General features: G+C 45.8%; 5 protein-coding genes and 1 pseudogene across 31 annotated transcripts; 5 read left to right on the top strand and 1 right to left on the bottom strand.

Annotated features, from left to right (window-relative positions):
* The first annotated feature begins 40,013 nt into the window (after nt 1–40,013).
* On the top strand, nt 40,014–44,326 carry LOC136497061 (protein NRT1/ PTR FAMILY 4.3-like). The gene is made up of 5 exons (XM_066492845.1): nt 40,014–40,244; nt 40,331–40,548; nt 41,249–41,689; nt 42,997–43,118; nt 43,239–44,326. The coding sequence occupies exons 1-5, from the start codon at nt 40,124–40,126 to the stop codon at nt 44,116–44,118; spliced, it is 1,782 nt and encodes a 593-aa protein (XP_066348942.1). The 5' UTR covers nt 40,014–40,123; the 3' UTR covers nt 44,119–44,326.
* Nucleotides 44,327–45,116: 790 nt separating this feature from the next.
* On the top strand, nt 45,117–67,866 carry LOC136495812 (protein Rf1, mitochondrial-like). Its single transcript, XM_066491635.1, has 4 exons — nt 45,117–46,271; nt 48,343–48,453; nt 61,088–61,162; nt 67,622–67,866. The coding sequence occupies exons 1-4, from the start codon at nt 45,374–45,376 to the stop codon at nt 67,864–67,866; spliced, it is 1,329 nt and encodes a 442-aa protein (XP_066347732.1). The 5' UTR covers nt 45,117–45,373.
* A 7,179-nt stretch (nt 67,867–75,045) lies between these two features.
* Nucleotides 75,046–78,987, top strand: LOC136497502 (protein Rf1, mitochondrial-like). Of its 6 annotated transcripts, XM_066493330.1 has the most exons (8): nt 75,046–76,611; nt 76,943–77,035; nt 77,167–77,220; nt 77,329–77,519; nt 77,612–77,683; nt 78,172–78,349; nt 78,430–78,517; nt 78,883–78,987. In XM_066493330.1, the coding sequence occupies exon 1, from the start codon at nt 75,076–75,078 to the stop codon at nt 76,573–76,575; it is 1,500 nt and encodes a 499-aa protein (XP_066349427.1). In that variant the 5' UTR covers nt 75,046–75,075; the 3' UTR covers nt 76,576–76,611; nt 76,943–77,035; nt 77,167–77,220; nt 77,329–77,519; nt 77,612–77,683; nt 78,172–78,349; nt 78,430–78,517; nt 78,883–78,987. The 6 variants fall into 6 exon arrangements, with proteins under 6 accessions (XP_066349427.1, XP_066349426.1, XP_066349425.1 ...); XM_066493329.1 differs by having other exon boundaries at nt 76,943–77,220; XM_066493328.1 differs by having other exon boundaries at nt 75,046–77,035; nt 78,188–78,349.
* Nucleotides 78,988–84,070: 5,083 nt separating this feature from the next.
* On the top strand, nt 84,071–87,562 carry LOC136497478 (uncharacterized). 21 transcript variants are annotated; one of them, XM_066493295.1, is made up of 6 exons: nt 84,078–84,477; nt 84,995–85,169; nt 86,316–86,408; nt 86,525–86,604; nt 86,771–86,989; nt 87,161–87,562. In XM_066493295.1, exons 3-6 carry the CDS (start codon nt 86,362–86,364, stop codon nt 87,322–87,324), a joined length of 510 nt encoding a protein of 169 aa, XP_066349392.1. In that variant the 5' UTR covers nt 84,078–84,477; nt 84,995–85,169; nt 86,316–86,361; the 3' UTR covers nt 87,325–87,562. The 21 variants fall into 21 exon arrangements, 11 of the variants coding, with proteins under 11 accessions (XP_066349393.1, XP_066349392.1, XP_066349391.1 ...); XM_066493294.1 differs by having other exon boundaries at nt 86,312–86,408; XM_066493292.1 differs by having other exon boundaries at nt 86,010–86,408.
* Nucleotides 87,563–94,062: 6,500 nt separating this feature from the next.
* Nucleotides 94,063–98,445, bottom strand: LOC136498474 (transcription factor bHLH18-like). 2 transcript variants are annotated; one of them, XM_066494399.1, is made up of 4 exons: nt 98,334–98,445; nt 97,460–98,053; nt 96,937–97,338; nt 94,063–94,350 (listed from the first exon to the last, which is right to left on the bottom strand). In XM_066494399.1, the coding sequence occupies exons 2-4, from the start codon at nt 97,991–97,993 to the stop codon at nt 94,282–94,284; spliced, it is 1,005 nt and encodes a 334-aa protein (XP_066350496.1). In that variant the 5' UTR covers nt 97,994–98,053; nt 98,334–98,445; the 3' UTR covers nt 94,063–94,281. The 2 variants fall into 2 exon arrangements, with proteins under 2 accessions (XP_066350496.1, XP_066350497.1); XM_066494400.1 differs by having other exon boundaries at nt 97,460–98,046; nt 98,334–98,431.
* Nucleotides 98,446–117,272: 18,827 nt separating this feature from the next.
* LOC136495811 (beta-glucuronosyltransferase GlcAT14A-like) lies at nt 117,273–120,985 on the top strand (annotated as a pseudogene).
* Nucleotides 120,986–144,179: the final 23,194 nt, after the last annotated feature.

Below are 144,179 nucleotides of genomic sequence, written 5' to 3'. Positions count from 1 at the left end.
GGCGTCCCTCGAGGATGCCATGGACCAGCTAGATGAAGCACGCAACATTGCCCTCCTCCACTTGGCCAAGTACCAGCAAGCGTTACGCTAGTACCACAGTCATCGAGTGCGAGGTTGGGCATTTAACATCGGGGACCTAGTGCTCTGCCTCGTCTAGAGCAACAAGAACCACCACAAGCTCTCTCCGCCTTGGGAGGGACCATACGTCATCGCGGAGGTGCTCTGACCAGACACCTACAAGATCAAGACCATCGATGGTGCAGCCTTCATCAACTCCTAGAACATTGAACAACTACGTCATTTTTACCCTTAATATATGCACACTTTCTCTTATCAGTTTCACCACCAACTTCCCGATCTTTAGTGACACCCGACCCTAGCAATGGCAGGGGGTCGGTCCTCACTCGAGGGCTGATATGAGCATATCTATCCGGTAGACATTCTCTATGCCTAACCCTTTCTCACATTAAGACCTAGAAGCAAGGGTTATGGAAACAGACACTGAGTAAAACTGGTTGAACTACAAGAAACCTATGCCCCAGCGGCTATGGCGTTTTTGCTCACCAGCGTGATCAGAGTTTTTTCCACACCCCAAGCTTTTCTAGCCTTAACTATGGAAAGAGTCGGTACACATCTAAGAGTATATCCACCTGGGAAACATTCTCGATGCCCAACCCTCTCTCACGTTAAGACCTAGAAGCAAGGGTTGCGAAAACAAACACTGAGTAAAACTGGTCGTACTGCAAGAAACCTATGCCCCAGTGGCTTCGATGTTTTGCTCACCAGCGTGATCAGAGTTTGTTCACCCGCACCCCAGGCTTTACAGCCTTAAAGATGGAAAGGGTCAGAACGCATTAACCTTTTTATACAAAAAGGTGAGAAGGGCTAAAAATCTGTTTGGCCATAACAAAATTTAAGAGCTTGTTCACTTGTTACGAGTTCATCGCCTGGCTTATCTGCCTAACTAAATTTTTGGGGAGGATGATCTCATCCTCTATCTCCATATGAAAGTCCTATGCTAGTGGGTCACCCAGGTCGATCAGACAGCTTGGGCCGCTGTCGAGAGACGGGTAAGGAGCAGTAGGATGCCCTATGTGGGTTATGCTGACCCTGTCATGAACGATGGACCTAGATTCCACTTGAACATATCTGGTAAGAGCTCCCTGAACCCATCACTCAAGCCATCAAGGTAAGTCCTGTGCCAGCGGGTCACCCGAGTCAATCGAATGGCTCGGGCAGCTATCGAGAGATGGGTCACCCTTAATTTACGCACGTCTTATCCTATTGGTTTCGCTATCGACTCCACAATCTCTAAGTGACACCCGACCCTAGCAATGCCCAAGGGTCAGTCCTCACTCAGGGGCTGGTAAGAGTATGTCTATCTGGTAGATATTCTCCATGCCTGACCCTTTCTCACGTTAAAAAACTAGAGGCATGGTTTGTGGAGACAAACGCTGAGTAAAACTGGTTGGACTGCAAGAAACCTACGCCCCTGCGACTACGACAATTTTGCTCACCAGCGTGATTAGAGTTAGTTGCCTGCACTCCGAGCTTTAGCCTCCACCCTCCTAGGAAGGGTTTGGAGGGGCCCACTAATGGAATCTCCATTGAGGAGAGGCCAGCAGGTCACCCAAGTAAATCGGATGGCTCGAGCCACTGTCGAGAGACGGGTAAGGAGCAGTGTATAACACCTCTGGTGTTTTAAAAACCCTAAAAGATGCCATGTCATCATATGCATTGCACATCATTTTTGTGTTAGTGAAAACTTTGATATGCATTCACTAAAACAAGTTTATTTTTATGTTTATATGGGTTAACTTGTATGGGATGAATTAAGTTCATAACCTTAGTGTTAAATGGGAATTCCGAAAACCCTAATTTCCAGCACATAATGCTACCCTGGAACACCTAATTCAAAATCTGAGCACATTTTGGGGTTGAGCCTAAAAGAAAAAGTGTAGAGTTTGTCAATGTGTACAAAGTTGGTTTTTGGAGTTTTTAAAGTTGTTATATAAAATTTGAAGTAATTTGAAAAGGCGATAAATTCTTAAAGTGTCCCCTTTTGATTTTAAACTTACATTTTAAAATCTAGACATAATTTGAGTATGGTTATTAAAGCAAAGTTGTAGAACTTTGAATTTGGAACAACTTTTGTTTTTGGAGATTTTTGAGTTACCATACAAATTTGAGAGTAATTTGAAACGAGTGGCAATTCGGTAAATAGTTGGAACAGTGCCAGCAGGCCAGCTCTCACTGACGGCAAGCTTCCACTGGCTTCTACGCGTGCCCATGGGTGACACCTCTGGCTTTGACATGTCCGCACCATCGCGGCATGTCAAGCGCACCTTTCACCGCCGCTCTTCGCTCGCGGTTAATTCTGGAGCGCCCTCCAGTCGCTCTTTCTCCTTCCTCTGTTTTTCTCGTCAGTGTTGCCTTGCTCCATTGAGCTCACGCTGGAGCCGTCTCGCCCTCCTAGTCTCAGCCGAGCATGTCACCATGATCACCATCACCTAGCACCTCTAGATCACCCACTTGCCCAGCTTCTTTCCCTTTGGTTTGCCTAGCGTAACCTCGCCTTCTCCAACCCCAGCAAGGCTCCACCGAGATCAGTTCCACCATGGATAGGGAGTTCTAGTGGGACTCTTGCTTCAGCTTTTGTTGTTTCTTGATCTTCATTCTCTCATGATGCTCTTGAGCTTGATCGTTGATCGTTTGGTCAGTTGTTTTCCTCAGAACGGAGCTTCACCGTGAGTTCACGCCGCCGCCATCGTCTCCAACATCGACGACTTAGCTTCGACTCACCGTAGCCATCGTTCTCGAGTGCATCAGCTTCGAGGTGAGCCACTGATCATGTCTATGCGATGTATTTAAATTCTACCATGCCGTAGCCACCGGACCGTGGGACGTCGGCGAGTTTTTGCTCTGCCGTGCCGCTGCGCTCATCGCTGCTTGCGTTATAGAGCATTGGGGGTTCAATTAAGGGCTCGGTTAAGTCCGTTAGGAGTTACTGAGTACGCCAAAGACCTTTGTATCACCGGTGAAGTCATAGATCACCGGGCACACATTGGCTGTGCTCCGCTGAGCCGCCATCATCGCCGACAAGGTCGCTCTAGTGACCTAGAGCTTCAACCCGTACCATCGGTGTGTGCGCAATGTCAAGGAGGTCATGTTGGTCCGAGTCCCGTCGCCGGAGACCTCACCGTCGGCGAGAACGTGTCGGTAAGAGGCTCGACGTCACGCTGCTCTCACTGACGAGTGGGGTCACTCTGTCAGTGACCATTTGTTTGAAAATGAATTTTCTATTTTTCAAAAATGGGTAAATAGTGCTATGATTTGTTTATTTTGTGTAGAATTAAATAGAGCTCCAAAAATTATAAAATTTTTTATGTGACTCTCTGAGATGTAAACTTTTTAGGAAAAATATTAAATGTTACTTTTCAGTACATTTTGAATATGATAAACATTGCTCAAATTAATTAATAAAGGGGTTTCCATGATTTTTCTTGGCTTAAATAATTATTCAAAAATTATGAAAATTGTTTTTCCACTTAGTTATCATATGATGAGTATTCACAAAAATTTTGAGTTCAATTAGAAAAAGTTGATTTATTTCATAATTTTGAATTAATTGTTTAATTGATAAAAACAAATATTAACTCTTAATGACTTAAGTTTTGTTTGAAATTGGGGTTGAGTGATGACCTTGGGTCATAAGCATAAAATGATCATTGGCATTAAGTAAGTGTTTGAGTTCATAAAAAGGTTTACTTAGTTTTCGGCTTGTAACTATACCACGAAGGAAAGTTGTATTCAAGTTATTAACTTTTGCATCCATCGTCAAGCATTATGTTTTATATCTCGCATCATTTTAAACATGGCGTTATTACTACATGTAGTGAATGAAAGTGAGAACGTGGTAGTCAACTAAGTTATTGAGGAAGTTAATCCACCTGTTGAGGTCGAGTTTGATATCTGTGGAACATCTTCGGAACTTGACTTTTTTGACAATCAAGGCAAGCCCCGGATGCATTTAAACCTACCTTGTGTTTTACAAATTTATATCGGTTTTGCTTTTAAATACTGCATTAAGTGATTAGGAGTTGAGTGGAAACCTAATTGATGCATTACCAACCTTGTTTTTCCATATCAACCTTGTTACCAGTTTTAATTCGAGAATGCCTAATTATGCTTAGCCATGCTTAGACCGATAAAAGTCGGGTGATTACCTATCACCTGCGAGATATAAATGGATTCTTGGATACGATTGGTTATTTATGCTTGAAAGCATCTAGGCCCCTAGTTGGGTTTCGGTGATTAATGACAATATAAGATTACTATGACTAACGTGTGTTTTGCAGAGGCAATTAAGTTAGGTCATGGTAATGGAGATCGATTGGGCAATTGAGGTAGTCATGCCCCTATGATGGAAATCATTTTGGTTTTCAAAGGTTGGATGACAAGGTTAAGGATGGACTAGTTCTAAGTGTCAATTGGAGTTGGAGAGACACTTAGAGTAGTTTAGGACTTTGTTTTTCCTTTGGCCATACTATTAAGGGGGGTATGGACGGGTAGCTTGACCTAGGTGAGTCTAGTGAGTTAGGTGTGGTGCACACTTGTTAAAACTAGCACTAGGTAGCTCCAAAATAGTCCTTAGATCTAATGGAGCAAACTTCATTCACATATGATCGAGAGTTGGAAGTGAATGGAGGGTCAAATACTGACCGAACGCTGACTCTGGTTTGATCGGACACTGGCTCAGGGTCCGGTCAGTTCATTTGACCAAGGTGATTGTGTCTGGTTTGACTAGACGCTGAGAGGTCAAGTGATCAGATGCTGAGAGGTAGCGTTCGGTCGACTTCAATAAGGTTCCAGAGAGGGAAAATCATGATCAGACGCGTCTGGTCAGTGCTGACCGGATGCTGCCAGCGTCCGGTCACACTGTAAACACTAGAGTTCAGGGTATACTGACCGGAGTGTTAGGTCAACATGACCAGAGCATCCGGTCACCCCGCAGAGGCACATAACGGTTCGTTTTTCAACCCATGTTATAAATAGAGCCTCCACTCATGTGTGGGGGTACTTTTGCTCATTTCAACAGCTAAAAAACACCTTAGAGAGTGCCAAGAAGAGCAAGATCCTAGTGAGGTGATTGAGATTTGATAATCCCAAAGAGAGCCCTCATTAGTGAAGATCAAGAGTAGCAAAGTGTGCATCCACCTTCTCATTAGGCTTGTTGTGGTCAAGTGAGAGTTCGTGCTTGTTACTCTTGGTGATCACCATCACCTAGACGGCTTGGTGGTGATTGGGAGCTTGGTGATCATCTGGAGAGCTTGTGGATGACCCAACTCACATTGTGAGCAGTTGTGGGTGATTCACCGCGACGGAGTGTCGAAGAATCAACCCGTAGAGAGCACTTGATCCTTGCGCAGATCAAGGGGGAGCTACACCCTTGCACGGGTGCTCCAACGAGGACTAGTGGGGAGTGGCGACTCTCTGATACCTCGGCAAAACATCACTGTGTTCCTCTCTCTCCATTTACTTTGAGCATTTACTTTGAGCATTTACTCTGAGCAATTCAATACTTGTCTTCACATTCATAGAATTGCCATGCTAGAGTAGGATTGGAATTTAGGTTGCAAGTCTTTTTTGCGGTAGAACACTTAGAAACACTTTCTAGGCACAAGAGGGTAATTGGGCTAACCGTAGGATTTAATAATTGCAAAGAAATTTAGAATTAGCCTAATTCACCCCCCTCTTGGGCATCTTGATCCTTTCAATTGGTATTAGAGCCTCATGCTCACATTTTTAGGCTTAAGCACCTAGAGCAAGATGTCTCACGGAGATGGACCTCCTCCTATCTTTGAGGGAGATAATTTTCCTTATTGGAAAATTCGCATGGAGGCGTATTTGGAAGCTCTAGATGTTGGTATTCTTAGAGCCACCTCACAAGGCTTCCCAAAACCTTGGGATGCTACTCACCTACAAGGTGATGAGGTGAATTATGAGAAGTGGAATGCAAAGGCTCAAAACACCATTTTTAGAGGCCTTTGCAAAGATGTGTTCAATCGGGTGAGGAACCACAAAGACACCCATGCACTATGATCGGACGTTTGTACGTTCCATGAGGGAACAAAGAGTGAGCATGAGGAACGCTATCATCTTGTCATGAAGAAGCTCAACTCTTTTGAAATGCTTCCTAAAGAATGTGCTAATGAGATGTATTCACGTTTGAATGTTCTTGTAGAGAAAGTTAATGGGCTTGGACTCACTCAAATGCAACCATCCGATATTGTAAGAAAGATATTGAGTGTCCTCCCCATTGACAAATATGGGCATATTGTGACCGTGCTACATCAAGGTGATCTTTCCACCGCTACACCGACACAAATCTTGGGAAAGATCAATGCTCATGAGATGTATATGCACATCACACCTCAAGATGGCTCATCCTCTACAAAGAAGAAAGAAAAAGACTTAGCATTCAAAGCTAGCCAAGAGAAGGGCAAAGCAAGGCTTGAGTATGAGAGCTCAAGTGATGATGAAAGTCTTGCTCTCATGGTGAAGAAAATCGCCAAGATGCTAAAGAAGCTCAACAAGAGTGGCATCAAGTTCGACGGCAAGAAGAAGTTCTTCACAAGCTCAAAAAGAAAGCCAATCTCCAAGATGGATTGCTACAATTGTGGCGAACTTGGTCATCTAGCTCACCAATGCACAAAGCCCAAGAAAGACAAGTTCAAGAACAAGAACAAGGGCAAGAAAGATGACTCAAGCAATGAAGATGAAGATGAGAAGAAAAAGAACAAGCCATACAAGAAGAGAGATGGCAAGAAGAAGGACTTCCACAAGAAGAAGAAGAGTGGAAAGGCTTATATTGTCGGTGATTGGCTCATGGACATTGATTCATCTAGTTGATCATCCGATGATGATAGTGACGATGAGAAGGTGGCCACTATTGCTATTGATTCTTCATCATCTTCACCACCACCGCCATCATCCTCTACACACCTATGCCTTATGGCCAAAGGTTAACGAAAGGTATCATATGATGATGATAGTAGTGGTGATGATCATGCTCATAATGATGATAGTGATAGTGATAGCAATGATGATGAATATGAGTCACCTACTTATGATGATCTTGCTAAATTGCTAAAGAAATACACTAAGATCATTATAAAGACTAGAGCTAAAAATGAAAAGCTTGAGATTAAGAATGATTCCCTTTTTGCTAAATGTGACATAGCTGAAAAGGCTAGTGTTGAGCTTAGAGAAGCAAATGATGCTATGTCATCCAAACTCAAGGAGCTCAAATCTTGTAAGAAAGAGCTTAAAGATAAACATGATAAACTTGAGTGGGTGCACAAAGAGCTCATCATTAGCCATAACAAGCTAAAAGATGAATATACTACTCTCAAGATTAATCATGACCATCTTGTTATTGCTCAAAAAATTTTACCCAATGAGCCACATGATGCTACTAATGATGTTGTTAAGATTGATATAGCTACATCATGTGATGATTTAATTGATGAGAGCATTGAGCAAGGATCTAGTGACAAAGGCAAGCAAGTGGTTGAGTGCAATGACTATGATTAGTATGTCAAGCTTAAGCATGACAATGAAAAGCTTAAGAAAGAGTTTGAAGAGTTCAAAATCCACAACACCATTGTGCTAACTCTCGATCATGATGGTGACTTGATTCTTGAGAATGAGAAGCTAAAAGAAGAAAATAAGAAACTCAAGGAAGAGAGAAACAATGTTGCACTCAAGAAAGATAAAAGTAGTGATGCATTCAAGGAAGAGAACAAGAAGCTCAAGTTGGAAAAAGAGCATCTCAAGATTGGATTGAGCAAGTTCACTAGAGGCAAGTATCTCCAAAGTGAGCTCCTAATGAACACCATCATGAAGATGGATAGAAGTGGCATTGGGTACATGGCAAATCAAGAGAAGAAGAAGGCTCAAGCTCAACATCAACAATCAAAGCCAAAGCCAAAGCCAAAGAGATGCTTTGAGTATGGACAAGAAGGCCACTTTGCCCATGAGTGCCAAACTCCACCACCACAACCCTCGCCCAAGCATGCTAGACCCTTTGTCTTCAATGCTCACTACATGCTTAGAAAGGATTCTAGTGTAAAGATGAAAGTGATGTTCTTAGGACCTCCAAATAAGAATAGGCCTAAGAAAATTTGGGTTGCAAAGTCACTTGTTGAGAAGGTTAAGGGCCCTCAACAAGTTTGGGTTCCTAAAGCTTGATCTCTTGTGTGTAGGTGAACTACAAGACCGGTGGAAGTCATTGGGCTATTAATAGTGGTTGCACACAACATATGACCAGTGATCCTCGTATGTTCACCTCACTAGATAAAGAAGTAGATGGACAAGAAAGAATCACATTTGGGGATAATTCAAAGGGCAAGGTTAAAGGATTGGGCAAAGTGGCAATATCTAATGATCATTCAATCTCCAATGTGCTATATGTTGCTTCATTGAGCTTCAACTTGCTATCCATTGGGCAATTGTGTGATCTTGGCTTCCAATGCTTGTTTACTGAGAAGGAAGTTGTTGTATCTAAGAAGGATGATGAACAAGTGGTATTCAAAGGATTTAGATACAACAACCTATATCTAGTGGACTTCACCTCCGAAGATACAAACTTGAAGACTTGCCTATTCACGAAAACAACACTTGGGTGGCTATGGCATAGAAGACTTGCTCATGTTGGGATGAGCTCACTCAAAAAGCTAATGAAGAATGATTTGGTGAGAGGGTTGAAGGATGTGAAGTTTGAGAAGGACAAGCTTTGTAGTGCATGTCAAGCTGGCAAGCAAGTTGCAAATACCCATCCAACAAAAGCCTTCATGTCAACCGCAAGAGTGCTAGAACTCCTTCACATGGATTTATTTGGACCAACAACATACAAGAGTTTGGGAGGAAATCTTTATTGTCTTTTGATTGTTGATGATTATTCAAGGTATATATGGATATTCTTCCTTCATGACAAATCCGAAGTTGCATCTTGCTTTAAGAAGTTTGCCAAGAGAGCACAAAATGAATTTGAAGTGAAGCTCAAGAAGATAAGAAGTGACAATGGGAAAGAATTTGACAACACAAACATAGAAGCTTATTGTGATGAAGTTGGAATCAAACATGAAGTCTCCGCAACTTATACCCCTCAACAAAATAGTGTAGTTGAGAGGAAGAATCGGATATTGATCACTCTTGCAAGAACAATGCTTGATGAGTACAACACCTCTAAAGCTCTATGGGTGGAAGCAACCAACACTGCATGCTATGTATCCAACTGTCTATTCCTTAAAAAGTTCCTTGGCAAGACACCTTATGAGTTGCTCAATGGAAAGAAGCCGGACGTCTCCTTCTTTAGGGCGTGTTGGTTGCAAATGCTACATCTACAAGAAGCGGCAACACCTAGGGAAGTTCCAAAGATGTTGTGATATTGGTTTTCTTGTTGGTTACTCATCGAAGTCTAAAGCATATAGAGTATTTAATCATGCCACCGGCTTGGTTGAAGAAACATATGATGTGGAATTTGATGAATCTAACGGCTCCCAAGGAGCACATGAGAATCTTGATGATGTAGGTGATGAACCATTGAGGGAGGCTATGAAGAACATTCTAGTTGGAGACATCAAGCCTAAAGATGATGAAGATGATGTACAAGTGATTGATCCACCCTCTTCATCAAGTGTACCACAAGATGGTGAAAAAGATGGGAGAGTAGAAAATGAAGACATTCATGTCTCCCATGAGCAAATGGTGGTACAAGCACAAGATGTTGATGCTCCACAACCTCCTCCTCAAGTGGTCAATAGAAGAAATACACCTCTACTACAAGATCATCCACAAGATCTCATCATAGGGAGTCCATCAAAGGGTGTAATGACTCATTCACAAAAACTTGTTTCATTTATTGCTCATCACTCTTTTGTCTCTTGTTTTGAGCCTACTAAGGTTGAAGAAGCTCTTCAAGATCTGGATTGGATAAATGTCATGTATGAAGTGTTGAACAACTTCACTCGCAATGAAGTGTGTGTCGCAGAACCAACTAATTTATAAGAGTACAAGTACAATGGTAGCCCGCAAGCAGTCGCACTGTCATACTTGAACCCATATAAACTCGGTTGTCCGTTGACTACCACAACGGGTCTCAATAAACGATTTACAATAACCAAGATCATACATGATTCAACCTACATGCCACATATTACATAAAGTTCACAGATACATTTCATCATCAGAGTACGAATAAAAGTTATTACAAACCGAGTTTGATAGATAAAGTGGAAGCAATTAAGTTCAAAAATAAAGTTTCCAACATAGTTTAATACAGTGCCAAGTAGGATCATGGTCCACAAAAGCAAAGATAGGGATTAATAAAGAAGCCTGCCCAAGGCTTACTCCTCATCCACGGTGGGATAGAAGCAACTCTTGCAATAACCATGATACACAGTGCCATCTGCAACAATGGGAAATAAAACCCTGAGTACGAGAAGGTACTCAGCTAGACTTACCCGTCGTAAACCAGAAATAAAATGACTCTAAGGATTATGCAAGGCTGTATAAGTGGACGTAGCTTGACAACATTTTGCATAAAAGCAATTGATGTAGTTGGACCCTTATGATCCCTTTATCAAGTTAATTATAACTATCCATTTCTAGATTAGCAACTATCCTGTGCCAAAAATGTGGTATATCAATTTAAAAGCATACAATAATAATCATAGCAGGTATTGTACTTCCATATTCATTCAAACCATCATGTTCCATAACACAGTTACTACGATGTTGGGACTAGCCAAGTTTCTCACTATCCGGGAGAGACGGCGATTCGAATCGATTTCAACCAGCTGGGAATTTATTCCTAATACAAACCCAGGCATACCGCGTGAAGGCAGCCTTAGGTCACCTTTGATACAACTCAGGTCTACATTTCACGGGTCTATACTGTGCCGCACAATCTAGAACACCAGATTCCAAGACGTTCAGGCCTAGCCTGCCCTTGGGCTCAGTCTGATCGTTCCTCGGAAGGAGCGCACAACAAAACAGGTCCCGACCTGAGTTGAATTACTCGGCTTCGCGGTCGGAACGAGTTATCCGGCCAGCTAAGTGAGAGGCATGCGTTCAATCTTATCAGAAGCGCCAACAACGGTACGGTCCTTAATCAACATAGACAGGGATAGATCCACACCCAAGACCTCCATGTCTTGTTGCTTCTCTATCGACATTCCATCCGGTCTCGATTTTCTTTTACCCCATGGTTCTGTTTCATGATAGCAAATATAGCCAACCGTGCTCCGGTATCCACCTATATCTCGCAGGTGACAGGACATCACCCGACTTCTACCGGTCTAAGCATGGCTAAGCATATATTCGATCCTGGACCTATACCGGTTAAAGGTGTAATATCTGGACAAGGAATGTATATGCACCAAGTGGTTCCATTCAACTCTTATAACCTAATGCATCAATCATAAGTACTTAAGTAATCATTTGTAAAATACTGGGAGACTTAGAATGCTCTGGGGCTTGCCTCGCAGAAAGGAAGTAGGGCGGTGGTAAGGACACTCCAGAAGCTCTTCAGGATTCTGCTCCATGCCTTCGGGAGCTACGGCTTGAGGATTCTCCTGTTGATCCCCTTCCTCTGCTTCGTCGAATTCCAACAACGTTATCTCTTCCTCCAATCCTAGATGCATGAATATGGCATAAGGTATTACGAATGCATACATGCATACAAGTATAGCATGATGACACATGATGAATGCATTCATATAAGTATTCGTAACAGCATGGTGTTAACAAGTGCATCATGTCTATTGAGTAGGTGCATATCTCTTCTCGATTATTTAATTAACTATTTCCACAATGCATCTACTATATCACAAAATAGCGGCTACTTGTTTCACTCATAACTGGAGTTCCACTAATCCAAATGCAGTGATCCTAGACTTTCTGGAAAGCTTATCAAATTATCCACAACTTTATTATTAGCCATTTTTACAGCAAACATCATCCCTATCATGCAACTTATCAAACTATAGAATCTATCCGGAATCCTTTTAAATTTGCATTTTAAAGCAATAATACTTCTACTTCATGTAATCCCTCAAAGTTTGACAACATAAAGCCTACCAACAGTTTAAGCATACCAAATACATTCAAGATAATATAATGGTGAAGCCAAAACTATTTCTTTATATGCCTTTATTATTTTATTTGGATACATAGGTTAAATAATAAATATATATCAAATGTGCATAAAAATTCTTAAAAATTTACAGTGCCTTACTAATGCTATCAAAGGACTACTGTAGTTTCATGCCATTTTATTCAATAAAACACTCTATACAAAAATGACAAGACAGGAAGGCTTAAAGTAGCATAAATAGAAAACCCTAGTGAAAAATGTCAAGCAATAGATTTCCTATTTTTTTTAGCATCCTTATGGTACTAGGATTACCCCCAACAAATTTCATGAATTTTGGATTCATAAATAATTTATAAAAATTCATACAAGGATTAACTATTTATAAAAGAAAAATATATAACTATAAATCTACACATGCACTGATCCTCAAATTTTTACCAGAGTTCATAATTTTTGGAGCACAAGAACTCTAGATATAAAATAAACAAATTTGCATGCATTCAAAAACACATTTCAAATCTCTATTTAAATCTCCCAAAATTTCTACTGCAAATGCTAGTATCATTTTTTTCATAAATACTACACTCCCTAAGGAACACTACGAAATTTAGTTCACAAATTTATGATCTACACAGCTCCACTTATAAATTTTCAAAGTTGCACATAACATAGGAAACAAATGCACTATCTTTCTGCCCTATAGTCACTGGCAACTGGGGTCCACTGGTCAGTTGACCCCACGCGTCAGCGGAACAAAGCAGGGCAGCGACACTGGAACGATGCTGTTCGGCCACGGCTCGTCGCCAGCGAGCTTCACCGGCGATGGCACCTAGTCTACGGTGACCCTCTAGACCTTGCACACACGCTAGGCTATCTAGGCGAGCGAATCACCAGCACGAAGGATGATGGTGTCGGCCATGGCGGCACGGTGGCACTACTCGACGTGTGGCGGCCGTTTCCGTCCACGGCGAAGCCAAGCGACGTGCTCTACAGAACTACGGCAACCCAGCAACTGTGACTAAGCAACCTAGACGGCGGGAGCTGCTCCGAAGAAGCACAGCCACTGCAGCGGCCATGGTGGCACTCCGGCGAGGGCGTACCCGCGATGGCGCAAAGCGAAACATGGCTCACCTAGGGCATAGATGGGGGCGTTGCAAGGTGGAAATGGTGGGGATGGTTGAGGCGGAGCTGCGAGCACGACTGATTGGCGAATGGAGTGGTGGTGAGTGTAGGTGAGCTCAGCGGAGCGTCTGTGATGATGATGGCATGGCGGACGCTTGGTGGCTGCGCTGCGGTGAAGGAGAAAGCCAGAAAAGTGAAATGGGAAGCGCAGGGCGATGCGGGCGAGTGTGGGGGTGTTGAAGGCGCTCACTGGCCCGACATGGCCTGGCTGGGTAGAGCAGAGGCAACATGCGACCTCTTCTCCTCCATGCGGTGGCCATGGCCTAAAGGTGGTCGGCCATTGAATTGCCCGATTCAGTCGGTTCGGAGTCCGCGAAGAAGCCTAACAGCGCGTTTTTGCGAAGCTCGATCTTCCAATACGTGAAGAATTAGCGCGCATAATCTAAACCGAAATTGTAGACCTATGTTCCAGCTCAAATTTCTATTCAAGGATCCAGTGCTAATTCACAACCAGTGCCAAGAAAAATCCATCCAAAATCGAGCTTGTCAGCTGTCAACCGAATTTGCTAAGTGTTGAAATCAGTGCTTTGATGATTTTTGTGATCCAAATTCAATCATGTTAGAAGCTAAATCAGTCAATGACCTAAAAATAAAAGTTGTTCCCCTTGCCAAACACTACAACTTTGCTTTAGTGACCTTATCCATGCAAGGTCTCTAGCACCTAGTTCAAACTTGGTCAAACATGTCACATTTAAATGATGATACACTTCAAAGCATGGCTTAATGACCTAATTACCCCTAACCATGAATATCAAAGTTGTTCATAATGATACTCTAAACATGTTTAAGCAATTTGCAAGGTCATTCAATCATTTCATGTAGTGGTCACTCATAGAGCTAGTTAATGTAATCACATGAAAGCTTAAGTGCTGGTTCTTGAAAGGTGACCATGAAAAAAGTCCTATTTGCTAACCTAGGTGTTGCTACATGTTTGTATGACTCACATCCACCAAGTACATGTGTACACTTATGATCATATGCATATACACATGGAGACATGAAATAATGAGAAAAGTTGCATATGTTCAAGAAACATGCGATAACAAGCAAACGTTGTAGATGTTTCAATCAAATGTTTCAATTGTAAATGCTTGTTTATGAATGCTTGATGATCATGCTCATGTTATGCAAGTCAAGTTATGCAAGGCTAACACCCAAGGTGTTACAGTGTGGACTCTTGAAGAGCGTCCAAAAGGTGCAAGAGTCATTGGAACAAAGTGGGTATTCCGAAATAAGCAAGATGATCAAGGTGTTATTGTGAGGAACAAGGCAAGACTAGTTGCAAAGGGGTTCTCTCAAGTTGAAGGTTTGGATTTTGGAGATACCTTTGCACCGGTTGCAAGATTGGAAGCCATTCGTATCCTCCTTGCATATGCATCACATCATGAGATGAAATTATATCAAATGGATATAAAAAGTGCATTTTTAAATGGCTTTATTAATAAACTAGTCTATGTTGATCAACCTCCTAGGTTTGAAGACTCTAGATATCCTAATCATGTTTATAAGTTGTCCAAGGCATTATATGGGCTTAAGCAAGCCCTAAGAGCTTGGTATGAGCGCCTTCGGGACTTCCTCATTGAGAAGGGCTTCACCATTGGGAAGGTGGATACCACACTATTCACCAAGAAGCTTGATGGTCATATCTTCATTTGTTAAGTATATGTTGATGATATCATCTTTGGATCATCAAATAAAGACTCTTGCAAAGAATTTGGTGAAGTGATGTTGAAGGAGTTCAAGATGTCCATGATTGGTGAGCTTACATTCTTTTTTGGTTTTCAAGTCAAGCAAATGAGAGAAGGGATCTTTATCTCTCAAGAGAAATATACAAAAGATCTTCTCAAGAGATTCAAGATGGATGAATGTAAGTCAATCAAGACACCAATGCCAACTAATGGACATCTCGACCTAGATGAGAGAGGTAACATGGTTGATAAAACTCTCTACCGCTCTATGATTGGTAGCTTGTTATATTTAACTGCATCTAGGCCCGACATCATGTTTAGTGTCTGTATGTGTGCTAGATTTCAAGCTAAACCTAAGGAATCACATTTAATTGCCGTAAAAAGAATCCTTAGGTATCTTAAGCACACACCAAGCATTGGCCTTTGGTATCCCAAAGGAGCTAGATTTGAATTAATTGGCTATTCCGATTCAGATTATGCCGGATGCAAAGTTGATAGAAAAAGCACATCCGGAGGGTGCCATTTGCTTGGTAGATCACTTGTATCTTGGTCCTCTAAGAAATAAAATAGTGTGGCCTTGTCCACCACTAAAGCGGAATACATTGTCGTGGGTGCTTGTTGTGCACAAATACTTTATATGAAACAAACTTTGCTAGACTATGGTGTAGCTCTAGATAAAGTACCTCTTTTGTGCGACAATGAAAGTGCGGTAAAACTTGCAAATAATCCGGTTCAACACTCTTGCACCAAGCACATAGATGTCCACCATCACTTTCTTAGAGATCATGTTGCTAAAAATGATATATCACTAGAAGGTGTAAGGACCGAGGATCAATTGGCGGATATCTTCACTAAACCGCTAGATGAGGCAACATTTTGTAGATTGCGGAATGAACTAAATGTGCTTGATTTTAGTAACTTCACTAAAAATTGAGCTTGTGTTGTCCCTTGCATTGCATTGTAATATACAACATGTTTAATGCTTTATAATGCATATAGGGCTTGTCTAACATAGTTAAGATAACCGCCGAAAAGCATGTGAAGAAGCTTAACCTTGGATCAAACTTGACAAGCAACTAGATTTACATTCAAGTATTGCATATGCATGAATGTTGTTTTGGCGTTTGTCTTCAAATCGCCCTCTTTTCACCTATTTTCTTAAAAAGATTATAGCCTAAGGCAAAATATTTTGAAAAACTTAAGGGTTTGAGAGAGGTCACTCACATCAGTCCCAATTGATGTTTATTTGGATCTTATTGGAGTTGGGACTTGATTGGGAACAGGCAGCGCTAAGGACTTTGAGGATTTGCTAAAGAAGGAGTGACCAGACGCTGCACCAGACTCTGATGTCAAGCGTCCGGTCAGTTCACAGGAGGTGAACCTACTACCGAAGCAGTGACCGAATGCTGAAACAGTGTTTTCCCAGCGTCCGGCCAGGAGGAGCTTCAGCGTCCGGTTGATGATGAAGACATCAAGGCTAGGTGACCGGACTTTGGTAGCGTCCGGTCGGTGTCCACTAGATGCGTCTGGTCATGATTCTAGAGGACTTGGACCTCTCTAGAATCGACTGCACGTTGGGTGGTAGCATCCGGTCAATACGAAACGTGCGTGATTCTGTCTCTTTCCTGTTTCCTTTTCTTATACGACGGGGGCACCTTATATGCTGATCACCGCCACAAGTTAACCTAATCTTCATTAGCCACTCACCCATTGTTCCCTATCCACCGAGCTCGCCTCTAGCACCGACATCGCCGCCTCCAAAGTCTCGTCGAGCCACCATGCCAGCCGTGCCCTAGCCACCGTGCCCTAGCCACCGTGCCAGCACAGCCTCACCCTTCACCGCACCGCCACATGCTACGCCCTGCTCGCTGCATAGCCACGCCGCTCCTTGTGCCACCACCCAAGCGCCTCCCTACTGCTCCGTGCACCACCTCACTATGCTCTGCCCGAGTTGTAGAGATTGACAGCAGCAGTGCCATCCACGTCCAGCACCGGTAACGCCCTGCCCTAACGCCATCGCACTTGACCTAGCTCAGCACCCACATTGCAAGCACTAACTTGAATTACATCCAGTGTCATTGATCCACCACTGCAAACCCTAGCCTCACGATTCAATGGTTCCCCACGCGTCGTCTCTTTTCTCCTCGAGTCGCCGGTTTGTCTGGTAGCAAGCCCATCATTTCAATTTCGTACCTAATTGCTTGCTTCCTAGGGTTTCGCATCTATTAGATATATCGTATTTATTTGTATATCCTCCTATTCCATCGTGCAGCGAGTTGGTGCCATTAAGATCATGTGGCAGTTGTCAGTTAACTCGGGGCCAAGCTTGCAAGTATGGATCGAGGCCAAGCCTTGGAAGCAACAGATTGATAGTTGATCTTTGTCAGCGGCAATTTTTTCTTCAGACTATCAGATGGCTCACACAAAGAATGCCGGTGGTGGTCCCGGTGATGAGGATCGGAGGCCCCTACCTCGCCAGCCTGCAGATCCTAAAGGCAAAGCGACGAAGAAGCTAGCAACTCGGAAGCACAAATATCCAAATGCAGAGATAGTAAGAGCAGCAGTAGTTGTAGAGGCCACAGAGCATGCCGAGAGAGGAGGTGCACGTAGTGGAGTTGTTATTATAGATCCGCTTCCACTAGGAGCGATGGAGGGCATCGAGCGTGTTGAGCGCCTTCATGGTGGTCCACCTGGGACCGTCATAGTTGCAGGACAGCATCATACTATTGATGAGATTCAACCTCAGGGGGAGTCACAGCAGCAGGCACCACCAGCAGAGCAGACTCAGGAGGCACAACCAGCACAGCAAACCTAAGAGGGTGAGCAGGCCAAGCAGGCCGAGGGTACAGAGCCGGCACCACAGCCACAGTTACGCCACTCTGGTCATACTCGAGTTCCCATCTCACTAAGGCCAGAGATACAATGGAGGGGTGCGCGTCCACCGCCTAGACCATAGGGTCCACCTCTAGTGACCCATCTTGACTTGAGGGCCACCACGGCCAAGCAGGTTCAGTAGCTGAGGTTTGTGGACTTTGAGGTGTGGTTTCCTCCGAGGAGGGATGACAGAGTGTCAGAGGGCTTCTACACACCGCTCCATGAGGATTTCTATAATGCATATCTGAACAGTGGAGTAGTTTTCAGATCTTAGAGGGTGTGCCACATTGACTCTATAGTTGCAGCAGCTAGAGAGCACATTTGCCCCTATCTTACATATCTGCTAGAGCTATCAGATTTGATTGGACGGACCAGATTATATGTTCCATCTTGGGTTCATCAGTTCTATGCTTCTCTCTTTATTGACCTGCATCATAACTTCATACACTTTGCATTCAGAGGCAGAGACTACCGGCTGACGAGTACTAGGGTCAGGGAGATACTAAAGCTTTAGGAGCAGCCAATCAAACTTCACGAGGTGTGCTATGGCCAGACAGCACCCCCAGATGCCCTCATGGTGGTAATGTGCCCCCTACTGACTTGGTTCGTCATTGCTTCACTGAGCCCTTTGGCGAAGGATCACGTAGGAACCCCAATGACCTAAATCCCACTGCTCGCATACTTGAGGCTGTTATGAGGAGGACACTGCTTCCCAGGATGGGATACAGAGAGGGCTTGACACGTATATAGCTGTGGCTCATCAACTCTCTGATGCAGCAGACAGTATTTGACATTTGGGATCTTCTTCTGTCTAAGATGGAAGACACTATAGCTGAGGGATTTAGAGCTCATCAACAACTGCCATATGCCCATTAGATCACCTTTCTCATTCACCGGGCAGTGACAGTTAGACCACCAGAGATGCTTGCTGAGTACAGTGGTGCTACCACAGAGTTCCCTTCTTATAACCTATCTCAGAGGATTCGCCATAGTACACCTACAGCACCAAGTCAGCCATGCCATCGTCCTAATGTGCTAGAGTTTGTAGCCTAGCAGGATGAGATCATCAGGGGTATTGCAGCTACTGAGGAGGAGCATCTTGAGGCTTAGCAGGAGAGGAGCGATCCCAGTGACAACTCAAATGATGATTACCAGCCTATTCTCAGATGCCTACGCATCAGCATGATCATGAGGTCGATAGCTCCAGTTTAGTGCCACCTGCCCCATAGACGGACCCAGCTCTTCTTGCTATACTTGAGCGGATGAGGCAGGACTAGGCTAGATAGGCTCAGGAGATAGCTGCTACGTTCGCATAGTTCCAGACTCGCCAGGACGAGTTTCAGAGATAGCAGCTAGTTATTCAGCAGCAGACACAGGCTCTATAGCAGCAGCAGCAGGCTATGCACTAGCAGTAGATCCTCATGTAGTAGCAACTTCTCGAATTCATGCAGCACGTAGTGACAGTGATTGGGGCCCCACCGCCATAGCCTTCACCCTAGCTCGTTCAGCCTACCACCACTTCCATGACTCCAGCATTACAGCCTAGTGGGCTTTAGAGTTAGGGATAGCCACCAGCATAGTATGCTTCTCCTACAGAGCAGGTGTCCTAGTGGTTTGCTACGTCAGTGCCAGCCCCGTAGTTCACACCATTTCGTATGGGTTTCACACCGACTGAGACGTCATCGCTACTAGAGCCAAAGACCATAGTGTCTAGGAGACTTGGTGCTTCCTTCAGTGAGTTGATATGGTAGCCCACTCCTCCATACCTGCATGTTCTAGGTCCTTCTATGGCTACACCTATCACAACGACAATAGAGACGCTCGCCTCCTAAGTGGCATCATCAAAGCCGGCTGCTTCAGTTATACTAGCTTAGCCTATAGCAGCACCAGTTCCTGATCCAACCCAGACTACTACAGCATCACTTCTAGCTATAGAAGGTTAGATTGCTCAGAGCTTAGGGTCAGATGATGATGGCACTTAGTTTCAGCTTGCTCCTCGTACTTCAGCGCCCGGCTCGTCTGCTGCAGCCCCGCCGATCGACCCTTAGGTTTTGGTGTTTGACGCCAAAGGGGGAGAGGGTTTGAGTATGATAGTCTTAGGGGGAGCAACTATTTAGGGGGAGCTTAGTTATTATATTAGCATATATATTACATTTGGAGTTTTTATGTGTGATACACTGTTATGCATTCATCGTGTGTTTACTTTCATGCATTGAACTATATATGTGTGATAGTGATATCTACGTGATCGTGATATATGACATGTGTGCTCTCTACTTTAAATTATTTAAATGTCATATCACTTGTGCAATGCTCATTTGCCTTGGCTTTTGCGTTTTACTCCAATGCAAATGAGCTTTATTACTTGTACTCATGCTTAATTCATATCTTTTCTGTACATCATGTTGGCTTGGTCCATATAAGCTTGCCTAACTTTTTTGTTCTTATTGACAAAAGCTTATATGATCCAAGCATGTTGAAAACCTCAACTCTTTCACATACTCGAGGTGGTATTGTCATCAATCACCAAAAAGGGGGAGATTGAAAGCATCTAGGCCCCTAGTTGGGTTTTGGTGATTAATGACAATACAAGATTACTATGACTAACGTGTGTTTTGCAGAGGCAATTAAGTTAGGTCATGGTAATGGAGATCGATTGGGCAATTGAGGTTGTCATGCCCCTACGATGGAAATCGTTTTGGTTTTCAAAGGTTGGACGACAAGGTTAAGGATAGACTAGTTCTAAGTGTCGATTGGAGTTGGAGAGACACTTAGAGTAGTTTAGGACTTTGTTTTTCCTTTGGCCGTACTATTAAGGGGGGTATGGATGGGTAGCTTGACCTAGGTGAGTCTAGTGAGTTAGGTGTGGTGCACACTTGTTAAAACTAGCACTAGGTAGCTCCAAAATAGTCCTTAGATCCAATGGAGCAAACTTCATTCACATATGATCGAGAGTTGGAAGTGAATGGAGGGTCAAATACTGACCGGACGCTATCTCTGGTTTGACCGAACACTGGCTTAGGGTCCGGTTAGTTCATTTGACCAAGGTGATTGTGTCTTGTTTGATCGAACGCTGAGAGGTCAAGTGACCGGATGCTGAGAGGCAGCGTCCAGTCGACTCTAGTAAGGTTCTAGAGAGGGAAAATCATGACCGGATATGTCCGGTCACACTATAAACACTAGAGTTTGGGGTATACTGACCGAAGCGTTTGGTCACCCCATAGAGGCACATAACGGTTCGTTTTTTAGCCCATGTTATAAATAGAGCCTCCACTCATGTGTGGGGTACTTTTGCTCATTTCAACAGCTGAGAAACACCTTAGAGAGTGCTAAAGAGAGCCCTCATTAGTGAAGATCAAGAGTAGCAAAGTGTGCATCCACCTTCTCATTAGACTTGTCGTGGTCAAGTGAGAGTTCATGCTTGTTACTCTTGGTGATCGCCATCACCTAGATGGCTTGGTGGTGATTGGGAGCTTGGTGATCATCCAGAGAGCTTGTGGATGACCCAACTCACATTGTGAGCGGTTGTGGGTGATTCACCGCGATGGAGTGTCGAAGAATCAACCCGTAGAGAGCACTTGATCCTTGCATGGATCAAGGGGGAGCTACACCCTTGTGCGGGTGCTCCAACGAGGACTAGTGTGGAGTGGCGACTCTCCGATACCTTGGCAAAACATCGCCGCGTTCCTCTTTCTCCATTTACTTTGAGCATTTACTTTGAGCAATTCAATACTTGTCTTCACATTCATAGAATTGCCATGCTAGAGTAGGATTGGAATTTAGGTTGCAAGTCTTTTGTGCGGTAGAACACTTAGAAACACTTTCTAGGCACAAGGGGTTAATTGGGCAAACCGTAGGATTTAATTATTGCAAAGAAATTTAGAATTAGCCCAATTCACCCCCCCCCCTCTTGGGCATCTTGATCCTTTCAATGCTATCATGAGGTATAATCATGTGGAGTAATGAATCTAGACCGGGCGGACTTGGTGCATGAGAGCCGCAAGACAAGGATGTCTTGTGAGCAGGTTTTTTCCGCCTGCGTCAATTAAGAACCGTCCGTTGTTGAATTGCATGAGGTGAGACTTTGTAGTACTAGCCACATACTCCAGTAAGCCTTCACTTGGCTATTCTATTACGAGAATAGCTACTCGCGCACTAGGAGTGAAGAGATGGCGAGAGTAGCGTGTACCCACATGGCAATGGGCTGGATTGGTGGAGTACTGTATTCTCGGGTGGCGCGGACCCATTCTTGTTTTAGAGGATCTGAGGGTAGGTTGTTATATGTAGGTCAGGGACCTGCATATGTCGTGTGGTTGGGAATCCCCAGCTAGGTTATACTCGGTTCGAATCATCGTTGCTCCTCGGTTATGGAGACTCAACTCACTGTTCATGATCTCAATATGAATTTGATATGAAGTTCATGATCTCAATATGGATCATGGCAGATGCATATATGATCTTGATGAGGGTTATATGTTGAAAGAAAGAATCTTGTTAGAGAGCTTTTACGCAAAAGAACTTCGATTCTTGCTAAAGCCTTACCTTGAATCCCTGAGCCTGCATTCCTGAGTCTTATCTATTGTTACTTTGGTTAAGTCTTGTTGAGTACTTTTATACTCAGGGTTCGTTAAACCCTTGTTGCAGGTGAGCCTCATGCGTAGGTCTGCTTTGGACCATGCTGCATGACGGTTTTTCAAATCAAAGATGACAAGTAAATGTGTGGCCCATGGGCAGGGCACTTTAATTATGTGTTTTGTTTTATAGGCTACTCCACTACTATGGTTTGTAATAATAATCGTACTTGGTTTGTGAAACAACTATTTTGTAACTAAGTTATTGTAAGACTTCCGCTATTTCACTCTGATGTAAATTAATGAATAAACTATTGTAATACTGCAATGAATCTGTAATGGATCCTGCTCAGAAAATCGTGGATGATTCAGGGTTCCCGAGGACACTCGACATGCTTCTTAAGTTACCAGGAATATATGCATAGTCGTCAGAGGTCATTGGACAATGACATGTGCATGTGGGCCCTATAATTTAGGAGGTTCTGCCACACAGTGGGAGGCCCCATGCAGGTTATGTGACTCCGTCATGAACGACGGACCCGGATTCCACTTGGATATATCCGATAAGAGCTCCCCAAACTCATCACTCGAGCCACTGAGGTAACTTTACCAACCCCCATTCTACTTTTTTAGTGCATGATCATTCATTTATTCATTCCCATGCATGCTTTCATACATTCATTTATACATTCATCCATACATTCATCCCATACATCCAAGCATCGCATATGCAATTATTGCATCACAACGCTTCGCGTTGCGTCATAAAGCGGTAGTCGTCTCATTCGATATGAGCGGTGATCGACTGAGGTTCAAAGGCTGGCCCACGAAGGGCTCGAAGCCACCTCACATCAAATAGAGCCAAGGGAGAAAATATAGATGAGCCCTAGTGGCCTTTGCTCGACCCACTCAGAAGCGGACAAGGTCATCTAGACCTTCTCATTCGATCCTAACCTCTAGCCATGCCCACAGAATCTCCATCGAGGGGAGGCCAACGGGCCACCTGAGTCGATCTCCAAAACAACTCGGGCATCTATTGGAAGGCGGGTTAAGGAGCAGTGGAATACCATGTGAGGGCTATGCCAACCCCATCACGAACGATAGACCCGGATTCCACTCGGACATGCCCATTAGCGAGCTCGCCGAGCGCGACACTTGAGCCATCGAGGCAAAGTGTTGTTAGCTCAGCCCCTCCGGTTGCGGAAAACACAGACGGGGTGGCGCATAAAACTCAGCCAACCCCTACCAAGCCCAATGGGGCTTAGGGGCTCAAGCCGCCCGACCAAGGTTCGAAGGCCGGCCCACAAAGGGCTCAAGGCCACCTCGCATCAAACAGATCTAGGGGAGAAAACGCATATGAGCCCCAATGGCCTTTGCCCGACCCACTCAGAAGCGAACAAGGTCATCTCGGACATGCCCGTTAGCAAGCTCACCGAGCGCGTCACTCGAGCCATCGAGGCAAGTGACGTTAGCTCAACCCCTATTGATGAGGACATCACTCCTTTGGATGTACCAGCTGATCCTCCAACCGTCATGCAAGGTCCAATGACCCGGGGTCGAATGCGTCAACTCAATTTACAGGTGAGCTCGTTCTTAAGCAATCCTTTTCATAATTTTGAGAATAGACTACTACCTAATGATGTTATCTTGCTTAGGAACATTGAAGAGGGTCAAGAGGGACTAAGAGGACGTGGAGGAGGTGATGATGACCAGCAAGGACGTCCAACACAAGCCGGAGGCCCAGTCCAACACGAATTCGAGCCTGCCTCGGCCTCCAGGACCAGTCTGCCTTAAACTGGTCACCTAGGATGCATCCGGACTCTGTTTTCGATGATCCATATATGGATGGAAAGCTAATTTGATAAGGAAGCTAATCCAAGTGGTTTCACATCAAAATCTATTCGGAATCAATGGGAATCATCGAAACAAGTCAGCATCCAGAATCTGTCAGGGTGCTGCAACACCGTCTTTTGGTCTGTTGGACCATGTATCAAGTTTGGGCCCATTAGGGGCGCGTCCAGGGTTCTTGCATGACCCTAGAGTCTTCATAAATAGCCGCCGCCCCTCCATTAGGGTTAGGTTTTGCTTAGATTATTCTGTCAAGAAATAGTTTCGCCATTCTACGGTTTATGAGACCCCAACTCGTGAGATTAATCTTTCATCTGCAATTTGGTTGTGTTCTTTCTTGTTCTTACTTGTGTTCTTCATTGCGCAGGCAGGGATTAGCCTTCTTGGCGAGGTCAACCTAGTCCATGACTTGGTTGATAACCAGAGGAGCTATGGTGCTAAGATTGCAGGGTTCGATCTGAAGCCGGATCGGTGTGTCATTCTCTGCCACAGCGATAGTTACCATCACCTGACGGAAGATCGGGATCCCCGTCTACATTACCTATGGTTGCACAAACCACGGATGGGGTAATGATCACAAAGACGAGCTGACCCTCGACCGGACCCCCGCTACGTGCAGGGGCAAAGAGACCGAATGCACGATCGTAGAACGATGGCTCAGATCCTAGCGATGGGATATGTGCAAAAAACTAAGGATAATGTTTCTAAAACAAGAGACGCTTCTCCTACTAGTTTCGCTATCGTCTCTCTCGATCTTTAGTGAAACCCGACCCTAGCACCGGCAAGGGGTCAATCCTCACTCGAGGGCTGATAAGGGTATATATATACCCTTTCTGAAATAGTCACCGTGCCCGATCCCTTCCCCACGTTAAAAACCAAGAGGCAAGGTTTGCGGAAACGAACGACTGAGTAAGGCTGGTCGGACTATAAGAAACCTACGCCCTAGCGGCTATGGCACTCTTGCTTACCAGCGAAATCAGAGTTTCTCGCCCACACCTCGAGCTCTACGGTCTTAACAATAGGAAGGGTCAGAACGCATTAACCCATTTTTAAACACAAAAAAGGAAGAAAGAACAAATTTGTTCAAATGAAATAACAAGTTTATTTAAACAAAGCATAAGGGTCAAAACTTGTCTGCTTATTACAAGAATGACCGCCCAATCAATTTAACTAACTAGCCCCTCCAGGAGAGAACTATGCCTTCTATCCTATCCGCTAGGTCCTGCGAAAGGGGAGTCACTGCCATTTCCATCTCCTCTAGCTCGTGGACTTCATAACCAGGCATGTAACCATGGCTCATAGCCTCCAGATCGATGCTATCCCCATAATGAGAACGACCAATCATGAAGGACTGATTAACCCTAGCGCGAAGGGCATTCCTCTTGAGCTAGCACACCCGGGCCATGATCTCGACGGCACGAGCCACGAGTGAGCTGGTCCCCTCCGACAGCACCACCTCAAGGTCACCACAAACCACTTTGAGGGCGGTGCTCAGGATACCAAACTTGTCACTCTTCACCTAAAAGTTTTCTCCGTTCCTCAGCGAGATCCACAGCCAGCCCGATAGAAATGCTCTCAGCCTCCAGCTTCTAGATCATCTCCCTTTCGAGCTTGACCTGGAGGGAGCTGACTTTTTTGCTGGATGTTGTCGTGCTCTTGGCTGGCCAAGTCACTCTCTCGGAAACCCTAGTCGCACTCCTGGCGAGCCACGCTGTGTTTTGAGCAGAGCCAAGGGACCGCCATGGCATCTAGGCTCACCCTTTTCTCTAGGGCTGTGAGCTTCTCCTCAGCCCCTAGCCTTAGATCCCTTTCTTTCTCAACCTCGCTCAGAAGGTCAAGGATCCATTGGTGGGTTTTGACATCCTTCTAGAGCAACTCATCCCGCTCCTTCCTGACCCTGGCGGCTTCTTCATCATCCTTCCATGACCTCATCAACATCCCGACAGGCCTTGTCCACCCACAACCAAAGATTGGCTGCCTCCTCAGCAAGGGAGTCAGCTCGACCACCCTCTGTTGGGCGGTGATGAGCTGAGCTATTACCTCCCCGTGTAGTCATGCCTCCTCGACTAGGTGGTCCAAGGTTTCCTTCTATTGACGAAGGAACCAAGATTTCCCCTAGCAATGAGCTATAAGGGACTGCAGGGAGACGATGGTCAGGATACAAAAAGTATATAGAGGAAGAAAAAGGCAAGAAGTAGGACCAAACCATACCCAGCTAGAGGGAACAACAACATCACGCAATGCACCCGTGGCATGGTCCAGGGCCTCAAGCACGGACGCAATCCCTACGTCGAGGCTCTCCCACTCTATGCTCTCTGCAACGTCATCAAGGGTAAAAAGCAATGATGTTGAATCCTATGGATCCATCCACTAGAGCAGGGGCTCACCCCATGCGGGCAAGCCGCTACCCATCGATGTTAGGGTCAGGGATGACTCCCCATTGGCCCTAAGCACCGCCGACCCCTCTCGTCATGATGTTCACACCGGGACCCCCCCCTTCGGTGATGGAAGGGGCCAACGATGCGGGCGCAAACCTCTCTCCAAGCACCATGACTCTTGGAGACCCCTCGGCCATGTCCCCCTCCGTTCGGCCCATGCTAGGCATCGTCGCTAGGGCCGCTGATGGCATGGGTCATGCTAATGCCTCGAGCAACGCTGTGGTCATGCCCAGCCGTGACCCATCTATCATGGCCACCGCCACCACCACCTACATCGGTGGGGTCACGACCGGTTGCATCGTGCCCACCACAGTTGGCGCCATGAGCGAGGTCGGTAGCCCCGTCCGCCCCGCCATCGGCAGCAGTATCATGGCCATCACCGGCTGCTCCACAATGTCCAAAGGTGACCCTTGAATGCCCACATCTACCTGCCCACCGAGGGCATAGGCGCCACCATGAGCGGTGCTCGACCGGCTGGTGATGCGGTCACACTGGTGCCGCTCCTGCCCGAAACAGACACGACACTAGCCGATGGCCGCCACCCTGATTAGAGGGCGATGCTCTTTTTCAGAGCCAGCACCAAGGGATTCCACTGCCGATCGACGCTGCAAAGGACGAAAAACACAAGTCATAATGAAATCTAACTAAAATAGGAAAAAAATAGAGGAATCGATAACTCACCTCGGCGCCGTCGGGCGGCAGATGCGTTTGGGGGATGAACCCCCCACCCCTTGCTCTGCCTCATTGGAATGAGGCCGCTTAGAGCCTACCCCTTGCTCCTGGGCAGAGGGGCTCACCCTAGGCAGCTCATGGGGCACATTGGTAGAACATCCCTCTCCCCTTGGCTCTTGGGGCGTGATGGCAGGGCCACCCGCCTCCATTGGCACCTCAAGCGTGACGGTAGAGCCATCCGCCTCTGTTGGCTCCTGGGGCAGGCCAATGGTACATCTTGCCTCCGCCAGCTTCCTAGACATACCCTCCCCTCCATGGGATGGAAAGGGTCTCGATGCCTACAAGGACAAACCGAGGCCTATCAGCGCATCCTCATTCCGTAGGTTGTCCCGCTCGATATCATCAACTACCATTTCTTCTTCCTCCATCACCTCGTCGTCATCACCATCATCATCGTCATCATCATTGTCGGTGTCCTCCCCTTGTTCCCACGCCCATAGCTTCTGCTGCTGCTTCCTCTTCTTGTACTACTTCGCCTTCCTCAACCGCTCGCCCTCGGCGCAATTCACCACCCTCATGGTCAAATTGAAGGGACCATGACGCCTAAGAGGGGGGGGGGTGAATTAGGCAACTTAAAAATTCAAACTCTAAACTATGGTCTCTTTTTCTAACCTTAGCAAAACCTATGCAAAAGATAAACTATCTAAATGTGCAACTATGGTTTTGCTAGTGTGTTGCTATCTCTACCGCAAATGTAGTAAAGTAATCAATGTAAATGCGGAAGCTAAAGAGCAAGGTAGAGATATGCAAACTCTCGTCGATGACTTCGGTATTTTTACCGAGGTATCGAGAAGCGTGCAAGCTTTCCCCTAGTCCTCGTTGGAGCCCCTCACAAGGAATCCCTTGCAAGGGCCAAGCTCCCGGTCGGGTAACTCCATGGATAGCCTCGGGCCTTCCCCACGCGCAAGTGGGTCTCCGACATGCCTTTTGGCAAGCCTCTCCTGAATGCTCCCCGCCGTCTTCACTATCAAGCTTCCGGCCGAAACGCCGTGGGCCTTGTTCCCTCCAATACACGGTGGTGGCCACACCACAAATGCAGTTGGTGTGATCTCGCAAGACTTCAAGCCCCTCCAATGTACAACAATGGTGCTCGCAAGCATCGGGTGGTAAGAGGTATGCAAACCTCACTAAACACTAGGCCTAAACCTAGAGCAAGCGCATAAGCGGTGGTCTAATCAACCTAAGCACTTTGCAAAGCACCTACGCTAATCACTTGATGAAACACTAAGCACTATGCAAGTGGAGATCACTAAAATGGTGTATCAATACCCTTGGTATGTTTCCTCAGCTCCACACTTCTTAAATGGCCGGTTGGGGGTTGTATTTATAAGCCCCACTGAGAAAGTAGCCGTTGGGGTCGAATTCCCGCAAAACTGCTACTGACTGGATGTTGAATCGTCCTGACCAGATGTGTCCAGTCGTCCCGATCGTTGAGCCAGCAATATACTGATAGGACGCTAGCTAGCGTCCGGTTGCCTACCATCGGACATGTTCGGTCGTAGATTTGCCGCTCTAGAACCTTACTGTACTCGATTAGACGTTGCTATTCTACGTCTGGTCGGTTGCTGCTAGTGTCTGGTATAGTGTTTGGTCCAGTGTCTGGTCGCCTGTCTACCGAGTCCTCTGCCCAACGTCCCGTCTAGCGTTCGGTCACCTCTACGAGCTCATTTCTTCATGATCTTGCGTACAGCTTAGTTCCAATCTTCATGCTTGGACTTTACTTGATCTCTTGGGTCTTCTCTTGTGCTCTTAAGGTCTTGCTTGAGGTGTTGATCATCGAATCATCATGTCACCTTCATCTAAGTTATGTCTTGCACCCTATTGAACTAAAAAACAAACACTTACAAATTTATTAGTCCAATTTGGTTGTGTTAGTCATCAAACACCAAAATCCAAAGTAAATGGGCCAAGGGTCCATTTTCCTTACACGAATCCCTCGGCAGCGGAGCTGAGTGATCCATGAGGATAAGGTCCCTCAGCTGGTCCCGCCCCTCTCAAAGTTAGTCCCAAGGGATTGGGAAATCAATTGAAGAGAAGGCAGGAGAAAGGGAAACTTATGAAGACGACATAGCCTGGCTCCGGCTGCATCGGAGGAAGCCTTGCCATCGGGTAGATGAAGTCGAGGGCGGCACCCACATCGTCCCGCAAAGGCTCCATTGTCTCCTTGATGCGTTGTGCAATCTCGAAGTTGGGGAGTGTTCCCTCAACGAGCGTCGTTCCATCGAACAACACCTCGGGCGCCATCATGTATAGCGGGAGCGCACGCATCATCAATGGTGGAACACTCCTCGCATGGTAGGCAATGATGACGCCAGACCCTTTCAGGCCGTTCTCCTTCAGGATGTGGATGGCGGCGATGTGGTGTTGGATCTTCTTCTTGTCCTCCTCTAGGACGCACCACTTCCTCCACTACTCTAGGGCCTCTTCGATCAGGTGCCCGGTGAACTCCGACAGAGCGGCAGCGGCGTCATTCTTGAGGTAGAACCATTGTGAGTGCCACCCCTTGTTGGACATCGAGAGCTGCATGGACGGGTACTCGCCGACCAGATGTTCTGAAGTTGGATGCCAGTGCACCCCATCGACATGTGCAGCTCCTACCTGCTACCCTTCTCCCTCTTCATCTAGAGGCTAACGGCGAAGAAATATCTCCACAAGTCAAAGCAGGGGCTGATCCCTAGGAATCCTTTGCACAGCGCAATGAATGCCACCATGTGCTGGATCCCATTGGGGTTGAGATGCTATAGCTCAATCTTATAAAAGTGCAGAAGCCCCTAGAGGAATTTGTGGGCGGGGGCCGCAAGCCCACGCTCATGGAAATCAGCAAATGACACCACATAGCTATCAGGCGGCGACGGCAAACCCTCATCGCCGGGCAGTGTCGACGAAATATGGTCGGCAGTCCATATAGGGGTTTGCCATGATGGTAGATTGTCGGTAGATGGTGCGTGTAATCAGGAACCAGATGGTTACAGAGGCACAAGACACAAGATTTATATAGGTTCGGCCGCCATGTTGGCGTAATACCTACGTCCTACGTCTCATTATTCTGTATTGATTGAGGTGAGATCTGTTATGATCTGTATAATCTAGATGATCTGTCCTCTAGGTGGACCCTTTCCCCTCCTTATATACTCTGAAGGGACAAGGTTACAAGTAAAGTATCCAATTTGGTACAATTACAATATAGCGTGTTCCGCATGCTTCATCTTGTGGACTAGGCCACCTTCGGTGGTGCGGCCCATGTATACCCATGAGGGTATAGGGGGTCTATTCCCCTATAGCTAGTCCCCGAGTGCCTTGTACCCTTCGAGTAGCGTCGTCTTGAGCTTGCCAGAAGGATGTAAGGGGCTCAAGATAAAATTTGAAAAATATTTCCCCCAAAGTGTGCCCACTTTGACTCTGAGTCGAGAAGAGACACCGTCGTCCTTGTAGAATCAGAGGCGTTTGATCCATCAGATCGAGCACATTCACCGTAAGGTGAAGTGTGCCCACTTAGTCCCTAAACCTGGTAGTAGGTGACGTAGGCATGTGGTGCCAGGGTCTAAAAAGAATTCCCAGTTAAGTTGAGAATCCAATCGTCATACAGGCGATACAAGATGCACCGGTAGGTGCATCATACCGATATAGTCCCCGAGCTTGCTGGAAGGCGAGGTATGAGCCTTGTAGCAAGGTCTAAACGAGAAAGAATATCCCAACTATATGCGAGTCGCCAGTCACATGTAGTTGAGACGCAAAGTCCCCGAGCTATGGTCGGAGAGTTGTTGAGGCAGTCCTCGAGTACAGGTCGAGGGGCAAGCGGCAGAGTCCACGAGCTGTGGTCGAAGAGTTGTCGAGGCAGTCCCCAAGCACGAGTTGAGGGCGAGCGGCAAAGTCCCCGAGCTATGGTCGGAGAGTTGTCGAGGCAGTCCCTAAGCACAGGTTGAGGGGTGAGCGGCGAAGTCCCCGAGCGTAGCTCGAGATCCCTGCAATATAAATACATAGAATAGTAGTATATGATGTATAAAATAATATTTTAAGGAGAAAAATCAACAGTGAAGAAATAGCGTATGACGCTCAGCAGTCATTTGCAAATGAGCATGATGTGATAAAGCAGTTGGTGCTTTGTAAACATCAGTGTAAATATGAAGTTTGTGTTTATACTTAATATAAACCGCCCGACCAGTTAGTATGTAGCTGAGTCTCCAGCCCTAGCTAGCCCATGAACCATAACGCGGGGCGCGGAGCTCGTGCACATGTAGGAAGAACAAAGCGTCTCTAAGGAGCCGCTGCCGACCACCCATAACGCAGAGGGCAGACGCTCGTGCACATGTAGGGAGGAGCCAGAGACAAGGCCATTTCTGGAGACATCGAGCGTCAACATGACTGGTCAAGGATTTGCATTAAGTATAGCTGTATGTTATCTTTAAGATGGTATACATGGACAAGCGTTATTTGAAGAATAATCATGACGAGGACGTTGTGGAGAAATGTCATAATGAAAATTGTGTTAAATATAAATACTAGAAGTGTACTTATCTTTGATAGAAATCTGGTCGGTGGCGATGAAGTTGTCCGGTCCTCGAGCTTTTTGGCCTGTTGTGGCAGTGGTCGCGGTTGTCATAGCGCCGTTCTTCGCGGCGATCATCATTGCAACATGGTCTGGTGGTCGAGGTGGTCGGAGCTCGGTGGAGCCACTTGGGACGTGGTCGACGTGGTCTGGTGGTCGAGGTGGTCGGAGCTCAGCGGAGCCACTCGGGACGTGGTCTGGTGGTCGAGGTGGTCGGAGCTCGGCGGAGCCGCTCAGGACATGGTCTGGTGGTCGAGGTGGTCGGAGCTCGGTGGAGCCGCTCGAGACATGGTCGAGGTGGTCGAAGCTCGGCAGAGCCAATCGGGACGTGGTCTGGTGGTCAAGGTGGTCGGAGCTCGGCGGAGCCGCTCGGGACGTGGTCGACGTGGTCTATGGTCGACGTGGCTCGCTAGACAGCTTGGTCAGCTCACTTGAAGGCTCGTCGAGACTTGCCAGACAGCTCGGATGGTTTGCTTGATGGATCGGCGTGGTCAGACAGCCACTTCCTTCCATGTAGATGTATATACGTCTATACAAGCTACATATGTTGTTGGCTTTTGCATGGCTTCCCTAGATCATGCATGTCTTCTATTGATCGAGTCTTCACTCCTGAGGCTATCAGACACCAGGGCATCATGCATGTAGGCATGCAGTGTGGCTCGATTGGATCTTTTCGTGTGACGACCGCAAGTGTTGTCGGAGTCCTAACAAAATAATCATACGCACATGTAGATATCTAGACATGTATATCATAGAATATTAATTTAAAGATTAAATAATTGACTTAGCTTATGTGAAGTCAAGGCATCGCCTGATCAACGCTGATGGAGAATCTCTCCATGGATGCATGCGTATATGCACCAGCCAATCAAATATCTTTGATGAATTAAATCTGACTTGCATATGTATGCGTGTGTACACGTGCATGCAGCAGCTAGCCATCTGATGGATCATGAACATGGTCGTGGTCGTGCTTGCTTGACGCGACACCGATGCTTGTATGTCTTGATCATCGGACTTTGATCTAGTTCGATGCTAGACCAAAACTCACGGAAGTGTTTCAGAGATGAACACAGAGTTGTAGTCGACTTGTTCCCAGTCGATGACGCATTAGCCGAAGCAAGTTGCCGTGAGGTCACGTCATGTCACTGCGGACGATGTTGATGAGAAAATCGCCATCTGATTCGCTAGAAGATCAGCACGCACAACCCCTAAAGGGGTCCCCTACCTGGCACGCCACTGTCGACGAAATATGGTCGGTAGTCCATCTAGGGGTATACCCATGATGGTAGATTGTCGGTAGACGGTGCGTGTAATCAGGAACTAGATGGTTACAGAGGCACAAGACACAAGATTTATACAGGTTCGGCCATCGTGTTGGCGTAATACCTACGTCCTATGTCTTATTATTCTGTATTGATTGAGGTGAGATCTATTATGATATGTATAATCTAGATGATCTATCCTCTAGGGGGACCCTTGCCCCTCCTTATATACTCCGAAGGGACAAGGTTACAAGTAAAGTATCCAATTTGGTACAATTACAATATAGCGTGCTCCGCACGCTTCATCTTGCGAACTGGGCCACCTCCGGTGGTGCAGCCCATGTATACCCATGAGGGTATAGGGGATCTATTCCCCTACAGGCAACAACCACTCCTCAGCCAAGGTTCACACGCGGAGAAGACCACGACAGATGAGGCCCTCCATGCGTTGGAAGGTGATGTCGAAATGGCACCATGGATCCATTGGAGGTGGGAGCGGATGGATGCGAGCTCATTGGCGGCAAAGATACGGAGGCAGGAAACCTAAGCGTTGGTGGCAGCATGGCTATGGAGGCAAGGATGCAGGCATGCGTATGAAACCTTGAGGGCTAACCCTTTGGTTTTATAGGAGCGATGGGTGCGAGGAAACCAACTATCCGCCTAGATCTCCATGCCTGCCATGGGGTCACCACGTCTCATCGCGGGGTGTGCGCACACAACCTATGGTCGTCCCCTCAAAAAATGTGTTGGACGTTTGGCCTCCCCGAACGGGCCACGACCCGTCATAGGTAAGAGGGATGTGGAGCTGAAAACGCTCCTACGGCTCGTCTAAGCCTAGGAGTTCGAAGGTTGGCCCACCGACGGGTTCGACAACCGCTCTGAGCACTTTTAGAGTGAGGGGTGGAAAGGGATGGGATTGCTAGTGGCCAGTACTGGGCGCACGAGCGCTGCGGGCATCCTAGCCCACATTCAAGCCTCGGACGGATATGATCCATAGTTTTTCCTCGAAGAAAGGCAGAGAGCCCTCGGGATTGATTGAATGGACCTAAGAACTATATGGATTGACCACTGAGAATCTAGAGTCGGTCACCAGCTGACCCAAGCTGGACCCCCATGAACAGGATGCTAGGGACCCACTCGGACTAGCCCATTAACAACTCACCGAGCACCATGGCTAGTCCATAGAGGAAAATCATGGCACAGCTCAGCCCCTTCGTATTATTAGAAAAAAAAAGCTTGAGGGAAGACAATCATGAAGACGAGCTGACCCTCAACTAGCCCCCTGCTACGTGTGGGGGCTCAAGGAAAGTTGGACTCACAAGGAGACCAAATGCACGGTCATAGAACGACAGACCCCGTAGGGGTTGAAATCAGGAAAGACCTTTTCTGACCCACCAAATCTCATGGCTATACCCCCAAGAGGCACAATCATGACAAAAGGGAATCGTCGTCCCCAGGACACGTCGTGGGCGACAAGAAAAGGCCAAGGCCCTCAAAGTCCTCCCATTCAGAAAAGCCTCCAAAGGAGTATTCTACGACCGTGCAATGCAGGCTCGGGGGCTGCTGTCGGGGACCAATACTAGGGTACCCAAAGAGGAGGAGCTAATGGTCATCAACATTGATTCAACCGAGCAGTCAAGAGCACGCCTATAGCTCCAACCGACCCCTAGGTACGCGGGCTCTACCTCTCCCGACCTACGGGGGCGGGCTCCACCTCGCCCGACCTCGAGGCCGTGATCTCTGCCTCACCCGACCTCCAGGGGCGGGCTCCGCCTCACCCGACCATGAGGCCGCAATCGCCACCTCACCTGACCCTGAGGCCGCGATCTCTGCCTCGCCTGACCTCCGGGGGCGGGCTCCGCCTCGCCCGACCCCGAGGCCACGATCTCTATCTCGCTCGACCTCTGGGGGCGAACTCCGCCTCACCCGACCCCGAGGCCATGGGCTTCACCTCGTCTGACCCTGAGGACGCAATCTCCGCCTAGCCTGACCCTTGGGTTTGTGCTCTACCTCGCCCGACCCCAAGACCGCGGGCTTTGCCTCACTAGACCCCTTGGGTGCGGGCTCTGTCTCGCCCGATGGGGACCCATATCACCGCCAACTACTCTAGGTCCAAGCGTATGGGCCTAGGTCAAAACTCTGTCACCAAGGAAGAGACCGGCATGCCCTGATGTAACCCGTGGCCATGACGGGCCATACCTGAGGATTCACATCAAGAATAGCGTCAGGCATACCGGTGCTGTTCTGCCTAACCCTTGTACGAATAGTGACAGGCGCGTCAGTTCACCATGACGTCCGCCAGGACAGAGTGGAGAGCCATGACCGGCGGATGACGCTTATGTATAGCGCTAGTGACGAACAGGACCACGACGTGGAGCTGTCCCTGTTGACATCTATAGGGTCGGCGGGACCCACATGAAGGAGAAGAAGGACCCAGCAATCCTAGAGGCTTTCCTCTATCTCGTTCTTCTCTTTTTCCTCCGCTATAACCCACACTTTCCCTTGGCCTATAAAAGAGAAAGCAGGGCGCCCCATGAAGGGGATCCTGAACCGACCGACCCATCAAGATCCGATACAGATCCGCACAAGAGCACGACACGAACACACAGCTGAGCAGCGATAGAGCTCTTAGCACCCACTCACTTCTTTCACCAGAGACTTGGGATCCTTTCTCTCTCTCACCCGTTTGTAACCCCTACTATCAACTTTTGTGCTAGTAACACGAGCAGCAGCGAGGAACTGGACGTAGGGACTTTCTGTCCGAACTAGTATAAACCTCGTGTCCTCCAAGCACACCATTCGAGCCAGACACGCAATAATACAAATTTACTCATCGGTGGTAACTCGAAACACCGACAGTTTCAGTTGTCAGTTGTAACATAAACTAACATAAGTTACCTGACAAAGGTGCAAGCGAGTGGATACAATTTTTCAGCTCCTAAATTGTGGATAGCCACTTGCTACTAAGCATCTACTGGTTTGATTAATGCGATGATGTCCTTGATACACTTGTTCAGCACAATATTGTCATGAACAGATTCAACCATGCTAAAATCCGGCAGCCATCAAGTAACATGTATTTTCAAAATAATAAAAATAAGGAACAGAAATGGATTCTCTTAAATCTTAATAACACTAATCTACTAGGAGCCTTGCTCACCTCCCACGAATCAGGCTGCCGTAGTTGCCCTCTCCTCGCTCACGTGCAGGCCTCCAGAGCCGCGGTTGCCTCCTATGCAGCTGGCCATTAGAGCAGCTCTCGATGTGCTCGCGTGGGTCGCTGGAGCCGCCCTCGCCATGCTTGCGTGGGTCGCCGGAGACGCGCGTAACCTTGGAGGGGCGCCCGCCAGGGCCACCGTGGGGGCGTGCTCGCCCGCCGCCTGGGAGCTCGCCCGTCGTGGGGGCCGATCCTGCCCGCCAGGGAAGATGGGGCATCTGGATCGAGTCTCACCAAGGTCAAGTGTGTCTCATCCTCCACAGGGCTATGGTCCGCAACTGCCGTCTCGCTACAAAGACGAAGGTGGAGGCAACACCCTAGGGTTCGGGGAGGTGAGTTAGGGAAGGGATCTGGAGGGACGCTGGGTGCGGGGAGAGCATAGGGCCGCCGGATGGTGCGATAAGCGATGGGGCGGGCGGCACATCGAGGCGGAGCGAGGCAGGGGCAGGTCGGTGGCGTACTGGGTGGACGCCGCCGCGAGGAGCAAGACAGATAGCCTCAGCTTCTGTTTTTTTTATTGACGAGGGTCGAGGGCCAAGCGGCCGAGTGAGGAGGCGCGTGTGGAGAGAGGGCATGGGTCCACATGTCGGCGCCAAAAATTTTACAGTGAGGTGTGAGGTGGCGGTAGACTGGTCCTGGTGACTCTTTTTAGGAGCAGAGACAGAGATGTCTCGTGAGAATATGACTGAGGTGATCTCTCCTCAGCATGTAATTGGTGTCTCGGTGAGAATCAAACTCTTGGCCTGTTCGCTGGTTGGTTTCTGAGCTGGTTTGGGTTGGCTGGTGCTGGTTTGTTGTGAGAGGAAAACACTGTTGGCTGACTGATTTGAACTGGCTGAAACCAACAAGCGAACAGGCTGTATAGTCCTGGCTCGAAAACTTGGGATGCAATGCAATGCCATCTGAGCCGTTACCAAGCACGTCTGCATTTTTGTACTCTCTTCACCTGCACTTTATTTTTTTAATAGCCTGCCACGCACTGTAGCAGCGCGTGACGGTGGAATCTCGAATCTATGCCTTGTGATATCGCCGGTGAAGGCCAAAGCAGACGGCCTCTTCAGCAACTGGGGAGTCAGTCTGAAGCTCAGATTTTTTATGGCTCAGACCTTCTTTAAATTCAGGGCGGGTGTCACATGGAATATCATATTAATAAAAAAATAAATTACAGAATCCATCAGTCAGTAATTTATGGTGCGAATTTATTAAGCCTAATTAATCTATCATTAGCACATATATTATTGTAGTACCATATTGTCAAATCATGTACTAATTAAGCTTAAAAGATTCGTCTCATAAATTAGTCGTAAATTGTACAATTAGTTATTTTTTAGTATATTTAATACTCAATGCATGTGTCAAATATTCGATGGAACATGTAGTAACTTTAGAGGATGAACAAGGCCCACTCTCCGTGTCCATGCAGCTGCAAAGATGAAAGAGATCGATCTGTACTAGGAAAAAGCTTTATTGCTATCTCTAGAGATAATCCACGTTGATATAATGAAAACAAAGGACCCACAACAACCCGTTTCGCAAGCAGAGTCTCGCTAAACCTCCCCTCTTTACCCACTGCCATCACCGCCGTCTTTTGGAGAAGCACGCAACGAATACGGCCGGGGCCATCCTCGTCGTGGCACATAACGTCTGTGGCCTGGCGTGCACCTGCGACCTGACCTGCAACTCGCCGCCAAATCTAGAGAGGATACTGATATACAGCCTGTTTGTTTGGCTGTGACTTGTCGTAAACGATCGTAAATTTCTAACTAGAATAATATTTTTCTCTCACATAAACCAACCAGCAGTACTTTTTCATAAACCAGCAACGATACGAACTAGTTAACTGAACAGGCCGATAGTTGTTGCCGAATCGAGCATACGATTCATGATCGGCGTGCCAATCTGTACACATATGGCCCCCTACTACTGCTCCTCTTGCCATTGACAATTCGACATTCCTCGTCGTGCAAGTGCATGTGCAAGGACGGCTGCTGAATTCTGCAGCTATAGCTGCAGGTCGATCTCCCAAGAAGGCAAGAAACAGTACAATACGTATGTCTCGACCTTCAATCAACTAAAATAAAACAGTAAAATTCTAGGTTGGCGTCACTGTGTGAGAGACTAATATAGCCGTAGAGTGCTTGGTTTGTCGTGTTGCGGATGTACAGAGCCGATTTGGCTGGGGTTGACGATCTATTCTTTTTAATATAGAGGGTGTTTAGTTGGGTGAATTTTAGATTTGGGGTTACTGTAGCATTTTGTTTTTATTTGACAATTAGTGTTTAATCATGGTCTAATTAGGCTCAAAACATTCGTCTCACGATTTCCAACTAAACTGTGCAATTAGTTTTTTTTTGTCTACCTTTAATGCTTCATGCACGTATCACAAGATTCGACGCGATAGTTATTGTAACATTTTTTTTTTGGAATTTGGCCTGACAACTAAACACGGGCATAGCCGACAGCTCTTGTACCGGTTCGTTTAAAAAAAAGGTTGGCGTCACTGTCTGTCTGACCCTGACCCTGACCCTGTTCCTGAAAACGAGACAAGTAAAACGTGTTCCGCTGGATCGCACATTGACTTTCTTTTAAGGGGGCAGGGGCACGTAGACGTAGAAGACGATGATGACTTGTCGTCGTCTGCGGATGGATATGGAGGATTAGCTGCTCAAACACAAACAACTCCGGCCAGAGACAGCGCAATAATTCACACTTCCTTTCCTTTCCTTCGCTTTCGATTCACACTTCCTTTCCTTTCCTTCGCTTTCGGCGTGCAAATATAGGGCCCTATTCGTTTCGCCGAAAAAATAAGTTAAAATATTATTTCGGCTAATTTATTATGAGAAAAAATACTCTTTAATTAAAAAAATAAACCGAAAAAATAGATTATAAGAGAAACGAACGCATCCGTAATGCCAGTCAAATATCAGTTACCTGCAAAACTGAAACAGGCTCGGCGATCGGTGACCAGCACCCCATGTCCAGCATGCAATCAGCTGACCGATTTGCCGGTCCACACCGCACTGAAAATTAAACAAATATAAACGCGCGCCTATGATCCATCCAACATTTCTCCCAATGCCATATCTGAGCGCGTATGTACTGTATCTTTCTACGCTCCCATATTCGGAACAGCGAGAAGAGGGCGTCAGAGAGCGGAGCACACAGTGAGGCAGCACTACGGGTGGGTATGGACCTCGAAATTCCGATGTGAAAGGGAGGGTAGGCCCGGCCGCACTACACGGCCCACCTGCCGCGCCGGCTCCCTTTCCTTTCGGCGTTCACCGTTCAGAAGTGGCGCTGGCGCTGCGTGCGTGCGTGCGTACGTGCGCGGCGCAGGCCGTGTGTAGCGGGTTACCGAGCAGCAGAGGCCAGCAGCAGCCCAATCACATGCGCGCCTGCCTCCTCACTCACTGCCATGTCGCCCTTCCTCCTCTATAAATAAAGCCCACCCATAGGCTAGCTGACAATAACCTGCCATTGCCTGCGCAGCGGAGCTCGGAGCTCGCTACCACCACCTACCACGACCACACGGATTGCCTTGACTAGTTGTCGACTTCTGTCGGCCGGACGGACGGAGAGGGGGAAGAGAGCGAGCTGAGGAGATGGATGTGGAGATGAGCTGCGCAACAGCGCCGCCGGAGGAGGCGGTCTCCGTCGACTGGCGCGGCCGCCCGTGCCTGCCGCGGCGGCACGGCGGCATGCGCGCCGCCGTCTTCGTCCTAGGTGCGTGCACGAACGGCTGTTGGTGTTGGCAATCTTCGTTCATGGCACATTGGTCGCGTGGCCTGAGTCTGCTGGTTATATTGCAGGTATCCAGGCGTTTGAGATCATGGCGATCGCGGCGGTGGGGAACAACCTCATCACGTACGTGTTCGGGGAGATGCACTTCCCGCTGTCGCAGGCGGCCAACGTGGTGACCGACTTCGTCGGCACCATCTTCCTCCTCGCCCTCCTCGGGGGGTTCCTCTCCGACTCCTACCTCGGCTGCTTCTGGACCATGCTCATCTCCGGCTTCGTCGAGCTCTCGGTACGTACGTACGTTGTTCTATCTACCTCTGGGCTCTGGGCTCTGGCTGCTGCTGGGTATAGGCGTATAGTCGGTTTCACGCACCAGCCGCTTATTGCGGTAGTGGGCATGCGTCTCACGGAATTGATAGCTACACGCCGGTGGCCGCCATCACTTCCTTTTTTAGTGGTTTTGTGGCAACAAATTTGTTTTTTTTAATAAAACTTGAACGAGAATGTGCCAAGTTTCGTTGCATAAGGAAGGAGAGAATACGACTACTAATAAGCAGGCCCTGCAAGAACAAAAATGGATGTATACCAGACCAATCCAAAGGGTTATCCATCCCCTTCGTTCATTCGTTGTTGACCATTGTTCTCTCACCTAAAAAGCGAGGTTGGGTTATGGCGGATGGAGCTGAAAAGGCGCCAATCTCCATTCATGGATGGACCAGAGATTTGGTTCCCGGCCTGTCTGGTTTCCACAAGCTCTCGGGACCAGGTTGAATTCAACGCACAATGGCGAAATGGCATGTGGCCACCACTAGCAAAGCGACTCTCTCCATGTAGAAGCAAGTGGATCGAGCAACTACACGTGCGAAAGGCAACTCTTGTTGTTGGCTACTTGAAAGCACCGTGGCCACAAGCTACTTTTGCAATAGACTTTTTTTTTAATTCACTTTTCCTGATGATGAATCATTTACAGTGTACGTATGATTTACCAGGGCTTCATACTACTGTCACTGCAAGCGCACCTGCCGCAGCTGAAGCCGCCGCCGTGCAACATGGCATCCACGGACGGCAGCTGCGAGAAGGCCAGCGGCTTCAAGTCCACCGTCTTCTTCCTCGCGCTGTACCTGGTGGCGCTGGGCAGCGGCTGCCTGAAGCCCAACATGATCGCGCACGGCGCGGACCAGTTCGACGGCGCCACCCCGGGCGGCGCCCGGAGGCTGCCGACCTACTTCAACTCGGCCTACTTCAGCTTCTGCGCGGGCGAGCTGGTCGCGCTCACGGCGCTGGTCTGGGTGCAGACGCACTCCGGCATGGACGTCGGCTTCGGCGTCTCCGCGGTCGCCATGGCGGCCGGGCTCGTCTGCCTCGTGTCCGGCGCCGCCTTCTACCGGAATAAGCCTCCGCGGGGCAGCATCTTCACGCCCATTCTAAGGGTGAGTACAGTAGCAACCTGCTCTGAACTTTGAAACTGATATTATACTACAGTGGGTTCACTTTCAGAGTTTCAGTGTGGTAAGCAGTCACGTTAATTGAGGGTTCAAATGATAGGAAAACCCTGCATGATGAATCCTGACAAAACAGGATTCATCAATCTAAAAGATTTTTTTGTCGTGCACTTTGGACAGTTTGCAGGATCTTTTTTCATGATCCTTGCTTCGGCCACATTTTTATATCCATCACCCAAGTGCTTCAGGATCAGATTAGATAGCCTTGAAATAGTAGGTACATGTTCGTTGTAACCATTCAGTCTGAACTCTGAACGGGTCCCCTGCGTGCTATATTCCGCAGCTCGATCGGTGCTTGGGAATTGGAATGATATGCTAGGTACAAGGGCCTTGTATAATTTTTTGTCCCTCAGACCTAATGAGAGACTATAGGAAGGGCGGGCCTGGTGCAAGCGGTAGAGTCTTACCACCTGTGACTGGAAGGTTTCGGGTTTGAGTCGTGGTCTCCTCGCATTGCACAAGCGAGGGTAAGGCTTGCCACTAACACCCTTCCCCAGACCCCGCACAGAGCGGGAGCTCTCTGCATTGGGGACGTCTTTTTTTTTTAGACCTAATGAGAGACTAGCGTCAACTGACAGTCTGACACGCCATCGGCAAGCTGCAGACTAGCGTCAACTGACAAACATGCAAGCTGTTCGGCAGTTGGAATAGTATTTTTCTCTCGCACAAACCAGCCAGCAGTACTTCTTCACGAACAAGCCACGATATGAACCAGCCAACCAAACAGGCCGTTCACACAAACATGCAAGTTGTTTAAACGGATCTAATGATTTGTGTACTGTTAAACTGTCAGTCCTTAGCAGCTGACCAGCTGTGATTTTGCAAGCTGTTCGGCTGGAGGAAAACGATCGTATACGATCGTAAATTTTCAGCCGGAATAGTATTTTTCTCTCGCACAAACCAGCCAGCAATACTTCTTCACGAACAAGCAACGATATGAACCAGCCAACCGAACAGGCCGTTCACACAAACATGCAAGTTGTTTAAACGGATCTAATGATTTGTGTACTGTTAAACTGTCAGTCCTTAGCAGCTGACCAGCTGTGATTTTGATCTGAACGGTAACGACACAACTGACTGCATGTTTGTTTAAGCTGTCACATTGCACCTCAAGATTCAGTGGCGCGTATGGGATGACGCGCTTTTTTTGTGCAAACAATGTAAAAAATATAGTATTTACATTGTCTCAGTTCAGATTGCAAAACTGATATTTTTAACCGTGCAAAATTCATCAGGTTTTCGTCGCTGCCTTCACCAAGAGGAAGCAAGTCTGCCCCTCGAACTCCAATGCTGTCAATGCCGGAGCTTGCGAGCCGGCACGCCTCGCCGGCAACTTCCGCCACAACAACAAATTCAGGTCAGCATCAGATCAATCTAGCGTTGATGCAGCAAACAGCGATCTGTTGCTGTCAATGCACCCTGCTCCAACTTGATTCTGATCTCTGACAGGGGAGAACGAAAATGACGAATTTTGTAGGTTCCTGGACAAGGCGTGCATCCCGGTAGCGCCGCAGGGGCCGAACACGAAGCCGGAGAGGGAGTGGCGGCTGTGCACGGCGGCCGAGGTGCGGCAGGCGAAGACGCTCCTCGCCGTGACGCCCATCTTCGCGTGCACCATCGTCTTCAACACCGTGCTCGCGCAGCTGCAGACCTTCTCGGTGCAGCAGGGCAGCGCCATGGACACCGCGCTCCCGCCGGGGTCCGGCTCCTTCCGCATCCCGCCGGCGTCGCTCCAGGCCATCCCCTACGCCATGCTGCTGGCGCTCGTCCCGGCCTACGAGCTCCTCCTCGTCCCGCTCATGAAGCGCCTCACGGGCACCCGGTCCGGGATCACCCCGCTCCAGCGCATCGGCGTCGGCCTCGGCACCGTCGCGTTCTCGATGGTCGCGGCGGCCGACATCGAGCGCAGGCGCCGGGACGCCGCTGCGGAGGGCCGCCAGATGTCCGTGCTGTGGATCGTGCCGCAGTTCCTCGTCTTCGGCGTGTCCGAGATGTTCACCGCGGTGGGGCTCATCGAGTTCTTCTACAAGCAGGCGTGCGCCGGCGGCATGCAGGCCTTCCTCACGGCGCTCACGTACTGCTCCTACGCGTTCGGGTTCTACCTCAGCTCGGTGCTCGTCTCGCTGGTGAACAGGGTCACGGCGAGGCACGGCGGCGGTGGCTGGCTCGGAGACAACGACCTGAACAAGGATAGGCTGGACCTCTTCTACTGGATGCTCGCCGCGCTCAGCGTGCTCAACTTCTGCTGCTACCTGCTCTGTGCGAGGTGGTACAATGCTGGCGCAGATGGTTCCGATGCACCTGCCTCTGCTGGTCAGGTGGCGTCAGAGGTTGATGATGGCAAGGAGATCATCTGAACAACTCAAGAAGAGATTCAAACTGTATATCTGTAATTCCGTCTATAGATGTATATGTATACATGCATGAGAAATAGTGACCAGAAAATGAGCACTAGGATAAAATTAAGAGCTGTCATTTGGCAAGGAACAGATCAATAGGTTGTACAATATTTTAGGCAACTTTTCTAATGGGCAAAACCTTCTATTACTAATTAATTGAGGTTCAAAGGCTCTCCACGTTAATTCTCAGATGAGTTGGAAGAAAAAGAATCCTAAAATTCTCACTAAAATCAGAAAGATCTAGCCATGGTAATCTTTAGTCACTATCTTAATCTTAGTTGATCCTCGTGACATGCGTTAGAAAAAAGTAAATTCTAGAAATTCTCATAATAGTTAGAAAAATATCCGGCCACTAATTCGTTAGATTCTAATCACCATCGATATTAACAACAACTGAATCTTTTTTGTCTAAATAATAATCTAACACTATTACAGTACCATTATGAGAAAATAAGAGTGCTAAATTTGCATCTAAATTACCTACTTGCTATTATACGATAGATAATATAAGTAACCCATTAAACTAGCATATAATTTACCACTTATGTCATTATTAAAAGAATATCATCTCAAATCTACATCTAAATTATCAACATATACTACATGAAGAAAAATTATTACTATATATGTTTCTAAATTACCATCTTATATAAAAGTTGGCTTACATATGTATGTTATGTTTCAACTAGCTTCAAAATTTTCACCTTACCGAATTGTATACCAATAACACTATTAAAATATTTAAAATTATACCAATATTTATGATAATAGTTTGTGTAAACTGTTACTTTAAATAAATTTATATGTTTCAACTGAAATGTTATAACATATCTATTGACATACAGTACAACTGTAATTTGTAACATATCAACTGAATGTGATGAAAAAAAGGGAAAAGGGAAAAGAAACACTACAAGACACAGGCAGAGCAATTGCACGCCCACCGTGTTCAGATTTCAGACCTGTACACATACTCCACGTCGCCGGCGCCCGACGCCCAACCGGCCAACCCGCGCGCCCCCACGCCGCCGCCACCGACGCCATGTTCCAGCTCTACGATTATACAGTCACATCCTCCAGCACTCGCGGCTCCGCCCACCCGTAAGCTGCTCTGCTTCATCGATCCCGGGGGCGGACGCCGGCACGCCGCGCGCCCGCGCCGTCCGTTCCTCTCCGCGCCGGGGCAGTAGCCGCGCGCGCGCCCTCCGTTGGCATGTCCCGCCGCGCGAGCGCTGCTCGCGACCGGTGCTTGGAGCTGGAGCGCGTCATCGCGGGACAAGCAAGGTCGGGGAGCCTCGGCCTCGAGGACGCGCTTAAGCTGTTCGAGGAATTGCTGCCGAACGCCAGGCCCACCTCGGTTCGTGCTTTCAACAGCCTACTTAGCGTCATCTCTCGCGCCCAATGCTCTTCAGCCTCCGAGCTCGCTGCTGTCTCCCTCTTCAATAGGATGGCCCGTGCTTGCTCCAACAAGGTGCGTCCAGACCTGTACACATACAGCATCCTCATTGGTTGTTTCTGTCGCATGGGTCGCCTGGAGCATGGCTTCTCTGTCTTTGGCCTCATCATTAAGACGGGATGGAGGGTGGATGACGTGGTCATCAATCAACTGCTCAAGGGCCTCTGTGATGTGAAGAGGGTGGGCGAGGCCATGGACATATTGCTCCGAAGAATGCTTGAGTTTGGCTGCAGGCCAGACGTAGTTTCCTACAACACACTTCTTAAGGGTTTCTGCAATGAAAAGAGAGTTGAGGAGGCACTTGATCTGCTGCAGACGATGGCTGATGATGGAGATCGAAGCTGCACACCAGATGTTGTGACATACAACACGATCATTGATGGCATGTGCAAAGCTCATGCAGTTGACAGGGCTGAGGGTGTCCTTCAGCAGATGATTGATAAAGGTGTTATGCCAGACATCCAGACATATACCTGTCTGATCCATGGATACCTCTCTACAGGACAATGGAAAGAAGTGGTTCAAAGGCTCAAAGAAATGTACGCACATGGTCTTCACCCAAATGTTGTGACATACAACACGGTCATTGATGGCCTGTGCAAAGCTCATGCAGTTAACAGGGCTGAGGGTGTCCTTCAGCAGATGATTGATAAAGGTGTTAAGCCAGACATCCAAACATATATGTAACACCTCGGGTGTTTAAATACTAAAACCTGACATGTCATCATACGCATTGCAAAGCATTTGGCATTTGGTGAAAACTTTGAGATGCATACACTAAAACAAGTTTATATTTATGTAGTATGTGTTGAATTGTATTGTTTGACTCAAGTTCAAAGTTTGCTTGGATTTTTAAATTTTCGAGAAAACCCTGATTTTCAGCATTTAAATTCTACCCTGAAAACTTATTTCAAAATCTAAGCATATTTTGGGGTTGAGCCCAAAGGCAAAAGTGTAGAGCTTGACAAGTTATACAAAGTTTGTTTTTGGAGTTTTCAAAGTTGTTATGAAAAATTTGGAGTAATTCGAAAAGGCGTAATTCGTTAAATTTCCCCTATTCGAATTCAAAAGTTCATTTCAAAATCTAGACCGAATTTGGGGTTGGTTATAAAAGCAAAGTTGTAGAACTTTGAATTTTGAACAACTTTTATTTTTGGAGATTTTTTAGTTCTACAAAATTGGAGTAATTTGGTATTTAAAAGGAATGGCAATTCTGTAATATTAGTGAACAGTGTTCACCGCCATAGCTACACCGCCGGCGACCTTTGGTTTGCTTCCAGGCGCGATCGTGGCCGTCTTTGGCGTCGCGCTGGCGCGGTGAAGGCCACAGCGCAGCTTCCTTGCGCTTCTGAGCCACTCTATTTAGCCTTGGCCATCGCCGTTTGCCCCCGCTCTCTTCCTCTGTTTTCTTCTGTCGCCACTGTCCATCTCTGGTGAGCTTGTGCCATCGTCTCAACGCGTTTCAGTCGCCGCAAAAGCTTGCTACAGCTCCGCCTTATCCTTATGCGCCCAGCCAACCCACCAATTTAGCTTGATTTCGCCAAGAAACTGCTGTGCGCGCTCTTCTTCCTCGCGGCCGGCAGCGTCGCCGTCGTGTTCGCCTCACCATGGCCAGAGCTCCACGGTGCGCCTCTGCCCTGCTGAGTCTTGCTTCAGCTTCGCCACGATGCCGTGGTACTCTATGACCCATTGATTTCTCATTTTGACCACCACAGCTACCGGAGCATCGCCACGGATGACGGTCTGCTCCGCCGTGCCTGCTTGGAGCGTCGACCAGCCTCTTCGTTGCTCCTCCGATCCTGCTCGTTGCTCAGTCGTGTTCGGGGTGAGGTGCTGAACCCTTCTGTGCTAAGTGTTTAACCTCTACCGCGCTTGTGTCACCGGTGTAGCACGGCCGTGCCGTCGTGCCCACCATGGTCGTCGCTGTGCTCGGTCCTGGCCACGTTTGGTCTCGGTTGTGCCATCAATAGTTGCGCCTGGTTGTAGTGATCACCGTGGTGCCTTTGCCTTCGTTGTTGGTCTCACCGGCAGCGAGGAATCGCCGGTCAGCGTGCGTGTCACCGGAGTCAGCGCTGGAGGTTGAAGATGACAAGTGGGGTCTGTTTGTCAGTGATTCAGCGTTCAAATGGAATTTTTCTATTTTCAGATTTGAATAAATAGTGATGTAATTTGTTATTTTTGTGCAGATTTATTTAGAACTCCAAAAATTATGAAAATTTTTGTGTGACCTATTTGTGATGTATATTATTTAAGAAAAATATGAAATGTTATTTTTCAGCACTTTTTGAATGTGATGAAAATTGCTCAATTTATTAATAAATGGATTTCCATGATTTTTCTAGGCTTATTTAATTGTCCAAAAATTATGAAATTTGTTTTGTCACTTACTTATCATGTAATGAACATTTACAAAAATTTTGAGGTCAATTGGAACAAGTTGATTTATTTCATAATTCTTAATTAATTAATTAATTCTTAAAAGCAAATAGTAACCTTTAGTGATTTAAGTTTTGTTTGAATTTTTGATTGAGTGATGTCCTTGGGTCATTAGTTGGTAATGATCTTTGGCAATTGATATAAGTAGTATGAAAAAGATTTGGTTAGTTTAACTTATAATTGTACCGCGAAGGAAAGTTGTATTTAAATTATTAATTTTTGCATCCATCATCGAGCATCATGTTTCGTATTCCGCATCATGTTAAACATGGCATTGTTACTACGTGTAGTGAACGAAGGTGAACACGTGGTAGTTAATCAAGTTGCAGAGGAGGTTAATCCGTCTGTTGAGGTCGGATCGAATACTTGTGAAACGTCGCAGGAACCGGACTTTTCCGTCAACGAAGGCAAGCCCCGGATGCATACAACCCTACCTTGTGTTTTACAAATTAATTTTGCTTTTGCTTTTCTTTACTGCATTAAGTGATTAGGAGTTAAGTAAAAGCCTAATTGGTGCATTACCAACTTTGTTTTTCCATATCTACCTTGTTACCAGATTTATTTCATAAATGACTAGTTATGCTTAGTCATGCTTAGCCGAGTGATTACCGGTCACCTGAGAATTTTAAATGGATCTTTGGTTACTTATGTTATCATGAAATATGAGCTTGTGAAGTAATAAATCTAGACCGGGCAGACTCGGTGTGTGTGAGCCACAAGACATGGAGATCTTATGAGCGGGTACTTTCTATCTGTGTCGATTAAGGTCCGTACCGTTGTTGAATTGCATGAGGTGAGACTTTGTAGTACTAACCACATACTCCGGTAAGCCTTTACTCGGCTATTCTATTATGAGAATGGCTACTCGCGCACTGGGAGTGGAGAGATGGCGAGAGTAGCGTGTACCCACATGGCCATGGGCTGGAATGGTGGAGTACTGTATTCTCGGGTGGCGCGGACCTGTTCTTGTTTTAGAGGATCCAAGAGTAGGTTGGTATATGTAGGTCGAGGACCTACATATGTCGTGTGGTCTAGAATCCCCAGCTGGGTTTATAATCGGTTCGAATCGTCGTTGCTCCTCGGTTATGGAGACTCAACTCACTGTTCATCATCGTAGTATTAATAACTAGAACTTGAGAATGGTTTGTGAAGGTGTTGGATATGAAGTTTCATGATCTCATTATGGATCGTGTCATCTTTGTATATGATTTTATGAAGTTTTAACTGTTGAAATAAAGAATTTTGTTAAAGAGCTTTTACGTAAAATAACTTTGATTATTGCTAAAACCATACCTTGAATCCCTGAGCTTGCATTCCCGAGTCTTCTCAGTTTTATTTCGGTTAAGTCTTGTTGAGTACTTTTGTACTCAGGGTTCGTTTACCCTTGTTGCAGGTGAGCCTCATGAGCAGATCTGTTTTGGATCGTACTGCATGACTATTGTTCGATCTGACGATGAGAAGTAAATGTGTGGCCCTTGGGCAGGGCAGTTTCATTGTGTGTTTTGTATTATATTATAATGCCACTCCACTATTTCATTTTGTAATAATCATCGAACTTAGTTGTGAGGTTTAAAGCTACTGTTTTGTAAATTATGTTGTTGTAAGACTTTCGCTGTTTTTACTCTGGTGTAGATATTTGAATAAATATTGTAATACTGCAATGACTCTGTAACGTGATCCTGCTTGGAAATCGTGGATGATTCGAGGTTCCCCGAGGACACCCGACAGTCTTCTTAAGTTACCGGAAACATATGCATAGATGTCAAAGGTCCTCGGATAGTGACAGGTGCATGTGGGCCCTATAATTTAGGAGGTTCTGCCATAGAATGGTATTAGAGCCAGGTCGTTGCAAGGTTTTTGTTGTATTGTTTTACAAAAACTTCAAAATGATTTGGATGACTAAATTTAACTTGATAATTTGGTCCAAATTGCTTTTGACTTATCTTATTTCTTTCTCACCATTCCTTATTTGATTAAAAAGGTTTTGTGTGATGGAGTAGTAATCTTACTATGCCCTATATAAAAACAAATGTTGTTTATGTGCATTATAAGCTTTGATGTTTTTGTTCGTAAGAACGATTCATGCATCATGATTAATTCACTAGTTACTTCCTTCATCTCTGAGTTTGGAGTTGAGTAGTGAGTCTAGTTTGAGTAATGTAATCCATCATAGCTGTTCTTTAGACTTTGATCAAATGATCTTACTTGGATTAAATTGGCTTCCTACAGTATGGCTCGTACCAAGATGACGTCCCATAAGTCCACTAGACCCAAAGGAGTTCCTCGTCACCAACTTGCTCCTAGGAATGATGGTGCTAGCAGTAGCAGCTCTAGGCCTGATCCCCAGGCAGAAATATAGAGGATTTCTATAGAGTTAGCACAAGCTACTAGAGATAGGGCTTTGGATGCTATACAGGTAGGAGAATTACAGGATCAATTGAGGCATCTCACCACCACGCACAGGAACTACGAAAGCATGTTAGTTCGTATGGTGGAGGGAAGGAATGAAGCTTGGCATAGGGAAAATGTAGCTAGAGCTAGAACTCATGAGCTAGAATTCTATGTAGAAGATTTAGAAGAACATAATACCTATCTACATGAGGAAGTTCATAGGCTTAGCAATCTACTAAATCCAAATCATAAACCCCAAGCTGATGCCATGGACCCCAGTGTCATCCTTGTCGATGATGACGAATCGGAAGAAGAAGAAGAAGAAGATCCTGAAGAATTAGTAATGATCGATGAAAGTGATAATGAAGGCGGTAATATTTCTGGAATGGATACCGAGCTGGAAGTTTGAAGTGATCAAGGAAAGGAGTAGAGTTGTATAATAGTTAGTTCTAGTTAAGTTATGTAGCCTTGTTTTGGTACTTACAGGCTCTGGTGTTTATATTAGTAAACTCTATGTAATGTGTCTGGAGTAAGCTTTTGTGCAATTCAATAAAGACTTGTGAATAAAGTTTGGTTTGTTATGAGCAGATGCGTCGTACGTGGGGTTCGTATATTCCAGGAACTTCACAAGATGAGGACGGTATTTCAGATCCGCCACCAGTTCCAACAAATATGGCTGATGCTATAACCGCACTTGTCAATGTGACGGCCAAAAATTCTCGTTTGCTTCATGAGATAGCTCAGAGTAATCAGAATCAGATGCACAGAAACCGTGGTCGCCACCATAACAGACAGGAGGCTACATATGTTGATTTTATAGACACAAGACCACCGGTGTTCACCAAGGTAGATGAACCATTGGAGGCTGATGACTGGCTTCGAACCATGGAGCAAAAATTTGATCTTATTCTATGCACGGAGTATTAGAAACCTGCGTTTGCCGCTCAGCAACTTAGAGGAGCAGCAAGTGCTTGGTGGGCAAACTTAGTGGCTATGCAACTAGCTGGCATTCCAATAACTTGGGCTGAGTTCCGTACTACCTTTAGAGCCCATTATATCCCTGAAGGAGTTATAGCTATGAAGCTGGATGAATTCCTTGCTTTGAAGCAAGGAGATCAAATAGTGATGCAGTATGTGGGAAGATTCAATCACCTGTCATAATATGCATCTGAACATGTCAATATGGATGCCAAGAAGAAGAAGTGGTTTATGAGAGGTCTGAATACCAAGCTGCAGACAATGATGACAACTTGTACTAATGTTACTTACCATGAGGCAGTAAATATTGCAATTGCTTCAGAGTCAAAGTATCAGCAACATAAGGAGCTAAAAAAGAAAAAGAGTATGCCGTCTGGATCTTTTGGGGGAAATCAGAAGAGGCAGAGGGTGATTTATCATCCAGTACATCATAATCGTCCTCCTTATCGTCCGCCGTAGTCCCAAGCCAGGCAATAGTCAAATGTCCATCCTGCTATAACTTACCTGAATTCACAGTCGACCAATGCTCCTGGTGGCAATGCTCCAACGTCCCAGGGTCACAACTATATGTGTTACAATTATGGAAGGACTGGTCATTTCTCCAGGGAATGTCCATATCCTAGGTAGGCTAATCAAAATTATCAGAAGACCCCTGCCAATCAACAACAGAGTCAGGCACCAAACAAGAACCCCAATCAGAATGCTCAGAAGGGTAAAGATGAGAGGAAGACAGGATGGATGTTCTATATTCAAGCTGGAGAAATTCTGGAAGGGGAGCCAGTGATGATGGGTATGTTTCCTGTTGCCAATCATCCTGTAGTTATACTTTTTTATTCTAGCGCATCGCATTCATTCATCAATAGAACATTTGTCGTGAAGTATGAAATTTCAATTGGGGCAACAAAGGAAAGTTTCTTTATACAGTCGTCCGGGGGACGTCTGTGTACTAAGGAAATGGTATACCAGGTACCCGTAAACCTGGGTGGGCATATTTTTTCCACTACCATGATTATCCTTAAGGATCAGGATATAGATGAAATCTTGGGAATGAATTGGATGTATCAGCATAAGGCTATTATAGATGCTTTGAATAGAACTTTAAGGGTAAGTTTGCCTGATAGTACTTCTCAACTTCTCATACAACTTCCAACCTTAAGAAGATCAGTGGACAAGATTTGTGCAACTCCTGTTAAAGAGATTAGAGATATCCCGGTAGTGTGTGAATTTCCGGATGTGTTTCCTGAAGATTTACCCGGTCTACCACCTGATAGGGATGTACAGTTTAACATAGAGTTGTAACCTAGAACAGCTCCGATTTCTTGGAGAGCTTATAGGATGCCACCTAAGGAATTGGCCGAGTTGAAGACTCGGTTACAAGAATTGATTGAGAAGGGGTTTATCCAACCTAGTTCATCACCTTGGGGATGTCCGGCAATTTTTGTGAAAAAGAAAGATAAGACCCTAAGGTTATGTGTCGACTATCGTTCGTTGAATGAAGTGACCATCAAGAATAAGTATCCATTACCTTGGATAGATTTGCTTTTTGATCAATTGGCCAGAGCTAAAGTTTTCTCCAAGATAGATTTGAGGTCAGGATATCACCAAATCAAGATAAAGCCTGAAGATATTCCCAAAATGGCATTTACCACAAGATATGGATTATATGAATACTTGGTAATGTCTTTTGGTTTGACAAATGCTCCAGCTCATTTCATGTATCTGATGAATTCAGTATTCATGCCTGAGCTAGACAAGTTTGTAGTGGTGTTTATTGATGACATTCTAGTATATTCCAAGAATAAGAAAGAACATGCGGAACATCTCAGAATTGTTCTGACCCGCTTGAGAGAACATCAACTATATGCCAAGTTCAGCAAGTGTGATTTTTGGCTTAGGGAAGTGCAATTTCTTGGACATGTCTTGTCAGCTGAAGGAGTTGCAGTTGATCCCAGTAAAGTGAAGGATGTGCTTGATTGGAAACCGCCAACCACAGTTCATCAAGTTCAGAGTTTTCTGGGTTCGGCAGGGTATTACCGTCGGTTTATTCTAGATTTCTCTAAAGTATCAAAGTCCATAACTGAATTGTTGAAGAACCAAGTCAAGTTTGTCTGGTCATCTGATTATGAAGAGGCTTTCTAGACTTTGAAGAGATTGTTGACTACTACACCAGTATTAGCCCAACCTGATATCGGGAAGCCGTTTGATGTTTATTGTGATGCTTCAAGTATTGGTATTGGATGTGTGTTGATGCAAGAAGGCCGAGTCATAGCTTATGCATCCAGGCAACTTAAACAACATGAAGAACACTATCCGACTCATGATCTAGAGTTAGCAGCTATGGTTCATGCTCTGAAGATTTGGCGGCATTACCTACTTGGTAATATGTGTCAGTGTCATATTTATACAGACCACAAGAGCTTAAAGTATATCTTTACTCAGTCAGAGTTGAACATGCGACAAAGAAGATGGTTAGAACTGATTAAAGATTATGACTTGGAAGTACATTATCACCCCGATAAAGCAAATGTGGTTGCAGATGCCCTTAGTTGCAAAAGTTATTGCAATTATCTAGCAGTGAGAACAATGGGTTTGACTTTATGCCAAGAGATGGAAAAGTTGAGTATAGGGGTGATTCAACAAGGAAGTTTGACCAACATAACTGTTGAAGCCACTATTCGAGACCAGATTATCGCTGCTCAGAAGGAAAATAAGGGTATAGCCCATGTCAAGGAAAGAGTCAAGAATGGAAAAGCGGAATGCTTTAGCATAGATGATGAAGGTGTGCTATGATTCAAGGATCGCCTGGTGGTACTAAAAGTTCCTGAGTTGCGGCAGTCAATTCTAGAAGAGGCACATGCTACTAGGTTATCTATCCATCTGGGAAGCAACAAGATGTACCATGTGTCGGTGTTTTGGACCGGGGGATCCTCAACCAACTAGTGAATTTGTGCTGCGTGTTCCCAATCCTAGATGGTGATGCAAAGAGACACAAGGTTTATACTGGTTCAGGCGATTGGTGCCCTACGTCCAGTCTGAGAGATCGATCTTGTATTCCTTGCACCGAAGTGCTTGTAGTAGGGGGTTACAAGCTAGGTGAGAAAGGGAGCTAGTCCTAGGTCTCAGTGTGGAGTGATGTGGACTACTTGAGACGTTGCTCTCAGGTGGCCCGGGTGTATGCGTGTTACAGGGTGTTGTTTTTGTGAGTGCCTGTGTCCTCTCTAGAAATGGCCCAAGTCCTTTCCTTTTATAGTTGAAGGGAGGACAAGGGTAGTACGTGTGCTAACTATACAACATCGTGCGAATGGAGGCGGCGTGTTCGAGCCCTATAGCCTTTTCCTATGGTGGTGTGGTCATCGGAGTGGTCTGTCCTTGAAGCGCTGGGGCGACGTGCTGGTCACATCCGATCCTATGCGTCATGGGAGCTCCAGGGCTGCCTCAAAGCGGGCGCGGCGGTCAGCGTGCGAGTTGCCATGGATTGACTATGCATGAGGCCGAGGCTTGGTTGGTGCCGAGGCTGAACCGTGGTGGGGGTCTCGGCAGACGTGAATCTTGAGATGGCCGAGGCCCTGACATAGAGTGCCGAGGCTCGGAGGGAGCGGTCGATCTGGTACGCTGGTTTGGAGGCAATGATGGCCCAGGCCAGACTTCCCATGCCGCGCTATCTTTGGGGCATGTGTTATGGGGCACAGCGTAGCGCCGGCCCTGATTGTGGGCACAGTGCCAGAACACAGTGGCTGGTAATCCCTGCCACACCTTGTCTTAGCCGGTATGGTGTTGATGCGACCTCTTGTCCCATCGGCCACTCCGTGGTGTCGAGCCATCGTCTGGCTGAGATTGCGGGAGTGGTTGACGCATTAATGGGACGTGGCATGCTGTCGGGAAGGCTGGTCGAGGCGGGAGCGATGGGTTATTGACAAGCCAGCCTCGAGCGATATGGAGAATAGCTGTCCTATTCGAGGCTATACGCATGGGGCCTCGGGCGAGACGGAGATTGGGATCCTTGCCAAAGCCTCTCGCGAGAGGCCTCACGCGAGGTGGAGATTTCGTCAGGGTGTCAAGACCTCCCGTGCGAGGTCTCAGGCAAGGCGGAGAGCCGGTGGGTCTCGACAGGGCTGGTGATGGAACCATGGCTTACCTTCTAGCTTTGTTGTTGACGGGATTTAAATGACTCTTTTGGTGGATGCTCGAGGTACCCCGTTTTATGGTACACGACAGTAGCCCCCGAGCCTTAGGGGGGGTGCGTGCACTCTCCCTAAGGGTTTGTTGAGACTCGGCTTGCGGCCGCTCCTATAGGGTTTATGTCTCGCTTCTTGAGGTTTTGGTGGGTGCGCGCGAGCGCACCCACCGGGTGTAGCCCCCGAGGCCATGGAGGAGTGGATTTTACTCCTCCAGGGGCTTTTTTCGTGTTTGAGTGAGAAGTTTTTATCGTATTTGCCGAGCCCACAAGTGCGAGTTCGGGTCACGGGGTTTTGACGATGTTGCATGGAGAGCCCCCAAGCCTCTGCACCAAGCAAGAGGGCGATCAGGGGTGCCCTTGACTTTTTGCACGACCCTCATGCTTCCTTTTCACTTGGAAGGAGGGGTGGAATGTGCCAGGCTACCCTCAGTGGGCACGAGCGGTGGCACTTCCGGTGAGCTGTTATCGGGTAAGTTTGAGTGGAGGCCCGTGCCCCGGTCACTAGGGGATGGCTAGTGGTCTAGAGACGCACTCTAAGGGTACCGAAGGGTTTCTCTAGTGGATGCCGAGGCCGTTTGCTAGGCCCCGGTGGCTCGATGCCTCCCTATGGTGGGATCCCATTCGGAGACCTCCCTGCTGGTCTCGAACATGACTTAGGACGCCCCGAGCGATTGTTTGCTCAGGCCTTGGCCATACGTGGGCTCACCCATAGTCATCCCTGACTCTATTGCCTTGGGGTGGCTGTCGAAACCTCAGGGGGCCCAGCCTTCGAACCCCTAGACCATAACGGGCTCGGTGCCCTTTATCGTGTTTGTAACAAAACTTCCAGCATGGGCTTAGGTCGTTTGTCTTTGTCTTGGGTGCAGGAGGAGCCCCTGAGCCTCCGCCCGGAGCGAGAGGGCGGTCAAGGGTCCCCCTGGCTTTTTTGTTTGACCCTCACATATCCTTTTCGTTCGGAAGGAGGGGTTGTTTGCCGAGCCCATTCGGGTGCAAGCCTAGGCCGCTGGGTCTCGGCAAGGTTGCAGGAAGAGCCCCCTAGCCTCTGCACGGAGCGAGAGGGCCATCGGGAGTTCCCCTGGCTTTTTGTACGCCCCTCGCACATGAGGGTTTGTTTGCCGAGGCCCCTTTGGGCGTGAGCCAGGGTCATAGGGTCTCGACATATCTGTAGGAAGGGCTCCCTAGCCTCTGCACGGAGCGAGAGGGCCGTTAGGAGCTCCCCTGGCTTTTTGTGTAACCCTCACGCTTCCTTTTCACTCAGAAGGAGGGGTTGTTTTGCCGAGCCCCCTCGAGTGCGAGCCGGGGTCGCTAGGTCTCGGCAAGGTTGTAGGAAGAGCCCCCTAGCCTCTACATGGAGCAAGAGGTCCATCAGGGGTTCCCCTGGCTTTTTGTACGACCCTCATGCTTCCTTTTCGCTCAGAAGGAGGGGTGGAATGTGCCAGGCTACCCTCGGTGGGCACAAGCGTTGGCACTTCTAGTGAGCTGTTATCGGGTAAGTCTGAGTGGAGGCCCATGCCCCATTCACTAGGGGACGGCTAGTGGTCCAGAGACGCACTCCAAGAGTACTGGAGGGTTTCTCTAGTGGGTGCCGAGGCCGTTCGCTGGGCCTCGGTGGCTCGGCGCCTCCCTACGGTGGGATCCCATTTGGAGACCTCCCTGCCGATCTCGGACACGACTTAGGCTGTCCCAAGCATTTCGCTTGCTTGGGCCTTGGCCCCATGTGGGCTCGCCCGTGGTCGTCCCTGACTTTGTTGTCCTAGGGCAGCTGTCGAAACCCCTAGGGGCCCAACCTTCGAACCCTTGGACCGTAATAGGCAAAGAGCCCGGTTCCTTCATCTGAAAGGAATAGGGCGGGGGGGGGATATCTCCTCCATTGGCTCGGCAACGTCTAGCACGCCTTTTGAGGCAGTTTTCTGGGGAGACAGAACGATGCCTGCTGCCGCAGCGGTCGGATGCGACGTGGTGGATGGGACATAACTGTTCCCGTAATTAATGAGAAAAAGGTGGGCACATAGGCGGTGAAATCAGATCAGGGTTAACCACACCGGATCTAGGGGAAACTTCCCCGATTTCATCGCCCATCCGTTTCGCCTTTACCCTGTATAAATACGCAACAAGCCTCGCCCCTCCTTACCTTACCTTTCCTATGTTAGTTCTACCCCCATCGAGCTGTCGCTAGAGCAGTGGGCACCGGGAAGAAGGGAGAAGGGTGAGCCAGAGAGAGAGAGAGAGGGACTCACCATCGCATCCGAACCCTCCACCGCACTCATGGCCGGCAACATCGTTGTCATCGAGGTGGACCCTTGGGATCCGTCAGATGTCACCGTGGAGATGCTCCAGTCGCTCGTCGACGGTGGACTCCTTCGTCCGGTGACGGACCCCAATAGGCCAGAGTGGATTGCTCCATTGGGCGAGCTGGAGCCGAGGCCTCACGACGGCTACGTCATGAGCTTTGTCTCCTTTCACGAGCGCGGCCTCGATGTTCCGGCAGATCGGTTCATGTGGGCGCTCCCACACTACTATGGCGTGGAGCTCCACAACTTCAACCCCAACTCCATCGTGTAGGCGGCCATCTTCGTCGCTGTCTACGAGGGGTACTTGGGGATTGCTCCCCATTAGGAGTTGTGGCTTCATCTGTTCTGGGCGGGGCACACCACTAAGCCGACGAGCATGTCAGGCACGAGGAAAGCGGTGAGGGCCGGTGGCTGCACTCTCCAAGTGCATCAGGACCGCCAGCACCTCTACATCCTGGCCCAGCTTGCGTCATCCAATCGTCGATGGTACACGAGCTGGTTCTATCTTCGCAACGACGACAGAGGACTTCCCCCCTACACTGGGCGGATTGTGGGGAGCTGCCCGGAGAGGTGGAAGTACGGCATCCTGAGGGAGGATCAGCCCAAGCTGCAGCTGCTTCTAGAGGGGCTAGAGAGGCTATGGAGCCGTGGCCTTACTGCGGCCGTGGTCATGGCTGCCTTCCACCACTGAAGGGTGCTGCCGCTGATGGCTCGGTGGCGGCGCCTGTTCGAGATGAGGCCAGGTGAGCCAAATGAGGGCATTCGGATGTCCTCCTCTGCCCTTTCTGATGAGGAAATTCTTCGCCGAGTGGGGGAGACGGTGGAGGCGAAGCTAAGGGGCGGCAACCTGACCCCCATCGCGATGTGCCCGTCGCGGGGGTTCCTCTCGCTGGTAAGTTGCACGCCGCTGCAGCCCTCGAGCATTCCCCATTTCTCCTTACTTCTCGTTCCCTTATGTGCGTTCGCCGCTCCTGCAGGGGATGAGGGACATACGTGCCTCTCCGCCGCCCGTTCCCAAGGACATGAGGCGGCGGGCGATCAACCGGGCGCACGCCAAGGCGCAGAAAAAGCGGAAGGACGCTAAAGGCGGCGAAGCGCACGAAGAAGATCCTCGCGCGTGAGGAACTGGACAAGCGCCGCTGCCAGCAAAGGAAGGATGGCCTCCTGTTGGAGGAGTCCCCGTCGCCATTGATATCGATAGATGCCTCGGACGGGGATGATGAGGACGAGACAGGGCAGGGTCCCGTGGACCATCTCCCTGATGTAGGGGAGGCGGTGCCCGAGGCATTGGCAAGCAGCCCGGTGTTCCCAGGAGGAGGAGGAGGAGCTGCCCTAGGGTCAGCAGTTGCCCACCTCGGGGCCGAGGCTGACACGCTCGAGGAGCGGGCATTGGGCAAGCGTGCCGTCAGCCCAGTGGGCTCGGCGGTAGCGGTGGAGCAGGTGGCGGCGGGGGCGACGCAACTGCCCCCATAGAGGACCAAGGGGGCATCGGGGTCCGTCGAGGACCATTCGGCGCCGATGGACATGGAGGTCGTGCCTCTGCCGCCGCCACCGCCTGCACGGACAAGGGTCGCCGTGGCGAAGCAGTTGCCACCCCACTTGAGGTAGGTGTATTTTTGGTGGAGTCGTAGTGCTTTTTGTCCATTCCTTTGTCTTGTGCTGACCTTATAAACACTTTGTCCTTAGCCAAAAGTGGCCTGCGGAGGTGCCTACCTTGGTGCCCCTAAAAGCGCTCAAGGTTAACCCCGGCTCCACCACCCACTGGGTGATGGAGGCGTAGGCCGCCCTGCAACGTGGCGCGGCGTCGGCGAGGGCCGACCCAAAGGAGCCAGCCACCCAAGGAGGGGCTGCTGAGGCGGCCCTGACACAGGCGGGGGCGGGAGCGCCTCTGCCCCATGATGGCGAGACCCATGGGTCGGATGGGGCCGAGGTTTCCTTGCCTGTGGAGGTCACTAGGATTGAGGTCCCCATGGTCTCATAGGCCGGGGCGATGGAGGCCACGGCACCTAGGACCATCGAGGTCGCTGTGGTGGGCGCCAAAGGCCCCACGATCGCCGAGGCCACGGTGGTGGGGGTCGGAGCCCTTGGGACCACCGAGGCCACGGTGGCAGAGGCCGGAGCCCCCGGGACCACTGAGGCCATGATGGCAGAGGCCGAAGCCCCCGGTACCACCGAGGCTGATGTGATTGCGACGATGCTGTCGGCCCAGGAAGTGGAGACGAGGGCCGTGGAGGCCTCGGCGGCACCCTTGGTTCAAGGCCTGCCATCGTTGTAGGAGAGCGCCCGGGAGGTGGAAGTTCTTCTGATCTCCTCCGATGATACTTCCCGGGCATAGGAGATGGCCGGCGCCGATGTGGCGACATCGTGGAACAGCCATTTCCAACCCCGGGCGAGGGAAGTTCGACCCTCACGCGAGTATAACCCGAGCCCCACGGGTGGAATCACTCGCGTGTCCTGTAGTAGAGCCAGGATGACCTAGGGGCGGAGCCTCTGTTTGCCCTCGAGGACGCGGCCGAGGGCGGTCGCTGGGACACGTTCGAGCAGTACTGCTAGCTGGTGGAGCGGTCACTACGGATGGCGTTGTCTGTGGTGGCCAATGATTTGCTCGGGGTTGCCTAGGTTCGTGCTTTTTTTCTCATGCGGTGGTCTTTTTCCAAGTTTTCTTTATAGGGATTAACCCCTGTTCTGTTTCTCCCAGGAGCTCGAGACCCAGTCCCTTGGGAAGTTGGTCTTTCTCCGGTGGGAGAGGGACATCTAGGACCAGCTTCAGCGGCAGAAAGGTCTTCTTGCTGGCATCAACGAACTCCTGCCGGTGCAGAGCACAGAGGTGGAGGACCTCCGCCTTCGTTGTGCCAATGCGAAGGTCGAGGCAGCCATGGCTCAGGAGTAGCTCGCCCCTCTAGTAGCACGGGTCAAGGAGTTGGAGGAGGAGCTCACCCACATGGCCAGTGACTGGGACTCCTTTAGGTCTCGAGCCGAAGAAGCCACTGCCTCGGGCAAGGCTCTTGCTGGGCAGCTAGGAGCGGAACAGAGTGCGCACCAGCTAACGAAAGGTGCTTTGAATGAGGCCCTTGTAGCGGCTAAGACCTCGCGAACCGAGCCTATGGTTTGGAGGGGAAAGGCCAAGGGTGAGTCCTAGTCCCCTCGTTGTATTTGCTTTTTCTTATGTTCGCTTACTAACTTTGTGGTGTGTCACAGAGCTGGGGATTGAAGCTTCTAGGGTGGCCGAGGCTTCTCGGGTCGAGGCCCAGCGCCTGAAGGAGAAGGCCGAGGGTGAGTTTCATAGGCTTCCGTCCTTATTTGGCATGTTTTTCCTCTTGTTCAACCCCGTCCCGTTTCCTATGGTGCAGAGTCGGAGGCGGAGGTCACCCGTGCCGCCGAGGCTTCCGTTGCGGTGTAGACGGTGCTCGAGACCGAGATCAGGGAGCACAACGCACTGAAGGGTGCTGCCCGTGCTGCCTGTGAGGCCCTGGTGGTTGAGGGGGTTCAGTTAGGTAGCTCCCTTGGGAGCCATCTGATTGCGCTGAGCGATCAAGTGTGTGAGCGGCTCCAAGGAGCGCTGCATATGGGCGTCAAGCGCGCACTGGCCGTCATCGCCTCGCACTACGTCGATGTTGACCTCCAAGCCATCAGCGATGGCTATGTCTTGCCTGATGATGATGATGAGGCCGACGAGGTGGTGACAAAGCTGTTGGAGGCGGCGGAAGGTCCTGGCACAGCGCTGGCAACATTGTTTGAAGAGGAGGTGGTCCCTCCCCCATCGTCTGCCAATGCTGGAGGTCCTGAGCCCTGACCTGGGCCCAAGCGGCCATGTAAATAGAGTAGGAATTAACTTTGTATCGTAATGCTTGTGGCCATCGAGGCCTCTCTTTTAAAGTACTCATGTTTCTTTAATCGTTTATCTTGTATTTCCGAGCCTCTGCCCTCTTGTTGTCTCTGATCTGATTTCTTTGCAAAAAACCTCCTTGGAGCCTAAGCCATCCCCTAGGCGAAAGGTGGTGAGGGAGCACCATAGCCTGGAGGCTTAGGCCGTCTCATGACTCTACCGGCCTTCTGGCCCTGAGACGGGCTTTTGGTCCTTGGGTTTTCTGCAACCGATTCGTCAGAGCGTGCTAGAGGGTTTGGCGTAGGAATTTTTCGAAAAATGACTAAAAATGGTGCGTGGGACTTAGGGGGAATCCCCCATCTAGCCCCCGAGGGAGATTCGGTTCTGCGGAGGCAGAGCCAATTCTCCCTTACAGTGTCATCGTATTGCTGAGACCAACGATAGGCTTGGGGGGTTTCTCGAAAAATTAGAACAACTAAAGAACGCTTTTCAATTGTATTCTGAAAAACAATATATACAATGCTTGGAATTTTAAGGGTAAAAGCGACGTAGCTGTTCTATATTCCAAGCGTTGGTGAAGATTTCGCCCTTCTCGTTGGCTAGCTTGTAGGTTCCGGGCTTCAGCACTTGGGTGATGATGTACGGTCCTTCCCATGGCGGGGTCAGCTTGTGGCGACCCTTGTTGCTCTACGCTAGCCTCAACACTAGGTCGCCTACCTTCAAGTCTCATTTTCGGATGCGCCAGGCCTAATAGTGCCATAGGGTTTGTTGGTATTTAGCTGAGTGCAACAGCGCGACGTCTCAGGCTTCCTCCAGTTGATCGAGGGCGTCCTCTCAGATGGTGCGGTTGCTGTGTTCGTTATAGGCCTGTAGCCTTGGGGAGCCATATTCCAAGTCAGTGGGGAGGATGGCCTTGACCCCATAGACTAGGAAGAAAGGCGTGAACCCCGTGGCTCGGCTTGGAGTGTTCCTCAGACTCCAGATGACCGATGGGAGTTCGGCGAGCCATTTCTTGCCAAACTTCTTCAACCGGTTGTAAATTCTTGGCTTGAGGCCTTGTAGGATCATGCCGTTGGCACGCTCTACTTGGACGTTGGTCCTTGGGTGTCCTACGGCCGACCAGGCCACATGGATGTGGTGGCCGTCGCAGAACATCAAGAATTTTTTATCGGTGAACTGTGTCCTGTTGTTGGTGATGATGGTGTTGGGGACCCCAAACCTGTGGATAATGTTAGTGAAGAACAGCACTGCTTGCTTGGATTTAATTCGATTGATCGGACAAGCCTTGATCCATTTGGAGAACTTGTCGATTGCTACCAGTAGATGGGTGTAGCCCCCGGGGGCCTTTTGCAGAGGCCCGACCATGTCGAGCCCCCACATGGTGAACGGCCACGTGATGGGGATGGTTTGGAGGGCCAGGGCTAGGAGATGTGTCTACCAAGTATAGTACTGGCATCCTTCGTAGGAGCGTACTAGCTTGGTGGCATCGGCAACTGTCGTTGGCCAGTAGAACCCTTGGCAAAAAGTGTTTTCTACAAGCGTTCGGGGCACCGTGTGGTGCCCGTAGGCCCCTGTGTGCAAGTCCCAAAGTAGGGCTCGGCCTGCCTCGGCGGTGATGCATCGTTAGAGGACACCGGAGGGACTTCGCCTGTACAATTCATCATTGCAAAGGACGTAAGTCTTGGCTCGGCGCACAAGCCGTCGGGCTTCGATCCTGTCACTAGGAAGCTCCCCCCGATCAAGCCAATCAAGGAATGAGATTCGCCAGTCCGCGTCCTGGTCGGTCTGGGGAGGCTCGGTGTTAACTTCCATGACCTCAGGCTTGGTCGAGAGAGTCTTGGCAGCGGGGGGGGGGGGGCATCGAGCCCCATCGTGGGTTCGATAGGTGGGCCCTCCTCTGCTACCAAGATGTGGTCAATGGAAGGTTTGTGGAGGTCCCTGGCAAAGACGTTCGGGGGGACCAGAGCCCGTGCCGAGGCCATCTTTGCCAGTTCGTCGATGGCCTCATTGTACTTCCGCGCGATGTGGTTTAATTCAAGACCATAGAACTTGTCTTCTAGGTGGTGTACCAACTGGCAGTACGCCTCCATTTTGGGGTTGAGGCAGTTTGACTCCTTCATGACTTGATCGATGATGAGCTGCGAGTCGCCCCAGATGTCGAGATGCCGTACCCCAAGTTCGATGGCGACTTGCAAGCCGTTGACGAGGGCCTCATACTCAGCCGCGTTGTCGGAGGCGGCGAAGTGGAGCCGCACCATGTAGCGCATGTGTACTCTGAGGGGCAAGATGAAGAGGAGACCCACGCCTGCCCCGGTCTTCGTCAGAGACCCATCGAAGTACAAGGTCCAGCATTCTATCTGGACTTGAGCAGGTGGTAATTGGGTGTCGATCCACTCAGCCACAAAATCGGCCAAGACCTGAGACTTAATCGCTTTCTGAGGCGCAAAAGACAAGGCTTCCCCCATATGCTCGACGGTCCACTTGGCTATCCTGCCCGAGGCTTCCCGGTTATGGACTATCTCTCCCAAGGGGAAAGACGATACCACTGTCACTGGGTGGGACTCGAAGTAGTGATGCAGCTTGCGCTAGGCCAGGACTACGGCGTAGACCAGCTTCTGGATGTGGGGGTAGCGTGTTTTGGTCTCGAAGAGCACTTCGCTGATGAAGTAAACATGTCGTTGGGTGGGTAGAGCATGCCCCTCTTCCTACCTTTCTACTACTACGGCAGCGCTAACCACTTGGGTCGTTGCGGCGACGTGGAGTAAGAGGGCCTCATCCCTGGCCGGTGGTACCAGGATGGGAGGATTGGTGAGCAGTGCTTTGAGCCTATCGAGGGCTTCTTCGGCCTCGAGGGTCCAAGAAAAGTGCTCGGATTTTCTTAAGAGTCGGTACAGAGGCAAGCCTTTTTCGCCGAGGCACGAGACGAAGCGGCTCAGGGCAGCAAGGCATCCCATGACCCTCTGCACTCCCTTGAGGTCTCTGATTGGTCCCATGCTGGTTACGGCCGAGACCTTCTCTAGGTTGGCTTCGATGCCGCGCTCTAAGACTATGAATCCTAAGAGCATGCCTCGGGGGACCCCGAACACACACTTCTCGGGATTGAGCTTGATGCCCTTCTCTCTAAGGCATTTGAAGGCTATCTTCAAGTCGTCGATGAGATCCTCGGCCTTTCTACTCTTGACCACGATGTCATCCACATAGGCCTCAACAGTTCACCCAATGTGGTCACCAAAGACCTAGGTCATGCACCGCTGGTACATGGCCCCTGTGTTTCTGAGGCCGAAAGGCATAGTCACATAGCAGTACATGCCGAATGGGGTGATGAAAGAAGTTGCAAGCTGGTCGGACTTTTTCATCTTGATTTGATGGTAACCAGAGTACGCATCGAGGAAAGACAGGGTCTCGCACCCCGCAGTGGAGTCAACGATCTGATCGATTCGAGGTAATGGGAAGGGGACTTTTGGACATGCTTTATTCAAACCGATGTAGTCTACGCACATCCTCCATTTCCCATTTTTCTTCCTAACTAACATGGGGTTAGCTAACCACTCTAGGTGGGACACTTCCTTGATGAACCTGGCCGCCAAGAGTTTCTGCACTTCCTCGCCGATGGCCCTATGCTTTTCCTCGTTGAATTGGCGCAGGCGTTGCTTCACCAGTCTAGAGCTGGCCTGGATGTCCAAGGTGTGCTCAGCGACCTCCCTCGATATGCCTGGCATGTCTGAGGGACTCCATGCGAATATGTCGGCATTCACACGGAGGAAGTCGACGAGCATGGCTTCCTATTCGATGTCGAGGGTGGCGCTGATCCTCAGCGCCCGGTCGTCGGGGCAGGCGAGGTCGATCAGGACGAGCTTGATGGCCTCTGCGGGCTCGAATGCCCCTACATGACGCTTGGAGTCAAGCGCCTTGCCACCGAGTTGGTTGAGGTTGGCGATGAGGGTCTTGGCCTCTGCGAGAGCCTCGGCGTACTCGATGCACTCGATGTCGCAGTCGTATGCATGTTTGTACGTGGACTCGATCGTGATGACACCATTAGGACCCGGCATCTTGAGCTTGAGGTAGGTATAGTTGGGGACTACCATGAACTTGGCGTAGCACGGCCGCCCCAGGATGGCGTGGTAGGTTCCCCTGAACCCGACCACCTCGAAGGTAAGGACCTCCTTACGGTAGTTGGAGGGGGTGCCGAAGCAAATGGGAAGATCGATGCGCCCGAGGGGTCGCATGCGTTTCCCCGGCACGATGCTGTGGAAAGGTGCGGCGTCGCCTCAGAGCCTCGACCGGTCAATTTCCAAGAGCTCTAGGGTGCTGGCGTAGAGGATGTTGAGGCCGCTATCTCTGTCCATCAACACCTTAGTGAGCCAGGTGTTGCCTACGATTGGGTCGACGACGAGTGGGTATTGTCCAGGATTCAGGACATGGTTGGGGTGGTCATCTCGATCAAAGGTGATTGCCTCCCGAGACCAATCGATGTACCGGGGAGTGGCCACCTTGACCGAGAAGACCTCTCGGTGTTCCCTCTTTTGCTGCTACACTATAAGGCATGCCGAGGGTCCGTCAAAGATCATGAAGGCATTGTGTACCTCGGGGAACCCATTGTCCTTGTCATCGCCCTGGTCGCTGGCACCTTTCTACTTGGGGTCGTCATCGGGGAGTCTAAGCCTAGCGTAGTAACACCGCAGCATGGAGCAATCCTCGAGGGCATGCTTTACCGGGCCCTGGTGGTAAGGGCAGGGTTTCTTAAGCATGTCGTCGAATGGCCTGGATCCCCTGGGGCCTCGGGGATTCTTGCGTTCTGCGGCCGTGACCATATCGGCCTCGAGGACGGCCCGCTTCCCCTGGCGATCTTTTTTCTTTCTTTTGGGGAGGTGTGGAACCAAGGCCTCGGGGGCCTCATCCCTCCACTTCCCCTTGGCATTGTTCTTGGGGAAGATGGCCCCTACAGCTTCTTCACCCGAGGCAAAGTTGGTGGCGATGTCGAGGAGCACGACAGCTGAGCATGGTACGTTCCAGCCTAATTCTCCGACCAAGTTTCGGCAGGTGGTGCCGGAGAGGAAAGCCTGGACGATCTCTAAGTCATCGACGTTGGGCAACTCGGTGCGCTATTTAGAGAAGCGTCGAATGAAGTCTCAGAGAGACTCATCTGGTTTCTGGCGATAGCTCTTAAGATCCTAGGAGTTTCTAGGGCGCACGTACGTGCCCTAGAAATTCCCGACGAAGATCCTAACCAAGTCGCGCTAGTCGTGGATCTGAGAGGGAGGAAGGTGCTCGAGCCAGGCTCACGCTGAGTCTGACAAGAGCAAGGGGAGGTTGCGGATGATGAGCAGGTCATCATCTACGCCACCTAGTTGACAAGCCAAACAATAATCGGCAAGCCAAAGTTTAGGATTGGTCTCGCCGCTATACTTCGTGAGGTTGGCTGGTTGTCGAAACTAGGCTAGGAACTGAGCGCTGCGGATGGCCCTGCTAAAGACCTGAGGACCAGGCGATTCAGGAGAGGGACTGTGTCCTCCTCACTATCATAACGGCCACCTCGGTGTGGATGGTAGCCTCGGGCAGGCCCCTCATTGTCGTGGCGTCATCGCCTGCTGACCACCTCATGGTCTGCCTGCACCTCGCATTGGTTGCCAAGGCGGTCGAGCCACCCAGGGACCCCGTGGGCTATTGGCGCCCGAGCGGGCTCGGGACGAACCGAGGCCTCCCTATCCTGCTGATGCGGTGCCGAGGGGAGGTCCGAGGTGCCTCCGCGCCGCAGTGAGGAGGAACTCTCGGCCTGCTGTACCGTGGCGATCTCGAGGAGATCCCGGAGCTTGCCGCAAACCCATCGCCCTTCTGTGGTAGAGGGCTCAGGCATCACCCGCACTAGCATCGCTGCAACCGCGACATTCTGGCTAGCGTGATTGAAGATTGGGGGACGATCATCTCCTTCGTCATCGTTGATGTGATGGTGCACCTCATGGGCCCACCGCCGGGCTCCTCCACCGTCACCATGGCCCTGCTGCTCTTGCTCGAGAGTGTTTTGGAGCTGTTGCAGAAGGAGTCAATCTTGCTCGACCTTGGCCTGAAGCTCATGGAGCTGCTCCAGGTCCGGGCGTCAAAATTGTCTGAGGGCAAGGTTCTCGTTCCGTGTTGCCAGTGGGATAGTTCATGAAGGTGTGGCATCACCCATTCCCTGATGAAGCGGAGTATGGTTGCCTACCCCCTCGTCCTCGTCGCCCATGCTTGGCATCCCAAGTTCGACGTGGAAGCACTCACGAGTGGGATCGTAAGTACCTTCATCGTCAGAGTCGAAGTAGCCAAAGCAATAGTCACTTGCGGCCAAGAAGCGACGCATGGTTTCACGATCGTGGAGGTCGGAGAAATCCACTTTGGCCCATGCCTCGTCCTCCTCCGAGGAGTCGATGTGGGTGTGGGTCGACACAGTGGTGTCGACGTCGAGAGCGAAGTGCTGGCGGTGCCCTGAGAGATCCACGTGAGCGGAAGCGTAGGCGTAACCATAAGAGGTGGCGGCATTTCTCAACCCGAAGGGGTATGGAGATGGTGCCGTCGCCTAGCTCTGCTCCATGGGGGTTGGCTCCTTAGGGGGTGGTGGAGCGGAGCTTGATGTCGGGACGTCATTGGGTGCCACCGGTGTCTTTCCCTTGTCCAGGCTCAGGCTAGACAGGTCCCCAACCAGGGACCTCGTGCCAATAGCTGGTCGTAGGATACCGGCGGAGAGCGGTGGGTCGCCCTAGGTTCGCGCAGCATCGGGGTGATCCTACTCGCGTCGTGCCCGGCGAGCGCGACGAGAGCGGCCGCCCGGGCGCCGCCTATGCCTAGACTGCTGGTGCGTGACATCGTCATCGATAGGCGGGGCTCGGGGTGTGAGGTGTACCATGTCATACTCATGCCCTAGAGACATGAACTCTAGGCTCCCAAACCAGACCACCGTGCCAAGATGCAGCGGTCGTATGGGGTCTGCCATCCGGAACTTGTTGGGATGATGAAACTGACACGCAGAACCCCCTACCTAGCACGCCAACTGTCAGTGTTTTGGACCAGGGGATCCTCAACCAACTAGTGAATTTATGCTGCGTGTTCCCAATCCCAGATGGTGATGTAAAGAGACACAAGGTTTATACTGGTTCAGGCGATTGGTGCCCTACATCCAGTCTGAGAGATCGATCTTGTATTCCTTGCACTGAAGTGCTTATAGTAGGGGGTTACAAGCTAGGTGAGAGAGGGAGCTAGTCCCAGGTCTCGGCATGGAGTGATGTGGACTGCTTGAGACGTTGCTCTCAGGCGGCCCGGGTGTATGCGTGTTATAGGGTGTTGTTTTTGTGAGTGCCTGTGTCCTCTCTAGAAATGGCCCAAGTCCTTTCTTTTTATAGTTGAAGGGAGGACAAGGGTAGTACGTGTGCTAACTATATGGCGTCGTGCAAATGGAGGCGGCGTGTCCGAGCCCTGTAGCCTTTTCCTGTGGCGGCGTGGTTGTCGGAGTGGTCCATCCTTGAAGCGCTGGGGCGACATGCTGGTCACATCCGATCCTGTGCGTCATGGGAGCTCCAGGGCTGCCTCGAAGTGGGCGCGGCGGTCAGCGTGCGGGTTGCCATGGATTAACTGCGCACGAGGCCGAGGCTTGGTTGGTGCCGAGGCCGAACCATGGTGGGGGTCTCGGCAGACGTGAATCTCAAGATGGTCAAGGCCCTAACGTAGAGTGCCGAGGCTCGGAGGGAGAGGTCGATCTGGTACGCTGGTTCGGAGGTAATGATGGCCCGGGCTAGACTTCCCATGCCGCGCTGTCTTCGGGGCATGTGTTACGGGGCACAGTGTAGCGCCGGCCCTGATTGTGGGCACAGTGCCAGAACACAGTGGTCAGTAATCCCCGCCGCGCCTTGTCTTAGCCGGTATGGCGTTGATGCGACCTCTTGTCCCATCGGCCACTCCGTGGTGTCGAGCCGTCGTCCGGCTAAGATTGCGGGAGTGGTTGACGCATTAATGGGACGCGACATGCTATTGGGAAGGCTGGTCGAGGCGGGAGTGATGGGTTATTGACAAGCCAGCCTCGAGCGATACGGAGAATAGCTGTCCTGTTCGAGGCTGTACGCACGGGGCCTCGGGTGAGACAGAGATTGGGATCCTTGCCAAAGCCTCTCGCACGAGGCCTCGCGCGAGGTGGAGATTTTGTCAGGGTGTCGAGACCTCCCGTGCGAGGCCTCAGGCGAGGCGAAGAGCCGGTGGGTCTCGACAGGGCTGGTGATGGAACCATGGCTTACCTTCTGGCTTTGTTGTTGACGGGATTTAAATGACTCTTTTGGTGGACGCTCGGGGTACCCCGTTTTATGGTACCCAACACCATGACTTGATGCAAAGATTCTAGTGGACTAAAATGAAAATAGAGATTGCTAGATATATAGCAAAGTATGATACTTGTCAAAAGGTGAAAGCTATACATTTGAGGTCTGCTAGTGAATTACAACCATTACCTATTCCATCTTGGAAGTGGGAGGACATAAGTATGGACTTTATTGTTGGTCTACCTAAGACATCAAAGGGATTTGACTCAGTATGGGTTATTGTAGATCGACTCACTAAGTCAGCATAATTTCTTTCTATCAAGACTATATATCCTACGATCCAATATGTCAAGATGTATTTAGCAAGAATCATGAGCTTACATGGAGTACCAAAGACCATAGTGTCAGATAGGGGTATACAGTTTGTCTCTAGCTTTTGGAAACACTTACATGCTTCATTAGGTACCAAACTTCTGTACAGTACAGCTTATCATCCCTAGACTGATGGTCAGACTAAAAGAGTCAATCAAGTACTTAAAGATATGTTAAGATGTTGTGTTCTTAACTATTCCAAAAAGTGGGATGAATGTCTGCCTTTGGCCAAGTTCTCATACAACAATAGTTATCAGGAAAGCATTAGAATGGCTCCGTTTGAAGCACTCTATGGTCGTAGGTGCAGAACATCGCTGAGTTGGTCTGAGCCTAGAGAAAGAAGATTCTTTGGGGTTGACCTTGTGAAAGAAACAGAAGACAAGGTTAAGCAAATACAAAGTAATTTGAAGATAGCTCAATCTCGACAAAAGAGTTATGTGGATAGACGACGTAGACCATTGGTGTTTAACAAAGGAGATTTTGTATATATGAAAGTATCACCAATAAAGGGAGTTACCCGTTTTGGTGTTAAAGGCAAGTTGGCACCTCGATATATTGGACCATATCAAATTTTGGAGAGGTATGGAAAAGTGGCATATCGCTTGAAATTACCTGAACATCTCGTAGCTGTGCATGATGTGTTCCATGTTTCTCAATTGAAGAAGTGTCTCCGAGTGCCTGAGCAGAATGTTGAGGTTGAAGGAGTGGAACTTGAACCAGATTTGACTTATTCTGAATATCCTATCCGAGTTTTGGATCAGAAAGATCGTGTTACTCATAGATGGACAATCAAGTTCTACAAGATACAATGGAATCAACATTCAGAAGAAGATGCTACTTGGGAATCAGAAGATTACTTATTAGAAAAATTTCTAGAGTTTCTTGCGTCAATATAGAGTAATGTTAGTTGAGCTAGGTTGTTACAAATTGTGTTTTTGTAAAAGGACCTCAACTGTTTTATGGACAGATCTTGTATGTGTTCTCGCGACACATTTCCTTTTCCATTACTTACCCTATGGCTTTAAATCTCGGGGCGAGATTTCTTTTAGGGGGAAGGATTGTAACACCTCGGGTGTTTAAATACTAAAACCTGACATGTCATCATACGCATTACAAAGCATTTGGCATTTGGTGAAAACTTTGAGATGCATACACTAAAATAAGTTTATATTTATGTGGTATGTGTTGAATTGTATTGTTTGACTCAAGTTCAAAGTTTGCTTGGATTTTTAAATTTTCGAGAAAACCCAGATTTTCAGCATTTAAATCCTACCCTGAAAACTCATTTCAAAATCTAAGCATATTTTGGGGTTGAGCCCAAAAGCAAAAGTGTAGAGCTTGACAAGTTATACAAAGTTTGTTTTTGGAGTTTTCAAAGTTGTTATGAAAAATTTGGAGTAATTCAAAAATGCGTAATTCGTTAAATTTCCTCTATTCGAATTCAAAAGTTCATTTCAAAATCTAGACCGAATTTGGGGTTGGTTATAAAAGCAAAGTTGTAGAAATTTGAATTTTGAATAACTTTTATTTTTGGAGATTTTTGAGTTATTCTACAAAATTGGGAGTAATTTGGTATTTAAAAGGAATGGCAATTCTATAATATTAGTGAACAGTGTTCACCGCCTTAGCTACACCGCCGGCGACCTTCGGTTTGCTTCCAGGTGCGGTCATGGCCATCTTTGGCGTCGCACTGGCGCGGTGAAGGCCACAGCGCAGCTTCCTTGCGCTTCTGAGCCGTTCTATTTAGCCTTGGCTGTCGCCGTTTGCCCCCGCTCTCTTCCTCTGTTTTCTTCCGTCGCCACCATCCATCTCCGGTGAGCTTGTGCCGTCGTCTCAGCGCATTCTAGTCACCACAAAAGCTTGCTACAGCTCCGCCTTATCCTTATGCGCCCAGCCAACCCACCAATTTAGCTTGATTTCGCCAAGAAACTGCTGTGCGCGCTCTTCTTCCTCGCGGCCGGCAGCATCGCCGTCGTGTTCGCCTCACCGTGGCCAGAGCTCCACGGTGCGCCTCTGCCCCTGCTGAGTCTTGCTTCAGCTTTGCCACGATGCCGTGGTACTCTATGACCCATTGATTTCTCATTTTGACCACCACAGCTACCAGAGCATCGCCACCGACGACGGTCTGCTCCGCCGTGCCTGCTCGGAGCGTCGATCAGCCTCTTCGTTGATCCTCTGACCCTGCTCGTTGCTCAGTCGTGTTCGGGGTGAGGTGCTGAACCCTTCTGTGCTAAGTGTTTAACCTCTACCGTGCTTGTGTCGCCAGTGTAGCGCGGCCGTGTCGTCGTGCCCGCCATGGTCGTCGCTGTGCTCGGTCCTGGCCATATTTGGTCTCGGTTGTGCCATCAATAGTTGCGCCTGGTTATAGTGATCACTGTGGTGCCTTTGCCTTCGCCGTTGGTCTCACCGGTGGTGAGGAATCGTTGGTCAGCGCGCGTGTCGCCGGAGTCAGCGCTGGAGGTTGAAGATGACAAGTGGGGTCCGTTTGTCAGTGACTCAGCGTTCAAATGAAATTTTTCTATTTTCATATTTGAATGAATAGTGATGTAATTTGTTATTTTTGTGTAGATTTATTTAGAACTCCAAAAATTATGAAAATTTTTGTGTGACCTATTTGTGATGTATATTATTTAAGAAAAATATGAAATTTTATTTTTTAGCACTTTTTGAATGTGATGAAAATTGCTCAATTTATTAATAAATGGATTTCCATGATTTTTCTAAGCTTATTTAATTGTCCAAAAATTATGAAATTTGTTTTGTCACTTACTTATCATGTAATGAACATTTACAAAAATTTTGAGATCAATTGGAACAAGTTGATTTATTTCATAATTCTTAATTAATTAATTAATTCTTAAAAGCAAATAGTAACCTTTAGTGATTTAGGTTTTGTTTGAATTTTTGATTGAGTGATGTCCTTGGGTCATTAGTTGGTAATGATCTTTGATAATTGATGTAAGTAGTACGAAAAAGATTTAGTTAGTTTGACTTGTAACTGTACCACGAAGGAAAGTTGTATTCAAATTGTTAATTTTTACATCCATCATCGAGCATCATGTTTCGTATTCCGCATCATGTTAAACATGGCATTGTTACTACGTGTAGTGAATGAAGGTGAACACATGGTAGTTAATCAAGTTGCAGAGGAGGTTAATCCGTTTGTTGAGGTCGGATCGAATACTTGTGAAACATCGCAGGAACCGGACTTTTCTGTCAAGGAAGACAAGCCCCGGATGCATACAACCCTACCTTGTGTTTTACAAATTAATTTTGCTTTTGCTTTTCTTTACTGCATTAAGTGATTAGGAGTTAAGTAAAAGCCTAATTGGTGCATTACCAACATTGTTTTTCCATATCTACCTTGTTACCAGATTTATTTCATAAATGACTAGATATGCTTAGTCATGCTTAGCCGGGTGATTACCGGTCACCTGAGAATTTTAAATGGATCTTTGGTTACTTACGTTATCATGAAATATGAGCTTATGAAGTAATAAATCTAGACCGGATGGACTCGGTGTGTGTGAGCCACAAGACATGGAGGTCTTGTGAGCGGGTACTTTCTATCTGTATCGATTAAGGTCCGTACCGTTGTTGAATTGCATGAGGTGAGACTTTGTAGTACTAACCACATACTCCGTTAAGCCTTTACTCGGCTATTCTATTATGAGAATGGCTACTCGTGCACTGAGAGTGGAGAGATGGCGAGAGTAGCGTGTACCCACATGGCCATGGGCTGGAATGGTGGAGCACTGTATTCTCAGGTGGCGCGGACCCGTTCTTGTTTTAGAGGATCCAAGAGTAGGTTGGTATATGTAGGTCGGGGACCTGCATATGTCGTATAGTCTGGAATCCCCAGCTGGGTTTATAATCGGTTCGAATCGTCGTTGCTCCTCGGTTATGGAGACTCAACTCACTGTTCATCATCGTAGTATTAATAACTGGAACTTGAGAATGGTTTGTGAAGGTGTTGGATATGAAGTTTCATGATCTCATTACGGATTGTGTCATCTTTGTATATGATTTTATGAAGTTTTAACTGTTGAAATAAAGAATTTTGTTAAAGAGCTTTTACGCAAAATAACTTTGATTATTGCTAAAACCATACCTTGAATCCCTAAGCCTGCATTCCTAAGTCTTCTCAGTTTTATTTTGGTTAAGTCTTGTTGAGTACTTTTGTACTCAGGGTTCGTTGACCCTTGTTGCAGGTGAGCCTCATGAGCAGATCTATTTTGGATCATGCTGTATGACTATTGTTTGATCTGACGATGAGAAGTAAATGTGTGATCCTTGGGCAGGGCAGTTTCATTGTGTGTTTTGTATTATATTATAATGCCACTCCACTATTTCGTTTTGTAATAATCATTGAACTTAGTTGTGAGGTTTGAAGCTACTGTTTTGTAAATTATGTTATCGTAAGACTTCCGCTGTTTTTACTCTGGTGTAGATATTTGAATAAATGTTGTAATACTGCAATGACTCTGTAACGTGATCCTGCTCGGAAATCGTGGATGATTCGGGATTCTCCGAGGACACCCGACAGTCTTCTTAAGTTACCGGAAACATATGCACAGATGTCAAAGGTTGTCGGACAGTGACAGGTGCATATGGGCCCTATAATTTAGGAGGTTCTGCCACAATATACCTGTCTGATCCATGGATACCTCTCTACAGGACAGTGGAAAGAAGTGGTTCAAAGGCTCGAAGAAATGTACGCACGTGGTCTTCACCCAAATGTTGTTACTTATGGTTTGTTACTGGACTATCTATGCAAGAATGGAAAATGCACAGAAGCGAGGAAGATTTTTGATGTTATGATTAGGAAGGGCATAAAACCTAATGTAACTATCTACAACATTCTTCTTTACGGGTATGTTGCTAAAGGAGCCCTTGCTGATTTGCCTGATCTCCTAGATTTGATTGTAGCAAATGGTATTTCACCTGATCATTACATCTTCAACACTATGTTCTGTGCATATGCTAAAAAGGCAATGATAGATGAGGCGATGCATATACTTAGCAAAATGAGGCAGCAAGGATTGAGTCCTAATGTAGTCACTTATGGAACATTAATAGATGCACTTTGTAAGTTGGGAAGAGTGGATGATGTTGTGCTTAAATTCAATCAGATGATCGATGAAGGAGTGACTCCTAACATTGTTGTTTTTAACTCCCTGATTTATGGACTCTGCACCGTTGACAGATGGGAGAAGGCTGAGGAATTATTTTTTGAAATGTTGGATCAAGAAATCCGTCCCGACATCGTGTCCTTCAACACCATAATGTCTAACTTATGCAAAGAAGGACGGGTCATGGAAGCCCAGAATGTCATTGACTTGATGGAACGTGTAGGCGTGAGGCCTGATGTTATCTCATATAGTACATTAATAGGTGGCCACTGCTTAGCTGGTAGAATTGATGAAGCAGCAAAGTTACTAGATAGTATGGTCTCAGTTGGCTTGAAACCAGACATTTTGTGCTATGATGCATTGCTTCGCGGCTACTGTAAAACTGGCAGGATGGACAATGCATATTGTCTTGTCCGAGAAATGTTGAGGAAGCAAGTTATGCCTGGTGCTGTGACTTACAGTACTATACTGCATGGTTTATTTCAGACTTGGAGATTTTCTGAAGCAAAGGAACTCTACCACAATATGATTAAAACTAGGAAACAATGGGGCATTTACACATACAACATAATTCTAAATGGGTTTTGCAAAAATAATTGTGTTGATGAAGCATTTGAAATGTTCCAGAGTCTGTGTTCTAAGGATATTCGTCCTGACATTATTACTTTCAATATTATGATTGGTTGTTTGCTCAAAAGTGGCAGAAAGAAAGATGCCATGGATTTGTTCGCTGCTATCCCTGCCCATGGTTTAGTTCCGGATGTGGTGACCTATCGCTTAATGATGGAAAATCTCATACAAGAAGGGCTGCTAGATGAGTTTGACAATTTGTTTTTAGCAATGGAAAAGAGTGGATGCACTCCAAACTCATACATGCTAAATGGTATAGTTAGGAGGCTGCTGGGTGGAGGGGAGATAATGAGGGCTGGGGCTTACCTCTCCAAAATTGATGAAATGAACTTCTCACTTGAGGCTTCCACTACTTCCTTGCTAATATCACTTTTCTTGAGGGAGGAATATAAGAACCATGCAAAGTCCCTACCTGAAAAGTACCATTTTCTTGAGGAGGTCAACAAATGAGCATTATGAGAAACAAAATAAATCCTCAGCTGAGTGGTAATGTCTACCTCATGCTCTAATTTGCTTGCCAGCATCCTCAGTTGTGTTGTCACATTTGTTTGATGAAATTTTCTAGGGAAGTTTTGTACTGTTAGTGCATGCCAGCATCCTGTTAATCTCGTATAAAGTTGTCTTCAGCCCTAGTTATCTTTACAGTGGGAATCAATTTTCAAACTGTTGGGAGCACATAAGTTTCTTCATTATGTTGCTTAGTTTGTAAGATATCCATAATTAATCGAAGTTAAATATTAGTAGTAGTATTTTGTTCCTTTTATTTATTATATATATAATTATTTATTTCTAATCCATTTCCAAACCTATGTTTCAGCTTTGTGTTCAACACTTTGTTTGGACTGAGTGTGAAGTATTTGCTACAAGGTTTCTTCTGGGTGCTCTGAACAGATTCCTTGCACCAGTAAAGGTACTCTGTAATGTTAAAAGTGGCAATTCCTAAGAAGAGACAAAGGAAATATGTCACTGTCAGTTTGCTGTGCCCTGATTCGAGCAAAAGTCTAGTCAATAATGTAATGGAATTATTGCTTTCTGTGACAGGCCTACTCCATTGAAGTTTGTCGACCTGACCAACAAGCTTTGGGTATATCAGTTGTAAGCTCCAACTCTACACATAAGCTCATAACACTTACTGCATATAACATAATTAGTGACTACAATAGGTTCCTTCTGATCCATTTCATCTAATTTAATTGAGGTCAGCAGAGCATGGGGAATGGGTGTTATAATTGGGCCCGGCAATTGGGGGCTATGTAGCACAGGTATGCCTGACAAAGATCATTGTTTATCAACCATTTGGTTTACTTACTTTTCACCTGCTCTGTCTTCCTTCCTTATTACCAGCCTGTCAAACAGTATCCACATCTGTTTCATGAGAAATCAGTGTTTGGAAGGTAGCATTCCTTTCAACCAAGATTAAATTCTTTTAACACTAAGTCGGAATGATTTTTTTTTCATTTTATCTTCTTGTTCCAACACGATGCAGGTTCCCATATTTATTTCCATGTCTGTGTATATCATTTTTCGTTACCTTGGTTTTCATAAGCTGTGGATGCCGGTAAGTATAACCTGCTCTGTATATCAGTGTATGCTTTCAAATTTATTGTTGTATTAATAATCTTTTCAATTCATGAAGGGTTTCTTTATGCGTTTTATTATTTTTTTGCACATAAATATGTCTTGTTGTTGGCACACTAAATAGGCAAGTCCATGTGAATATCATATCCTACCTTATTAAGTTACAGAAAATTCTGTTAGATAACTTTGCACTTTGGGCCCTGTTTAGTTCCACTTCATTTTACCAAATTTTTCAAGATTCCCTATCACATCGAATCTTTGGACGCATGCATGAAGCATTAAATATAAATAAAAAATAAAACTAATTACACAGTTTAGACGAAATCCACGAGACGAATCTTTTAAGTCTAATTAGACTATGATTGGACACTAATTGCCAAATAACAACGAAAAGCGCTACAGTTGCATTTTGCCAAAAAATTTGCATCTAAACTGGGCCTTGATGTCGGCTTATTTCTACTTCATCAGCTACTAAACCAAACAGGAGACCCTACATAAGCACAAAGGCCTTGAGACAGCAGTTGAAATGGTAGAAGGTACTACAACTCAAGAAAGTACAGAGCCACCTAAGAAGAGCTTACTCAAAAATTGGCCATTGATGTTAACATAATGTGTCTTCTCCCTTCATGACACCGCATACGTTGAGGTACCACCTGCCGATTCCAACAGCTTCTACATTGAAATGAATTGTTCTAAAAGTTAGATAATGTTGCAATTCAACATCAGATATTTTCTGTATGGACCGCGAGTGACAGAAAATATGGTGGGCTTAGCTTTGCGACTAAAGATGTGGGCCAAGTTCTTACAGTCGCAGGTAATTCCACTCCAACCAATTACTTTCCCAATTAACTTTAAAAAAATCCAAGGCATCCACATGATCAGTTGCTTGTGTTTTATTGTTATAAAGTCTGTGCACTGTAGTAGTAAATGCAATTTCTGGATTGCCAATACTTATCCTCTGTTCAACTGTAGGTGCCAGTCTTCTAGTATATCAAATCTTTGCTTACTGTTGGATCGATAAAGTCCTTGGTCTAATCAATTCAACCCGAGTTTCATCAGTGGGTTATTACAGTGACCGTTATTATTGTTTGACATTTTGCAGTGTGTCCATTACTCATTGTTCCCTATTTTCTGTTAAAAATTGGTTTTAATTCTATCAATTGACCATAAGCATCGCAGGTACTATCTATACCAATAATTGCTGCTTATCCCTTCATGACACGCATGTCAGGAATAAAACTTGATGTGCCGCTCTATATCGCGGCAATGCTCAAAAGCGTTTTTGCAGTAAGTAGTTCACTATGAGTAAATTGAGATTCAACCCATAAATCACATCACCACTAAATGGTTACATACATACACTCCTGTATAGAATTAGAAATTCAGGACATGTGTTTTGGTTTATGCCTTTGTGCTTCATTCAAACGTTCAACTTTGCCTGCTTTGGGATACTAATGCTTGAGTATGTTGATCAGATCACTAGAGTTACCGGCACTTCGCTTCTGCGAAACAATTCTGTGGTACATGACCAACTTATGCCAGTTCTATCGATTATCATCCGACTCCCTACCAAGAACTGATCAATAATTGTTATAAAGTCTGTCCAAGGCTTTCACTCCAGCTGGAGCAGGCATCTTGTATGTACAAAAGCTAGTAGTGCTGCCTGACCACCCTGTTATTCGTATGATGTTCATCGCGGTCTTGAAAATGTTGCTAGTTTAGTCTATCACATTGTGTGATAAGCATGAAAGCATGGGCCAGCCAGCCAGGACAAGCTTAGAGTATGTGCATGTACATATTTTTTGAACAAGAAACTCACTGATGAAATGCCTCTGGTTGTAGGTTCTCATGGGCACAGAAGTGCCCTCATGCCGCCATCTTTCCAGGTAAACCCTATATATACGAAGTTTTACAGCACTACCATCCTAATTGTTACAGTGTAATCTTACAAGTAGTTACTGCAATAAAACCATATATAGAGGATGCGGATTTGAATGAAAGGTTAAAAATGGCTTTCGATTAATCCCCACATTTTGTTTTCATATATATGTACATGTAGGACCAGATGGTGTTTCTTCTCCTGAATCTGACAGAGGTCATCGGGCTTGTGCTTACCTTCAAGCCTTTCCTTGCGGTTCCCCAGCAGAACAAGCATATAGAGGTAACTAGATAGTATGTGGGCGAGACGAGGGAGATGAACATGTACATCTCTTCTATCTCTATCTCTACAACTAAAATATTCATAAGAGAATCGTTGACAGGCGTGCGAAACAAATCATCGCTCGCCCCCGCTCCCTTCGTGCGAAAAAAATTGCGCTCCCCACCCCCACCGTCAGCTGCGCATCTCGCCGGCGCCGAGGGCACTGCCCAGCGCCGTCTACCCCTCCCCTGCCTCCACCACGAGGTTACGACGCCGCCGCTCCGACCTCGCCGGCTTGGATTCGCGCTGTGCTCCGCCTCTCCCAGCGCCGTGCGGTCCACCCTTCCCTCTTCTCGGCGCTGGTGGCATGCCGCTGTGTCGCGCCAGCATGGGAGCCCCCCCCCCCCCCCCCCCCCCGCCCCCCCCCCCCCCCCCGCGCGGTCAAACCCTATCGGCGCAGCCCTGCTGCCGGTGCGCGCAAGGCCTCCGGTGACAGCAGATCCAGGTACCGGCGTCTCTCCATTGCTCGGGCCTCCGTCTATGCTGTTAATTGGTACGATGGCTAATAAACAAAAAAACATACCGTCAAATTTGATTTGATTTGTCCATTGTTTGGTTTGAGTTGTGACATAATGATTAAAAGACATGTCGTCCACCTGCAAGATACCTCTATCCATGAATCATAGTTGGATGCATTCATGCAAGACTATACCTCAGGATTTCATCTTCCAGTGCAACGAATAATTAACAGCAGACTTTTGTCTATGCCTGATGTCGCATCCACATCAGCTAATGCCCCTGTTTGTTACAATGATGAAAGTTTCACATTTCTAGGCAACAGAGCTCTACCGGATGACAATCGTTGAGGAAATTATATGCGTTTATGTTGTATTTTTCTTCCACAACCTTCCATTAGCTTATTGCCATGGATGAACTGTGCTTCCTGTACTTCCATTTGATTTTTGTATAGGCTGCTTCTATTTTTCTGATGTAGTTGTGCCCTTCCTTTGTTTAACAGCTTACATATTACTTCCAATGATTCTCCTTTAGCAGTTTAGTTTCCTATTCTTCTACTTGATCTGTTTATGCACCGCATGCTGAGATAGCGCTCCTTTTAACTACACAAGCTGCTTCCATCAACGAACATTAGGCGTGTACTTATGTTCGTGGATGACAACTACCCCGCATCAATACCTGCTGATCTACTTCCTAATGATAGAAATGTATTAGTTATAGACTAGCAGCCACCTCCTAATGAAACAAACTCTGGCCTTTGTGGTGATTCTTTTTATTTATGATTCTGTCACTCTTTTATTATCTCAATTGCCTTGCTGGTACTATATCATGTGCAATTGTACCATATCCAATTTATTTGCCTACTCATGTGCCTTTCCTTTTTTTGGTTCCTCAATTTTTGGTAATGGGGATTGATCAGTTTTTTCTTCTCAAACTGTTACAATTTTCTTGCAAAGCATGCCTCAGGTTCTAATTATTTCGATGGTGGTCAGGGGTGCAGAAAGTGCAGGTGATCTGTTCCTCTACAGAGACAAGATGAATTTAGCAGAACTATGAATAATCATTCTAAGTTCATGTTTGCCCTTTAACTCTTTTATTTATTTCTCTGTATGTATGTCACACAGAAGAAGGGCGGGCCTGGTGCAAGCGGTAGAGTCTTACCGCCTATGACCGAAAGGTCCTGGGTTCGAGTCGCGGTCTCCTCGCATTACACAGGCGAGGGTAAGACTTGCCACTGACACCCTTCCCCAGACCCCGCACAGAGCGGGAGCTCTCTGCACTGGGTACGCCCCTTTTATGTTACACAGAACACGATGCTCAATCTTCACATTCATCTCGCCGTGCCTGACGACTCAGCTCTTCAAACACTATACAAACAGGCTGACAACATGTGTTGCCAGCAACTCTTGGACTCCTGCTAGCCAATCGACACCAACGTAAGTTCACACACCCTACAACGAACTTTTTCAGAAAAATCAGCCCGACGTTGTTAGTTCTACTCCAAGCTATTCATGCTACATACCCTATGTCTCGCCTTACATACCATGTGTGATATTCTCCCCAATGTATTTACTATTATATAGTCAAACATCTTACTGAAAATCGTTATAACTGCAAGTGTATAGCACACTTTTATGGCACTTACTGCCACCGAAACACATATTCCCATCCACCATTTGTATTAAACTGCACACATGAATCTTGATGTCAGACTTCTAATTTGCTATTTTGTTTCATATTCTTTGACACTCAACTGCTTATATTGAACATTTACTTGCATGGACCGTGCATTTTATCCCTTTCCGCATTATGATTCTAACCTGAGCTAGAGAGCCTTCTTCCTCTTCCCACCTTCTACACTCTCTTAACACCTTTCTGCATGAAACTAATTGAGCTGTACTGGATTTAGACTTGTTCCAAAAGTTCAAATCTAGAGGTCATATTTTCAAAGGAAAAAGAGTAAAAGCATTTATTTTAGGTTACACAGTAACTGTAATTGCAAATCAGAGCCCATGTGCTGTTATGGGCACTGGACAAGCCCTGTGTGGGAAATCCCGCTGAGGTGATCAATTCCCTTGCTCACATGAAAGTAGAATTAGAGTTCAGTTTACTGTCTTCTGGATATATAGTAGACTAACATCCTTCTTTACAAAAACATGTCTAATTTGTACCAAGCTAAAACCTATCAAATATGATGAATTTATTCCTCTATATAACGGCAGCCACCATAAATATATACTAACATTTCCTTTCCCAACAATTTTGGTTACAGGAAGGTGTCAACTGCATATCATGTTTGTTCACTGCCTTATCCCAGATATCAGCATCAACCTACGACAGCTGAAACTCCATTCTTATCATATATATAAAAAATTGTATGATCACAACTACTACCTACAGTTAGAACTAACTAAACCTTCTTACTTTTTCTGATCATCCTTATTTTGTAATGTGCAATGGTCCTTTCGCGTCTTACACCCTCCACTATGTCATCACCAGTCCATATAAACACATTTAAATCTGCTCTCCCAGAATGATTCGTATTATTACATCATGAATACAACTACTCGCCCGCAGCAACGCGCGGGGAGCTGACTATAAAAAATAAAAATGTTATATCGATACTGTGCACATTTTGTCGTACAAAGATTAGTATACAAAATACAATTATTTAATTTAATGTAAATAAATAAATATTCCTACTTTTATTAACTAACTAATGTAGTCATTTAGTTTTAATTTGTGAGTCAACCTATGGAACTAATAAATCTCTACAACTAAAATATTCATAAGAGAATCGTTGACACGCTCCTGCGCTCGCCCGGCGCGCTTTCACTCGCCCGCGCAGGGGCAGACTATCCCTAACGTCAGGGTATACTTGTCGGAACCAGTGTTCTCGCATGGCCAATTGTATGTGGCGCTATCAAGAGCTACAGCAAGATCGAACATTAGGATCTTGGATGTGTCGGCTGCTGAGAAGGACGTGAACAAGGGAAAGGAAAGGGAAAGAAGAGACCGACAAAGGATATATTCATAAAGAATATTGTATATAAAAATGTTCTAACTCTATAAAAGAGGTAATGCATTAAACGTCGATACATATTTTTTCAAGATATATCAATAGTACTTTAACTTTAAAAATTAACAAACAACTTATGTGTAGGATACTTCTAACTACAGCTTCAACTATCTGCATACTTCAGCTGCAAGAAGTTAGATGCCACATCTTGATTTGAAAATCTTCTAGATTATCTTTGATTGGTGACCAGCTGCAGCTTGGTGTTCATGCAAAGCACGTTCTTTTGGTCGAAACATTTAGAGATTAGATTCTTATTTGTATAATATAATGTAAAACATGTATAGTAAAACACAAACTTGTTATGATTAAGGTGAATGCTCGTGTATTACAACTTGTAAAACATCACGATTGCTATATCTATTTTAGATATAGTATAACACGCGCTTATACATATGTTATTACGATGGCCTGTTCACTTGCCTTTAAATCTGACTTGGTCCGCTTCTTTTTTTATCCGGAATATTGTTTTTCTCTCCCAACGTTTCATCCGAAACCGTGTTTTTCATCCAAATTTATCCAGAATTCCTCCGGCCGAACGGGGCCGATATTATGTGTACATGTTGCAACGCACGGGTATTTAACTATTACCACTAAAAAGACCCGGAGGTCATCGTCTGATTACCGCTAATCGCTTCACCCTCTCGTGCTAATCGCCTCGCTAATCTCAGCCCCGGCCCGCGCCGCGCGTTTTGCCCCGCCCGCACTCTCTACCCGAAACCGCCCACACGCGCACGACCCCTACCTCCGCAGCTCGCCCCGCGGCCTATCCCTGCGGAAACGGCGCAGCATCCCCTCGGCGGAGGCGGAGCGGCGTCCTGCGCCCTCGCCCTCGCCCTCGCCGGCTCCTCCACGCCCTGCCTCGGCGCGTGGGCGGTTTTGGCCCCGACACGCAAGGCCGCGATGTTAACCCCGGAGTAGTGCCGCCGACAAAGAAGAAAACCAGGAGACCAAGCCGCCCGACCGCCTCCGGCAACCGCCGCCGCCTCTGCCCGGCGTGCAATCGGGAACTGCGGAGCCTTCGCCGAGCCCGCAGCCCTAGGTGAGTGCCCATCCTCCACGCGATCTCCTCCCTCAATACCGTACTCCGCCCAGCGCCCCCGCCCCTGCCCGCATCCCACGATGCTAGCCTACGCCCAGACGTCGTTGCCCCACGCCCAGCCACCGCCCTCCACCCCAATGACGCCGCACCCCGCGCCGCCGCCGCAGTCCCAGCCCTGCCGCGAACCGACACCCCCGGATCTCACTCGGCATCTCTGCCCTTCTCTCCCTCTCCCTCTGATTTCCACGGGATGGGGTCCGTAGTCGCGATGGTGAGCGGCTACACGGCGACGAGCGACACAGGCTCGTGAATCTGGTCCATCCTCCACCTGGTACGCCACTACACATCGCGTGCTGGCTGCGCATCGATTTTTATTTGGTTGACTTCTACTGTAAAAGAGTCTAGCTGAACCATGATCCTGCAGTACGTCTCAATCATTTCTACTAGAAGTCACATATACTAATTTAATATGTAAAATTGTTGGCTACTTTCTCAGAAAACCTTCATTTCTGCGTAGTACATAGTTGTGCAGAAGCAGGGCCAGTTCCAGGGCTGCCGGCTTGTTCCCGTACACAAGGCAAGAAAAATGCCATCATGGATTCATGGATGATTTCCGTGGTACTCCTCCAGACAAAGCGAGCTATAAAGTTAAGCTTGATGATTCTGATTTTGAGTCTGCCCTACTAAAAGAAGTAAGAATCATAACCTTCATTTCATTTTGTTCCTGCATGGAGACCTTTGATGTTGTATTGTCTAATCCAAAGTTCATTTCATCATGTTCTGTATATCTCCATTCTACTTAATGGTATGTCTAGCATATGTGTAATATTGCCGGCGACAGTATTATCTTCAATCATGGTTCAGCTAGACTGTCACAGTAGCAATTATTCTGCAGGTATACCAGGGCTTCAGTTATTGTGTATTAGAATATGTCCTTCCATCTATGCATAAACATGGTTGCCAGCTGATAGAGCCAATAAGTCTCATTATATCTGATAATTGGTATTTTATCAGCCGTTAAATTCAAATTTATGGATGAAATTTCACTAAAAATGTGCCAAAAAAAGTCTGACATAAAATATTTTAAATATATGTCTGATATATTGGTATTTATAGTTTATAGAACCTCACCAATAACACCGAAACTCGGCGACATATTTCTGAGATGCTGATAGAATTAACGCTGCTTATATCAAGCCTAATATAAAGATATCTATCTCTCCTGCATGTCTGGTAAAAATATCTAGGCTTCAGGCTTGAATTGTCAAATTTTTACGTTTATATGTACCCCTCCTACATACCTAAGGTCTAAGCGTAAAATTAGTTTCCCAGAAATTTTTGGAAGTGCAATGGACCTGTGTTTTTTGTTATTTGAAAATTATGGCATTTTTAATACTTTTTTACCCTTTCATAGTGTCATGTAGCAGTTGATAATCAAATGTGTGTTTCAGCATGAACTTTTCCAAAAATAACGTTGTGCACTCCTCCACTAACTGTTTTCTGATGTAGCTTGGTTGACCTGTTGACTTCAGAATTCTGTTGGTGATGAGGATCCTAAGAAAAATCAGTCATTAGACATTAAGAAAAGAAGAAAGCATATGATGTCAATACATCAATGGACAGAGATGCTTAAACCTTCAGGACAATGTGTCATATCTATATGCAAGTTCATATTTATCAATCCCCTTCTTTGGTTGAACTATAGCCTAGAAAGTTTAGGTGTCCTCTGCTTACTCTCTTGAAAGGTCTTAACTTGTATGAACCTTAGTATTCTGGTTTCCTGTGAGGTAGTTTGCAAGCGGAAGAAATTGATGCAAGTTTCCTTTGATCCAAGACAGGCTGCAAGTTTAAGAAATTGAAGAGGTTTCCTGAAGAAAGTGGGTGATGCGTGTTCCAAGGAATATTATTACACATTTCATCGGATTACTTCTGTATGTCTAAGTTCCTTGTTCCAAAAATTTATATGTTATAGCTTGTTCTTAACCGGTCAGAAGGAACTCTCCCCTTGGCTGATGCAGTTTGGAAGAGATTCTTTGTTCTGTTATAGGAATCGATGCCCAAGTGTCTTATGTGTTTCATTCCGAGTGGAAATTGCATCCAAAGTTCAAAAGTCAGTTGTCCAATCAGGTGAAATAAGCTGCTGTGCTTTCTCTATTTGTTTGGATCAAAGGATCAATGTTAAGGTTGTGGAAAATCATTCCAACAATATGTTGTCATGATAGTTCACCATTTCTGTAAAGGTAGCTTATCAATGGACCCCTTTTTCAAAGTTGCACTCACCATTTCTGTGAAGGTAGCTTCTCAATAAACTGCCGGCCGGCCATGATCTGCAGGCTCCATTGTTGGTTGCAAGGATCAGGATTATATTGTTGTTTCTTTGACATTTCAAATGTTCAGGGAGATGCCCAACTAGCAAAGGTGAGTGTAAGGATCCCGACATCAACAGATGGCACAACGGCAATTCTGAAAAGCCAGAAACTCAATCTGACATCCACTGGCAACTCAAGTAATGGTATATGAAAATCTTGATTTAAAAATATCAAATTTGATACTATTTCTTTCGGGACTATGAGAGTGATTCATGCTCCTTCAAGAAAAAAAAGAGTTTTCTCCCTTTTCCTGAACAAAAACAATTATGTTTCTGAACTCTGAACTATAGGCTGAAATGGAGCTTTCATTTCAGATGACCGGTCGGCGTCCATCCAAGCGGTGCTGTTTGCGCCGTACCTCCTTGCTGGCCTGACACACGGCAAGCTGCCAGTGACAGACAACCACCACTCAAATGACGGCCTGACCCTGAGCATCTGGGAAGTGAACGCCGCAAACACCGCCTCCGTCGCCGGCTGAATCATTCCTCATTCGCTCCCCTTCGAGTCGCTCAACTCACAGCTCATCACCCTGACCCAGAGCGCTGGCAGGCGGACCCTCATCTTGTCGTTGTGGTTTCATGCAAAACTTCTCTTTTTGTGCATATTCAATCAATTGATATTTTTTAATTATCTTTAATTTGTATCAAATAACTAGACTGTGAATGCTTAATTGTGGTCTGAATTCGTAGAATGGTAATGCCATCACATCTCATTATTTTAAACAAATTGATTTGCTCAATGTCAAATGATAACAAATACTTTTGAAAAGGGCATATGTCATCTATATATCTTTATTTAAATGAATATATGCCTTGTACATTTGATGATGTAAAAAAACACCGTAAGGTTGAATCAATATTTTTTAGCTGATAATGCATGTATACACAATAAGTAGTCTCTCATAGCAACGCACGGGCACTCACCGAGTACATACACAGGACTGAAAACAGAGCCAGGTGTGCAACGGAATTCAGTTTGGGGTCCATCGTTTGATGCGGTTGACTTGTGTAATCGAAAAAAAAGCTGTTTGGCTGCTTCGGTAAATGGGTCCCTGCCTCGTTGGAATGGAACTCTGTTGTTGTCTGTTAGCTTGGTTGTACTCCATAGTACCCGCTCCATCATAAAATAGATTAACTTTTAGAGTTGTTTAAGTCAAACTGTTTTAAATTTAATTAGTTTTAATATCATACCTATATCTATGGTATCAAATAAATATAGTATAAAATATATTTTCTGATGATACTAATTTCTTACCATTAGTATCCGTGCTTTTATTTTTTAAATTCAATCAAATTTAAGAAAAAATAACTTAGAACAGTATAGAAACTATTTTCCTCTATTTGGCCCTGTTCGCGTGCCGTTAAACACGGCTTGATCCGTTTCTTTTTTTCATCCGGAACAGTGTTTTTCTCTCACAAATTCCTCCAGATTTATCCAAATTCATCCAGATTCCTCCAAATTCCTCCGGCCGAACAGGGCAAATTTGTCTCAAAATGGTATAGGAGCCGCTCTACTGACTTCAATTGCACACATGCCACTTTTTTTCTGCTACAGTGGTAGGACTTGGCAAACCTAGGTCGTTGTTACAAGGAACAGATACGAATTATGCTGGCGTAGAAGCAAGCTGAAGGCAAGGACATGTGTTTTTTTAATAATGCATGGAAATAATTTCTGTCCTCTTCCTCACAAAAGAGGAACAAATCGTGCTTATTACCTACAAAAGGAGTTTCACACTCTAATAACGTTCACAAGGCTCATACAACAATTTTTTGCAAACTTGCTGACGAGAGTCTAACGTAGTAGAGGCTTGTCCACCAATCTATGTTCCTCAGAGCCAACTTATCTACTATTAGGAATTTTGTCTGTACCAGAAGCCATCCAAAGAAATGGTGTTTCCCTTCTGCATGCGCGTGCCAGATTGTGGTCGCTCTAAATGAGCATAATGAGCCTTTAAACTATGCAAGAGATAAGCTGACTTGGTGGAATATAGTTGCCATCTGTTGCCCACTTCCAGGGGATTTATCAGGTTGCTAATTCAGTTGGACTTGCTGCACCAAGTCCCACACAACTTTATGAATTCAGCCATCCATTGAATAGTCTCCATTCTACACAAGACCAGAGTCCCCTGATCCAGTTTTGGTTGACTATGTCCTCTTTAACCAAATTGTTCTTACCCCATGCATGCTAGTGGGGAAGTATTGGGTACGATCAGCCTGTTTGGTTGGCTGGTTCGTGAAGAGGTACTGCTGGCTGGTTTATGTGAGAGAAAAATATTATTCCGGCTAGAAATTTACGATCATTTACAACAAGCCATAGCCAAACAATATCCATCGGAACTCGACCATGTAGCCAATACGAATGCCAGAACTAAAGGTATGTTTGGTTGAGCTTTTCGTTTTAGCTTTTGATCCCAAAAGCTAAAAACCTAGCCAAAGAGGCAGGGCCACAACAGCTTCCAGTAAAAACAGCTTTGTCCTCAGTAGTAATTCCACTGCAGGCCGACCCTCGCTTCCTTCTTCACCATGGCCGGTGGCACGTATCTCCCCCTCTCCGGCGGCGGCGCGCATCTGCCCCTTCCCCGGCGGCGGCGCGGGCCCTGGCCGTAGGCGCGTGTAGCAGCATGACGGTCGCCGGCCTTGCTCCGACGCGGTGCAGCTCCGGCGGCGCGAGCTTCTCTCTCCTCGCCCTGCTTCTCCATGGGTCGGCCGTAGACGCGACCTCCCCTGCCCCAGCGCGGGCTCCGTCGGCAGCCGCAGCTCTGACCCCGATGCTCCGACCCCGATGCGCGACCCCAATGCGGACACGGCCCTGCCGGCGGACGCGGGCGAGAGCTCTGCCCCGTGCCCCGACCCCGATGCGGACGCTGGCCTACGAGAGGTTGAAGAAACTGTGCATATAAGGCTGACGTGCGGGTCCACTTGTAGGTGAGAGAGTATGGTAGCAGTTTTTAAAGAAGCCACAGTTGCTCAATCAAAGGCTTTTAGCTTTTCTGACCCATTTTCAAAAGCCACAGCTCTTAGTTATTTTTCCAAAAACTTCAGCTTAACCAAATGCACCCTAAGACTTCTCCCTGTTCCCCACCACCAACCACCGCGCCACCATTGATCAAAGAAGTTGCTTCTATATATTTTAACCTGGCTCGTCATGATCCCCCCCTTTTTTTTTTTTGATAAAGGAAGAATTTTATTAACTCAACATAATTACATTGAATCGATACAACCATCTTGAGATCACTTCCGCGACCTCTGCATTAAAGCACACAACCTATCAAAAGTTATTTTCTCGACAAATACAGACACCCTAACGACTTTCAATCCATAGACTAGACTACCACCCATGTGTTTGGGTAAAAAATTCCTTGACCACACGCTCTAATTGTTGCCATGCCACTATGATCAAATCCTGTGAATGCACCTGCTGGAGAATAACCCAAGTCCGAAGCTAGTGGATAATCAAGTAGATAACCTCGTCATGATCCCGTTGGCACTAAAATCCTTTAATTTGCTGGTTCATAAAATTTGCGCCTATAAAGTAGTGGAAACTTCACATGCAAGTTATTTGTTTGTTACAAATAAGACACTAAGTTGATCTCAGCGTTGTGGCTATAAAGTAGGAGTATTTCGCAAAAATGAGTTGTTTTAGACATTTAAAAATATCTTCCATCTATGTTTTGGTCTGTTTATACTAGTATTAAAGAACATAAAATATTTAGGACTATTTAGCCTGGTCCTTTTAATATTTACATCTCTTTCACAAGTCTAAGAAAGAGTTAATAATTATGAAGCTTGACTTTGAAAAATGGATCTCATGGATGAGATTGATCTTTGGTTCAGGGGCCTCTTCAGTCCTGCTCAATGGGGTTCTAGGAAAAGTTTTTCGTTGTACAAGAGGGGTTAGACAGCAGGACCCCTCTCTTTGTTTTGGCAGCTGACCTTCTTCAAACAATCATCAACAAGGCAAAAAATCTGGGACTCATTCATCTGCCCCTTCCTCTACAGTTCATAGATGACTTCCCTATTCTCCAATGTGCTGATGATATCCTGATTGTCATGGAAGGTTGTGAAAGGCAAAATTTTATCTTGAAGGCTCTTCTTAATTCCTTTTCCTTGTCCATTGGGCTTAAGGTCAACTTCTAGAAATCAATGTTAGTCCCTATCAATTTGTCTAAAGAAAAGCTCTGGCAGTCTTTCCTTTACCTATTTGGGGCTTCCCTTGGGTCTAACCAAACGAAGAATTGATGATTTCTGGCCACTGGTCACAAGATGTGAAAGAAGATTGGTCAGCACCTCATTATTCCTATCACAGGCTGGTAGGCTTCACCTTACTAACTCAGTCTTCAATTAATTCTCGGCCCTTCTAACATTCAACATGTGCACCTTTTCACTGCATGTTTCAGTTAGAGAACAAGTGGATAAGTATAGGAAACATTTCCTTTGGAGAGGAGCTAAGGAGAGTAACAGGATTAATGCTAAGACATGATGGCATCTTGTCACAAAGCCACAAGATGATGGGGGCTTAGGGTACTTGATCTCCTTGGGTGTAGCTCATTTGGGAAAGGTACTATAGCGATGGAAATTTGTCAAATCATATAAAAATGCTCCTTTTGGTGGAAAGATATTCTGCTTGACAAATTCAAAGGTATGCCTTCGGTTTTAGTAAAAAAATGGCACATCTTATTTTCTTTGGGATGATCTTTGGCAAGGGCATGTTCCTAGATTGGCCTTCCTTGAACTGTACTCTTTTGCTAAAAAGCCAACCCTCCCTTTGTTCATAGCTAGACATGCTGCTTCACTTGAATCTCTTTTCAACCTCCCCATCTCAGTGGAAGCTTACAACCAATTGCTGATTTAGACTACTCTCTTAAGACCATCAGTTTTTCAAATTGAAATGTCTCATGGTCTTACATGTGGGGAAGCTCCTCCTTTTATTTGAAAAAAATCTTATTGTCATCTCCTGGGTTCCTCTAGTGCTCATCATGCCTTCAAGTGGCTTTGGAATTCTTCTAGCTAGCACAAGCACAAAGCTTTCTTTTGGATCTTGCTCAAGACAGACTTAGCACTCGCAACATCCTAAAGCGAAAGAACATGTTTCTTCAATCCTATGATTGTGCAGTGTGTAGCCTGACCTGTGAAGAGACAGTTGACCATCTTTTCCTGCACTACGAGTTTGCCAAATCATGCTGGGACATTGTTGGTTTGGTGTCCCCCTAACTCAGTCCTCTTCAAATTCTGGATGGCTTCAAGCTGCAACCGAGAGTGCAGTTCTTCATGGAGTTATTATCATTCCTAGTTGGTGCATTTGGAAGGTCAGAAACAACTTGATCTTTAATAATATACTTGCATCCAGAGAAAGAAGCAAACTCCTCTTCAGAGAGGTCTTTGGCCTGGTTATCCATCGTGCAAAGAAAAAGTACTTCCCAGCTATCAAGGACTGGCTAGAACAACTTTGTGTAGTTTTTTCATCTTTTTTGTTTCTTTCTTTGTCTCTTGAATCCTCCCCTTTGAACTGGATGTCTGTTGTTTCTTTCGTATTTTGTATTTTTTTTAAAATAAATTTCAGTAGGGGTTTTGACCTCTCTTGTTCCATAAAAAAGAACATAAAATATTTAGCTACGCTGAGATTAACAAAAGATAAATTTTAGTTCAGATGAATGGAGATTAATCTTCCTATTGATTAGTTTTGACAACTATTAATGCTTACCATTCAACAAAAAGGACTTCTTTGGTGGAGTTTCTTTGGCTAAGAAACTCCACCAAAGAGGGCAGTGTCAGATTTAGGATTTAATGAAAGAGGGGGTTGAAGTCATCTTCAATTCCAAAACCCCTCCTTTCTTTCTTTCATGTCTAAAAAAATTAGAAGGGGCTCAAGGAGGGGCTCTTTATTGTCATGGAGGTGGTGGTGGGGGTGGGAGGGGGGGCTTGAGCCCCACCCACCCCACCGCTAGATCCACCCTTGAAAGAGGGCCTTATTGTTGAATTTCAGCTAGTGATGAAGAACACAACAGCAAGTGATGTTGAATGTATTAGAGCAGTGCCTTATTGTTGAATGTACATATATACTATGGCCAGCCCATAATAAAAAATGCAATTTGTTGACAATGACATCCATCGTGACAAAAGCCACAAATCTTTGGAGCTATGTATAAGTATACACATTTAAAATGGTGAATAAAAAAACTTTTTTTGGGGGGGGGGGGGGGGGGGGGGGGAGGGGGTGTTAATGATACTCCCTCCGTTCTTTAATATAAGCCATATAGATTTTTAAAGAAAATTCCAAAATATAGGTACGTATCAGCTCCCACGTCGATTAGTTTGGAAATATTTCCACCGTACATAGAATATGCCCCAACCAATCCCTTAGATTTAGGAAGCAATCTGATTGGGAGAGAGAAGATGGTCTGATTTTTCTTTTTTTTCTCGGTCTCACATCCTTCTCCAAGCCGTGCGTTAATATTGGTGCTAAAAACTATATGGCTTATATTAAGGAACGGATGGAGTATGTGCAAATAATGTGTAATAAATAAAAAAACCCGACAAATTATAGAGGAGTAGCTGCACATGCACTAATACATAGATCGGTTTCTAAAAAAAAACGGATATATAGATCGGTCGACTGGACAGCTAGCATCGTCAACAGTAGTAGCGCTAGTACAAGAAGAGTACATCAATTTTATTTTACAATAGGAGTATAAGCATAGAAGGCTTGACGCAAATAAAATAACTTAAATAAGGATCATCACCTACGTGTTCGGGGAGACGCACTTCCCGCTGTCGCAGGCGGCCAACTTGCATTGCAGGGGTACATATATTGATATATATATCGACCACTTGCATGTTTTATTAAATCATTTCCCGTCAGGTGCAACCACCTGATGACGACTTGATCTTTGTTCAGCACTTTTCCCCGATAACAACACCCAGTTTGGATCGTCCTATCCGTGTCCGTACGTGTGCACTGCAGGTGGCGTTGATGTGTGTCGCACTGCAAACATGTGGTGCACAACTTCTGTTGCCCCATGCATGCATGATGCATGCATAATATATGTGGAATGTGTGTGTTGATCGCATGCATATGCTATTATTGCTACATGCACACGTGAAGAGTGAAGCCACACGTCGTACAACAGCACAGAGGAGAAAGTTGTCGGCACAAGCCACAAATTCCTTATTCAAAAGAAAAGGGAAAAAATACACATACAAAGACATTGTCCAACGTTTCATACCATTTGTTTAGGTCCGTCTCAGCGGGAATGGCTGTTTCATCTAAGTTTCATTTCATTCTACTCCGTATATGACACAGCAGTCTTGGACTGTTATATATGCCGCATATCATACTACAAATTAATCACGCGCAGGCTTTTGGTGCCTTTAATTTATATAGTAACTAGTTTCTTGCAGTTTCTTCAGCGCTATTGCAGCGGCGCTGTGCTGGTGCACTAATATGCCGCAGCAGACTTGAGTCTGCCAAGGATCTCCTCCGCCGCGACTGTGAAGCCTTCGTCCACCTAATAAAACAGAGCAGTTAATTAGTTCATCTGATTCATTCATGCATCTTGTCATTAGCTAGTCTTAGGTAGTAGTAACTTAACACGCTACCCTCAGAGCATAAAAATCTGACACATAATCTTAAACAAGATACATAAGCTGTGCACCGTACCTTTTGCGTTGCTCGACCTATGGGGGATTTGAAAGCTAGATTTTGAAATACTAAGAAGGCATCCATATTCCATGATCCTATGAATCTATGATTGGCCGATCATATTGGCCGGCTTGGTGCATGTTCATGTGCATGTGAGCATCTATATTGCATTTTGCGAAGACAACACCGCCACTACTACAAAACAAATAGTATTGCTGTCCTTATTACTATCGGGTGCTTTAGAACCGGCAGTGATATATATGGTATACGGACGACTCATAAGGGAAAGAGCCATCACTGCAGGCACGTGGAGCAACATGATCGAGTACTATGTTGTATCTTTTTTCCCTTTTTTTTTTTTGGAAATGGGACCCAATAGTATTGCCATCTTTATTACCATTGGGTGCTTTAGAACTAGCAGTGATATGGTATACCCGACTGATAAAAGAAAGAGCCGTCACACTGCAGATGCGTCGAGCAACATGAGTATATGTTGTATCTTTTTTTCCCTTTTTGGAAACGGGAACACCGCTGATTATTCACTTGACAGTGACAACCAATGCTACCACTACCAATTGTCCATTGTCGGCTCTGAAAACGTACTGGCAGTGAGGTGCATGGTTTCCTAACTAGCAGTGCTCGATGGTTCTGTTGTAGTGTGCTATACATAAAACCATTTGAGTTAATTGGTATAACTGGAGCATAACTGAAGATTCAATGGTTAATAGCACATTGATAGAGTGCTTATAAATAATGCACTGTATATTGTTTAAAATGATATGATGCATGGTTGCACTTGGGTTGTACTTGAAATATTTTCCCTTCACAAAACCTAGAAGAAAGAAATTAAAAATGCTGGCCACGACTGCCAAATAGCAGGTGGCAGGTTACAACACATTAAATCAAAACTGTACCGAGGATACAAAGATCCCCAAATGAAAATAAGAACAAAGCAAATTTATAATTGACCTGTTTAATTGGAACAAGTAAATACTCCTTTAAGTTAAATACAACATTCTAATTAAATGACCCTCCTTTAAAACAAAAATTTCCCACAAATGTTGGAAGTCTCGATGGAAACACATGTACAATAATAATGGAACAACCTGTTTTTAACTCTTTGATTAGTAGTTAGACGACAACTAGCTACCGAGAATAATCCATGATTATGTACTTTAATATTTGAAGCTACAATTAAGTTTTCTATATAACATTAGTGCAACGAAACTATCATGTAGGGGCACTTTTGTGTAAATCTGTCTTGTCTAGTTTTTACATGCATATTGACATTGTATGGTTGCTTTGTACCGTAGGATCCATTAAATGTATATGTAAGGACATTTTTATATGTTTTTGGACTGGGAATGTGTAACATGGACCTTTAAGACCCTTTTAACTATTGAACTTATCTTGTAGAGACATTATCTATTTATTATTCACTATATGAAAACAACATTTTAGATGTTTGAGATGACATGCATGATCTAGAACGAATGATGTGAGATTCAGACATTCAGTTCAATAGTGAGGCATGTCTAGTGATTGTTTATCTATATGATATATGAGGTCTTGAGTTCAAGGATGCTTCCCCCCAAAAGCATCAAATTTTTAGTGTACTACATATTTTCTATATATTGGAATATGTAGAGTGACTTTGACTCCATGTGCATTTTGAAGAAATTGATAGTTGAGACATCAAATGTAGGAGCACACATTCTTCAAGTGCCCTCTAGAATTTACTCTCACATGTAAGGCCAATAGAGCTTTTCTCTCTCATTATGAAAGTAATTAATAAGTCCACTTATTACTCCACTTAATAACTATTGGTGTTAGTCTATTTCACCCTCTCATCTTTCGTCTATTTCATTCTCTCACCTAGAAAACCAAGTCAGCAAAACCATCTCCACAGGGTTATCCAACGGTTTTCAATACTTTAGGGGTAAAATATCTGGTTTTCTAGGTTAGAGAGTGAAGTAGACGAATAACAATAGTTGAGAGGGCTAAGTAGACTTTTTACAATCATAAAATAAAAAGTTCAACAGTGCAGTTTGTCTTTTATTTGTGCTGCAAAAGGTGGCTCAGATATGATAACATGCATGGTAATATACATAGTGAAATAGATGAGTTATAAACAGTATTTACCTAAATGCTAAACACAGTCGGTCATTTACTATTTAACCATTACTCAGGCTAAACAATCGGTTAAACAGAAACAACCTATCATTGTGCACAGCACCACAACTATAGTATAATATCAATATGCTTAATGGTACTGGCAGTTTGTATTTTGACTATATTATTCTTCCCCACTTAATATGCATCACAGTGTTCTTCACCAAATTAATTAAGGACCATGACAACATTATTCACCAAATCAAGGAACATCACAATATTTCTAACAAGAAATACAGCATTATATTATTGTTATGGAAAATGAATAAAAAAAACTTGCCTTCGCCGTGATGGTTATGATCAAAGTGCAAGCCTGGAACGGCATGACATTGGCGTGGACGATGCTGAGGTGGAGCTCCTCCAACTGGGCGAGCACCCTCACGGCCACTCCCTTGCCATCCACGCAGTGGATCCTCACCATCACGTCGTTCTTGTTCAAGAATCGGGCTTCTATCTCCGGCAGCGGATTCCTCGCCGGCGACGTCCCCGACGAGCCCCACGACGGGGAGGAGCCAGCAGCATCCTCGTCGGGCACTGCGATGCACGGCTTCTTGACGAGCACCCAGGATTCGATGATGCTCCGGTCGTTACTGCCACTGCCGCCGTCTTCAAGCGCCTTGAGCTTTTCTTGGAGCTCCTTCACGTATCTCGTCGCGTCAGAAAGGATCGTAGCCTTGTCCATCTGATCCCAGTCCCAGCGCGTTGCACGGTGCAATTTTCTTTTCGTCAGGAACAGAACAGAATAACAGATGCAGTAGACGAAGAATTGCAGGCGGTTCAGTTAGTAAATTGGATCGCAGGACCTTCTTGAGGCCGGGGATGACGGTGGAGAGCTCGATGAAGCGCTGGTTGATCTTCTCCCGCCGCTTCCTCTCTGCGATGATGTGGTCCTGCGCATAGAAGGACCCCACGCTCTTCAAGACGACGGCCCTCCTTGTCGGCGGTGACCCGTACACCAGATCTGGCAGCAGGCTGCCTGTGGCAGCGCCGGCCTCAGGCACGCCGCCGTCGCGGCCAGGCGGTGCGGGGGCGGCGCCAAAATTCCAGCTCACGGGCTGGGTGGTGGCACTACCGCTGTTGCTTCTTCTTGGCGCGGTTCCTGAGATATTGCCTGCGGTGCCACCATCGGTGGTGTTGGTGTCCCCGTCGCCGCCGGAGCAGCGGCAGCTGTTTGCTGCGCGAGGTTCCCCGATCAGCTCCTGGATCATTTCTGCAGCTTGCGAGGCCTCGCGGAGTGCTCGGAGCGAGGGGAAGGTAGCCCCTCCGCCGCGGCCATCGTCGATGGGGGCCACCGCCAGGTCCTCATCGTGCTGCAGCGTAGTCATCGCCCACTGCATGAACAGGCCGGAGTCCTCCTCCGTGTTGCCAGATGGGTGTGCTAGCTATGTACCTGCAGGCTGACGGTATTCTAATTACTTCCACGGCGAGAAACATTTTTTTTCTGGAACAAAAATGGAACTTCGGATTTGGCTGGAGTACGTGTATGTACTCCTATTGTAGATTTGTAGGATCATTTAGTCAAGGGGTAATGCAAGGTTTAAGACAACAGGAAATTAATGGCTCAAAACTTTTTTTAATCCATTTAAATGAAAGATATATATATATGTGCATATATGTGATAGACCATCTTGCTACAAAATGTATTAGTGCAGTAATGCTAGTGAGAAGCTCGGTTACCTCAAATCCTTGCAAATGATTTGCTTAATGCTGGCTTAATGGTACTAATTGCCTGTGCTAAGCAATACCCTTTTATAGCTAGACTAGATGAAGATGAGCCACCACTCACAATGCTCCTCTAGTCTCTCTCTATATAATGTTTCTCGCATGAGGCCTTTAGCTTTCACCACTCACCAGTCGGCCCTTTTTTTATAGCACCCAAAAGCTAATTAAGGAAAAGTTGCAGTCGTTTTCTGAGATTCCGGTTTTTGTGGCCTTTATCTAGCTAGTGAGAATGATATTTAGTACACCTCGAATGTGATTCATGAGGCAAATAATTCTCATTCGACCTCCTATCCAAGTCAAGATCGTCTCATGTGGGTTGTACTATGCTGGGAACAGGGTTTGTGCAATTGATTGATCTGCAGTAAATAGTTATGTTTTTGTCGAGATGGTCACGCTGCTTAAGTGCTTATCCATCTAGATAGCGGTGTTAGAGCATCTCCAGAGTTTTTTTTTCTAAAATCCACTCCCTAAATTATTATTTATTTGGAGAGCCATTTACACAAAAGTCGCTTACTATATCTTTTTACTCTTCAACAGTTTTTTTTATACCTTGTTAGCACTCTAGAAAGTCATTCTCGTTTTCTATCTTTGGTTAGCGAAAAATCCAGAACAAAAGAAGGCTATATTTGGATAGCTAATTAAAGAAGTCGTTGGAGGGTATTTTTTTCATCAAAATCTCTATTCCTAGCAATTATGAAGATATAAAGAATCTCTTGTAGTTACTCTTAGGGGACGTTCGCTGGTCTGATGGCTTCAGACCAGCCGGCTGAACCCCCTCACAAATCACTGTTCATCAAACCAGACAACAGTGTTTCTCTCTCACACAACCAACCAATTTCAGCCAAAATTCTGCCAGCCGAACGGGGCCTTAGTCTCAAACTTACGATTTATGAGCCATGCTACATGCATGAGAGCATATGAGTCGTGAATTTTAAGAGCTCCACACAAGGTCTCCACTTCCGCAAATAAAATGTTTTTCCGTTAATGTATACTCCCTGCCAGAGGCTGAGCTTCATTAGGACCAAGGTAGGTTATGGCTCCCCCTATATATGTTTGCAAACTTCATAGTAGGGGTTAGCTAGAGCTAGCTGAATGAAATTTTTAATCACTGAATAGTACTCAAAGCAAGAGACTAGCGTGCATGGATTTATTAAGAGATAGTCTCATATATTTCACGAATCACGATGCATCCATGATATGTTTAAGGCTAAAAAAACTTAGGCCCGTGAGAGGGCCGGCCGGTCCATGGTGAGGTTTTTTTTCACACCGCCAACCATAAATTCACCTGACCAAGGATTCAAACTTTGGTCACGGGGACGCCACCCAGAGGCTTGACCAACTGGTCTAGTTCTTGTTATTTCTCTCTCGTCTATATTTATTGTCTTAAAGCTGGTACTAGCTCTTGAGAGTAGTATGCTTATGTGATTTACTTATTAATTTTCAAAGTGACCACTTTTTTCACTGTTGTTTGCCTCTCCTGAAGTTGTGTCCAAGCTCCGCCACTACTCCCCTCAGTAAAAAAACCATGGTATTGTTTAACGGTAATGCTCGGAATCAGACGTCCGTTCGCGCCGGACTCCCCTGTTGGTGGACCCTATGTCCAGAAGCTGCCGTTCCTATCCGCTCCATCCACTCCCCTCCAATCACCGCAGATTCAAAAAGATTCACGCATCCGCTCCGCGACCGGCCCCGCCGTGGTTCCCGCACACCTCTCTCTATCTCTACCACGCCTCCCGCCGGCCTTCCTCTCCGCCGCTGCCGCGCCCGCACCGCCGTGGCATGCTCCCCCACGACTGGACCGCTATGGCGTGCTCGCCGTGTGAGGCCGCACCACTCGATTGCTGTTGTCGCCTCCATACCAGGCACCGCGTGCACCCTATCGCTGAGGGCCGCACAGCCGCCCACCCGCTGTCATCCTCCTTCTCCACCGTGACAGCACAGCTGGGATCCCGTTGTGTGCCGTGCTCCGGCCGCTTGACTGCCATGTTTTGCTGAAAGCACATGTTGCAAGTATATGTTTCAAGTGTTTCAAATGCTTCAGAGGTATGTTGTAAGTGTTTCAGATGGATGTTGCAAAAGTAGATCGGGATATTGCATATGTTGCAATGGTTGTACACATATGTTGCAATGGTTGTACACATATGTTGCAAGGGTCCGTTACCAATATTTCATCTGTGTTTTCTGGACGTGTTTTCCGGACGCATGTTGCAAGTGTGTTTATCTGGATGTTGCATATGTTTCATACATACGTTGCATGTGTTTTATCTGGATGTTGCGTATGGTTGCAATGATTTTCAAGTGTTTTCAGGTGTTTTTTCAAGTGTTTCAGAAGCATGTTTCAAGTGTTTCATCTGCCTTCAGACGTATGTTGCAACTATTGTATTTGGATGTTTTAAAAGCAGATCGGGTGTTGCATCTCTCCTCCTCGGTTTCTGCTGCATCGTCTCAGTGTGTCCTCTCCCCGGCGCCGGCAGGATATCCGTAAGACGCTGCGGCCGGGTCTTTCCGAATTGGAGGTGCTGCCCCCTTCCCCTCTTGTTGCTCGGGCGGTGTGGGCCCCGCATGAAGCACGCGAAACGTAGTGCAGCGCACAGGCGTCCGTCCGGAGTCCGGGCGCTAGCACTGCCGATTGTTTAAGACAAGGTTTTAATCATCAATAACACACATTTTATACTTTGACCTTTCACATATATCCGTGTAGTCTTTGTATGTAAAGCAACAGCCGCCGTGAGAGTTTAGCAATCCAACTTTCAGCTGTGCGCGCGCGCGGGGCACGTGTCTGTTTACTTTAATCGACTATGCTGGGAACAAATCTTGTAACCAATTTACAGTGCCCTTAGAAGTGTTCGTCAGTTGTGCTTATCTACTAGACACACCGTATACCCAGCCCACGTTGTGGTTCGTCCGTCTATCTGCGGCACGCACTGCACGTGTAGCAACAACATAAATAGATGACTAAAGAAGTGTTCATCAGTTTACTAATATATTTAAACATGTGGATCGATGTATGTACTACGCCGGGTGAATAATCACGTGATTATTCTTGCTTTCTATAGTACTCACAATAAGGCCCCATTTAGATGCCCCTCAAAACTCAAAAATTTTTGCACAGTATCCGTCACATCGAATCTTGCGGCGCATGCATGGAGTACTAAATGTAGACAAAAAAAAAACTAATTGCACAGTTGGGTGAGAAATCGCGAGACGAAACTTTCGAACCTAATTAGTCCATAATTAGACACTAATTGCCAAATAAAAACGAAAGTGCTACAGTAGCCAAAATCCAAAAAATTTTGGATCTAAACGGGGCCTAATACTATGGAATGAGCTGTGCAAGATGCAGCTCAGGCCCTGTTTGACAGAACTCTAGCAGGAGCTCTGCCAAACAATTGTTCAGAGATAGTAATTTTCCGCTGGTTCCATGAAGTGATTCTATAAAATGAATTAAAAGGATGAAGTCGAAAAAGGTAGCTTCTCCTAATTTTGTAAAGTGATTCTTCATCGTAATTTTGAGAGTTTATGCTAAAGAATCAAAGAGAATTACTTTCAAACATAGAATCACTTCTCTCACAAAATCAGCATCCATAGAGAATTAGAATCAGATGGAGCCCTAACAAACCAACTCTACGGAGTCGGAGAAAGGGATACACATGGCTGCTCGACTACAAACAGAATTAGCATCCATATATTGAATTTGTTTTACTGGTCCCATCAACCCATACTACCACCCGCGGGTAAGTAATTTTAAGAGATACATATATTAAATAATATTTGATTTTCGCTAATTCTATGATTTTTACTATTCTTTTGTATACAATTATGTTATTTCAATCATCTTACAGAAACACCTTCAATTCGACTTAATATTTAAGATTTTTGACAACCTTGATAAATATTAGAAAATTTAAGGTCCATGACTAATCAAATTTGCTTATTTTTATCTCTTTTACTCATATTTTAACATAATTCTCATATAATACTTTCTTATTTAATTTGTATATATCTAGTCATTATCTTAGACTTTACTTACCAATTGTCTATATACTTTTTTCGCCAATTAAGCATTATCCACTTTGCATCGCACACGGTCATATGTGTTAGATTATATTTAGTGAACTATATGGCCAAATTAGAGGCGTCATACCCCACCTTGCGGATGATGGGTTATCTATATTGCAATATGCAGATGATATAATCCTTCTTATGGACCATGATTTTGAGCAAGCTAAAATATAAAGCTTCTCCTCAGCTTTTAGAACAATTATTAGGTTTGAAAATTAATTTACACATGAGTGCGATTTTTTTGAGAAGCTAACAATACAAGCAAGAGTACACTGAACTGTTTGGTTTGACTTAGGAACATACCCCTTGAGGTACATGGAAAGCCAAACACTTATCCTATAAGGGCAAACTAGTTTTATTGAACTCGGTTCTAAGTAGTCTACCCATGTTCTTGATGTCTTTCTTTGAAATTCCCAAAGGTGTTCTTAAAAGATTGATTTTTTATCGATCAAGATTCTTTTGGCAAGGCAACAATGCATGATAAACAAAAATATCGTCTTGTTAAGTGGGGCATTCTATGTCGCCCTAAAGACCAAGGTGGGTTAGGCTTAACACCTACCTTATAGTTAAAAACAAATGTCTTCTAAGTAAATGGTTATTTAGATGCTGAATGAAGAAGGAAACTAGTAGACCGTACTCAGGAATAAATACCTGAGCTCAAAATTTTTGACCCAGGTTCAAATTAAATCTAGGGATTCTCGATTTTGGAAAGGTCTTTTAAAGGTCAGTGATGATTTCGTAGGATGTGGGACATTTAGGATAAGAGATGGCTCACAAACCAGATTTTGGGAATATACATGGATAGGCTCTACACCCCTGAAAGGACAATTTTCTAGCCTATATAATATTGTCTATTATCCTCATGCTGCTGCTGAGAATGTCATAAGTAAATTAGGCTTCTTTATATCTCTTTTCCAAGTGCCCTAGCTAGCCAGAGACAAGTTAATTGCATGGCATAACCTGGTAGTAAGAATAGCCAACATTCATATTTCTAAGGGTAAGAATGGTTTTAACTAGGATTTACATAATCATGGTCAATTATCTTCGGTCGATGTACTAGTTCCTGTAAACTAGGGCATCCTTCTTACCAAGAAAATTATTTTGAAGCTGAAACTCCCTCTTAAAATAAAGATGATGTTCCTTTGGTACCTTCAACGAGGTGAAATTTTAACAAAGGATAATGTAGCCATAAGAAATTGGAAGGGTGGCCAAAAGTGTTGTTCTGTAATTGAAATGAAACAATTAACAATTTGTTTTTTTATTGTCAAAATGCTAAGACAATCTAGAACACAGTTCATATAGCTACTGGGTTATACCCACCTAGATCCAAATCTCATATCACTACGTGAAAAACAGTTTGTAGCAACATGGCTTTTTTTAGGGGCGGCTGACATTGGAGTAGCCCCTACAGTGATGTGCTCGGGCTCCAGCACAGCAGCCGCCCCTACAAATGGCACAGTAGGGGCGGCTGGTAATACGAGCCGCCCCTACAAATACGTCGATTTGTAGGGGTGGCTGGTATGTAGAGGCGGCTATTACCAGCCGCCCCTGCTGTGTCCATTTGTAGGGGCGGCTGAATCACCAGCCGCCCCTATAAATGCCCTCTGTATATATAGCAGCCACCTTCTTCCACCTCGGGCCACTCTCTCCAACTCGAGCAAAAATGGTTGGGAGACCTTGGGCTCCTCCCAAAAATTGCTCTACTAAAGGGGAGATTTTGATCTCAAATACTTTGGTGGAGAGGTTGTACAAGGTAAAGCCTTTATTTAAAGTTTTAATGGTTGGTTAGTGATCGTAATTAGAGTTTTGTTTTTCTTTCTCTTCTATGGTGCTTGAGCTTTGTATGAAGCAAATTAGACTCTAGTTTTGAAGTTATTAGTGTAAATTAGTTAGATAAATGAGATTACACAATTTATTAGTCGATCTTGCTTGATTTTAGTTGAGATTACACCCTAGTTTCATGTATGTTTCATGGATTTAGATCTAGATCTATGGTTTGTTTTTTTAATTTTAATTTTGTAAATTTATGTTTCATGAAATTGGAATAGGGTTTGCATGAAAGGTAGTGGGTAAAATATTAATTGTTGCAAATTGTTGTCTTTAAAATTATTTATTTTAATTAATAAATATATATTTTTAATTATTTATTGATAAATAGGCCATTAATTAATTACCTTCTACCATGGTGTGTGTTTGATATGCTTCATGTAATTTTATTTTATATTTATATTTATATATATCTAAAGTATATAGAATTATTGTCAAGTAATTAATTATTAATTTGATTCCTTTACATATATATCTGAATTAGTAGTCCTTTAATGTATTTTCTTTGATTGTTGTGTTTTAAAAGATGGAGTATAGGAAGTCTTGGATGTATGGTTTGTTAAGATTCAAGGCAGGTTTCCGTGAAGAGGTGGACAAATTTACTAAAGCCGTAGAGAAGCATGCAACGATGTTGACAGAGAATAAGGATACAATTATTTGTCCCTGCAAAGATTGCAAGAACCTTATGGCATGGACAGGTGTGAGTATCATCAGAGAACATTTGATTGTGCGAGAATTTATTGAGGACTACACAGTGTGGATTCATCATGGTGAAACAACGGTTGTTGATAATGATGACGATGATGAAGAAGACGACGCCGAAACCCTAGAATACCTATCCCAATACTTAGAAGAGCTTGATGTACAAATGGATCCTGTGTTTGGCAATGAACAAGGTGGTGATGCTGGTGGTTGGGATTGTAACGATGAAGGTGGTGCCAATAATGATGGGGGAACACGTTTTGGTGATGAAGATAATTTTGATGATTTGGAGGAAATGATTCGGGTCATGACTAAGTTTTAGTCGTCACCACATGGCAATGAACAAGTATAAGTGAATGTTTTAGTTGTCATGACTAAGTTTTCATATAGATGTATCCCGCTTGAGGAGAAGTTTTGGTATAGTACTTATGCTAATCAATCATGCATGGCGGGAGAAGTTTTGTGATGATTCACATGCTTTATATCCTGCATAGCGAGAGAAGTTTGGGTAGCTTTTATGCTGTCCTAGTATTGACCGTGGCACAATAGAAATGCATTGTCATGGTCAATACTAACCAAAGGATAAGAAAAGATGCAAGCGTGACTTACAAAAGTACTGCTAATGAAAGACCTCGTTGAGTTCTTGAAGTGAAATAAGGAAAGTGTACTCCTAAATGGATCCAGAACTAACTTTGTTTATATGACATAATCATGTGAATGAAGTAATTTATAAGTGTCACCTCATTCACAGGTTTTCTGAATAATTCTCGAAATTATGGCAGTAAAGTTCATGCCATATTTCGAGGGGGAGAATATTAAGATCAATTAAGAAAAATACTCTTCATTAAGAATGAGATAAAGATCAATTAAGAAAGATACTCTTTATTAAGAGTGAGATAAAGATTAATTAAGATGAATATGACCATTGGAGGTGTACAACGGTCACAACAATGATATCCCTAAGCAGAGAAATAGCTAAATTCATGGACCTTTTAAAGTTTCGACAGAAAGATAGCGTAGTCGCCTCAAAGATGTTAAGGTGGTGCTTAAAGCGTCATATGAGGTTTTAACAGATTAAACCCAAAATAAGATATTTAAAGATACATCATCTTTAGAAAAGATAGGAAGATCTGGGAGAGCATGGTATGTAGAGGTATGTAGAGACCTAAGACTTAAAGAGAAGAGGGATTACGTGCCCACTCTAGTGACTCAGGAGCAGTGTTCGCCTAAACGGCCTAAAAACGGCCAGTAAATGGTAAACGATGGTAAACTGTTTTGTTTAGGGGGTAAATGAAAATTAAACGGTTGACCGTTTAAACGGTCAAAAATAAGAAAAAAACGATTTAAATGGCCTAAATAGAATGGAGATAAACAACATTAAATGGGCTAAACAGCTGTTTAAACGGCTGTTTAGGCGAACACGAGGTAAATCTAGTTCAGTTTTGTATGAATAAATTATATACTTAAATTTATTATATTTATAAATGTGTACACTTGATATGTTACATGCATAAATATCTATATTTGGTTCTTTTCACATGCATAAATATATATACATACCAAAATAATTGATTTTTACTCGGATAAATATGTATAAATGCTAGAATACTTGATTTTTTACATGCACATATATAATTATATGTATTTTTAAAGTACAAAACCGTTTAGATCGTTTAACTTCGTTTAAACACCGTATAAACAACCTAAATGCTAAACGAAGGGCGACCGTGTAAAAACTGTTTACCGTTTAGGAAAACATTGCTCAGGAGCAACAAGTTTCTCAATACCTGTTGATGTTGTATGACTAATACAATACCTGTTGTTAGCTCTTCAAAGAAGATGAATAATGTAAATAAGGATCTTGTAATATAGGAGCCTATAGAATTAATTGCCTCTTGGCAATGAAGGGCAACAATAGCCCCATATGAAAGTACTAGTAGCTAAGACCCCAGAAGATCTCAAAGAATTAACAAACCAGTTTTTCTGATAATTATGAAGTCTATGTTAGTAAAGAAATTCAAATGGATGGTGATACCACCTCATTTGAAGAAGCCATGAGAAGCGTTTACTCATTTAAATGGCAAGAAGCTATGGAAGTTGAAATGAATTCGATGAATACCAATGATGTTTGGGACTGAGAATAAATTCCTGATGGAGCCAAAACGGTAGACTATAAAAGGGTCTACAACACAAAACGTGACTCCAAAGAAAATGTAGAAAGATATAAAGCATAACTTGGAAGAAAGGCTTTACGCAAAGAGAATGAATAGGTTACAACAAGAGTTTTCTCTCTAGTCTCATGTAAGTATTCTTTTAGAATCATAATAGTGTTTATGGCACATTATGATTTAGAGTTACATCAGATAGATGTAAAGCCGGCATTTCTCAATGGAGATTTGTATGAAAACGTTTACATGGCATAACCCAAAAGGTTTTGTCGTGGAAGAAAAGAACATATGGGATGCCGCCTATAGAAATCCATTTATGGGTTAAAAGTAAGTCTATAGACAGTAGTATTTGAAGTTGATGAAACGATAAGAAAGTTTGGGTTTTAAAAAAAATGAGAAGGACAATAGCGTTTATGCGAAGTTCAAGAATAAAAAATTCATTTTCCACGTCCTATGAAATAGATGACATTCTAGTCACTAGTAGTGATGTTAATCTATCATTAGAGAAGAAGAAGTTTTGTCCTCAAGTTTCAATGTGAATGATCTTAGTGAAGCGTCATTGGTTCTAGGAATCGAAACTCACCGAGATAGAAGAAAATGGAGTATTAGGACTATCGCAAAGGCATACTTAGAAAAGATTCTAAAGAAATAAAGTATGCATGCAAGTAAACCTACGCCTGCTCCTATAGTCAAGGGTAATAGATTTACGATTTTTAAGTGTTTCAGGAACCGATATGAGATCGATCAAATGAATATGGTTTCATATGCTTTAGCTGTTGGAAGCTTGATGAGTGTATAAGTACATGTAAGAACTTACCCTGACATAGTTTTACGTATCTGGGATATTTTGGTAGAAGTCTAGTCCAGATATAGTCACTGGAATAGAGTTGAGAATGTCTTGCAATTTTGTAAAGTATCATAGGACTCATACCGAGTAAGAAAGAATAAGTACTCTCAAATAGTTGAGGGTACAAATGTTTAGTCTTGTCGATATGTGTAGTGAAATCCACAGTAGTTGCTAACACTCGCAGTTTGAGTATTATTGTAGAAAAACTTCAAAGAAACAGTTATGGTGTCATCAATAATGCATACCATAGTATAGCTTGACATGAGGCTTAAGGAACAGGCAAAAGGAGGTTAAGGAAATTAATATCCAGATTTAACAATGGTAGACAACAGCAATAACCATTTAAAGTAAGTTAACTCCTAAGACAACAGGTCAAATATGCTGCTAAACACATTGACACTAAGTTATATGTTGTAAAGGAGAAATTCAGAATTATTTTGAAAGCATTGAGCACATAAGTACCGAGTAAATACTTGCGGATCTGCTTACTAAAGGCTTACCACCTAGTGCGTTCAGAGAACACACAGTAGACATGGGTTTACGGGAAAGCCTATGATTTCTGGATACTAAGGGCTTAGTTGAGTATCTGTTTCAAAATAGAGATGTGCATTGTAGCTGTTAAATCTAATGACAACTGACCGTGACGATGAGGCACGCTCTATGTACTGATCTGTGATGGAATAGAAAAAAAAAGTTAAGTTTAAGTCATAAGGTAAGATCAAGGGAGAGAATGATAGATTTATCTCTACCAATGGGCTCAACTGGGTCCTTCCGCGCCCTGATCGGGGGCGCTCAGCCTTTCTACTGACTGATGGGGCCCCGTTGCGCAGCGCCATAAAAGGACAGTGGGGGCTGGGGCATAAGGCATGAGGTTCACCAGCAGCCGTCAGTGCCCCACTGAAGTTCCTAACCCTAGACCGATCGAGAGAGATGCTGTAAGCGATGAGAAGCTACATCGCCTTCACCGACACCACAGCACCGTGTCTCCACGTCGTTGCTACCCCGTCGGTAGCGCCATGGCCATGACTGCGCTCGACATGAGAAGTTCTATCAGGTGGTGCTGGCAAGTACTGTGCCACCAAGACTAAGCTAGGTTTTCTCCCAGAAAACGATCCTAATGATTTATTTATTTATTCGTCGTCTGCAGCACCGACGAGCTGCTGGCGGTGGACATGTTCGTGACGACGGTGGACCCGAAGCTGGAGCCGTCGGTGGTGACGGTGAACACGGTGCTGTCGCTGCTGGTGCTGGACTACCGGCGGGCAAGCTGACGTGCTATGTCTCTGACGATGGGTGCTCGCCGGTGGCCAGCTACGCGCTGCACGAGGCCGCCGAGTTCGCCAAGCTCTGGGTGCCGTTCTGCAAGGAGCACGGTGTCGGGGTCCGGGCTCCCTTCGTGTACTTCTCCTCTGGTGCTGCCGGGGCCGCCGCTGACGACTTCGAGTTCCTGCGCGCTTGGACCACTACGGGAAAACCGACCTTTCCCAAGAGCCTAAATAGTTGCCGAGCGCAAAACAAAGGGCTCTCAGCAAAGAACTGATTTGCCGAGAGCACCTCTCGACAAAGTAAAACTCTGGGCAAAGGTTAACTTTGCCGAGAGCACGGCTCACGGCAAACAAAAATGCTCGGCAAACTTGTCCTTTGCCGAGAGCTGCGCTCTCAGCAAATAAGAACTCACGGCAAACATAACATTTGCCGAGAGCCCGCCTCTCGGCAAAGAAGTCCGCACGGCAATAGACTTCCAGCGGTATTTAGGCTTACGGCATTAATTATTTGCCGAGAGCCGCTCTCGGCAAAGTGACCTATTTGCCGAGAGCCATGTATGGCTCTCGGCAAAGGGTGCTTATTATTTCATGTGTTTCTCTTCTCCTCGCTTTTGTCCAAAAATATTATTATTTTTTTATTTTGGGCGCTCTAAACTTTTTTCTCTATACACATACTATAGGTTCTACTCAATATTAAAATTTTGTGTATTTTTGTAATTATTTGCTATATCTATTTAATTAATTGCATTTCAAGCAGTTTTTTTTAATCACGGGTAAAAATTAAAATTTGAACGACGAGTGATTTAAACACGGGAAATAATTAAGTATAAATTGATATTCATGCTATTTATGCATTATTGAGGCCAAATAACATCTTGTTGACGTTTTTTTCACCTTTTATTTTACGAATCGAATACCACGAAAATGTCGCCGAACGATTTAAAAATTCTTAAAAAACGGAAACGAAGTCGGAAAATTGTGATATTTGCAATAAAGTCATGGTACCACACTTGGAGGCCGTGGTAAAAATTTGAAAAAGTTTCGCACAAGCGGTGGCGTCCGATTCTTACAATCTCAAACATCTCCGAATATGTTTCATAGAGTTGAGAAGGATCCATTAGGATTTTCAAACAATGTCACGCGTGAATTAGGTTTTGGACTTCCAAACTTTTTCTATAGTCATTAGAAAGCATAAATTGTAACACAGCAAAATTTTGTAATTTTTGGGAGCCGTTTGCTATTTTTTAATTTTTTTTTACAAATTATTTGCCGAGAGCATATGGGTTTTGCTCTCGGCAAAGAACCTTTGCCGAGAGCTCTCTGGTTAGCTCTCAGCTCCGATTTCTTTTTTTTACCTGGCCTGCATCAAGGGTTTGCCGAGCGCCCCTAGAAGCTCTCGGCAAAGAGTTATTTTTAAAAAAAAATCATTTTGAAAAAAAATATTTAAAAAAACCTTTCTTTGCCGAGAGTGGCTCTCAGCAAAGATTTATTAGGTTTTGCCGAGAGCAGCTCTCGGCAAAGGATTAAAATTTTTTTCCATTTATTTTGAAAAAAATCTGGGCGGAGTAAAAAAAGAAATCTTTTTTGCTGCTGCAGTTATTTAAATAAGAAATAAGTATATTTTTCAAAAAAAAAATATTTGCCGAGATCCGGATCGGCCTGGTGCTCGGTAAAGATGGGATGTTTGCCGAGAGCCGCCGTGATCTGGCTCTCGGCAAAGTGGGCCTCCAGGTTATTTAAATTTTTTTGCTGCTGCAGTTATTTAAATAAGAAATAAATAATTTTTTCAAAAAAAAAATGTTTGCCCAGAGCCGTATTGGCCTGGCTCTCGACAAAGGCGGGATGTTTGCCGAGAGCCGCCGTGATCTGGCTCTCGGCAAAGTGGGCCTCTAGGTCTTATCCAATGCGCCCGCGACACAAAGGCTATCCAACCGCCACCGGCCCGTGCTCACTGCTACCCGCCGCCACCGCGCCCGCGCTCACTGCTGCTCGCCGCCGCCGCCCGTGGAGCTCGCCGCCGCCCCGCCCGCGCCGTCCAGCCGCTGCAGAACGCCCGCCCCGCCGTCCGGCCGCCGCAGCAGGCCTCGCCTTGGCCGCGCGCCGCTGGCTGGCCGCGGCCGCCCGCCCGCCCGGCAGCGCCGCGCCTGACCGCCCGGCCGGCAGCAGGCCTCGCCCGGTCGCCCGCCGCTGGCTGGCCACGGCCGCCCACCCGCTCGGCCGACAGCCGGCAGCCCCTCCCCACGCCGGCCACACCGCAACACCTCCCTGCGATTCGTGCCCCGGCCGCGCCCGCCCTCCCCAGCCGCGTCTGCCCACCCGCGCCCTAGCCGCATCCCCCCGACTGCCGCAGCCCTGCCCCCGCCGACGTCCGCCCGTCTCCGCTCTACGTGCCCGGCACCCTAGGTATTGCAATCTTGTATTTCTTGGTAGTGGTAGTGGTAGTGGTAGTGGTGGGGTGTAGGTGGAGTGGTGGTGGATTGGTGGAGTGGTGGCGGTGGTGCTAGGGTGGTGGAGGTCATGGTGGTGGTGTTGGGGTGGTGTTGAAGTGGTGGTGGAGGTTTCGGCGGAGGTTTCGGCGGTGGTGTGCCGATGGTGTTTCGACGTTTGGGATTGTCGATTGTTGTTTATGTTGGAATTGTATATGTGCATGCCGGCCATCGTGCCGTTGAGATATATATGCTTGCCGGCCATCGTGTCGTTTGTTTCTTGCAGGTTTTGGAGACCTCACCCTGCAGGGGAGGTGCTGCCGAAATTTTGAATTGATGGTCTTGTGTCCTTTTGATTTTTAGAGAAGATCTCGTCGGAGGCTAGCCGAAGTACCTCGTCTTCCTTGACATTGCGGGTCTGCCCGCACCGCGTCGCCTCGCCACTGCACCGACCTGCCACGGCCCCGCTAGCCTGACTTCACCGCCACCTAAGGTATAACCACTATTTCTTTGTCCTGGGCATGTATCTCCACGTAACCCAGTTAGGCGTCTCCCGTTCGAAAGAGATAGGGTTACAAATATGCAGATCTTTGCATATCTATAACCGTATTTGTTTTGAATTGTCCACGTTTTTTTGGACAGCCCGAGGATGCGTAGATGGTGTTAGTTTCCATGGTCTGCTCCGATCCGAGACAGAGTTTCGACAGTACCTTCCTGTTGTTCTCCGGATACACAATCTCCCTGTCCGGACGTGTATTTGGAGAACAGCAGGGAGGTGCTGCCGAATTTCTGTCTCGGATAGGACTAGAACATGGGAACTAACCCCATCTATGCATCCTCGGGTGGGATTAGGACCTATCCTTACCTATTAGATGGTAGGAACGACGTGTAGATGCAAGTCCATGGTCATATTTATTACTTGGTGATATATATGTTAGAGGATGGATGACCGTGAGTGGATGTACTCGGGCCGCCGGAGCACCCGTGAGATTACCAGAGAATGGGTCGTCAGGACCGAGGCTTTCATCGAGCAAGCATTTGACCAGGCTCCCGGAGCGGTTGCCGTTTTTTGTCCTTGCACCAACTGTAAGAATAGAAAGAGGCAGACAAAGGAGGTGATGACTTCACATCTTGCTAGGAATGGATTTACGAAAAACTATACCCAGTGGACCCACCACGGTGAAGCCGATCGTGTGAGAGAGGAGGTGGTGAGACCACGTGTCGAGGATTATAATGCTGATGCCGGGGTAGCAGATTGGTTAGATGACTTTCACGAAGCACACTTCGCTGAAGGACGTAGGCAGGAGGAGGAGCCAGAGGCAAGCGCAAAGGCGTATTACGACATGTTGTCTACGGCAGGAAAACCCCTTCATGGCCACACACAAATTTCAAAGCTTGATGGCATTTCACGCTTAATGGCCTTAAAGTCCCAGTTCAACCTCAGTCGAGAGAACTTTGATGAAATGTTGATAGTTATTGGCTCCATCCTTCCGGCTGGTCACCTTTTGCCACAGAACATGTACGAATCGCAGAAGGTCCTTCGTGCACTTAAGATGCCGTATGAGCAGATACATGCTTGTCCGAAGGGCTGCGTCCTCTTTAGAAAAGCACACGCGGATGCAAAGTATTGTCCAAAGTGTAAATCCTCTAGGTATCTGGAGGTAGACTCTGGTGATGGTGAGAAGAGGCAGAGTCTGTACCCCGTGAAAATCCTACGGTACCTTCCATTCATACCGAGGATCCAACGGCTATTCATGACAGAGGAGTCCGCGAAACAGATGACATGGCACAAAAATGGAAAAAGATACAGTCCTGAGAAGATGGTGCATCCAGCCGATGGTGAAGCATGGCATCACTTTGATAACATTCATCGTAACAAAGCTGGAGAGGCATGCAATGTGCGTGTTGCACTGGCAACAGATGGGTTCAATCCTTATGGAATGATGGCTGCCCCATACACTTGTTGGTCTGTGTTTGTTATCCCCCTCAATCTTCCTCCTGGCGTCTCCTTCCAACGACAGAATGTGTTCTTGTCGTTGATAATTCTAGAACACCCTGGGAATAACATGGGTGTGTTCATGGAGCCTTTCTTCGATGAACTGGTCCATGCTTGGGACCATGGTGTATGGACATACAATCGAGCTACAAAGACAAACTTCAACATGCATGTTTGGTATCAATACTCTATGCATGACTTCCTAGCATATGGGATATTCAGCGCTTGGTGTGTTCACGGGAAGTTTCCATGCCCGACGTGCAAGGTAGCTCTGCAGTTCAATTGGCTGCCGAAGGGCGGCAAATATTCCGCGTTCGACAAACATCGACAATTCCTCCCTGCTCATCATCCATTCAGAGCAGACATCAAGAACTTTACTAAAGGTGTCATGGTTACAGACCCCGCACCACAGATGATGACTGGTGCCAAGGTTCATGATCAGATAGATGCTCTCCGGATCAATGAAACAGATGGTAGGTTCATGGGATATGGTGAGGAGCATATGTGGACTCATAAGTCACCCTTGATGATGCTCCCCTATTACAACGACCTTCTTCTTCCACACAACATTGATGTAATGCACACTGAGAAGAATGTTGCCGAGGCTCTTTGGGCAATGATCATGGACATTAAGGATAAGATGAAGGATAATGTAAAGGCGAGACTGGATCTGGCAACGATATGTGATAAACCAAACCAACACATGCAACCTCCTAGAAGCGGCAAGAAATGGACCAGGCCTAAGGCCGATTACAGATTGAAACCAGAACAAAAGAGAGAAGTATTAGAATGGTTCAAAACATTAATGTTCCCTGATGGGTATGCAGCGAATCTAAGAAGGGGAGTGAACTTATCTACCTTGCGGATCAACGGCCTGAAGAGTCATGACTATCACATATGGATTGAGTGTCTTCTTCCGGCGATGCTCCGAGGCTATGTCCCTGAGCATGTGTGGAAGACGCTAGCCGAGTTGAGCTATTTCTTCCGCCAGCTTTGTGCTAAGGAGTAAGTCTTCCTCCCACTACTTTGCTCAATACATTGCATTCGCCAGAGTTTGTTGAACCAGTGTATTGATACATCTTTTCTATATGCAGGACTTCTTTAGATGCGCCGAGGGCTACGAGGAGAGGGCGACCAAGGCGTTGGCCAAATCTTTTAGATGCCGCATCTCAGACATGCATTACGAGGCGCGGCTCCAGGCCATCATCGATTACTGTGCCGTCTACGAGGCTCGGAAGGTGAAGAAAGAAGATGCAAGATTAATGCATCTGACCAAAGAGCAGTACCTAAAGGTAAATATACAACATCAATATTGATTTCTTCTGAGATTGGGTAGCTTGAATTATTCTTATATCTGTCAATGTATTTGATGTCGTACAGGTGCCTCCTGGCTGGTGCGCCAATAAAACGCGGGCCTGGAAGATGATGGTCGACAGGTGGGTGAGTGCCGATTGGGCGGATAACCACACCGTCCTCCGGGAACGGCATTTGCTGATGCTAGGTGTGTCACACCACCAGGGCAACCTTAACATCCACGAATACGGGGCAAGATGGGTACGTGACTTGGTGTAGCTTCAATTATTCTTTCAGACGCTTATTCCTGCATGATTTGTAACCGTCTTGTTGTTTTTGTCGCAGTCGGCTGCACATCAAAACCAGCCATGCGGAGAGCTCAAGTCATGGGTTCTGGCCCACAAGGGTAAGGCGACAGACGAAATCGACTAGAACCCAGACGACCCAGCCGAGTCCTTCACCAACGAGAGCATCCCCGAGCGCATCAGTCAGTACACCGAGGCGGCAAGGACGGTCCATGGGGCAGACTGGGATCCGCACACCGCGGACATTGACGGCGACATCGTCATGAGGGTGGGAGGAGGCAAGAAGCATGGGCGGTACCTCATCGGCAACAGCACGCTCGACCCGCACAGCACTCCCACTCTCTCATAGGTCCGGGCAAGCAACACGAGCGGTAGTGTGCCCATACGCCCAAGGCAGGACACTTCGACGCATCGTGTGGCAGCACTACAGGTTATTTCTGTTTTATTCGTCGTTCTTTGGTTTTACATTCCTCGAAACTGCTTTTAACAATGCGGTGAAAAATTACAGGCCCAGGTGCTTGCGCTCCAGGAGCATAAGGCAAGGATGGAGGAAGAGCGACAGAGGGAGCGGGAGGCCGAGCGACAGAGGATGGAGGCCGAGCGACAAAGGTTGGAGGCCGAGCGGACGAGGTTTGACGCCTTGGCTCAGTACGTGGCAAGTCTTGGCGTCACGATGGGTTGTCCAGCGCCACCAGAGCTATTCGCTCCTCCACCGCCTTACCCATCCGTGAGTTCAACTTCTCTAACAAAAGCTCTTTACTGTGCATGTCGGCCATCGTGCCGTTGATATGTGATGGGAGGCCTTCGTGCCGTTCATATATATGTGTGCCGGCCATCTCGCCGTTGATATGTGGTGGACAGCCATCGTGCCGTTGGTTTTCTTACATGTTTTGGAAACCCCACCGTGCAGGGGAGGTGCTGCCGAAATTTTGATGTGTCTAGGCTTAGATTTCAATTTTATACCTAGTTCTGCAAATATTGACTTGTGTATGCTTAGATTACAATTATATGCCTTAGTATTACTATAATTACTAATTTTTCTTCTCCTTTGTGCAGAATCAATCGGCGGGTTCGAATGAGGGGCCTCAGCAGCCGCTGTCAGGAGGGTCGTGGCACGCGCCGTATCCACCACTTTCGCCGCATCAGCAGCCGTCGGGAGCGTCGGGGTACCAGCAGTATCCACCGCCGCAGCAGCAGCAGCCGCCGGAGGGAGGGTCGAGGGACTGGGATGCTTGGGGGTGAGCTTGTTGCTCTTCATAATGTATTGTCGTGCACTTTGTGAGATGAACTGTTGGATTTGAGATGTTAAGATGGATTATGTGAGACATGTGATGTGGATGGCATATTTGTTAAATATGTGATATTTGTGATATATATGATGTGTTATATTTGTGAAATATGTGATGTTGAAGCTGGAAATATAAACAAAAATAAAAAAAATGCTCTCTGGACTCTTTGCCGAGAGCTAATATTTGCCGAGAGCCCAACTAACTGGGATCTCGGCAAAGAGTAAGATTTGCCGAGCACCTAACTCTCGGCAAATATGACTCTTTGCCGAGAGCATATTCTAGGGCTCTCAGCAAAGCTTTCCTTTGCGGAGAGCTGGCTCTCGGCAAACCTTTCCTTTGCCGAGCGCTGGCTCTCAGCAAAGAAGTTTTTTTTAAACCACCTCAGCCCCATAATCTATTTTATTTTTTTTAAAAAAAATTCTTTGCCGAGAGTTGCTCTCGGCAAAGAAGTGTATGGGACGACCGTTACGGGCGGGTTGCCGTTACAGCGGTGATATTTTGCCGAGAGTTAGGTTTTGCTGAGAGTTTTTATTTTGCTTTCGACAAAGAGTTTGCCGAGAGGGGCTTTCGGCAAATAAACCTTTGCCGGGAGACCTTTTGCCGACCGCTCTTTGCCGAGAGCAGCTCTCGGCAAATGATCTGCCGAGAGTGAAATCCTCTTTGCCGAGAGCTTCGGGCTCTCGGCAAAGGAGGGGAATCCGGTTGTGGACGTTCATGAAGGTAAAGCTGCTAGCTACTGTACATTTTTTCTTGCTGTCAGTACTCAGTAACATCCGCCGTGCACGTACACTTACGTGCCAGTGTCTGGTCGTGTTCTTGCTATAGAACGAGTACGAGGAGTTGGTCCGCCGGATCGAGAACGCGGAAGAGGAATCTCTAGTCCGGCGCGGCGACGGCAAGTTCGCTGAGTTCGTGGCCGCCGACCATCAGAACCATCCGTCCATAGTAATGTAGAGACCAACTGATAGATGGCAAAGGCCATGTTCGCTTGTCTTATCATCCGTACTTTTCAGCTTGTTTTTTCAGTCAAAATAATGTTTTTCTCTCCCAACAAATTAATCGGAACAGTGTTTCGGTTTGTTTTTTCAGCGAAACGGAGCCAAAATGGTACTCGTGTGAAACGCGTACATCTCGTTGCTTTGTTTTCTTGCTAACAAACACGGCCCACGTTCTTGTCCTGCCGGCGAGTGTTCGGTTGCTGTGGGACGACAGCAGCGAGAGCAGGAGCAAGAGCAATCAGTCTGCAGGCGATGGAATCCCAAGCCTCATATACGTCTCCAGGGAAAAGAGCCCCACACAGCACCACCACTTCAAGGCCGGGGCCATGAACGTCCTGGTACGTACAGTCATGAGCGTTCGGTCCCGTCTCACGGGCAGTCCGTGCCGCATATTGCCATGGGTGGCAACTGGCAAGGCAACGGCATGGCATGCAGCAGGATAAGCTCACCGTCCGTAGTGCAACTGATGAGTGGAGAGGTGCCTCCTCAGCCTCAACATGCATTTGCCTGTGCACTGACTGCAGACGAGGGTGTCCGGCGTGGTGACCAACTGTCCCATCATGCTAAACGTGGACTGCGACATGTTTGCCAACAACCCGCAGGTCGCCCTCCACGCCATGTGCCTCCACGTGGGCTTCGACGACGACATCCACAGCGGCTTCGTCCAGGCGCAACGGGACAAAGTTTTTTTTTTTTTTTAGGAACGGCCGATGATGGAGCTGCCCCTATAGTGGGGTGTTCGTGATTCATGAGACCAGCCGCCCCTACAAATAGAACAGCAGGGGCGGCTGGTGATATGAGCCGTCTCTACAAATGGGTAGGATTTGTAGGGGCGGCTCACTCACCAGCCGCCCCCAGTGTGTTATTTATAGGGACGGCTGGTGATTGAGCCACCCTTACAAATGCCGCTACGGAAAACTTACTAGCAACTAACCTAGGCCTAGGCCACGCCGGCCTTTCTGCCCACCCGAGAGGCGCTAGCACGCATATAAAACAGAGGGTGCACACTCGCTAGGGTTTGGCAGCCGCACTTGCCGCCGCCGGCCTCCTTCCGCCCTCCGCCCTGCCGCACAGCGTCTTCCCCAAGGACTCCCGCCCGCTCCCGTGCCTCCTCCTCACCTCCCTGCTGCTGCTGCTGACCCTCCACCTCCTCTCCTCCTCCTCCTCCCCTGCCCCCTCGCCGCCTCCACCACCATAGCCCCGCCTCGCGCCGCTCCCCTCCGCAGCCTCCGCGGGCCCCGCGCCACCCTCGCTCGCGTTCCTCCTCACGAGATCCGCGGGCGACGCAGACCGCCTCCATCGGCTTCTCCTCGCCACCTACCACCCCCGCAACGTCTACCTCCTCCTGCTCGACCGCGCAGCCTCCGCGGACGACCGCGCACGGCTCGCTCGCAGCGTGCGGGCTGCCCCCGGCCGCGCCAACGTCCATGTCGTCGGGGACCCCAGGTTCGCCAACCCGCGCGGGGCCTCCGCGCACGCCGCCAGGCTGCACGGCGCCGCGCTGCTGCTGAGGGTCGACTGGGGCTGGGACTGGTTCGTGCACCTCGACGCCGATGAGTACCCGCTCGTGACACCCGATGGTGATTCCTCTCTACACCTATCCTGCTACATTTTGGTGTATATATGCGGTTGAGTTCCTGAGATTTTTTATGTAGATCTAGGTATTTGGGTGATCAAAAGAGTATTTATCTATATCTATTTTGTTTTAATAGATTGTTAATGTTTGCATGAAATGTTTCGTAGTTTGTTTAACATTGATAGATCTGTCTGCAACTCTGGATTTGGCGTTATCAAGTAGGATGAATCAAATTATTGTACATGGTAGTTCCCTTTCAGAAGATCATGCTAATGCATGAGAATGGATATAGAAAGGTTTGAAAGAATGGGGCTAGGATGGCTTTAAGGAATATAACTCGTTTTTTGGGTAGGTCTCTAAAGGAACAGGTTGAAACTAAATAATCAGTTTGTTGTATCATCTTATGCCGATTCACCAAGGAAAAAAAATTCACTTCATCTATAAAAGCATGCTCATGTTAGTATTTTAATTGAATTAACACTCCCAACGATTAATGGAAGTGTCACGCTAGAGTTTGTAAATAAGATTGTATTAGCTAGCTTTACTCCTGGCCACTATTTTTAAATTCCCTGCCCCTTTTTTTTAGTTTGGAAATAATGCAATTAGAATGGGGGACAGAATTTGTCCCACAAAGAATATTGTAGTCTTAGTCAACCAATACTTTCGATTGGTTTTCATTGAGCTTGGGCAGCAGATTATTTTTTTTCTAAGGTTTATGCTATTACTGCCTACTTGAGTCCTATGCACCTAGCATGCATTTATGAATGGAGCTTGAAGCCATGGGAACTTGCTACTTTAATCTTATCAGGGTTTACGATAGCTGTTTGTTACTTTTACTCATTTATGTCATAAATTGTTGACAGCTAGCTAGTGGAAAGGTATTAGTTTATGAAGGTAACTTGATTTCCAAATTGTTTGCAGACCCCCTGCATGTTTTTTCATACCTACCGAAGGATCTCAACTTCATTCAGCATACTAGCTATATTGGTTGGAAGGAGTAAGGGCACTTTATCATTTTTGGTTCTAGTCTCTCTCTCAATTTAGGGCTGGAAGTTATTTACATTGTCTGTCTGTCTCTGCATCCAGGGAAAGACAAATAAGGCCAATCATCGTTGATCCTGGTCTATGTCTCTCATCCAGGAATGACATTTTTTATGCCACCCAAAAGCGTGATCTGCCAAATGCTTATAAACTGTTTACAGGTGAGGGAGTACTGTCTTTAATCTATCACTACCGCATGACTCACACAGTTGACCAAGAACAGTGGTGACACGGTCCAATTATTCTGTTGTTGATGCCTGTTATATGATTACCAGAGCAAAGCATGCTTTTGTGAAAAACTACATCTGTTGTGACCCAAAAAATGATTGCACTCACTTTTTTGAAACTTAGCCACAAATATACAAAAGGGATATTTAGATTTATAATCTGGAAATTCCATCATTAGATTCTTCACCAAGTAATGCCCGAGGTTTGTATCGTCCAAAATGGTAATTAAGTGAAGATATTTTGGGGTGGGCATGGGTTTGTTACCAGTTAACTTTCTTACGTTGATTATCATTCCTTTACCCAGGTGTGCATTTGTGCTACTGAACAGGGGAGGGGTGGTGATAGCAAAAACTGTAGTGATAATGACTCCCACAAGCAAACTGAAAACATTTTCTCCGGAGGGTACTTAGACGAAGCTGATGATAGTTTTCCCTGCCTCACTCGGAGACGTTGACACGTTGCTTCTTTATTTCAATTTGCTTGTCCTCATTGTATTTTAAGCTTATCTGTTGATCCAATTTAGGATCTCTGTTATCTAGTATTTTTTGGACACTGCAACTATTCCTGTTTAAATATGTGCCTGATTACTTAATTAGCAAAGTAACGGTGAATGACTCAAATCGATTTGCATATCTGATCGAATTTGAATTGTAAATTTGAATTTTTTTAGCCGAAAAATATACTGTAGGAGTGGTTGATACTGTAGCCGCCCCTACAAATTGATTTGCAGAGACGGCTCGTGTTATCAGCCACCCCTACAAATCGATTTGTAGGGGCGGCTACAGTACCAACCGCCCCTACAAATTGATTTGTAAGGGCGGCTTGGGAATCGTCCCTACAAATACATGATTTGTAGAGACAGTATGGTAGGGGCGGCTGACTGAGCCGCCTCTACAAACGATCTCCAGCCGCCTCTACAAATGCTTTTTATAGTAGTGGCAGAAGTTAATATAGCTACTGGGTTATACCCACCCAGATCCAAATCTCATATCACTAACGGAGCTTTTTTTAGGGGCGGCTAGTATTGGAGCAGCCCCTATAGTGGTGTGTTCGGACTACAGCACAGCAGTCGCCCCTATAAATGGCACAATAGAGGTGGCTGGTAATACGAGCCGTCCCTACAAATACGTCGATTTGTGGGGGCGGCTGGTATGTAGAGGCGGCTATTACCAGCCACCCCTGCTAGGGGCAGCTGAATCACCAGCCGTCCCTATAAATGCCCGCTATATATATAGCAGCCACATTCTTCCACCTCGGGCCACTCTCTTCAACCCGAGCAAAAAAGGTTGGGATGCCTTGGGCTCCTCCCAAAAATTGCTCTACTAAGGGAAGGTTTTGATCTCAAATACTTTGGTAGAGAGGTGGTACAAGGTAAGAAAATGCTATTCCAAGCATTTATTTGAAGTTTTAATGGTTGGTTAGTGATCGTAATTAGATTTTTGCTTTTCTCTCTCTCTTCTATGGTGCTTGAGCTTTGTATGAAGCAAATTAGACTATAGTTTTGAAGCTATTAGTGTAAATTAGTTAGTTAAATGAGATTACTCCATTTATTAGTCAATCTTGCTTGATTTTAGTTGAGATTACACCCTAGTTTCATGTATGTTTCATGTACATGTAGATTTAGATCTAGATCTAGGGTTTGTTTGTTTTTATTTTAATTTTGTAAATTTATGTTTCATAAAATTGGAATAGGGTTTGCATGAAAGGTAGTGGGTAAAATATTAATTGATATAAATTATTGTCTTTGAAATTATTTATTTTAATTAATAAATATATTTTTTAATTATTTATTGATAAATAGGCCATTAATTAATTACCCTCTACCATGATGTGTGTTTGATATGCTTCATGTAATTTTATTTTATATTTATATTTATATATATCTGAAGTATATAGAATTATTGTCAAGTAATTAATTATTAATTTGATTACTTTACATATATATCTGAATTAGTAGTCCTTCAATGTATTTTCTTTTATTGTTGTATTTTAAAAGATGGAGTGCAGGAAGTCTTAGATGTATGGTTCGTTAAGGTTCAAGGCAGGTTTTCGTGAAAAGGTGGACAAATTTATTGAAGCTGTAGAGAAGCATGCAGCGACGTTGATAGAGAATAAGGATACAATTATTTGTCCCTGCAAAGATTGCAAGAACCTTATGGCATGGACAGATGTGAGTATCATCAGAGAACATTTGATTGTGCGAGAATTTATTGAGGACTACACAGTGTGGATTCATCATGGTGAAACAACGGTTGTTGATAATGACGACGATGATGAAGAAGACGACGTCGAAACCCCAGAATACATGTCCCAATACTAAAAAGAGCTTGATGTACAAATGAATCCTTAGTTTGGCAATGAACAAGGTGGTGATGCTAGTGGTTAGGATGGTAACGACAAAGGTGGTGCCAATAATGATGGAGCACATGTTGGTGATGAAGATGATTTTGATGATTTGGAGGAAATGATTCGATTCCTTAGACCAGAGATTTTACTAAAGAGCACGAAAGGTTTAGAAATTTTTGAAAGGGTGACAAAAGCTTCGAAGAAGACTGTGTATGGTGTTGAAAAGGGTTGTCTGACACATTGGACATTGCTACGTTTTGTGCTTGAGCTACTCCTCCTGAAGGCTAAGTACGGCTGGTCCGACTGTAGTTTCAATGATCTATTGCGTCTCCTGTCATGGGTGCTGCCACAACCAAACTCAGTTCCCGCCAACACATATCAAGCGAAGAAGGTCATAAGTCCATTGATAATGGGGTTAAAAAAATCCATGCATGCCCTGTAACAACCCAAAAATCCACACACTAAAAATACCAACTACAAAATTTTTCTTAAAAACTTCCATGTGATGATGAGTGTCATGTATAGTAACCCAACCTAAGAAATGCATTAGGTCTAACCCCAACCCAAGTTAACACATAAGCATGACATGTCATTAGTTAATTGCGTTTATTTAAATTCTAACAAATAAGTATTGCATACATTGAATATGATTTGGATTTCCATTTGAGTTATGATATGTTTAACAACTCCAATAAATTAGGTGCATCATTTTAGAACCAAATTCGAATTCAAACAAAAGAGATGAAATGAAAAACAAAATAGAAAAAGAAGAGAAAGGATGTAGGCCTCGCAAACCGCCTCGGCCTGCTCGGCCCGTGCTAGCCAGCCAGCCCAACCGGCCTACCAATCCTTTTTTCGTCTTCCCAGCGCGCGCGCGGCCCACGAGTCGGCCCAGCGCGTCACCCACGCCCGCGCACCCGTCTGCCTCGCTCGCAGCCACTGGCCGCTGGACCCCGCATGTCAGCCGCACCCCCGTCTACAGTGTCATCTTCCTCACCTACGCCTCAACTGCCTACGCGACCGGCGCCCGATAGCGGTGGCAGGGGCGGGCCAGGGGGTCACACCCGGGGCATGACCCTGTCCCCCTTGCGCCGCACCCACGCAACCCCGCACCACCGTCTGATACGATGCATCCGCCTCCACCGCACGATGCCATCCGCCCTGGGAGGCATGGCGCTCGGCTATAAAGCCAGCCCACACGCTGCTCACGCCCGGCACCCTAGTTTCTCCCTCAGCCTCCGCCGCCGCTTGGTGGCCCAGTAGCCACACCACAACGAGAGTAGAGGGCCGAGAAGGAGATCGTGAGAGGAGGATCGAAGCCCCCGCACGCTACCGAAGTCACCAGAGCCGAGGGCGACGCCGTCGTCATCATCACGATCACGGGTTGGCACTACACGGCACTGCTTCCGGAGCTACATGGCCGCAACTCAACACTGCACCGCCATCCTTTCTTTCACAGCACCCACGGTGAGCCCCGGTTCATTCCCTGCTCGCCACTGGACCTTGCTACTCTGGCCATAGCGCTCCATACCGTGAGCGCGTATGCCAAGGCCATCCCCGGCCTCTAGGCACACCAGCACAGCACACTCACGTTGACCGTGACCATCCCCGAGCCCTTGGACGTTGTAGGCCTCTCTAGGTTCCCCGGACGCCGTAGCCGAGCACGCATGCCGCGCTCGCAACGCCGCCGCCATGACGCAGCCACCACCAGAGCACCAGACCACCTCCGAGCACTCGACCACCGGTCCGAACATCAGACCACTGGTCCGAGCACCCAACCACTGGTCCGAGCACCAGACCACTGGTCTGAGCACCCGACCACCAGTCCGAGCACCAGACCACAGGCCTGAGCACCCAACCACCGGTCCGAGCACCGACCGCCGTGGCTAGTACCTCCGGGAGCGCCTGGCGCCTCCTTGACTCACCCATTCCGTTCGCTAAAGCCACGGGTAACTCACGCGCACGCCGTGACCACCCCACAAGAGCCCGTAGTGACCCGCGCGTCTCGCCATCGTCACCATGTCGCCGTGGCCGCCGGGAAGACCCTACCGGCCACCTAGAAACCGGAAGTCCTGCCCTAAGCTCTGGACGCCCTCGCCGCGTCCACACGGATCCGTAGGAGCCTACACGCCCCACTGTGATGCCCTCCGAGGCCATAGCCACCACACCGACGCCGCCGACATGATCGGAAGGCCACCCACCGTGGCCAAAGCCACCGGAGGCCCTAGAGGACCCCTCGACCTACCCAACATGCCCGCTGGAGCATTGTGACGCCCATGTGCACCACAGAGCCGGCCAATGCCGCTGCACCCACGCCATTCCTGCACGCCAGTTGTGCTCGAGCCGCCGTTCACCATGACTAGTGACTTAGGATGCACCATCCGTCGCCCTGACTCCACCATTGCAGTCGCCATGGCACAGGGAGGCTTTTCCCCACCTCTATTGGATGCCTGAGCCATTACGGGAGCTCGTCGGTGAGCACGTCGCTGGCGGGAGCGCGCCGTGGAAGAAACAGAGGAGAAGGGGCAAGGTGAGCAGCGCAGCCCTACACCCGGTGCACATGAGCCGAGCCGAGGAGAAATGACGATGGGCTCGGTCCACCATGGACCCTGCCTTAGGACCATGGACCAGGAGCGCTGGTCCATCGTGAGCCACACGGTGTGAGCCGTGCTGCGGACGAAGCCTAATAAGAGCCCATGGCCGTGACGTGGCTGCGCCATAGCACGCCACGTGTTCGGCCTGGCCCAGCCCACACCGGCCCGACCTGAGCCCACCAAAGCCCATTTGAGACCCGGCATGTATTGACCGTTGACTGATCAATGTTGACCGTTGACCTGGCCCCACATGTCAGCAGCACAGGCACACTGGACCCACATGTCAGATGCTGACGTCATGATGACGTCACGAGGGACCCACATGTCTGCGACCCAAGAGCCCCTGGACCCACCTGTCAGCTCGGAACCGAGACAATGATGTCATGCTGACATCAGCATGCCACGTTGACCAGTGACACCGTGACACGTGTCAGCCCAGGATTAATTTAGCCTTTATTCAATATTCAGAAAGGATTTAAACTTCAGGAATTCATAACTAATTCATACGACCTCGAAAAAATACGAGACTAGGACCAAAATTCATCTAAAATCAAGCTCTACGCAATGAACTCATGTTTGAGTGCATTTGACTCTTTGGAACTTTCATTGCATCTTTGTGCTACTCTATAGACGTCGCTAACGCGACTATAATGCAAACGTTACAGACTCGGAGGAGAACCTGACAGACAAGGACCGTGAGTACCGTGAGGAGTATGGAGACGACTACACTAAAGGTGCCACATCCCACCTAATCTCATAGCACCTATTACGCATGGCTAATATAGAACTGCTATTGCTTTACTTTACTGTTATAATCAAACTATGATAGGACTTGCATGGTAGTATGCTTGCTTGAAAGCCTTTACCTTGGCCCAACCTTACCCCTGCATACCCTGCTATTAGGCTAGACACACGCTTACTGCTATACATTTCATTACTCATACTTCTACTATGCTTATACTACGTGCGTGGTGGATACTGGTGTTATCTGGACCATGGGGAGAGTGCTGCATGTGTGACTTGGGTGTGTGGAGGATGAGGGTTGTGTCGACCAAGTTGGAGTATACGACAAGCCTGGGGCAAGTCTTGCTATGGGATGCTACCTGGGCACCCCTGGAAATGGATACCTGTGGTGGGTAAATGGTATATGAGGTGGACCTAGGTGTGAACCTGTGACGGGTGGAGCCTGGGATGGAGATGTTGTGGTGGCACGGTAAATGAAAACCCTGATGGAGACATTCTGACTTGGTCATCCCTAAGGACTTACTAGTACTCAGACTCACCAGGAAGCCTTACGTACCACTCGCCCTATATGGTGCGGGACGGCTGGACTACTTGGTAGGATTTTGCCACTACTGCTAGGTTGATAGCGGACAGTGTAAGGAGGTATGGGGCGCGGAGGAATTCCCCACACCCTTCCGAGACTTCATGGAGACCTTGTGGACCTAGCTCATGACTCACAGTTTCAGCCACCCCAGACTTGACTTGGGGTGAACCAGGGCTGAATGGTAGAGTGGCATTATCCTAGGCTAGCAAGCGGCCGGAATCAGCCTAGTTGACGACGGTCAGCGAGGAAGGCGGATCTTGTGGTTATGTAAAACCTCTATAGAGTGTATGGTTGATCGATCGATACATGTGCCGACTCGTCGGCTATGGACCTTTCCTGGGTTTCGCTTAAACTGATAGTGAGATGAGTCCTTCTCTTTCTTCCCCTATGAGAGAGTGTTGGTCGTAGCCAGGGGCTACGGGCCTTGAGACAGTGCCGAAGGGAGTTGGCCTATCGACTGAGCGATGGTATGGTACGGTGTTGATGGAGTTGGTGGTATGTCGATCCCAGGATCGAAACCTGGCTCGGGAAAGAGAATGGAGTGGAATGTGTGTGGGAATGGTGTTAAAACTTGACAAAATATTATTGTTTACTAATATGCTAATGCATAGGAAACCCCAGCCTTATAGGTTCATTTTGCTTATATCCAACTTGCATCCAATTTCCACAAAGCAATGCACATAGGGATGGGAGTGGCCAGTACAAATCGTACTGATAGATTTTGGCACACAGGTTCTGTTGAGGAGTATAGCTCTGAGGAGTTTGATGGATGAGGGATTCGTGCCTATGCTCGAGTTTGGTGATCTTATCTTCAAGCTGCTCTGAATGAATGCTACTTTTGATTCCGCCAATGCGGCGATGTAATAAATTATGTAATTCTACACTATTTGTACTCTGATATTATCGTTGTATGGATGTGATATCTCGACTGGAATTTGGGTAATATGATCTACAACAATCGTATTACACTTCGACACTGTGGATTTCCCTTCATGGAAATTGGGGTTGTTTCATGCCCCATCCACTGTATCATTTTTCGTGGTGAAACATTCAAGTCACTGGATAAATTTCCCCGGTGTTGGGCTAGTCGATACAAGAACAATGACCTTTACAGTGGGGATAAAGCCTCCACTGGGAAAAAGTGAAATAAGAAGGGTACGAAAGAGGTGGTACAAGAATCTCAGCCCCCAGAGGACACTCCATTAGGCAACGATGCAAAGCAGAGAAGAATTCCTACCTTGGTAATGTGGTACCTACCAGTGACCGACCACTTGGGAATGTACGGTTTGGCTTGAGCACCGATGGAATGAATCCCTTCAATGAGAGGATGAGCGACCACATCACTTGGCCAGTGATCTTGACCATGTACAACATCCCAACATGGTTGTGTCAGAAGAAAAAGTACCTTCTTCTCACTATTCGTATTTCTGGCCCTAAACAACCAGGCATTGATATAGACATGTTTCTCGAGCCTTTGATGTAAGAAATGGAGAGGCTATGGAGGCATGGGGAGCCGATGTACGATGCGTTCTGAAAGGAGGACTTTATATGTAGAGCAATAATATTTGTTACTATCAATGATTATCCCGTGTTGTTTGCTTTGTTTGGACAGATTAAAGGGAAGACGGGATGCTTAGTTTGCTTAGATGGTACTACATGGGTGTTCCTGGATGGATCCAAGAAGATAGTTTACCTAAGGAACTGACGCTTCTTAAAGACAAGTCACAACTACCGTAGTAAATTGTTCTTTAGATTTTATGACATCACCCTAGAGATTGAACCCCCTCCGGAGAGACATCATAACAGAGAACACGTGTACAAAATAGTGAAAAACATACGTGTCATCTATGGAAAGAAGAATCTAAATGGGACGAATAGAGATAGAAGCACACCTCCTGTCGAAGGCATACCTTTTAAGAAACAATCGATCTTCTTTTAGTATCTGCCTTATTGGCCAGACTTGGAGGTCCCCCATGCCATTGATGCTATGCACGTGTAGAAGAATGTCTTTGAGAGTCTCATTGGTATCTAATGGACACAGGCAAGTCAAAGGATGGTCTGAAATCATGAAAAGACATGGTGCAGCTAAACATGATGCCATAGCTTCACCCGGTACCTGAGGCTAATGGAAAATACACTCTGCCCATGGCATGCTTCAACCTAACACCAGAAGAGAAAAGAGCTATATGCACTTTCCTAAGGGGGGTCAAAGTCCCGACTAGGTTTTCAGCGAATGTGAAGAAGCTAGTGTCGATGAAGGACTTGTCAATAACACACTGCAAGGCTCACGATTGTCATGTGATGCTGACAGTGTTTCTACCTATTACAATCAAGGCTATAAGGCCAGAGTTCTTAAAAATGGCCATCACCCACATGTGCTACTTCTTTTTGAAGATCTCATAGAAGACGATTGGTAAGAAAGAGCTGAGTGACCTACATGAATTTGTGGTGGAGAAACAAAACTAATTAGAGATGTGTTTACCTCCTGCCTTTTTTGATATAATGCCACATCTCATGATTCACATGGTTCATCAGATACAGGCACTGGGCCCTTGCTACTTGCATGAAATGTGGTCCTATGAGCGGTTCATGTTGGTTCTAAGATGATATGTGCATAGTCAAGCATACCCTGAGGGCTCCATGATAGAGGGTTACAGTACTGAAGAAGTCATCGAGTGCTATCAAGAGTACCTAAAAGTATAGAAAGGGATTGGTAAACCCGATTCTCATTATAAGGGTAGGCAGGCTGGGAAGGGCACCAGTGGTAGAAAAGTGTTCATCGACCATGATTACAAAGAAGTGAGTCAGACACATTAAATGTCTTGTAGAGTACACAACTCATGCAACCATACATTGATGAACACTCGGCAATCATTATGGCGGAGAGAAATGGTCGTTCAGATGATTGGGTCATGAAACAGCATAAGCAATGACTAACTACATAGTTGAAGGACCAAAACATACCACCTGGAGAAACCATAGACTCTATTACCATCAGTAGGTTGGCGGAGGGGCCATCGAGACAAGTGACATCTTGGAAAGCTTATGACATCAATGGGTACACGTACTATACCCATGCAAATGATAGTAAATATGTGAACCAAAACAGTGTGTTCGAATAGAAGCTCTTGATGGAGTGGGGCGAAAGATCCAATACTTTGGCATCATTGAAGAGATATGAGAACTTGAGTATGGAAGGGATATAATGGTGGCCCTGTTTTGATGCTGCTAGATCAAACAACACCAACTGAATAAGATCGGATTGAGAGTCCTAGACCTCGAGAATCTAGGCTACTAAGATGACCCTTGGGTGCTGGCTTCACGTGTCGCACAAGTTTCCTATATGCCTGACCCACAAAGTAACCTCCCCCCGAACAAGAAGACAAAGCACGTGGTTGCCTCTAGGAAATTCCACATTATTGGAGTTGATGGCATGGACAATGTTGAAGCTTACAATAACTACGATGAGATGCCGCTATTCATAGACTTTCCTAAAAAGATCAGTGTTGTGGAAAAGAACATGCCCAAAGACATATTGCTATGGAAATGAAAAGGTGTCAAGGGAAAAGTCATTACAGCGGGCTAGCTAGTTGTTGAACATAGAGTGTTTGTGTAAGTGTGTGTGTTTGTAAGACTTCATTTATGCATGTGTGTGAGACTATATATTTATGTATGTGTGTGAGACTATATATTTATGTATGTGTGTGAGATTACATTTATGCATATGTGTAAGACTACCCTTTGCAACATTTAGATGAACCTATTGCAACATCCACTCTATTACTACTAAAACAACTGTAACACGCAGACACTTGAAACATGCACTTTTACTACTACAATATGTTCAGACTGCTATTGAAACACTTAAAACAAGCACTTAATACTTTATAAAATGAAGAAATGACCAAAATAAAAGTTGGAGATCTTGACGAGTTATACAACTTTTATATTCATCACCTTTATAGCTGAAATCATTTAGTGGTTGAAAATTAGGTTTGCAGATGTCATTTTCTGAAATTCAAATTTGAAGTGTCCAAAATTAGTGACAAAGATAGATGACCAGACTAAAATGTTAGAGCATGATTTTAGAAAATTTTAGGAAAAAACCATCACATTTGGAGTTAGTATGAGGGAGAAAAACTGGTTACAAGTTTCAGCCACAGATTAAAAAGAGAAATCACACTTGTTCATCATTAATCATCATGAACAGTTATGATTTTTCTTTTTAAAGTCTAGGTAAAATTTGTAACTAGTCTTTCTTTCACATATTAACTCCAAATGTGATGATTTTTTCCTAAAATTTTCTAAAATCATGCCCTATCAAGTTACTGTGTTGATTTGGTCATTCTTTTCGTTTGACAAAGTTTGAGCAATTCAAATTTTCAAATTAAAAAATGACAAGTCTAACAAGATTTTGAAGCACCAAATGATTTCAGCTGAAAAAGTGATGAATGTCAAAGATGTATAACTCATCAAGATCTACAACTTTTATTTTGATTATTTCTTCATCTAATAAAGTGATAGTAAACATTGTTCACAAATCAACATGTCTTTTACATAGTTCATGAAACTATGAGTGATATATGAATTTATGAACAATGTTTACTAATACTTTGTTAAATGAAGAAGTGACCAAAATAAAAGTTGTAGATAGTGATGAGTTCAACAACTTTTATGTTCATGACTTTTGTAGTTGAAATCACTTAAGGTGTCAAAATCTTGTTTGAAGTTGTCATTTATTGAAATTCAAAATTTGAACGGTTTAAATTTTATCAAATGAAAAGATGACCAAAATAAAAGTTGTAGATAGTGATGTGTTCAACAACTTTTATGTTTATGACTTTCTTATTTGAAATCATTTAAGGTTTCAAAATCTTATTTGAAGTTGACATTTATTGAAATTCAAAATTTGAACTGTTCAAATTTGGTCAAATGAAAAGATGACCAAAATATAAGTTGTACATATTGATGAGTTCTACAACTTTGATGTTTACAAAATTTTCATTTGAGGTTATTTAGTGGAGATGAAATTGTTTTAGTTGTTTTAAATTTCAATTTTTCAATTTTTAAAATATTCTTTTTGTAAAGACCAAAATATAGAATTATATATTTTCTATATCAAAAAATGTATATATAGATACATTTATATATATAGAATAATCAAAAAACAAATATATAGAACAAGTAATAAAAATAAATTAAAAATATTTGTAGGGGCAGCTCACTCACCAGCCGCCACTACAAATAGTCCCCAGCATAAATATAGGGCGCGCTTGGAGGCCAAAATTTGGCTAAGTCTGGACGCTCTTCTTCCTTACGGACGCCGTTAGGCTGCCCCCACCGCCACCGCCTCCGTGCCGTAGCGCCGCTTCCTCTCACCTCCGCCGGCCCGTGCGCACCGGGCCGTGCACTCTAGCAGTCATCCCCACTCTTTCTCTTTGTCCTCCGTGCCTTGGAGCTCCGCAGGGTCCTGCTGCTAACCTTAGCGCCGCCGCTGTTTGTGGGGGCGAGAAGCTCCACTGCCGCCTCCGCCTCTGCTGGGCTTGACCGTCTTCCTTGGCTCCGTTCACCGTTGGGACCCACTGCGAAACCCTAGCCGTGGGCGAGGACATCCGCCGTCGTACGCCGTCTTCCCTTGAGCGTCGCCACTGGCGTACGCCATCGTCGTCGCCCGCACCGAGGACGGCCCGCGCTCCATTTGTCCCTAAGCTCATCTTCGGTCCTCCTCCCTGAGCTCATCCCAGGTTTGCTTGTGATCTTGCCTGTGCACTATATCATCCTAGGTTCGCGCTTCCATTTGCCTATGATGTTTGCTATTTCTTGACATGGTTGGCTTGACTTGATTGATCCTATGAGGTAGCCTTTTAGATGAACAAGAACAACTAAATCGAAATCATGGTAATTAACCCTTGCTTGTGAAATTGCCAAGCTATTTCTTCTAAGTTTTAGATTGGATCTCTCAATGGTAACCATAAGAATGAGCATTTACTGTAGCAATGCAGTTTTTACGTTGTTTGCGGTTCTCTTGGCATGATTGGCTTGACTAGATCTGCATTCAGCCAGTACTCACTGGTCCCAACAGTTATTAGGCTGGGTATTCTGTAATTGTTGACTGACTTGATTGGGTCCCAAAGCCAGGAGGGGAATATTTTGGATGAACACAAACAACTTTATCAACCTTTGCATGTACGTTTTAGATGACACGATTTGGATTTTCCAATGGAAAATAGAACATGAAGCCTGTGCGAACATTCATGGTACAATCACATGGGGTACAAGGCACAAAAAATTGGGATGCAAAGACTTAATTTTGTGCTCTTGTTAGCTATTCCTTGGCATGATTGATTAGACTAGATTTTCATACAATCAGTGCTGACTGGTCGAAAGAGTTTGGTAGGGTATTTTGGCATTGTTGACTGACCTAATTGGATCCTATGAGGGAATTCTTTTAGATGAATAAGAACAACTAAATGGAAGCATGATAGTCAACCCTTGCTTGTGAAATTGCCAAGCTATTTCTTCTAAGATTTAGATTAGAATTTCTCAATTGTAACCATATGAATGAACTTTTAATGTAGCAATGGAGTTTGTAGATTGGGATTTTCACAATGATATTCAGGAGCCTATACTATAGCAAATCTAGACAGTCATGGTAAAATCACATGGTGGGGAAAGTGGAGTGTATGAAGCATAAGAAACCAAATCGATAGGAATTGTTAGCTCATTTGTTGTGTTGTTCTACTTTCTCGAACAAAGGCAATACTATTAGTGTTGCTACCAAGGTCCTCTGATTTAAGAGACAGGAAGGAACCTGCATTGACATGCTGTAGAGTAAGATGAAGGATAAGGGAGTCTGAAAATACTGAAAGATTGGAGATGAGACATGTAGCGAGGGACCAAGCTTATAACATGAAAAATAATAATCAAACTTCCATCCCAAATATCGAAAATAAAGGATATGCTGCATACAAGGTGACTTGCATCTTACAAATCTGTATTTTTTTACCTGCAGCTTGACTTGGACCAAAGGCTTAATTTTGTGTTCTTGCCTGCTCTTGCTTGGCATGATTGAATCGACTATGCCTGCATGTAGCTAGTATTGACTAGTCCATGCAATGTTAGGTTGGAGATTTTTGGAATTGTTGACTGACCTGATTGCGTCCCAAGAGGGGAATCTTATGGATGAACAAGAACTAGATGGAAGCATGGTAACCAATAGTTGCATGTGAAACAACCAAATTATTCTTATAGGATAAATTAAATCAGGTGGTTGGGATTTCTCAATCAGAAGGTGCATGTATACTGCAGCATCTGTTAGGTAGTCATGGTAAAGTTACATGGTGGGGAAAGTGAGAGTATAAGGAAGATGGAACCAAACTGGTTTTCTTAGTTCCTTTGCTGCACTATATCTGGTTTCTGGGACAAAGGAAATAACTTTTTAGTGTTACTAGCTCTGTCATCTGATTTGAGAGACCGGAAAGCACCGGCATTGGCATGATGTAGAGTAAGATCAAGAATGGGGAATCTTAAAATACTCAGACATGGGAGAGGTAAGGAGAGAAAAATAAGATACAGCAAGCTTATCTTATACTTGTATGTCACATATATTTCCACTATTCCATACTAAATCGATTGAAAAAAGAAAAAAAAAGAACTGCCTTCTCTTGGGTTTGAAATCTGTTTCCTATTTCTAGAACTTTTTGATTGGATGTGCTTAGTTATGTTTCTTTGGGTAACTGGGATATGAAGGATTTAGCATTCCAAAGGCTTTCTGGCAGGGTGGTGAAAGGATATGTAGATACCAAGTTCTTTTTCTAGATCAACTATTTGATTGTTTGGGTTTTACTTCATAGGATGAAACAGTGGGATCATCTTGATTTGATTGCCCGTTCCATTATTCTTCTTCTAGTTAATGCCAAACCAACTGAAGTTAAGTGTTGATTGGAAATGCGTATAGGTTCTTAGGAGTATTTTTAGTGTATATGATGATGATTGTTCAGCAAAGTTTGGTCAAGTATAAGCAAATCCCCATTCTGCCCCTATTTTTATTAAGACACATGGTCTGCATTTTGTTTTTATGTCTGGATCTGAACAAATTAAGTAAATAGCTTGCACCTGTAGTTTCTAGATTCTCTGTACTCTACTATTCTTCTCTCTATGTTTGTTAATAGTGAGCATATATATGTTTGTTAAGCAGCTATTGCTTGGTGGATCTATAGGGGTCTTCCAACCATGTGGCAGTAGTCTGTTATATAGTCAGTAATATATATGGTCACTAGTTCATCAATTTTCTGCTAATAATGAGACCAATGCTGCTGTTTTTTTGCTATTTTTGCCATTAGCTGCTGCTCTATGTTTGCTAAGCAGCTGTTGCTTTTTTTGCCAAATCTCCCCTCTCCTCTCCTCTTCTTTGTTTTACCGATGATGAAATTGTCCAAATCCATACATTATATGGAATATGAGCTGATGATCAAGAACTTGTGAGGAACTTGGCATCATTACCAGCCGCTCCTACATTACCTTCTCCTCTCTTCTCTGTTATGATGCCTTGATGCTCTAAGTTCATAATCAAATGATGATTGACATGTTTTTGAGGCCTCTACTACTGCTACTACTTATTTTTTTGATATATTATTGTTTTATAGGACTACTTTGGTTTATAGACTTTTTTGATTTTATATACCTTCTTGCGAATCTAAAGCACACTTTCTTGCATCTATTAGAACAAAATGCGAAATAATGAGCAGCCAACCTATGAGGAGCAAGCACTAGAGGACCAGCTTACTCAGAAGCAGTTCGATAATGAGTTAGAAAAGGATTTAGAAGTGATGCTTACTCAGGAGCAGTGTGACGAGAAGGAAGGGGAGCAGAAGGAAGAGCAGGAGAGGCTGCTGAAGGCGAAGAAGAAGAGGATGATGATGATGTGGACTCAAAAGAGGGATGTGTAAGTCCTAAGGATCCTTTCTCATGCGAAGCTAGAAGGAGGCCAATGGAGGAAGATTTGGATAAGGATTTTGACCTAAATGAGGAGGTAGGGATAAAGCCTTAGCTTGTAAATTTTGCTAAAGCTTTGGCTATGTTACCTCTGCTAACACTTTGACCTATCATATATGCAAGTCCCTCCTGAAACTTAGAAAAGATAACGTCGACGTACGTGACATCTCACCGGACAAGACAGAGTAGAGGAAAGGAGAGCAGAGGCAACAACCAAAGAGACGGACATTGAGGCCTCTGCTCCACAACCTCAAGACACAACCATGAACATGACTACCAAGCCAAAGAAGAAACAAGGGGATAGAAAAACAAACCAATATCTAGATAAGGCATGCTATGTGATAACGGAGGTCGGGCCAGCAGGGGAAATCCTTAAGCCAAAGGAATTCAAAGGATGATTCTGTAATGCGATTGGGGCCCTAGTTGTCGCAGAACCGACCAATCTATAAGAGTACAAGTATAATGGCATCCCGCAAGCAGTCACACTGTCATACTTGAACCCATATAAACCCGGTAGTCCATCGAGTACCACGACGGGTCTCGATAAACGATTTACAACAACCAAGATCGTACAGGATTCAACATACATGCCGCATATTACATAAAGTTCATAGATACATTTCGTCATCAGAGTACGAATAAAAGTTATTACAAACCAAGTTTGATAAATAAAGCGGAAGCAAACAAGTTCGAAGATAAAGTTTCCAACATAGTTTGATACAGTGCCAAACCAGATCACGGTCCACAAAAGCAAGGATAGGAATTAATAAAGAAGCCTGCCCAAGGCTTACTCCTCATCCACAGTGGGATAGAAGCAACTCTTGCAATACCCATGATACACAGTGCCATCTGCAACAATGGGAAATAAAACCCTGAGTACGAGAAGGTACTCAGCTAGACTTAGCCGTCATGAACCAGAAATAAAATGACTCCAAGGATTATGCAAGGCTGTATAAGTGGACGTAACTTGACAACATTTTTGCGTAAAAGCAATTAAATCATGGTACAGTTACAAATTCTTTACCAAGTTATTTATAACTATCCATTTCTAGGTTAGCAACTATCCTGTGCCAAACATGTGGTATATCATTTAGAAGCATACAATAGTAACCATAGCAGGTATTGTAATTCCCTTTTTATCCGAACCATCATGTTTCATAACACAGTTGCTACGATGTTGGGACTAGCCAAGTTTCTCACTATCCGGGAGAGACAGCAATTTGAATCGATTTCAACCAGCTAGGAATTTATTCCTAACACAAACCTAGGTCTACCAGCCATGATAGCCTTAGGTCACCTTTGGTACAACTCTGGTACACATTTTGCGGGTTCGTACTGCGCCGCACAATCTGGAACACCAGATGCCAAGATGCTCAGGCCAAGCCTGCCCTTGGGCTCAGTCTGATCATTCCCCGGAAGGAGCGCACAATAGAATGATTCCCGGCCTAAGTTGAATTACTTGGCTTCGCGGTCGGAACGAGTTATCCGGCCAGCTAAGTGAGAGGCATGCGTTCAATCTTGTTAGAAGCGCCAACAACGGTATGGTCCTTAATCAACATAGACGGGGATAAATCCACACCCAAGACCTCCATGTCTTGTCGCTTCTCTATCGACTTCCCGTCCGGTCTCGATTTACTTTTACCCCATGGTTCTTGTTCCACGATAGCAAATATAGCCAACCGTGCTCCGGTATCCATCTATATCTCATAGGTGACAGGACATCACCCGACTTCTACCGGTCTAAGCATGGCTAAGCATATATATTCGATCCTGGACCTATATCGGTTAAAGGTGTAATATCTGGACAAGGAATGTACATGCATCAAGTGGTTCCATTCAACTCGTATAACCTAATGCAGCAATCATAAGTACTTAAGTAAACATTTGTAAATTACTAGGAGACTTATAATGCTCCGGGGCTTGCCTCGTAGAAAGGAAGTAGGGCGATGGTCAGGACACTCTGGAAGCTCTTCAGGGTTCTGCTCCACGCCTTCGGGAGCTGTGGCTTGCGGATCCTCCTGCTGATTCCCTTCCTCTGCTTCTTCAAATTCCAGCAACGTGATCTCTTCCTCCGATCCTAGATGCATGAATATGGCATAAGTATTACGAATGCATATATGTTAACAAGTGCATCATGTTTATTGAGTAGGTGCATATCTCTTCTCGGTTATTTAATTATCTACTTCCATAAGGCATCGATTATACCATAAAATAGCAGCTACTTGTTTCACTCATAACTGGAGTTCTACAAATCCAAATCCAGTGATCCTGGACTTTCTGGAAAGCTTATCAAATTCTCTACAACTTTGTTATTAACCATTTTTCAGTACACATCCTTTTCCACATGTAACTCATCAAACTACAGAATCTGCTCGGAAACTATTCAACATGCAATATAAAGTAACGATACTTCTACTTCATGTAATCATTCAAAATTTGACAACATAGAATCTACCAACAGTTTAAGCATACCAAATACATTTAAGATCATATAGTGGTGAAGCCCAAACTATTCATTTAATTGCCTTTATTATTTTATTTATATATCTAGGTTAAATAATAATTATATATCAGATGTGCTTAATAAATTCTCAAAAATTTGCAGTGCCTTACTAATGCTATCAAAGGACTATTATAAAAATTTCATGTCATTTTACTAAGTAGAATATTCTATACAAAAATGACAAGGAAGTAAGGCTTGAAATAACATAAATGGAAAATCCTATTGAAAAGTGTCAAGCAATAGATTTCCTATTTTTCTCAACATCCATATGGTACTAGGATTACCTCCAACAAATTTCATGAATTTTGGATTCATAAATAATTTATAAAAATTCATGCAAGGATTAACTATTCATAAAAGAAAAATCTATAACTATAAATCTACACATGCACTGATCCTCAAATTTTTACCAGAGTTCACTAATGACAAGAATAGCTTACCACAAAAATTTTATAATTTTTGGAGCACAGGAACTCTAGATATAAAATAAACAAATTTGAAGGCATTCAAAAGCACATTTCAAATCCCTATTTAAATCTCCAACAATTTCTACTATACAAGTCAAGAACATATTTTTCCTAAATACTACACTTCCTAAGGAACACAACCATATTTATTTCACCATTTTTGAAGCTACCAAACTGGAGATCTAAAAATTACAAAACAGACTCAATTCTAGAATGTTTAAACTATCTTTAAAACCTAGAGTCGCTGACAGCAGGGACCCATTGGTCAGCAGGGCCCGCCTGTCAGTGAAACCAAAATAGAGGACGGCGCTTGCGACAGCGCGAGAGCGGCGCTAGCTCACCGGCGACCACTTCCCAGCGAAACCGAGGGCACCATCGTGCGCCTCACGACGAGCCGCACCTAATGAACTACCTAGCTCGGCCTATTGCTAGCTCTAAGCATGGTGGCAGCGTGTATGGCGGATGGTGGAGGAAGTCCGACGATGCTCCGGTGAGGTCCGGCCATGTAGGGCGCGGTTAAGCCCGGTAGAAGCTTCCAGTGCACATGGGGAAACTAGTGGATGGTACAATGGGGAGTGAGATGGCTTCGGTGGTGGTCGGCCACGACGAGCGCCAACTCCGACGAGGTCTGGACGGCAGCAGAAATAAAACACGGCCACTACCTTGGTTCGTCGGCTCAACGACGAGGTGGAAGGGCTAAAGGAGGCTACGAGGAAGCTCCTGGCTAGCTGGAGGCGATACTGACACGGTGGCGAGCGAGCTGGGCGACAGCGTGGTGCTCGGCTACAATGGCGGAGAGCAGCGCTGCGGGTGAGCGAGTGGGAAGCAGGAGAAGAAAACGGAAATGTGGCACAGGTGAGGCTCTTGGTCGCGTTTAGGGGCTTCAAATGCCGTGCTCCGGCCCGCCGTGGCCTGCGCGGTCCGGGCAACGGCGATGCACGGCCATCGTGACCTCCACGCGGCGGCTCTATTCTGACGCCGGTCGGCCACTGTGCCAGTTGATTCAGTTAGTTCAGATGCGATAGGAGCAGCCTGACAGCGCATTTTCATGAAGCTCTATCTCCGTATTCGTGATGAATTAGCGCACACAATCTACACCAAAGTCATAGCCCTACATACTAGCTTCAATTGTTCTTAAAGGATTATGCCCCAACACTCAACCAAACTCGAGTTATTTCATTCCAAAGTCAGGCTGTCAGACTGTCAAAGTTCCTGACTTAGCAAAAATTTGCTAAGTGTTGAAATGTTGATTTTTCTGATTTTTGTGATCCAATTTCACACATGTTAGGAGCTGAATCATGCAATGACCCAAAAATAAAAGTTGTTCCTTATGTCAAATACTACAACTTTGCTTTAGTGAACTCCTCCATGCAAGGTCTCTAACACCTAGTTCCAAATTGGTCAAACATGTCACATTTAAAAGATGAAACACATCAAAGCATGGCTTAATGACCTATTTACCCCTAACCATGAATATCAAAGTTGTTTATAATGATACTCTAAACATGTTTAAGCAATTTACAAGGTCATTTAATCATTTCATGTAGTAGTCACTCATAGAGCTATTTAAAGTAATCACATGAAATATGCCTTAAAGGCTTGATTATGAAAAGTGACTTTCATGAACCATGCACTAATTGCTAACCCAAGTGTGGTTACATGTTTTTGTGACTCACATCTACCAAGTACATGTTTTCATTCATGATTATTTGCATAAGTACAAAGAAACATGCAAAAACAAGCAAACGTTGCATATGTTTCAAGAAACACGAGATAACAAGCAATGTTTCATATGTTTCCATCAAATGTTTCAATTGTAAATGATGATTTATGAATGCTTGATGCTCATGCTCATGTTATGCAAGTCAAATTATGCAAGGCTAACACCTGAGGTGTTACACTAGTAAGAGATAAATTGAACCTAGCAATCCCTAACTTGAAAGAGGTACCAGAGAAGAAAAAGGATGATCTATGGGATAAGTAGCTGAAGCTCAATTTTAGATTTCTAGAGGGTAAGTAAGAACTGGTAAAAATGCTTTCAAAATCATGGGAGAGTCATTTCGACATTGGAGGTTGGAGCTCAACAAGAAGTATATCCAAATGGGGTTAACTCCCTTCGACGAGTTCGGCAACATAACTCCTAGTCAATGGGAGGAGCTCGTGACTCGGAAGACTTCACCGGAGGCATTGGAGCTCAGTGCTCATAACACCGAGCTCACGAAGAGGAACAAACACCACCATCATCGAGGCCCTAGTGGCTACTATGCCAAGGAAGAGCAGTTTAGAAAGATGGACGAAGAGGCTGCAGCTTCTAGGAATATCGATGTGAAGAATTTGAAGGTACGCTCAAGGAATTGGATATATGCGAGGAGTATAGAATCATCCTGTAGTAATCTTAAGTTTGATAAGCCAAAGACCCAAGACACAGTATCAAGGATACTGAAATATGCTAAAGACAAGGAGAAGGGCTCATTCAATCCTTCTAGAGAGAGGGACGAGCTTAACCTTGGCTTAGGAAACAACAGGCACACAGGCCGCACCAGGGGGCTAGGGAAAAGGACGACCTGGAAGCACAGATTCAAAGAGGACAGGCACATGTACAAGAAACATGGCAAAGACCGAGAGGCTAATCTTGATCTCCAAGTGAAGGCTCTAGTTGTGAAGGCACTGGAGGAGCAAGGATTGTCTATGGAGCCACGGACATTAATGGCGCCACTGAAAGAACTAGCATTAGTTGGCAGCCCTCTGAAAGTTCCTAGCAGCCAAGGTTCCACTGTAGCCACAACCCCCATCGATCGCATACTGGAACCAACTAGTTGCACCTTGGTGTTTCTCAGTGGCCGATAGAACATTCTAATGGAGGTGGCAACGGGTGTGGCACATCCTCCCAGTGGCTTACACCACAACAATAAGATACCACCGGACTACACAAGGGTCAAGGTACATACCTGAAGCCCGAGTTTATGCAGTGGAGGATAGACTTTGCAACTCCTAAGGGTTGGTGTTACTCGGAGACGTAATGGGGTAGTTCATCCTCTGGCACAAACAGAACATTATATTGACTGCTTCTTCGCCGTCTCCCCCTCTCTCAAATTTGGAGCGAGTTGTTGAGGACGGGGAGATATTTTCACCATCAAGTGACCACCACATTCCTGAGATGCCACATTCTTCCCCGCCTCCTAGCGAGCATGTGCCTGATAAGCCACAACCTTCTCCAGCTTGTGTTGTAGAACCGTCTAATCTAATACCTCCCAGGAGTACTTGTCTTCCATTAGACAATAAGTACTCAAAGGAGAACACTAAATTACACAATTCCATCGGGCACACCCCAGGGAAGAACCCGAAAAATCCACATTTTTCCATCAGGATCACAAATGAGAGAATAAAGCTTACAACATTTAAACATTTCTTACATCACTTTTTATGCAACGTCAGAGTATAATATTTACTGTTGATAATAGCAGAATATGATCATGTTATCAGAGTTATGGACAATTTAATTTAACAACAGAATATAAACATGTGATCAGAGTTACAGCGGAAATAAATATCTATTCATGACATGATGAAGCATGGTTATATAAACTATAACAATAGATTATAAAACTTCCATTTATAAAAACATTTAGTGGGAGTTATAAATAAAAACTATGATCGCAATATAAAGGAATCCTCTCTGAGCCCACCAGGAGGAATCCCCACACAAGGGTCAGCTCTAACATCCACCGATCACCTGCAGCAGGGGGAAATAAAACCCTAAGTACTCAATTGTACTCAGCAAGACTTACCCAATAGGAGAAAAGAAAAGACTACAAGGATATGCAGGGCTATCTGGCTTGTGGGTTTATTGCATCTACAAGAAGCATTACTAAGTGTGCATCCTTATATTCAATTTTATTATCAGTCAACATTAGTTCATTAACCAACCATTCTATGTAAGCACCTGTGCTACTTTTAAGCATGTGGTAAGCAATCAGAATTATTTTACCATCTTTCATCTTTTAGTTCTTACTACGATGCTAGAGTTCAGACAAGTCATATCGACACGGTGGCGATTCACGAATCAATGTGCCTAGCTGGGTACCCCGAAACACACGCCCCGTTTGTACCCCAAGCACAAGCAGGACCAACCCACTACCCTCCTATCACAGGGTCTAGGTCCCCATCCAAACTTAGACTCCAAGCCCCCACTCCTGAGTCCCAGACTCAGTGCGGTGCAAGGACCTCCACCCAAAAACCACCATGAAAGTCGATCCAGAAAGAACCGGAACCATGACAAGAGAGTAATAAGTCTTCCCTGCGCCCATACCGAAGTATGTGCTCGGGATAATAAGTCTGTGACTTGCCTAGAGTCCAATGCAACGGTTGGTCCTTAGCCAACACAGACAGGGAAAACAGTGTAACCAAGCTATGCCTCGTTGGCCACAGGACACAACCTCTTACACCCACCAATACCCAAACCATATCCCTACCTGGTCTCCATTTTTTCTTCCACCATTTATATATTCCAAGTGATAATAATATAGTAATATATTTCATATCTCTCCCGAGTGATAGATAATCACTCGACTTCTATCGGAGTCCTATAGCATAGCAGTCTACATGATCCTGTTATACTACTAAGACTCATAGGATAAAGATATATATATATATATATATGCAAGTGGGTTTCATTCAACTCTTTAAAACTTAATACACAAATATAATTTAAAGTGCAAAAAGTAGGGGTTATGCACCAGGGCTTCCCTGGGTAAAATATATACTAAAAAGTTAGTATCTGCATCTTCAGATCATCCACCACCATCTAAATAGAAAGCCCATTGCATCATCTCCTAGAGAGAATACCATTATCATCTTCAGATTCCCAATCATCCTTCAATCGATTCATTGATCCATCATCGTACCTATATGATATGCATTGATGCAAATGATGCAACAAATAATTAACAAGGCAACCACAACGCTTAAAATAGAGTACATACTACGAACTAACAAGCTAGCTCTAATGACTAATGTACTAATCTACATATCAACATCATCAAGAAAGGTGTCATTTCCCAACAAGTGTTTTAGTTATACAAACCCAAGTTGTTTCTTTATCCTATTCTATCAATTTAATCTTTATTCGAAATAGGGCATCATTACCTATCTAACAACAGATTATTCTGGAGCTACAAAAATTATAGTGGACAGCTAATAATATTAGTAATTTACTATAAAATTTTTAGAGTCAACACTATCACCATTTTCTAACAAAAATTCCCACAAGTTCACATTTTAACAATATTAAACATTTTAAAATAATTAGAGCAACCCTAGAAACATTTTAAAACTAGATGAACCAAATACTCTAATAGATAGATCATGATTTTAGGAGCCTAACAAAATTAGTTTCATAATTTTTGGACAACTGCACAAATTTATATTGATTTTATAAGTTTATTCCCAAAACTAAATTAATAATTACTTAGAAAACTAAAGGGGCCAGCAGCCACCTATTAGGCCCAGCGGCCCAAGGCAGGAGTCCACGCACACGTGGCCTAGGCA

This window comes from Miscanthus floridulus, chromosome 12 (genome assembly GCF_019320115.1).
Source record: "Miscanthus floridulus cultivar M001 chromosome 12, ASM1932011v1, whole genome shotgun sequence".
NCBI classification, from domain to species: Eukaryota; Viridiplantae; Streptophyta; class Magnoliopsida; order Poales; family Poaceae; genus Miscanthus; species Miscanthus floridulus.
Note: the sequence above shows the minus strand (reverse complement) of the source record. Positions and strands in the feature narration are given on the sequence as shown.

Bases quoted from the DNA above. Each gene is read 5' to 3' on its own strand.
- LOC136497061 (XM_066492845.1), top strand. From the start codon at position 40,124: ATGGATGTGGAGATGAGCTGCGCAACAGCGCCGCCGGAGGAGGCGGTC. The intron at 41,690-42,996 runs GTGAGTACAGTA...AAAATTCATCAG, and splicing joins TCTTCACGCCCATTCTAAGG to GTTTTCGTCGCTGCCTTCAC. The intron at 43,119-43,238 runs GTCAGCATCAGA...CGAATTTTGTAG, and splicing joins CGCCACAACAACAAATTCAG to GTTCCTGGACAAGGCGTGCA.
- LOC136495812 (XM_066491635.1), top strand. From the start codon at position 45,374: ATGTCCCGCCGCGCGAGCGCTGCTCGCGACCGGTGCTTGGAGCTGGAG. The intron at 46,272-48,342 runs GTGTTAAGCCAG...TACTACGTGTAG, and splicing joins TCAGCAGATGATTGATAAAG to TGAACGAAGGTGAACACGTG. The intron at 48,454-61,087 runs ACGAAGGCAAGC...GGTGTGTCACAG, and splicing joins GGAACCGGACTTTTCCGTCA to AGCTGGGGATTGAAGCTTCT.
- LOC136497502 (XM_066493330.1), top strand. From the start codon at position 75,076: ATGTACGCACGTGGTCTTCACCCAAATGTTGTTACTTATGGTTTGTTA.
- LOC136497478 (XM_066493289.1), top strand. From the start codon at position 86,362: ATGCGTGTTCCAAGGAATATTATTACACATTTCATCGGATTACTTCT. The intron at 86,409-86,524 runs GTATGTCTAAGT...GTTCTGTTATAG, and splicing joins CATTTCATCGGATTACTTCT to GAATCGATGCCCAAGTGTCT. The intron at 86,605-86,770 runs GTGAAATAAGCT...ATTTCTGTGAAG, and splicing joins AAAGTCAGTTGTCCAATCAG to GTAGCTTCTCAATAAACTGC.
- LOC136498474 (XM_066494399.1), bottom strand. From the start codon at position 97,993: ATGCAGTGGGCGATGACTACGCTGCAGCACGATGAGGACCTGGCGGTG. The intron at 97,339-97,459 runs GTCCTGCGATCC...GACTGGGATCAG, and splicing joins TCATCCCCGGCCTCAAGAAG to ATGGACAAGGCTACGATCCT. The intron at 94,351-96,936 runs GCAAGTTTTTTT...CTGTTTTATTAG, and splicing joins TCATAACCATCACGGCGAAG to GTGGACGAAGGCTTCACAGT.